The sequence below is a fragment of the Leiobunum rupestre genome, chromosome 9 (genome assembly GCF_980474605.1).
Source record: "Leiobunum rupestre chromosome 9, qqLeiRupe1.1.hap1, whole genome shotgun sequence".
NCBI lineage: Eukaryota > Metazoa > Arthropoda > Arachnida > Opiliones > Sclerosomatidae > Leiobunum > Leiobunum rupestre.
The window spans coordinates 32,241,631-32,385,809 of NC_143392.1; the positions used below are offsets into that span (position 1 = coordinate 32,241,631).

The 144,179-nt window shown below is 35.4% G+C and overlaps 3 protein-coding genes and 1 pseudogene across 12 annotated transcripts; 2 read left to right on the forward strand and 2 right to left on the reverse strand.

The window, feature by feature from the left end:
- Positions 1–10,699: 10,699 nt before the first annotated feature.
- LOC149927154 (phosphatidylcholine:ceramide cholinephosphotransferase 2-like) lies at positions 10,700–55,046 on the reverse strand. Of its 5 annotated transcripts, none has more exons than XM_090158408.1 (7): positions 54,950–55,046; positions 20,641–21,293; positions 17,493–17,610; positions 16,191–16,347; positions 15,310–15,485; positions 15,040–15,241; positions 10,700–13,324 (listed from the first exon to the last, which is right to left on the reverse strand). In XM_090158408.1, exons 1-6 carry the CDS (start codon positions 54,980–54,982, stop codon positions 15,092–15,094), a joined length of 1,287 nt encoding a protein of 428 aa, XP_090014534.1. In that variant the 5' UTR covers positions 54,983–55,046; the 3' UTR covers positions 10,700–13,324; positions 15,040–15,091. The 5 variants fall into 5 exon arrangements, with proteins under 5 accessions (XP_090014534.1, XP_090014536.1, XP_090014533.1 ...); XM_090158410.1 differs by lacking the exon at positions 54,950–55,046 and adding an exon at positions 54,165–54,532; XM_090158407.1 differs by lacking the exon at positions 54,950–55,046 and adding an exon at positions 22,697–22,768.
- Positions 55,047–56,844: 1,798 nt separating this feature from the next.
- On the forward strand, positions 56,845–104,954 carry for (cGMP-dependent protein kinase for). 5 transcript variants are annotated; one of them, XM_090159432.1, is made up of 19 exons: positions 56,845–56,931; positions 58,040–58,315; positions 90,421–90,587; positions 91,941–92,054; positions 92,177–92,282; positions 93,670–93,733; positions 95,584–95,661; positions 95,734–95,828; positions 95,904–95,975; positions 96,885–96,962; positions 97,958–98,045; positions 98,108–98,244; positions 100,936–101,025; positions 101,121–101,262; positions 101,899–102,062; positions 102,125–102,247; positions 102,307–102,369; positions 103,558–103,624; positions 103,692–104,954. In XM_090159432.1, exons 1-19 carry the CDS (start codon positions 56,900–56,902, stop codon positions 103,788–103,790), a joined length of 2,055 nt encoding a protein of 684 aa, XP_090015558.1. In that variant the 5' UTR covers positions 56,845–56,899; the 3' UTR covers positions 103,791–104,954. The 5 variants fall into 5 exon arrangements, with proteins under 5 accessions (XP_090015558.1, XP_090015560.1, XP_090015559.1 ...); XM_090159434.1 differs by lacking the exon at positions 56,845–56,931 and adding an exon at positions 57,094–57,188; XM_090159433.1 differs by lacking the exon at positions 56,845–56,931 and having other exon boundaries at positions 57,525–58,315.
- A 19,101-nt stretch (positions 104,955–124,055) lies between these two features.
- Positions 124,056–125,551, reverse strand: LOC149927156 (very long chain fatty acid elongase 6 pseudogene; annotated as a pseudogene). Its single transcript, XR_016474031.1, has 2 exons — positions 125,408–125,551; positions 124,056–125,066 (listed from the first exon to the last, which is right to left on the reverse strand). The product of XR_016474031.1 is annotated as a very long chain fatty acid elongase 6 pseudogene (transcript).
- Positions 125,552–126,359: 808 nt separating this feature from the next.
- Positions 126,360–128,988, forward strand: LOC149927157 (uncharacterized). The gene has a single exon (XM_090159015.1). It carries the CDS (start codon positions 127,261–127,263, stop codon positions 127,777–127,779), a length of 519 nt encoding a protein of 172 aa, XP_090015141.1. The 5' UTR covers positions 126,360–127,260; the 3' UTR covers positions 127,780–128,988.
- Positions 128,989–144,179: the final 15,191 nt, after the last annotated feature.

The following is a 144,179-nucleotide window of genomic DNA, read 5'->3' on the forward strand; positions in this document are numbered from 1 at the left end:
GACCTCTCGTATTTTATATAAAGAGCTATTGGGCTCGACATGAAAAGTTGCTCTTCTTTCAATAGATGTCGCTAGCGTTGAAATCATAAAGGTGGTACTTATAGGTACCCCTCGCGTTATAAATTGGTCAATAATATAAATAACAGCAATTATAAACAATATTTTTACATGTGATATATAATTTAGGTTAAAGCCCACTAAATAGAATATAAGCTGTCTAACTACAATGCTCTACAATGACTCTCTGACGATGTTATCATTTGGCTATTTTAAATTTTAGCTTCCTTTGCCATAAATAGATGGCACCACGCTTTCCAGTAAAGTCGCGTTTTTCGAAGAATCGGATACATTCATGGCCATCTCTAGTAACAGGGGTCTTTTCATAATTCAGGTGACAATGATTGAGCCGCCACTTGCTTTAAAGTCACTTGTCCTCTAGAAAGTGTCAACCACAAGTGTCGCTAGAATAAGGGAGGGTCAGTCCTAGACTTCCTCCCATTTTTTACGGTTGCTTACAGGTATTAACGCGCGCTAAGTCGATAAGTAAAAAACAACACTTTGTGACAAGCGACATCGTTGTAGTGAGGTATCTGTGGCTATCTCGTATATCAAACGCAGCTGCGAAATTAAAGGGCCATTACTGTCCGGCTTTTCTAATTTATATTGTCCTTCAAACTGATACGACCAACAAAGCCGTCGCGGACGCGGAAATAAAGAAATACTTAAAGCAAGTGGCGGCTCTATCAAAATAAGTAAAAGGGGGGGGGGGAGGGTTTACAGAAATGCTTCTAAAGGCGCTTCTAGGTGGCAGCACCTTCCGGGAACTTAAAGCATAGGCGAGTTGTTAGTGATCTATTGGCGTCCCGAAACCACGTGTTTAATAAGTTAATAATCACGTGATTCCGAAAAACCAATCAACGTGAGAAGTTCCCAATTTACCACACTTTTTAGGCTAGATTTTGATGCTTCCTCAACTGGTTTTGATTTATACGCTAATGGCATCTAGACAGGAGCCGCCACTTGCTTTAATTTACGTCATTATGCCGAAGCCTCTCGTATCCACGGATACTATAAGAATTGCATAAGCTTCCTCAAAGCGCAAGGGCTACGCGAATCTAGTTAACATTGATCACACCGTCCCACCTTAACTCTTTCGTTTTCAGTAAACACGACCGTGTTAGGGTAAATGTCACCTCTTATCTTGGTTGGAATCTTTTATTACCATCTTCTGGTTAGTCGTTGTACCTATACTTTTATCAATTTATGTTCTTTTGGGTCGCCTAAGACGTAAACCGTGTGTATCGGTCAACTTGACCTTTTCAGCTCTTCGACGTTTCCGTGAGCAAATAATAATTTTAAATATTAGTTCGGTATTGTTCTTGGGCGCGACTGTATTTGCTCAACCGCCTTTTCTTGGACGTAATCGAGTTGAAAAGCTTTCAACTTTGATGATTTTCTTAACTTGGCAACACGCGACTTTCTTGAGGATGAAAGTCAATGTCGTTTCGTGATGGCATTAAACGCCATGTCCGTCATCGAACCAGACAGGGATGACGCCAAGCTGGAATCGTTATCGAAATTAGATTTGGATACTAGTGGAGGCTTGTTTCGAGCCTTGCGTATTTTGGGTAAAGTACGTCTTCGACCAGAACGTTCGCGAAAGGACGAAGAGGATATCCTGTTTCATAAGTATCGAACGTCTGTTACTGGAGAAAGGTATCAGTTCGCCAATCCAGTTCCTCCAGCCTTTAGGAAGGTACGCATCGGCGACTTGAGCTACACGAATATCGAATGGCCGATGTTGACGCTGTTGCGATCGAAGGTAGCAGGAGACGAAGCTATTTTCACTAGGTATCTTTTTCAAAGGGTTTTTGATGAGGTTTTATGGATTCCCTTATAACGGATTATACTTACAAAATACGATTTGCATTTGAAATAAAGCTGGTAACTGGTTAAAAAGGATTTTCCCTTGAGTTTTTCTGTTTCCCCTTTCCATAAATACTGGTTGAGGTTAACGTAATAGTACAGGGTTGCCCCAGGTCAAAATCCCCCAATAAAAATCAAAACAGTAATTATCCCTGAATCATGGTAATAATGGTAATAGCTAGTGTAGGGAGCTGTTGGCTCGCGTGGCATGAAGGGCTTGCCACCACCCTCCTACGCATTGTAACCCGGCAACCTGAATTAATGACTTTAAAAGTCGCTTGATGGCTTATGCCTAAGGAGGTGCCTTGGTTAGTAGCCTAGTGGTTAATTATTATTATATAAATAAATACAATATTGAGTAAACCGAAAAAATATTTTTAATGGCCCTACCAACTAAAGAGCTACATGGAAATATTTATACTATTTACCACGGTAATTTGGATGGAAAAGGTAATTTTGAGCTTCGGAATGGATTTTCACTTTGCTAAATACATAAAATCTTCGGGAACATAACCATACCATAAGGTCCCCATAAGCAAAGGTCTAGGCCAAAATTTTGACGATCACCTACCCGTTATTAAGAGGTAGGTAATCTAAATCTGCACCTCCTAGTGGCTACGTCCTCAACTATGCATTTCTGAAATAAAATTCGCGAAATGCATGATGAATGCGCACAAGCCTTGCGCGAACGTTTTTCAACTTAGAACCACGCGGGAGAAATCTCCGCCGCGAGCCCTTATTCGCAATTTTATCGCTTCTAGGTGGCGCAACCTTCCGTAAAGGCGAGTTGTCCGCGATCTATTGGCTTCCCGAAACCACTTGTTTAATAATAAGTTAATAATCACATGATTCCGAAAATCCAATAAACACGAGAAGTTCCCAATTTGCCACACCTTTTAGGCTTTCTCAACTTGTTTTGATTTATACGCTAACGACATCTAGTGCGAGCGAATGCAACTAGACAGGAGCCGCCACTTGCTTTAAAATTAACACTTATCTTTGCAAAATGATTTATCATAACCTAAAACTGGCTATTAGAAATAAGAGTTGTGTTTCTGTAGATATTTATCTTTCAAATTTGAGATTTAGACAATATTTTAGATGAAGAAATTTTGAAAAAGAAGATGTCGCTACTGCCCTATCGTCGTACGTTCATTTTCTTTTCGCATGGACAATGCCGTAAACATAGGGCTTAATGCTTGACCTTTACTTATGGGGTACTTATGATAGGCTTATGGCGGTAACAGTGTTTTCCCTTTGCGGCGAAAAAGGGCGTTTTCGGCGGAAACTGTCTTGGTGAGCACCAGAAATTTTAAAACCGGCAAAAAGGCGAAAACCACTGAAAACGGCGAAATTTGCAGCGTTAATATTTTCAGTCAGAAAAACTAAAAAATCATCGTCTATGTAGTCCCCCTTCTGCGCACTTAATGGCAACCCATTCAATTTTTTGTCAGAGATAAACTTTATCTAAAATGTTTTTTATATTTAAAAAACAAATAGTTACCTTTTGTAAAAATAAATACATTGCCTAAATCTAAGATTGGAAATTAAGAGACGAAACATCTGCAGTAAAAATAAAGGAAATTAAAGCAAGTGTCGGCTCTATCATTGCCTACGTTATTTTTGATTGGGTCTATGTATCAAAGATGGCTATGGTTGCTCAGATCGCCGCGAAGGTGCTTCCACCTAGTATCGACTTTCAAAAACGTTTTATCGTTTATTTTTAAGTCGACAATTACGTGTTTTCCAAAAAGCCAATCCAAGCGAGGTCGAATGAGCACGTGATTACAAATAGTCTTTACTGATACGTGATTACGATTACCCAATGAGCTAAAAGCATGCTTTTGGGTCACGCCATATAGGTGAATTATGCTGGGTAATGTGCCTAATCAACTTGTTTAAATTTGCACGGTGGCGACAAATGTCGATAAACAACGCAATTATACTAGAGCCGACACTTTAAGGTAAATATACAGGGTGTCTTAATTTGCTCGATCAGGCCATTTTTCTCAAAATGTATTTATGCTAGGGTTCTGAAATTTTCAGGGTTTATTTGTTAGGTATGGAAGGCTTTGGTTACAAATTTCAGAAAAATCGAACGATTTTGTGCCGTTTTGGAAAATTTATTTTTTCACCGGTAGGTGTCACGCAAAATGTTTCAATAGAAAAGTTGTAGGGCATAGTCGAAAGTGTAAATATAATTTTGGTTCGGTTGAAAAACACCTATTTTTCACTGAGTTTGGAGGTCGGGGGGAAAAACAAGTCTGAGAGCAAAAGTCAAGTAAGTCGAGATACGTGACTATTGAAAGAAATTCAAAATAAGAATCCTTGAGTGTTTTTCAATTAAGGTGACTCGGTACAAAATTTTCAATATATATTTTCACTCTATTTGTATCAAATTTTCATTATTGGATTATCGTTGTTATTATGCTAGATTTTAAACTTAAAACTGGTTTTTCTCAAATAGGGGTTTTTAGACTTGCTTGACTCTTGCTCTAAGGTAGCGAGCAGCGGTTCCCAAAAGGTGTTCCGCGGAAGGGTCACAGGGGTTCCGAGAATTCGCATTGCGGCCATCTTGGTTTGCGTCAAGAGTCTTTTAAGATAAGTAAAAAAAATGAGTTGGGGTTCCGCCAGAATTAGGTGGATAATTTAGGGTTCCATAGCGAAACAAATTGGGACCCGCTGGACTATAGGACCGGCGAAAACTGGTAAAATTCCCCTAAAATAGGCGAAAATCTCGCCCGCAGAGTGGAAACACTGGGCGGGAATAATAAAATTCGTCAAATGGATTGGGAATAATTCAAAATAACGGTCAAAAACGCCGCCGATCAGTTTAGTAAAATATTTTCGGCGGCGTAATCGTCGGCCATTTTCGGTATGGAGATACAGGCCAGAAGGCAGGCAAGGCTGCCAGATTTCGATAGACCGAAAACGGCCAACTCTCTCAAAAGTTTTCGTTTTCAAAACGAAAATTTTGCGGCGTAGCTATCGACTAAGACAAATATTTGAACGGAAATGGGATGGCAATGGTTATTGTTCCTAAGGAAAGGTAAAGTTTTTATTTGAAATGCAACTCTTTGCTCCCGGCTTTGCCATTACTCCTAATTTAAGTCTTATTTCGCTATTAGATACGTCGATTTGGCGAGACAGCGAGTCAAGAGCATCACTGGGGAATTGATTGAGAAGAGCTACCGTGCGAGCGACGGCTTTTTTCGCACTTGGCGTTTGAAGGATCGATGGATGCCATACGAGAACGATTCCTCTTCGGACGAAGACACGAACGAAGGTGACCAGCCGTGGAAGCCATCCATCTACCGGGTCCCGTTGATTCCTTACGACCACGAAGTGTTCTCGCGCGAGCCCGTAAAACGCGAAGCTGCCAGCCAGAGTGTCGGCATGGACGCCATCAACGTCAATCGCGTCGTGCAACGCCTGGAGAAACTGAGAACCATGAACCCTTTTCATTACAAACCACCGCGTGAACCCAAGCAAAAAAGCAGGAAAAACGTCATCAAGACCAGAATCGTCAACGATGATGGAAAGGTTGTGGTGAATGTACAACGGTGCAGCAGCTTTGAGGAGGATTTGGCAAGTCAGTCGTCCGACGACCATGACGAACCGTCCTATTCCGGAGCGCTCGGTGATCGTGACGCCTACAGAAGGACCAAAAAGGGCGCCGAACGACAGCGCGTGGAAATATGTACCCGCAAGAAACGGAGACATTTGTGGTGTACGGCCTGCGCGGCTGCCCAAAAACTTCTAAAAGATGTTAAAGATTAAAATAAATAAATTTGTAAAATTTGCTTTGTTTTGTGTACGTCAAAAATATGTCAATTATATTAATAAAGGTATTTAATATTAATATTATCTTATCATTTAGTTTTGCTTAATGTGTACGAAAATTATTAGATTTAAATATTTGGAGCTAAGCCTCGGTCACAAAAACTGATCGTTCTTCAACAAAAACGTTTGTGTGATAAACATGTTGTGAAGCTATTTTATCTTTGGTTCGCCATGCTAACCTAGTTAGGTAGCGGTTATAGCAGACGCTTTTAGTTTTTCCTCATTGTTATTCGTGGCTCATTTAAAACGAAAATAGAACGCTGCAATAACTGTCTCCACGGATGGCACCATACCCAATATAACAAACTGGTTAACGGCAATATTAACCAATTATACGTTGACTACATAATAATTTGCCTTTTATTATACGGCCTAGTGTCTATAGAAAGTGTAATTCTAGCTGGGGTGCCTGGTATTTCCCTGGGAAATATGGCAATTTGTATAACCTAATCATTAAATTAATTAAAGTTGTTTTGCCGACCGTAACCGTCGAAATCAACAATCAGGGCTTGGAGGAATAAAACAAGTATACAGGAGTTGCGGAGAGCTGCGAAATCGGTTTCGTCCATTGAGTTGGGAATATTAATCTAGAGGTCCAATCAAAACGTCGGATTTCAGTATTTCGCGAAACAAGTTTTTAAAAATAAGAATACTGTCGTCTGCTCCCATCGGCGTCCCAAATAACGAGAAAACGTTATCATTCTACCTGTGGCGCCGTCTATCTCTCAATGGTTCCTTCAAATAAGACGCGTTTTCGAGCAAAAAGATTTTTTTTTCAAAATAATGGATGGCGCCACGGGTCATATGATAACGTTTGCTCGTCATTTTAGAGCAGACGGCACATTCGTATTTTTCAAAAACTTGTTTCGCGGGGAGCAGATTTGATTGGATCTCTAGATTAATATTCCCAACTCAATGGTTTCGTCAGTGACCGTGAACTCGCGCGAGACGGAGGGGTTCAAACGCGACTAGCGCCAGCTGCATACGGAATTTTGCAACTTTTCTCATTTTTAGCATTGTTTTCGCGTCGTCTAGTTTGTTTTATTTCTCCAAACAAATACGAGTCATTTTGGAAAAGGCGCAAAGAATTTATAAATGTTTCAAAACAAACCAGACGACGCGAAAACAATGATATAAAATGAGAATAGTTGCAAAATTCCGAATGCAGCTGGCGCTAGTCGCGTTTGAATCCCTCCGTCTCGCGCGAGTTCACGGTCACTGACGAAACCGATTTCGCAGCTCTCCGCAACTCCTGTATACTTGTTTTATTCCTCCAAGATCAGGGTACCATGAGATTATATACCAATTACCAAATGTGGTCGAATTAAGTTGAAAACTGTAGATTCCAATAGCGGACAAACAAACAAACATTCATCTTTATATATTAGATGATACTTGCATTTTAATTTAATTTATGCATCGTGTGCTTATATTTTAATAAGTTTATTTAAGAAAAAACGTTCTTATGATTTTTTAATTTGTCGGAGAAGCTAGCGCCGTTACGCCACCTAGACACGTTTCGGCCGTGAATATGTTGTATTATCTAGGTTTGCGTCCTATAAAAATGTATAGGTACAAAGCGATCGCTTGGCGCTTATTTCCAGCCCCTCTTAGCATTCCTTATGGATAGATGGCGATAGTGCGATGTTGTCCGTTTTATACCAAGAACGTATATAGATTACTAAGAAGGTACGACTCCATAGAAGCAGCTACTACCCACTCCTGACTGAAAATCGCATTTCAAATTGAAACGCTATCTGTAGGTGGTTTTATAATAATAATAATTAATATTATTATCATAATAATATTAACAACTATTTTATTATTTATGATTAGTTAAATCTGTAAATTTGACTTTTTATTAAAACAGCTTTTATGCGTGTTTGCTAATAAACATATATGTATAGTATATTCCTTTGCATCCAGTTCCAGCAAGAAAAATTCAATTTTCTACTTTTATTCGGTATTTTCTATAGACAAAAACTCGTTTTTTAAGTATATTTAAGTTAGCCAATGTATTTCAAAATATAGCTTTATCATAAATATGAAATTTTATGCAATGGTTTCTTTAAACATATAACCGATAACGGATAAATAAGCTAAATCCATTTTTGAAATATGTCCGAACATTCGTCCCTTTATATTCAGAAGCCTGAAGTATGAACGTGGTAGAATTCTTCCAAAATCACCAACTACAATCACTTCTTTGATTATGTTTTTAGACTTCGGCCAAGGATGTATGAACCAGGGTTGTTGATTTTTTGGATTGAAAAAAAAATCGATTTATTTGATTTAAATTGAATTTTTAAAATAAAAATCAATTTATTTGATTGAAATTGGATTTTTAAAATAAGAAACCAATTTATTTGATTTAAATTGAATTTTTAAAATAAAATTAGATTTATTTGATTGAAATTGAATTTTTTAAATAAAAATCGATTAATTGATTAAAATTGGAGTTTTAAGATAAAAAATCGATTTATTTGATTTAAATTGGATTTTTAAAATAAGAAATCAATTGATTTGATTTAAATTGGAATTTTAAAATAAAAAACAATTTATTTGATTTAAATTAGATTTATAAAATAAAAATCGATTTATTTGATTTAAATTAGATTTATAAAATAAAAATCGATTTATTTGATTTAAATTGGATTTTTAAAATAAGAAATCAATTGATTTGATTTAAATTGGAATTTTAAAATAAAAACAATTTATTTGATTTAAATTAGATTTATAAAATAAAAATCGTTTTATTTGATTTAAATTAGATTTATAAAATAAAAATCGATTTATTTGATTTAAATTAGATTTATAAAATAAAAACAATTTATTTGATTTAAATTAGATTTATAAAATAAAAATCGATTTATTTGATTTAAATTAGATTTATAAAATAAAAATCGATTTATTTGATTTAAATTAGATTTATAAAATAAAAATCGATTTATTTGATTTAAATTAGATTTATAAAATAAAAATCGATTTATTTGATTTAAATTAGATTTATAAAATAAAAATCGATTTATTTGATTTAAATTAGATTTATAAAATAAAAATCGATTTATTTAATTTAAATTGGATTTTTATTGATTTTTTAACGTTTTATACTTTATTTTCTTGACAAATTAATTAATAATGTGATTTTGTCAATAACGTAAACTAAATTTTTAATTAATCTTATTCAAATGTAATTGCTTATTAAAAACTAAATTTAAGATTGTTTGCTCGGAATTCACATTGTTAGATAATTGTGGATTTAAATCAACGATTCTTTTTAAAAAATCACTTGGACTGAAATGAGACAACCCTGTTATGAACTGACGTGTTTGTGGTGGGTGAACGACTTTCACATTTCTGCAACCAAGTTTAACTAGGGGCAGTTGGATCCAGTTACACTAACAAGTAAGAACAAGAGATACATGTAGCACGCTTAAAAAACAGCCGATTTTTTAATTTAGTTCATACTCCCTTTAAGTGTTGGATACATCGACAAACAGCAAATTGCATTATTGAGTAGAGTATTTCGAAAGGAATTTGAGTGTTATCAGAAGTTCGTTACTAATTGGGGTATTAGCAGAGTCCATTAAGAATTGTGGTATAACTATCAGAAGTTCATTAGGAATTCGAATACTATCCGAAGTTTATTAGGAAATCGAGTACTATCCGAAGTTTAATAGTAATTCGGAGTATTATCAGAAGTTCATTATGAATTAGTCTATAGAGTATTATCAGAAGTTCATTATGAATTAGTCTATAGAGTATTATCAGAAGTTCATTATGAATTAGTCTATAGTATTATCAGAAGTTCATTATGAATTAGTCTATAGAGTATTATCAGAAGTTCATTATGAATTAGTCTATAGAGTATTATCAGAAGTTCATTATGAATTAGTCTATAGAGTATTACCAGAAGTTCATTATGAATTAGTCTATAGAGTATTATCAGAAGTTCACTATGAATTAGTCTATAGAGTATTATCAGAAGTTCATTATGAATTAGTCTATAGAGTATTATCAGAAGTTCATTATGAATTAGTCTATAGAGTATTATCAGAAGTTCATTATGAATTCAAGTATTATGATAAGTTTATTAAGTATTTTAGTATTATCATAAATTCATTATGAATTTCGAGTATTATCAGAAGTTCATTAAGTATTCGAGTATTATCAGAAGTTCATTAAGTATTCGAGTATTATCAGAAGTTCATTAAGTATTTTAGTATTATCAGAAGTTCATTAAGTATTCGAGTAATATCAGAAGTTCATTAAGTATTCTAGTATTATCAGAAGTTCATTAAGTATTCGAGTATTATCAGAAGTTCATTCAGTATTCGAGTATTATCAGAAGTTCATTAAGTATTCGAGTATTATCAGAAGTTCATTAAGTAATCGAGTATTATCAGAAGTTCATTAAGTAATCGAGTATTATCTGAAGTTCATTAAGTATTTGAGTACTATCAGAAGTTAATTAAGTATTCGAGTATTATCAGAAGTTCATTATGAATTCGAGTATTATGAGAAGTTCATTATGAATTCGAGTATTATCAGAAGTTCATTAAGTATTCGAGTATTATCAGAAGTTCATTAAGTATTCGAGTATTATGAGAAGTTCATTAGAAATTTTAGTATTATCAGAAGTTCTTTAGAAATTCCGAGTACTATGCGAAGTTTATTAGGAATTATATTGTTATCCGAGGCTCATTATGAATTCGTGTATTATCCGAAGTTAGACGAAATAATCAGTGTAATTTACTTAATTAAGAGTCAACAAAATAGGCAAAGAATTTGCGTCTAAAAAGACATTTATTGGAACATTATACCTATAACACAAGACGATACAGTTCTTTCTTTTGCTTTAAATTTTAATAAATACTTTTTAATTTTTTCTCTAATTTTTTTCTGTCTTAGAAATAACGTTATATCCCTATTTAGAAAGGCACAACGCGTTGATTTTATTTTTTGAGGAGAGAGACGATACAGTAATTTTTTTGTTTTGAATATTTCCATAATGATTGGTTGGATTCTTTTATTGGTAATATTATGAGGATATTATCGGGGAGGGGGGGACGTAAGTGGTTTTCACCCCCAAAATCGATTTGAAGTAATGAGGTTGTTATCAAACCTAATAATAGAAGAAGATCGGTGCTATTTTAAGCGAGTCACCGCCCAGAATTTCAAGCCTATTTTAAGAAGGGACGGAAAGGTTACAGGGTTAATAAGAAAATTCGGCCAATTTTTTTCAGGGATTAACAACCAGCTTATTAAAGGGTTAGACAACGGAATTTTTATTCCCTTTTAATATTAAGCGATATTTATTAAATTAATTGATTAATTAATAAGCCCTGTTTTAGATCACTGTATACAGCCTTTTTGGCTGATCTTTTAACGAAATTAATTTATATTTTTAAACAAAGGTTTATAAGGGATATGTTAATTATTATTATTTTTGTTTTTATATTAAATTTAATAGTATAATTGGAAATGGGGCTATTGTATTGGCAGGTTGCACGATGAGAAAAAAGATGGCGGCTTCCGTTAGAAGGCGTTTGTTAATAACATTCTACTTATTCGAGGTCCTCTTTCAAAATCCCCACCTGAGAGTCGTGGCCGCCATATTTACAAAATTGACGTGAAACCTACCAATATAACAAAGTTTACATATTTTCAACCGCGAAATTTGGGGACTAATATTAAGTAAATTCTAAGCTATTTACATCAATGGGAATAATAGCACCCACTTCTAGTACTATTATTTAAAATCTTTTATTGGATTAAATTCAAAAAACCAATTTCCAGAAACAGAGGAAATCACGATGAAATGGTTTCATTATTAATATTATAAAAGGATTATTTTCTCCCGTATCGAAAAACCACTAGATACTATGGACAAAAATACAATCTCATAAAACTGACAAATTCTTTTTAAAACATTTTTATTTAGGTTTTTTTTACTCATTTTGTTTTTATACCTTAGTTTTTACGAAATATCACACTTATTTTGAAGCACGATGAGTGTTTAAAGCACTGCGCTGGTTTTATTTTCTTTATTTAGTCTAGAATGGTTTTTAAAGGGGACTGACAAGTTGAAAGACAGACAAAGTTCAAAATCATTAGACGCTCTTTTAACGTTACTCAGGTAGATTCGAGTGACAATGGATGATCGGAAATTCCTTGTACAGGCCCCTTTGAAAGTCAAATATTCTAGTTTAAGCTTATTGGGTTTTATATTCTATTAAAATATTTTTTTATCATTCTTTTCTGATTTATAGGCATTTTTTTTTGTATACTGCTAAGGCCAGGATGCAAGTAATTTATAAAAATTATAAAATTTTTAATGTTTTAAAAATAAAATAAACATTTTCTTTTATGGTACAGAAAGCATTACGCTTGGAATAGTATCTCGGAAATCAGGAATTAATTTTATATAGTATAGCTTTATATTTTTCGAACCATATTTAGTTTAAAAATATTTTTTTTTTAAAGCTACAAGCCCATTTTGCAATTTGGTAACGCCTCGAATTTAGCGAAACTTTGTTTCAATGGAATCTCCAAAGACGCAAAGTATTTGGTTCTATTTCCGACGTTACAAAGTTGCGATAAACATTTAGCCTTTTTTTTCCTTAAATCCAATGGTTCAGTATCTTTTATAATGGCAGGAATGGTTAGAAATTTCTAACTAGGCCTAATACAAAAACAGCGCACAATTTCCTTTTTTTATTTGTAAATTACAGGGAGCACGACCCCTTATTTAAATATTTTCAAGACATTTTTATAAGGATTTTTTACTTAAAAAGTCTAAGTTAAACTGCGTTAAAAGGTTTTATCACTTTGGCTATTTCTATCTAGACACAAAAATACTGAAAGACAATTTTTATTATTCAACTCTTTTTTTATTATTTGTCAGTTTTCGTAATATTTAAGAATAAAATATTAAAAAGAAGAATAGGGGTTTTTTCCCTTGGTATGGCGCCAAATAAATTTAAGCTCAGATTCAAAAACGGAACTAAAATAAGCTTTTTTAAATCTATTCGCAAGAGGCTAATTTTCATATAACTACATAAAAATAAAGAAGCTTTATCCAATTCGCAAAGCGCTAATGAAACTATATAAGAGAAATGAGGTTTTTTTCTTGGAAAAGAAAATTTCACTTTAAAACTAAAAGTAGGAAAAAATATTCATCTCGCTAGATATATAAATATTAGATTCTCTTTGATATTTTCAACAATTTTTATCAATGAGTTGGATTTTTGAATAATAGCAGTGAAAAAAACCACCAAAGTTTTTTTGTTTATGTCTATTTAGTTCATATTTTCCTTTTTTTCGAAGTTATATATATTGGAACTTTCCTGTAATCTTCCGCTTTTTTTCCAAAAAAAAGCCAAAAGCACGAAGATTTTCAAGTTTTTCATGGAATTTTTTTATGATAAGTTTTTTCCTGGCTTTAACGTAAAAAACATAACCACAATTTCACAACACAGTTTCTGTCACGTTGAAAATAAAAGTTTTTCTTGTTGCAGCCAATAATCCTCGAAACAGGATGGTAATTAGTGTCCTGCAATTATGGGAGAAAATTATGTTAAAATTGTAATTTAAAATAAATTTCTTAAATGGGGCTTTTACAAAACTTATTATTTTACCTTATGACACTGATGCATTTAAAATTCAATTTGCTATAATTAACTTTAATTTTAATGTTGGAAGTGTTTCAATTTTAAATAAGCCTTAGCTGATACTAAAACTAGAACATTGGCAGCGTTAGTGCAGTGGCGCCCCCAGTGGGTAGGCTAAGTAACTACTTCTAAATTTCAAAGAGCCCCTAATTTTGGATTTTCTGTTTCAACATTTTATAATTTGAAAAGAAACTTAATTTATAATTTTTTTTGGAATAAAACATTCAATATTAACTTTTATTTTAAACATTATTAAAAAAATTAGTGTCAGGAGAAAAAGTACCATACTTAGTTATATTAAAAAAATTATTGTCAGGAGAAAAAGTACCATACTTAGTTATATTAAAAAAATTAGTGTCAGGAGAAAAAGTACCATACTTAGTTATATTAAAAAAATTAGTGTCAGGAGAAAAAGTACCATACTTAGTTATATTAAAAAAATAGTGTCAGGAGAAAAAGTACCATAGTTATATTAAAAAAATTAGTGTCAGGAGAAAAAGTACCATACTTAGTTATATTAAAAAAATTAGTGTCAGGAGAAAAAGTATCATACTTAGTTATATTAATAAAATTAGTGTCAGGAGAAAAAGTATCATACTTAGTTATATTAAAAAAATTAGTGTCAGGAGAAAAAGTATCATACTTAGTTATATTATGTTACTTCTGCCTCAACAGGACCATTAAAACAATGGACCTGAATCCATAACTAAAACAATTCATAATACGAACAAGGAAATATCCAAAAAAAGAAATTAACGGGAATATTTTTTTTCAAACATAGTAATTTAAAAGTATGTGGGAATGAAAGAATTTCAAATAGGAAAGTTAGCAAAACGGCCTTGAAATATTTAACGAAAAAATGTTTGCCATTGGAGCTTGTTCAAATAACCAAAGGAGGAGTAGGTTTAACCATAGAATCTAATCTAAAATTAGGGAATCCGTGGTTTAATATAAACAGTGTCGAACAGACTTCGGGATCAAGAGAGAAGTGAGAAACGTGAAGGCGGGATTAACTGTATGACGTAAAAAGAGTTTAAGTAAAAGGTCAATTTTAAAGAGAGCTTCTCAGAGCGTTATTTTGAGGGTGTTGTTGCTGCTTAAGTTCAAGCGAAAGCGAAAAATACGACTCAAGATTTACGTATTTTCTTTTAAATTTTGGATTTGATCCAAATACAAGTTCAGAAAAACTAGAGAATTGACACTAAACCTTGGCTGTTTTTTACCAGTGGAAAAAGCCCTATTATAACGTTATAAATAATCGGGAAAATTGCCTAGAGATAGTTTTTTCGCAATTCATTGGAGGTGACGCGATAAGTATCTACTATTAAAGATATTTCTCAAATTTGAGCGAATTCGTGGCGACATCGTTTTCAAAGGGGGTATAAAAAAAGGTCATACAACTTAATAATTTTCTGGAGCAAACGTAATAAAATTTGAAATAGGATAGACTTAAAGGGGGAGACATTGAAAATGAAATAGAAAATTAGTCTAATTAACGTTAATTGGGTTTAATGATCAAGTTTCCTGTTTTCTTAATTATCATTAATAAACAACTTGTGTTTTTTCCAAATAAGTGTGAAATGCGTGTTGAACTCACCGTGTTATCGCGGCCGTTTCCCGAACCACGCGGTTCCGGAACTGGGGGTGCACTAGGAGATCCGCGACCTTTTGAGGAACCTTCTGGGCCAGGGCAAAGGCCACTCGTACTCTCGGGGCACGCAACCCCCGACATTCTTCTCGAAGTACGTGAAGATGCTGAACCACCACGTCCGCGCTAAGAAATTATTGGGTCCTTGTTTCTGCCAAAGAACAAATTGAGGTTAATTCCCACCATTCCATAGACGAATTCATTAGCGGACTGGGTTACTTTCAAAACGGGATTGTTGCACATGGTGTGATATATCCAAAACACGCGTGTCGTGACGTAGTACGCGATGACGACGTCCACCGTGTAATGACCTCTGGAGATTAACACGAAAATGATGCCCACCGCGCTGGCCGCCCACGACAGCCAATGCAACGGGAACCAACTTTTGGGAGTATCTGCAATTATAACCACGCGCTTAATACGCATTTGAAAAGAGATCAAATCTGTTCACCGGGGTAACGCCATTGGAGGTAGATTTTTTAATTAAATTAAATTTCAATTTACCTAAAAACAGCAAGAACATTGGTCAGGGTTGCCACAATATTTTCAGATTCAAATTCCCTGTTTTCCCTGACCATTTTCAGAGATTTTCCCTGACTTTATAAAACCGAAATTAAACAATTTTTAGCTTTATATTTTGCTTTTATCAGAAGTTTATAAATTGAAATTAACCTACATTTCAGTACAAAAGTATTATTGCAACGGTAAAAAAATTAGCAAAACTTTCAACGAACTAAATACTCACAGAATTGGACATAGATCTAGACTAAAATTAACTTCAAAAAGTGTCAAGATAAAATTGAATTCCCTGACTTTTCCCTAACATTTTACAAATTCTTACAATTTCCTGACCTTTCCCCGACTTTTCAGGCCCATTTTTAAATTCCCCAACTTTTCCCTGACGTGTGGCAACCCTGTTGGTGTTTATACTGAATGTAACATAAGTGTTAGAAATAATATTTAGCAATAAATCAGTGTATTCCGGAAAAAGTTTAATATAGCGCCACCTAGTATAAACGACAGCGTTGAAATCGAACCTCTCATGGCTTCGCGCTGTATGTTTGTTACGCTGTAGGTCATGTGTAATAAACAAAACTTACATTCGTTAATAACCAAATAGGACATGGTCAACGTGACGGTATGGCCACTGTAGATATAATCCCCGCAGTAGATATGCTGACCGTTGATGGAAAGGCCGAAACCGCTCATAATGCGCAAGACCCGTTTCACTATCAAGGCGGCGGTCGTCGAGTTTTCCTAATCAAGAAACGTTGGTTAGTTGACCTTCTAGCTGGACAGGCCAGACTATAGAGCGCTACTTCAGTAGGACTTGCAACAGTCACTATTCTTTGGTTTTAACTATAGACCAATCTATAAATTTCGCGCTAAACCAACTAAAACCCATCGCAAAGACTATAGAGCGCTACTTCAGTAGGACTTGCAACTGTGACAATTCTTTGGTTTGTAATAATATAGCTACAAATTACTAGCTAAACCGACCAAAACCCATCGCAAAGATTATATCATTAGGACTTGCAACCCTGACTATTCTTTCGTTTGTAAAAATATAGCTACAAATTACTAGCTAAACCGACCAAAACCCATCGCAAAGATTATATCATTAGGTCTTGCAACCCTGACTATTCTTTGGTTAGTAAAGATTTTATGAATATAATTAATAAGAAATAGTTATTCAACTGCAGGGTCGGCCGATTTAGATCAAGTGATTTTTTTATTTAAATCACACAAGGAATTTCAATGAAGGAATAAAAAATGACAAAAATAGGTTCTTAAAAAATTGAAATACAAAAAATCTGAGCAAACTAAAATATTCAATAAATTTAATTAAGATTTAATTTAATTCAAGATTAGCTTACTGATAAAGTAATATATCTCTTAGACAGGATATTCAATATATTGAATAAAATCCGATTTAAATAAAAAAATCAATTGATTTAATTTTTAATAAAAAAATCAAAAAGTGCCGACCGTTTTTCACTGTATACAATGGTTTGTTTAAAAATAACCTAATTATAAATAAAGTTTTAATATATTAAACCAAAGAAAAACCAAGTTTGCCAGATACGTGATATAGTTCTGTTATCTCTCTTCGCAAACCTCCCGGATTAAAAAAAAAATTGTGAAAGCACGCTTCCTTCAGACCTAAAAGTTGAAAAAGAATTTACATCGCTGCAATTCCGGAACGTGTCTCCTCTGTCGTTATTAAGTTGCGTGCGAAGGGAGATAAGTTTTCACCATATTAAGCGTTATTAACGTTTTGAAAGGAATCTGGGTGCAAGCCGAGGTATTTGGGTCAGCAACGGGGGCTCTGTCGGTGCGTTTCGGAGCTAAAGGCGTTGAATAATAGCGCTGCCCTAAAACGAAGATGCCCGTATATTTACCTTAGGAGAACAGAAATAGGTGGTGCTGGCCACGGGGACTTGGGTCACGAACATAGTCACGCTTCTCATCAGGTAAAACAACGCCATCAGAAAAAACACTCGTCTTAGGATTATGAACCTGGAAATCGGAATCAAATTAACATAAATTAATATTACATAATAATAATAATAATACATATTAGAAAAAAAAATATTTTATAAATCATGAAATAAAATTAACAATCCCAAAATCTGAACGAAAATCAGTTCGAAATTCTCGAAACCAGCACGAAAACTATTTTATAAATCATGAAATAAAATTAACAATCCCAAAATCTGAACGAAAATCAGTTCGAAATTCTCGAAACCAGCACGAAAACTATTTTATAAATCATGAAATAAAATTAACAATCCCAAAATCTGAACGAAAATCAGTTCGAAATTCTCGAAACCAGCACGAAAACTATTTTATAAATCATGAAATAAAATTAACAATCCCAAAATCTGAGCGAAAATCAGTTCGAAATTCTCGAAACCAGCACGAAAAAGATTTTATAAATCATGAAATAAAATTAACAATCCCAAAATCTGAACGAAAATCAGTTCGAAATTCTCGAAACCAGCACGAAAATTATTTTATAAATCATGAAATAAAATTAACAATCCCAAAATCTGAACGAAAATCAGTTCGAAATTCTCGAAACCAGCACGAAAATTATTTTATAAATCATGAAATAAAATTAACAATCCCAAAATCTGAGCGAAAATCCGTTTGAAATTCTCTAAACCAGCACGAAAACTTTACTCAAAATCAGTTTGATTTCTTAAATAATTTTTAATTAAGAAGTAGAAGTTAAGGTGACAATTAGGTTTTTGGCTGTCCCAGGTCTGTTACTCACTTACGCAGTAGAATTTAGTGAGTTTAGCGACTAAAAATTAAGAAAAAGTTACTATATATTGACTGAAAATCTACCAACATTTTTTATTGCGTTTTTTTACTAGTTACACAACCAAAATAGTAACTATATAACCATATTAAAAAAAAATGAATTTTGGTAATGTGCCGGTAAAGTGTCCGTTTGCACTGGCGAAGGAGTTTTTTTTAACGCCCGTACCCTTTTGGTTAGACTCGCTAGATTGTAAGTTTTAGATTTGGTGGTGTAATTTAACTTATCTCCAAAAGTCGATACAAGTTTTGTCCAGTGTAGAAAAAGTACTTCGCCTACTTTTGAGCATTATACGGTCTGTGGTACGGGCGAAAAGAACAGGATATTAACCAGAGTTTCCAGCAGTGATCAGTGAGCGCACGGCTCTCGTGACTCTAATGCTCGGATGGCGATGGTACGCGAGAGGTCCTTTTCTCGATAACCAGGATCGAAGAATAATTTAAATGAATCTTTTTTACGAGGGCTGTTTTTTTGAAACCTTGGAATAGATATCTGGATTCGGATTGAATTTCACGACATACTTGGCATGGCAGGCTGCGGACAGTGTTGCCAGCTACAAATTAGGTTCATCCAGCCAAAAACAAAAATAAAACTAGCCCAAAAAGTTTAATTTAAGATTGTATCTTTAAAAATGCACAAATTTATCGCCCATTTCAATGGTGAAGAAATTTATAAATAAGCCCGAATAAATCCCAACGTTCTTCCCCAAATAATAAATCCCAACGTTCGTCCCCAAAAAAATAAATCCCAACGTTCGTCCCCAAAAAATCCCAACGTTCGCCCCCAAAAAATAAATCCCAACGTTCGCCCCAAAAAAAATTCCAACGTTCGTCCCCCCAATACTAAATCCCAACGTTCGTCCCCCCAATACTAAATCCCAACGTTCGTCCCCCCAATACTAAATCCCAACGTTCGTCCCCCCAATACTAAATCCCAACGTTCGTCCCCCCAATACTAAATCCCAACGTTGTCCCCCCAATACTAAATCCCAACGTTGTCCCCCCAATACTAAATCCCAACGTTGTCCCCCCAATACTAAATCCCAACGTTGTCCCCCCAATACTAAATCGTAATATGAAATTTTTCGAATATTAAAATAAAAATTAAAATTACGATATTAGTATGATCAATATTAATCATAATAATTAAAAAAAATCAAAATAAAAGCCCCCCGCCATGTACTTCTAAAATAAGCCCAATCTGGCTGGAAAACCGCCAAACTGGCAACTCTGGCGAGAGATTCTTTTTCGCGATAGCTCGTACGTGTGGCCTCCAGACTCGCACTCCACTTACAACCACCGAGTACCGCTGCACCCGAATGTTTTTCAACGGGCACTTGTACTTTATTCGATACGCTTTTTAACCATAAATGACCCAACGTGTTACCCCTCTCCACAAAAGTGTTCGCCGCTTCTGTGGAACTTGTTAATAATAATAATAATCAGCTAGGCTAATAGCCAAGGCACCACCTTAGGCCCAAGTCATCAAGCGACTTTTAATGCCTTTAAACAAGTGGCCGGGTTAAATTACATAGGAGGGTGGTGACCAGGGTTGGAAATAAGGCACTAGTCACGGCATTTGACTACTAAAATAAATGCTCTGACTACTAAAATTAATCGAAATCTGGGGGCTCACTAGTCAATTTGACTGGTGGAAAATTGACCTAAATATTCATAAATAATAGCGAATTTGGCGTATCATAAATTGATCATTCATCAATCACATTTTATTTAAAAAAATCATGCCTTGTAACTCAAGACTACTATAATAAATTAAAGGCGTATGTTAACCCCTCTTTGCCAAAAAAGGGTTCAAACATCCTTTTTACTTCCCCCTCTAAACCCCACCTTTGATAGCGACGGGTCAGCTCGCTCTCCGGACCTCACCATGTGGAAGGATTAAGTGCGGCATTGTTAGCGCTGTCAAAATTGTCAGCAGTGACAATGCCCTTGAGAACGCGAAGTCCGAATTACGACGTGACGGGGATAGCGAAGGGAAAAGCAAAAAGATGTTTGAACCCTTTTTCGACACTGGGGGATGAAATTATCTGAAACTAGGCCTTTAAGATAGGAGGCCCACTACTAAAAAAATATCCTTATGTCCCAGCCCTCCATGCCACGTGAGCCAACAGCTCCCTACACCAACTATTACCGTTAACAACCGATTCATCGGAATTATGACAAAGGTCTCGTTGACGGCCAAAGAGTGGTAGATAGTCTTACCTGTGTTTGTGCATGAAAATGAAGAGTAACGACGACCATATGCAGACAATGATGATAATTTCGGAGACGTCCAGAGCCCAGTCAACGGGAGGGAAGAGGTCGAAGAAGATGTCCGGCAACGGAGGATTCTTTGAGCGGTCGGGAACCCGGTCGTGGATGATGGCTAGGCAAGTGAGATTCAAGGTCACGTTGAAGGTGAAGAAGACGACGGCCATAAGCGTCTTCCACTTCTCGGGCGGGAAGCGGGGCTCTTCCTTCTCCGGCGCCGGCGTCTGGATGGACACGACCCCTTCCGAGGAGGAGGTCAACTGGTGATGGTGGTGAAGGTGATGGTGATGGAGGTCGCCGTTCTTCTCGCGCCGACTCAGCCCGTTCGAGTGGTTGTTGTCCGAGTAGATCTCGATGATCTCGGTGTCCCCGTCGCGCTTGTCCCAAACGTTGTCGGTCACGGTCCCGTTGCTCAGCAAGGGCTGCTGTTCGCTGATCTGGTTGGAAGACATGTTGATCAAGTTCCGGACGTCGTTGTCGCTCTTCTTGTTGGAATGATGGAAGTTGCAGTTCTTCTTCACGTCCTCTTCGTTGTAGTTGTCCAGCAAATTGGCCAGCAGTCCATTACGAAGCCGGAACAAGGCTCTTTGACCCTTGATCAGAGCCTGTCGGTATTAAAACAGACAAATGGATTATAATTAGTAAAACTCTCATTAGGTCCTACTTCGTCGAGAAACAGCGCGAAAATTAAACGTTATCGACAGTCCGCGTGGTTACGAATCAAATTTTCCAGACGAACACCCACTAGTCTAAAAAATATATATCAAGGAAATAATTTTTTCTACACGTACACCGGTTTCACAAAAAGATAATTTAAAATTAAACCAGAAGTATATATATATTTCTTAGAGATAAGTATCCATTTTAGTCGTATAAATGGACCACGCACCTTCGCGGTATCCAGGCTATTTTCAATGGGCATAATTTTCAAATCGTCCTTTTACGTTTGCGAATTTTTATAGAAGCAAATGTTGGTAAACGACACGGCACGCTGTACCGTATACCTACGTCTGTTATTTTTGAACGTACTCTTTTACTGAGGTACAGAAAGCTGCCGTTATACGCGTAATCATAAGTATATAATATGGTTCTTAGAGGTAAGTACGCTGCTTAGCTGTCGCGTAGAAGGAGAAAAACAACACAAATAGACCTTGAACATTTTAAGCTTTTAATTTAGCGTAAATTTGATTACAAAGTTTAAACGCTCGAAACATGCATCTTCTTAGACTTCCACTGATTTTTCAAAACACGTTTCGGTAGTAAAATAAACAGCTTATGCTAACCCCAAACAAAGTGAAGGGAAATATTGGTGTTAATATTATATTACACTTTTAAATAATATTATATTATATTACACTTTTAAATAATATTATATTATATTACACTTTTAAATAATATTATATTATATTACACTTTTAAATAATATTATATTATATTAAACTTTTAAATAATATTATATTAAACTTTTAAATATTATTATATTACACTTTTAAATATTATTATATTACACTTTTAAATATTATTATATTACACTTTTAAATAATATTATATTATATTATATTTTTTAATAATATTATATTATATTATACTTTTTAATAATATTATATTACACTTTTAAATATTATTATATTACACTTTTAAATAATATTATATACTATATTACACTTTTAAATAATATTATATACTATATTACACTTTTAAATAATATTATATTACATTACACTTTTAAATAATATTATATTATATTATATTAAACTTGAAAATATGATCATACTATATGAATATAATCAGATGTATAATATAAAATGTAATTTTAAAATTTGAAAGCCTAAATGTATTAAAAGGATACTTCTCTAGTAAGAAATATATGATACACTTTCGATTAAACCCGCTAATGACGCTAAAGTATAATTAGGTTTTTATGTAAAATTGTAATTCAACCCGTAGTTGGCAGGGAAAATTATATATAAAAAATAAAAAGCTTAAAAATATATAAAAAACCTATGACCTTTGAAAGGGTAAATAACATGGTTTGTAGGGCATTTTTCGCCGAATATTTATCCATGATTGCATCATTTATGAATTGTATCGGTTTGATCGTAGGCGGATGTACCCATGGGGGGGGGGGGGTGTCGAAAAGGAGCGAGACAGATCATAAGAAAGCGTTCTATCAGACCGATAAGCTATAAGCAAGATAAAGACGGAAAAAAGGATCGAAGTAAATAGGATACAAATCATTGTCCACGTCTCGCATGTTTTTTCTTCGCAACCAGGAAATATATCTCGGAAATTGGCGAAAAACTGTACGACAAAAAACCGGTATGTTGCAATCAATACGCGGGAGCCTACGGGAACACATCCACGCGCGAAAAAAAAATAAATTAAATGGGTACCAAAGCCGCGAATATTTGGTTTCGATTGAAATAGCGAGAAAATATACGATATTTTACAAAAACCAATAAAATATAAAAAAAGGAATACAATTTATTCCGTCTAGGAAGCTATAAAATTACCTCCAAGTTGGAAATATAATGCTTTTGAGTAATAAATATTCGTTTAATATTTCAATAAACAAGGTTTACCTATCACGAAATACACTTTATATTCCTTTATTTTCTTCGCGAAGAACCTGAACACTGTTGCGTATTAGCTACGAAATAAAACCAGTCAAAAAAGTCGGTCCCCATTTGCATTCAATTTTTTAAAATAGCCAAAATTTTCAATAGGGTAGAAACCGAATACAAGTCCAAATAGTTTTAATATTCGCCCAAATAATAATCTTAATATTAGCCCAAATAATAGTTTTAATATTAGCCCAAATAATAGTTTTAATATTCACCCAAATAATAGTTTTATTATTAGCCCAAATAATAATCTTAATATTAGCCCAAATAATAATCTTAATATTAGTCCAAATAGTTTTAATATTCGCCCAAATAATAACCTTAATATTAGCCCAAATAATAGTTTTAATATTAGCCCAAATAATAGTTTAATATTAGCCCAAATAATAGTTTTAATATTCGCCCAAAGAAATTTTAATATTCGCCCAAAGAAGTTTTAATAGTTGCCCAAATAATAGTTTTAATATTAGCCCAAATAATAATCTTAATATTAGCACAAATAATAATCTTAATATTAGTCCAAATAGTTTTAATATGCGCCCAAATAATAACCTTAATATTAGCCCAAATAATAGTTTTAATATTCGCCCAAATAATAGTTTTAATATTCACCCAAATAATAGTTTTATTATTAGCCTAAATAATAATCTTAATATTAGCACAAATAATAATCTTAATATTAGTCCAAATAGTTTTAATATTCGCCCCAATAATAGTTTTAATATTAGCCCAAATAATAATCTTAATATTCGCCCAAATAATTATTTCCATAGTCGCCCAAATAATTATTTCCATAGTCGCCCAAATAATAATTTTGATATTAGGGCCAAATAATAATCTTAATATTAACCTTAATATTAGCCCAAATAATAATCTTAATATTAGTCCAAATAGTTTTAATATTCGCCCAAATAATAGTTTTAATATTCGCCCAAATAATAGTTTTAATATTCGCCCAAATAATAGTTTTAATATTCGCCCCAATAATAGTTTTAATATTCGCACCAATAACAGTTTTAATATTCGCCCCAATAATAGTTTTAATATTCGCCCCAATAATAGTTTTAATATTAGCCCAAATAATAATCTTAATATTCGCCCAAATAATTATTTCCATAGTCGCCCAAATAATAATTTTGATATTAGGGCCAAATAATAATCTTAATATTAACCTTAATATTAGCCCAAATAATAATCTTAATATTAACCTTAATATTAGCCCAAATAATAATCTTAATATTAACCTTAATATTAGCCCAAATAATAATCTTAATATTAGCCCAAATAATAATCTTAATATTCGCCCAAATAATAGTTTTAATATTGGCCCAAATAATAATTTCCATAGTCGCCCAAATAATAATTTTAATATTAGGCCAAATAATAATCTTAATATTAGCTCAAATAATAATCATAATATTAACCTTAATATTAGCCCAAATAATAATCTTAATATTCGCCCAAATAATTATTTCCATAGTCGCCCAAATAATAATCTTAATATTCGCCCAAATAATAGTTTTAATATTCGCCCAAATAATTATTTCCATAGTCGCCCAAATAATAATTTTGATATTAGGGCCAAATAATAATCTTAATATTAACCTTAATATTAGCCCAAATAATAATCTTAATATTCGCCCAAATAATAGTTTTAATATTGGTCCAAATAATAATTTCCATAGTCGCCCAAATAATAATTTCCATAGTCGCCCAAATAATAATTTTAATATTAGGCCAAATAATAATCTCAATATTAGCTCAAATAATAATCTTAATATTAGCCCAAATAATAATCTCTATATTAGCTCAAATAATAATCTTAATATTAGCCCAAATAATAATCTCATTATTAGCTCAAATAATAATCTTAATAATAATCTTAATATTAGCCCAAATAATAATCTCATTATTAGCTCAAATAATAATCTTAATATTAGCCCAAATAATAATCTCATTATTAGCTCAAATAATAATCTTAATAATAATCTTAATATTAGCCCAAATAATAATCTCATTATTAGCTCAAATAATAATCTTAATATTAGCCCAAATAATAATCTCATTATTAGCTCAAATAATAATCTTAATAATAATCTTAATAATAATCTTAATATTAGCCCAAATAATAATCTTAATAATAATAATAATAATCTCAAGAATGCATAAATAAATAAATACATTCTTGATATTCAAAAATTACGAAATAACTTAAAAATATTATTAAATATTTGGCAAAAAAGCGTTGAGTCATTTTACGAGATAGTAACGTAAACTGGGTTATTGTTTATTAAAAAATCACGGAATAACTTAAACGTTTTATCACATAAATTAACGCGGTATTGTATTATAATTATTTGCAACAATGGTGAGAATCCCAGTACCTTTATCCGTTAACTCTACGGTAAAGTGAACATAAACAATACCTACCAAATGATCGAAAACTACATTGAAGTCCGTAGTCATGGCAAAAAAAACAATACGAGGTATCCCAGAAAACTCGAATAATCTTAACGCGAAATTAAGTTGAAAACGCGCGTCATAGTTTTATCTACCAAGAATTTTTTTATCCTCCCGACTGTCCTTGAAATTGCCAAATGGTCGGATTTCTATCTTCGTTTTAGTGAACGGGAAAATTTCGCGAATCTCAGCTACTCGCGAAAATTCTCCGCGTTTTCAAATTTCTCGAAAAGGTGGAAACGATACGCCGACTCTGAGAGGTCCGGACTGCTGGTTTCGTTCGAGGTAACTTGGAAGTATTTTGAAGGAAGTCAAAAATGCAAACCGACATCTGGGTAGTTCAAGCCCCAGCGGGCATCCCAGCGAAAAGAACGACGTAAACCTGTCAGGGGATGCTGGCGATGTTAACCCCCTTTAAGGGTACCGACGTACTGGGGGGGGGGGTTGGAAAAATGTTTCGATTCAAAAGGACAAGTAAAGGTAGGGGGGAGACGTTTCTACCCCTATCGGGGGATGGATAAAAAGGAGGTTTGAGAAAGAAGGGAATTTCCAAACTGGAATCGACGACGTTGCGCCCTAAAAGTGGATAGTGGCTTCCCGTTATCCGTTACGTTTTATTCTGACTATTTCGTTTAATACTACATCAGCCACTACCGTGGCTTCAGCCCGCTGACGGGATACGTTTGACTCCGGTATAGAGAGTCAGGTTAACTTGAACGCGGTCGGTAAGGCGGAGTAGGAGGAAGTAGTTTCCGCGATACCCGATACTTCCGTTGTAAGGAAATTCCAAAACAGAAGCGCTCTGTTGTAGAGAAGTTAACCTTGGATGTTTTTAAAATAATCATTAATTAATATACGTCTACACAGGTTTCGTACAAAATTTCCGGAATTAAATTCCCTGACTAATTTGCCAAATTTTCCCTGACCATTTTTGTAGAATAAATGAATGGTTTGAGGTAAAATCTTTAAAAATATTTATTATGTATATTTATTACATCTTTCAAAAATGTATTTGACTGATTTTTTTTGGGGTCATTTTAAAATTCCCTTACTTTTTTGGACCATTTTCAAATTCCTTGACTTTTCCCTGACTATTCCAGGTTTTCCAGGTCGGGTACGAACCCTGCTACATTAATTAAAATTTCTTCGTTTTAAACGCGAAGTGACAGGCGTACGCAAGATTTATTTGTAAGTTTCCGAGGAAACCGAGACTGTAATCTCGGTCGACGGTTAATTAAAGGAACAATAGTACACAAACTTTACCCCGTTTCCTCGTCTTAAGCTAAAGCGTCAGTTGAGATTCCCGAGTCGATGAAGTAAGAGAAATGACGGTTCATTTATAGGATTTGAAACCGTCACTAAGCGATGACGTAGCGAGCCAGCCTGATTCAGACCTTCAATTTTCGACCGAAACCCCATGACGAAGACAATTTTTTTCTTCTTCTAAGATATCTAGACGTCCTTGGCGTCCCCTTAACGTCCCAAGAAGAGTACTAGGGGAAAGCGTGGCGAACTGGCTATGAAATCGCGATATACGGCTTGGGAAAAAGCACATAATCCCCTTAATTAACAAATAGCATCATCATCAGGAAAAAAATCGTTGCGTTCTGTGGATTGTAATTTCGCGTCGTGCCTTTCTGGATAGCAGGGCCATTAACCGATCACGTTCCCACCCCCGTTTTGTCATAAACCCCACGCGCGCAAACCGACGAATGCTCCACTTTGGGACAAAAACCTGAAAAGTCGCTTTGAATAGCGGTTCTCATTTTTTATTTACCGAATACTCCTTTTCGAAATTCTTTTGATGATTTCAAAAATAAATAAATAAAATTAAATCCACCCTTTTTCCCCAAAAGTAAGTTAAATAGAATTTATTAATACTCGATAAAAATTCATTTTCGTCTAGGTAAACAAGACCTTGAAAAAGTATTGATATAGTTCTACCAAGAATTTATTTACTTATCATCCGCGGTGGACCGCGGGTATAACGCTGTACGCTTTTCGGATTTCCGGTTTTGACGTCACGCCGTGACGGACGATATTTTACAAAATTCAAAACAAGCGTTTAGCAGGGCCCCCAGAGGTCCTATAATTCCTATAAAATCCTATATTTTCAAAAAGTCCTATAACATCCTATATTTTTAGCAAAATCCCCAAAAAGTCCTATAACATCCTATATTTTTAGCAAAATCCCCAAAAAGTCCTATAAAATCCTATATTTTTAGCAAAATCCCCAAAAAGTCCTATAAAATCCTATAATTTTGATATTTTGCCCATTTCAAATTCAACCACTCAGTTAAATTGCTAGATTTAGCTATAGGATAAATTCCTATACAAAGTTATTCTAGTCTATACTTTTGTAATTGTTAACATGGTATATATATTTTTGTGATAAAATGGTTAAATAGTTTATATTTTTTTAAGTGAAAATCAAAGATTTATTTCTCGAAATATGGATTTGGTTTTTAAATGCATAAAGTTAGTAAATTAAATAGCATATATAGTCCTATAAAATCCTATAATTTTGTAAAAATAGTCTTATAAAGTCCTATATTTTAAGAAATATAATCCTATTTTTCCTATAAAAAAATTGAAGATTTGAGTGTGGGCCCTGGTTTAGCAACGGTCTTAACGAAAATAATTTTTCGAATATTTCGTTGGGCGTTACTGAACCCAAAACATTCTAGGTATAGTGTTAATATTATTTTGTCTGCTGGAAATGTACGCATTAATCCCGTACGAACAGGTGTTTTTTTTAATTCGGTATAATAAATGTAACGCCATCACACGTACAATCAAACTCTGGGGGAGTTAGCGTGGGATGCAAAATGTACGATTGGATTATATTTATTTAGTTGTTCAAAGGCATAATTAAATAAATTTGACATCGACAAATATACGGATAAATTAAGCGTTAGACCAGGGTCGCAGTGTTCTAAAAATACCACTTTTTTGTGGTAAATATAGTAAATCAAGAAAATCATTAAAAAAAGGAATATATCAACTGTATAAGATCATATTCTCTATTTTCAGGTATTTCGTAAATACCGATATTTTCCGTCCGTGTTCAACCATTCCATAAATTATGATAATTTGTTGAAACAAAAGTTAGAATGAAAATAAAGTAATTTTAAAAAGTTAATTAATTAAATTGTTTTTACGTATCATATAGTAACATTTTAAAATTCTTTCTAGTATTTTAAAAATAAATTCTATTAAAGTTGACGTATTTATAATAATAATAATCAGCTAGGCTAATACCCAAGGCATCGCCTTAGGCCTAAGTCATCAAGCGACTTTTTAAAGCCATTAATTCAAGTGGCCGGTAGGAGGGTGGTGGCCAGCCCTTCATGCCACGCGAGCCAACAGCTCTCTACACTAACTAGCATTATACCTATACTCAGGAAATCTGCTAACACGGTCCCGCGTTAGACGTTCCGCCTACGCGTTTTATAGCCCGGACTTAACCTCGTTTTTCTTGTAAATTTATTTCGCTCGAATATTATAATAACAGACGCGTTTATAGTCAACACCGAAAATTGCGCCATTGGCCATTACAAGATGAAATACCGAACCAACACGTTCGTAAACTGAAATTTAATAATGCTTTAGTAATATATAACCTGGACTAAAATAAAGGAAATAGGGGTATAATGATTTGGGGTAATAACTACCTTATTTAAAAGTGGCGTCTGGATTTTTTACGAAGTAACTGATGACGTATAGAAAATAATATTTGGTCGCAAACAACCACCCGCCTTTTACCGGTTCTAAAACTCTCTATACATTGCGTGTTTCGTAATTAATAAAATAAAAATGAAACACCACTACCTGTTACACCTCTCGCCCCAACCGTGTGGGAAAGCCAACTTTTATTAGAATTCGCTAAACCGTGCAATGGCTAACAAGTCGGGTAAGACCCCCAAGTAACTATACCGATAACGCGTTTAGTAGCTCTACCGATAAGGCCTTACGGCTATATCGCTATATATATAGCTACTAAGCCTTGGTCATTTCTCTTATTGCGGTTTTTTAACGTAGAAATTTTAAATACACCACCATTAAAGAAGGATATTTGCGATAAAGCTTCCTAAGTGTCAAAAATTATAAGTTTAAAACTTTAAATATAAAGCTTTACGGCTAAAACGTTATATTTATTAAGCCTTGGTCATTTCTCTTATTGCCGTTTTTTAACATAGAAATTTGTACATAGACCACCATTATATAAAGCAGCGTTCAGACTATGTGAAACTATTACGTTAGTATCGGTCGGGTCGTTTCGGTTATGTTGGTCGCGTCGGTTCGTTCATTTCACTGTTCAGAAAGGAACCAACCTTGCACGGAGATTAACATAAAAAGTGATTGTTCATCCAATCAGAGCTCAGTAATAACGGCGGAAAAATTGAAATAATTTTTATCCACCTCTGATTGGTTATAGTATTTCGATGGTTCTAAAGGTCGCCACTACCTAGAGTCAGCGCTGATGAGGCATAAGGCTATATGCCTGCTATGAACTTTTTGAGCGGAACGAAATGAAAAAATGTAAACGACACGCGCGAAAATTTAAAGTCTGAACGGTGTAAGAAATCGAAAGAACCGACACGGTCGTCGCAAACGTAATATTTTCACATAGTCTGTACGCAGCTTTAGGTTATTCTCAATAAGCTTATTAAGTGTCAAAAATAAATGTTTAAATATAAAGCTTTACGGCTAAAACGCTATATATAATAGAGTTTATTAAGCCTTTGTCATCGGTTTTAAAACTTTTAATAATGAAAACGTTTAGGAAGTCATTGGTTTGGTTCCCTACTACTGTGACGTTTTTGCTTCCCCCCTCTCGAGACGGGGAAAAACTAGACCATAGTGGTAAAAAATACTCTACCTCAATTATTCTGTGTAGTGAAAACATGTGAAAATCCTTGGGAATTGCCAAACTGGGTTAACGTTATGGATTATTTATTCTCGCGCTGTTTCAACATTGACAATTTTATTTTCGGACGAATGTTGATTCAGTATTGGCGCGTTCATTAATCTCGCCTATTTCGTTCTGATAAAGGCGCGTTTCTACTTGAGTGTGCGGACTAAACACGCTAGGCTTCATCAGAAGTACATAATCACTTAGATAGATATAAGTATTTCATTATTACTGCAAAAGGAAAATTGGTATTTTTCAAAAACTATTTCGTATTTTTAAACTATAAATAAATAAATAAATAAATGTCAACCCCTTGGTTGGGGTAGGCCTTAAAAAAAAACAAAAAAAACAATAAATAAATAAATAAATTAAATAAATAAATAAATAAATAAATAAATAAATAAATAAATAAATAAATAAATAAATAAATAAATACGAATACGAAATGTAATTTTTACACTCTAACGCGATCAGGGTGACCACAGAATATTTTTAATTCCTTTAAAGGAATTATAGGAAATTTATCAGTGAAATATAGGAAAATATATAGGAAGAAAATTGGGTAAAAAAGGAAGAAATAGGAGTAAATTAATTATACAATAAGAGAAAACAATTGTCAAAATTATTTGAAGGGGGAATAACATTAAAATAAAGTTGATAACCGATAGAAATAGTCGAACACGATCGGCGAATAGTGTTGGAAATAAACATCTTTAAAAACTAGGACAATATGAAGACTGCTAAGGGTAAAATATCAACTATTTTAATTTCTTTAGCCGTTTGAGTTAAAATATAGGGTATTATAGGAAATTTAATGAAATTATAGGAGAAAAAAGGAAAGACGTTAAATTATAGGAAAAGATAGCTTTTAAATTTTACATCGTGCACCGCAGACCACCTACCCCACGAGGGACACGTATATCGCTGGTAGTAAGTTAAATTTTTTCATGTCTCGAATGTGATGCGCCATCTCACGGAAAGTGTAATAAAAAAGGCGCGTAACTTTTGATACATCTTTTTCCCCCGAGGTTGACGCGAGTCCCTCTTGGGGTAGATGGTCTGCGGTCACAAGCGGTAATACGGCCGGTGTATTTTCAATTCAAGCCAACAATGGTACTCGTATCATTTTTAAGTCCTTATTGGATACTTCTATCATAAGTTTATATCTTATATACTTTTGGTTCCATTTCTAGTTCATTTTTAGTAATTATCGGCTAGACACGCGATTCGTTTTAAGTGCAATTGTCCTCGAAGGTCTATAAACAAATTAAATGGTCCGCGTACCGTACTCGCCAAATAGGCCTAAAGTTTTTATATAGAGCCGACTTTAACAGGCAGCGTTATTAAAAGCGACTAGGGTGGTAAAGTTAACGTTGATTGCGGAAGTAGTCGAAGTCAATACGAGCCAGTTTAGCGAGAAACGTGAAATGGCTCGCACGTTTCTCCCGGAAATTGTTCGCTGTTAATTACTATGGAAATTGTTTCCGATATTATATTTCCACCCCTTTAAAATTTACGACCAACTCGGTTTAGCTACGAGGCAATTTTCTCAATTTTTGTAATCAGAATATTAGACCAGTCAAAGCGGCCGAGTTACGAATCCGTAGAAGTACTTAACCTCTCTACCAAGAAAGTATTTTATTTTGTACCTAGCAGGGTTGCCACATTATTTTCAGATTCAAATTCCCGATTTGGGTACCTTTGTTCGAATTTCATTCGTCCGAACGGTGGTACAAATGTCCGAATGCCGGAAAACAGGATCGTATGTCCGAAAACGTATTTCATTTGCCCGAGAAATTTATCACAACTTTTGTTGGTGATTTAGTCGTTCAATTTATATTAACTTTACTGGCGAATTTCATTTGTTCGAATAATCGTTTGTCCGTTTTTTCGAACATTAGGAATTGGTTGTTTTTTATTTTTTATTCTTGCACTAAAAAAAATCCAAACAAAAAAAAAACAGCAATAAGAAATACTAATTTAGCGACAGAATTCGGACAAGTGATGCTACCGATTCGGACGAATGAAACAAACAAGTTGTCCAATTCGAACAATTGAAACATTTGTTATTTCGGCGGTTCGGACGATTGAAATTCGAACATTTGTTCCACCGTTCGGACGATTGAAATTCGAACAAATGTACCTACCCCAAATTCCCTGACCATTTTAAGAGATTTCCCTGTCTTTTTAAGGCCAAAATTAGACAATTTTGAACTTTATATTTGATTTTCATCAGAAGTTAATTAATTGAAAATCAATTACAAAAGTTATAGCAACGTTAATTTTTTTAAACTTTCAACGAACTAAATAATCACAGATATGGTCATAGATCTAGAGTAAAATTACCTTCAAAAAGTGCCAAGATAAAATTGAATTCCCTCACTTTACCCTGACGTTTTACCAATTCTTAAAATTACCCGACCTTTTAGGCCCATTTTGAATTCCCTGACCTTTTACACCCATTTTGAAATTCCCTGACCTTTTAGACCCATTTTGAAATTCCCCAACCTTTTAGGCCCGTTTTTTAATTCCCTGACCTTTTAGGCCCATTTTTTAATTTCATGACCGTATACACCCATTTTGAAATTCCCTGACCTTTTAGGCCCATTTTTTAATTCCCTGACCTTTTAGGCCCATTTTGAAATTCCCTGACCCTTTAGGCCCATTTTTTAATTCCCTGACCTTTTAGACCCATTTTGAAATTCCCGGACCTTACCCTTTTTTCCCTGACGAGTGGCAACCCTGCTTAGGGAGGTATGATTATGTCGAGTGATTCTTCCAATCCCCCTCGACGCTGTATCTGTTTGGTTTCCTAAACCTGACGACTTCAAACGCGATTGAAGCACATCTGGTGCCGTTTTCCCTTCCCCCTCTCGTGACGGGGGACAACTAGACCATGGTTCCACTACCTACGTAATTAAAAAAAATCGAAAAGTTTTACTTGTGAAAATTGCAAAAAAAATACAACTGTAAACAATAGGGAACTAACACTTCGTAGCTTTGGCTGTGGCCGCCATGTTGGGTACAATTTTTTTCAATAGGAAAAAGCTCCCTATAGATATAGGTTACCTAATATTTCGATTTTAAAATGTAATATAAATATTGAGATTTATAAGAAAAATAAATTTTATAAGGCCGGGCGAATAGCACTTTTAGCATATCGAATACCGAGAGAAATAGTAGTTTTCGAACCGAATATAGAATGCCCAAAAAATTTCTAATCGAATACCGAGACGAATAGTAGTTTTCGAACCAAATACCGAATAGTTAGGCTTAATGCAAATACTACCTTATCGAATATTCGTCGAATAATAGGCCCGAATATTCGTCGAATATACTCCCAAATATTAGTCGAATAACATGTCTAATAGTCGAAATATTTTAAATTTTAATATCTAAATGGTAGAACTGAATTGTATAAGACTTCATGGGTGACCTATGACGTAAATAAAAAACTAAAACTATCTGTACACAAAAATATATCTGCCGAAAGAGCCAACTGACCAATGACGTTCGTCCTTTTGTATAGAATTGCCCTATAGATTATTTTATTTGAATTTTAGTGAACGCCGCCGTCCTCGCCGTCAGCCGCCAACATAGAATTTTCTTCCCCCAAAAACGTGTTCTGGATTCAAGACCGATCCGGGAGGCGGGAATAAGAGTCTATATTTTCCGAATATTTTCTGAACATTCGCCGAATATTTACCGTATATTTACCGAATATTTGCTGAATAATTACCGAATATTTGCTGAATAATTACCGAATATTTGCAGAATATTTGTAGAATATTTACCGAATATTTGCCGAATATTTGTAGAATATTTACCGAATATTTGCTGAATATTTACCGAATATTTGCCGAATATTTACCGAATATTTGCTGAATATTTACCTAATAATAGAAAAGTTATTCGATATTCGATCAAATACCAAAAGTAGCGTGAAATGAATATCGAGACAAATAACCGTCTCGATATTCGACCGAATTATTCGGTTAATTGTCCAGCCTTAAAAAATACTTGAAAATTATTTTTATTCTTTAAACGCTGTCCTACGAAGCTGCGATGCAGTCACTATTGGCCGTAGCCTACGTGATTTAATCACCATGGCCTATGCTATAGACAAGGCCTGAGCAATAGATTCGACGTACACGCGCACCTAGCGGGAATCTACGGCGAATTTGAAGGACCAGAAAATATTTTTTCCCAGGCATGCACCCGCCTTGATTAATTACATAGAGCCCGCGGTTCGTCTGAACAAAGAGGTTAAGCCAGTGCCCGAAAACGTGTAAGAATGTAAACGTACCTTTGCGATTACAGCCTGCACCTCATACAAGTCACGCGTCCATACATAAATACATTAATAATAAAATAATAATAATAATCAGCTAGGCTAATACCCAAGGCACCACCTTAGGCCTAAGTCATCATGCGACTTTTAAAGCCCTTAAATCAGGTGGCCGGGTTACAATGCGTAGGAGGGTGGTGGCAAGCCCTGCATGCCACGAGATCGAGCCAACAGCTCCCTACACTAACTATTACCGTTAACCTAGACAAGTTTTTATGGAAGGGGAAACCGAAGAACTCGGGGGAAAACCCGTTAAACCAGTGGGGAGAGAACTTGCAAACTCAACGCAGAAGGAGTTGTTCCGACTCAATCAAGGGAACATATAACTTTGCCCAATCTTTTACGTACATTTTTTACGTTATAAATAAAACCACGAATAAATTTTTGATAATACGCGTAACATTTCTGGAAAATATAGGAAAAAGTATTGAATTTTAGATTTAAGTCACTTGGACTTGAACCGTACTACTTTACTCCGCGTTATTACCCAATCAAGTCGTTGGAGTTATGAAAATATGCCTCCAACGACTTTTCCAACAGTTTGGGGTACCCATGCAATTTATATTGATAATTTTCTCTCGGTATATGACGAGGCAAAATTTATTAGAGACTCCACAGGTGACTGGAATTTAAGCGCCCGCGACCCAATATCGATCGTCCGGGGCGTAAATTACGAATCCCAAAATCTAAAAAAGGGCGGGCTTTACGAGAGAAGCGCTTCAATATTACCTAGCCCGTAAAAATGGCGCATGGCGGATTATATTTGAATAACTTAATTTCGCGTGACACTTTTATTAATTTTGGGGAAATGAGTTCACGAAAAAGAAATAACAGCAAATTAGTTTGGAAGTGAACTTTTTACGTGTATTTCGCCCTGTAGCTGTCGTTCAATTAATTTGATAAAGAGGCGTACCTTTAGAATGTGGAGCGGTTCATGTACCTCGCTTTTAAAATTACTTCATGTTCAAAGCGCGTAGTTTTTGCCATCGTCCAAGGCTTATTTAGAATCGGTTGTGGCCAAATAAAAGAAAATCCGAGCTAAAACCGCCAAACCCTTGGCAAAGACTTTCAGGGTGATCACAGAATATTTTTAATTCCTTTAAAGGAATTATAGGAAACTTATCAGTGAAATATAGGTAAAAATATATTGGAAGAAAATTGGGGGAAAAAGGAAAATATAGGAAGAAAATTGGGGGGAAAAGGAAGAAATATGAGAAAATTAATTATACAATAAGAGAAAACGGTTGTCAAAATTATTTGAAGGGGGAATAACATTAAAATAAAGTTGATAACCGATAGAAATAGTCGAAAACTATCGGCGAACAGTGTTGGAAATAAGAATCTGTAAAAACTAGGACGATATGAAGACTTCTAAGGGTAAAATATCAACTATTTTAATTTCTTCAGCCGTTTGAGTTAAAATATAGGGATTATAGGAAATTTAATGAAATTATAGGAGAAAAAAGGAAAGACGTTAAATTATAGGAAAAGATAGGAAATATAGGAACTGTGGTCACCCTGGACTTTAAAGCTATTGCTGTAGGACTGGCAACTTTCATTAGTCTTTGGATTAAAGAATTTGGCTTATGTTCCGTCCTTTTTAGGGCTAGATATATTACATTTATTTATCAAAAAAAAAACATTTTACTAAGCAATAGTGGTTTTTATTTTATTTTTTATTTATATATGTACCCAGTTACATATATTTAGCTTGATCGACCAGCCAACCAGTATTGCATGTTTGCCAGATAAAAGATAATAAGGAGCCGCCCTGGTTCATGAAACATCGGGTTAAACCTTCAGCTTCTCTATATACAAAAGTAAATAACCACGTAGTATTTTATGGAATGGTCTATTTTGAAATATAGATTTAAACCCGAGGGGCAGGTCACTTCCTTGATTAACGACGCACCCCTCAAAAGATTAAATCCGATTTAATCGTGATTATTTTGATTAAATTCAATTTAATCACGATTAAGTTGATTAAATCACGTTTAATCATGATTAGAATGTTTAAATCTTATTTAATCATGATTAAATGATTAAATCTGTTTAAAATTATTAAATCCTGATTAAAAATTATATCATGATTAGTATGATTAAATCGTACTTTAGTTTTGATTTTAATGATAAATTCTCGATTTGACCGATAAAATTGATTAAATCGTGATTAAAATGATTAAATCTAATTAAAAAGATTAGATCATGATTATATTTTCTAATCTTGATTAGATTTTTTAATCTTGATTACCCTGATTTAATCATTTTACTATGATTAAGACGCACCCAAAATGGAAGTGACCTGCCCCTCGTTTAAACCTACTGTAAAATTTAAAACCCACCAAAAACATTCGTCTGATTTATACCAATAAATAACAGTAATGTAAATAAAAAAAACTTAATCATCTGGGTTTTGTCACGACTACCAAGTTCATCAAGGAATTTGGAGTATTCAATTGTCGTAAATTGTAACGTTCGAAGCAAAGTCTATCGAAATTACGGCGCTAACTAGCGCGCAAAGGTGAAACTAAATGGGAAAACTAATAGGTAGTCAATTAAAATTAAGATAAATATAAAAAAATAGCAATCGAAGCGTCAATTAAACTTTAAACATTTTATCGTCACCTTAATATTTTACACCAGGAATCCATACCTCTATTTGGAATGTTTATCACGGCAGATTTTCATCTCGATGTGGCTGACGGTTTTTTTGATATCACTATGTTAACTTAACAAACAACAACGTGAGAAGTGAGCGCGCACAGAAAGGATTTTTTGTCTCGTAGGCGGGGCCAAAGCCGTCAGAGTGATCTTACCATACGCGATACGCCAGGATAAGCATTCCAAGTAGAGGTATGGATTCCTGTTTACACCCAAAGGCACAAACCAATGGGACAAGTGGGTCAATTCACCGTCCCCTTACATTTACAATTTTAATTTTGATCGATGACGTCAGCCTACGTGTTATACGATAGACACCGTTCAAAGTCTAACCTTTCTTTGACTACTTTCCTCCGCTTACAAAACCGTACGGGTCAATTAACCAACAAAATTGGAAACCCATTAAGTTCGAATTTCGGTCACCTGAACTGTTCACCAACTACTTTCCTCCGCCTAATTAATTGTACGGGACCAATTTCCCCCCTAGTATAAAGCCAATACGCCAAGTGAACTGATGAACTCATTTTGCGGCTTTTAATTGAAAAGGGGGTTGATGGTACCTATCCATAATTACCAATTTCCACCCACCCACCCACCAAAAATTGCGCAATTATCTCGCGCAACTGTGTATATTATAAATGTTGATTCATCTATAACATTTTGTTACCAGTGGACGGTCGATTGCTCCAATACAATAACAGAAAACGCCAAGGGAATTATCAAAAACCCACCGCAGCAAATAACAACATTAAAAGAAAAATAATCAGAAATTCACGATTTTTAAACCGAACGTTGAACTTGTAAAACGCACTCAACCTCAACCATAAAAAAATATTTCTCAAAAGTATATAAAAGTTGTTATTATATTGTAAATACATACGAAAAAGAACAGTTTCCGTTTCTTGACGCTAGGGTGATCACCTATTTCCGGGCTAGCGATTACGCAAGAAGCCAAAAAAATTATATTTATACAAATATATATATAACACGTTGAGTTAACAATATTTTTGGATAGAAAAAAAAAAGGATTTATTCTAAAAAATAAAATTTTATTTGAAGTGACAAGAAAGATTGGATTAGATATGGTTCAATAGTGTGTCTTATAAAAGTCGCTCTCAATATTTTTATTCGGCCTTTCTATACCGTACTTTACGTCATTTTGATAAAGCCAATATCTCCCCCCACCGGGATATCAAGCCCCCCCCCCCTGTAGAAGTGGTACGAAGAGGGGGGCGCAGAGGAGCGAAATCCCCCCGCGCCTTAGGGCTATTTCCTCTAATTTAGTTCGGCCTCCTAAAAAGTTGTTCCCAGCTTTCCGGAACTATTTTTTCATATTTTCGGACATCACGCCTGTTATTTACGATATTGTCCAGAAAGCGTATGGAATTGGTATCGTCGTAGTCTTTCTACAGGGTTCGTACAGAATTTCCGGAATTAAATTCCCTGACATTTCCAGGTTTTCCCTGACCAAATCGCCAAATTTTCCCAGACCATTTTTGTAAAATAAACGAATAGTTTGGGGTAAAATATTAAAAAAATATTTATTATGAATTTTTAATACATTTTTCAAATGTTTATTTGCCTGAATTTTTTGGGGTGATTTTAAAATTCCCTTACCTTTTTAGACCATATTCAAATTCCTTGACTTTTTTCTGACCTTTTGGAATTATTTTCAAATTCCCTGACCTTTTTGGAATCATTTTCAAATTACCTGACTTTTCCCTGACCTTTTGGAAACTTTCTAAAATTCCCTGACTTTTCCAGGTCGTGTACGAACCCTGTTCTATAAGTCTAAGAAACTAATATAAAATATTTTAGGGTTTAGCTTTTTTGCCCCCTTTTTATTATGGATTTTTCTACCTTTTCGCGTAACTAACAAGGAGAGTACCCGAGGTGTTTATCGCCGATTTCGTTCAAAGTCAGGCGTAATGTAGACCTATATGAGATATGAAATTTAACAAAAGGAGACGTTGCACTACCTATTCGATTTGCCATGGCAACCGAAAATATTTGACCACTTCAAAAAAAACTCCTTGAAAAAGCATGGGCTCGAAAATTTGTAAAATTTTTGAAAATCACGAAATGTGTAATTTAGACCACATTTAGTTAAATTTCATTAATATTTGGGTAAATCTTAACATTTTAGTGGTAAAATTGTAACACTTTTTGGGTAAAATAAGGAAAAAAATCTTATTTTTGTTTTAAGTGGTCAAAAACATTTTCGGTTGCCATGGCAAAAGGAATGGGCAGTACAACGTCTCCTTTTGGGAAATTCATTACGCCCACCTTTGAACCAAATCGGCAATAAACACCTCTGGTACTCTCCTTGTAAGTTTAAGAAAGCTTGCTAGAGTCGCCAGGAATTTTGTTTTTTTTATTGCGCTTGAGACTATTAAAACTCTGTCTTGCGTACTAAAAGCCACATCTTGCGTTTCTACTTTTAAATTCATTTATTTTATAGAAAAGTCTATTACAGGAATTTCGGGTAGGGTTCATTGAATTATCCAGAATTCATTCAGGTAACTAAAAAGTCCGCTATCTATAGCCAGGTTCTCACTAACCAATAAAATGGCTTCGTTTTAGCATATGTAACATAGTTACTCATAAGTGTGCCAGAAAGAACTTTTCACCTTGTTGCGAGGATATGACGTAATTGACGTCACTTCCCAGTCGATAACGGTTTTATCGTAATCAAAACTAGTTCTGGCGGAGAGGGAAGGAAGTTAAAACCAGTTTTACCGACGTTAGTCCGTATTTTCTTTGGTGGCTGTGAAACAACGTCTCATTTAGATTTTTAATACGGAGATGTTAAACAGAGGCACACTTATGAGTAATTATGTTACATATGGTTTTAAGTAACTAGTTTTCGAAACCAGCGTGAGAAATCACTTCGTGTTGGTTCGGGAAGCACCTCGTCCAAGTCGGTTTGCTTAGAATCGCTTTCAAAACGACAAGGCGGGGAAGTAAAATTGCTCGTATTTTCAAAAATAATGGGGATAAAATTCTAAACAATGTCAAATAATATTACTATATGTATATTAAACATGATTAACTAATTGTTTTGGGATACATTTTAGTATTTTCCAAATTCTGGTCATAATTTGAAATGACGTTAAGCCTTGGCTAAAAGCGAACCGGGCTGAAGCGGTTTCGCACGTGTGATGTGAACTGGCATTCAAACCGACCTAAACTGAGTTTTAAGCTCTTATGTGACCGTGTCTTATTTTAATCCAGACTCCTGAAAACGTGAACTTGTAGGAGATTAGATTGTATCGAGGGGTTCGACATTCGTAAAACATTATTTTACAAATCTGGAAATCAGTTCCAAAACCTCGAAATCAGCATAAAAAACCAGAAATCAACCCGAAATTCGTGCTCTAAAATCTTTTAATCCGTTTATTCCCATTCGACCGAAATCCCATTCGACCGAAAGAATTTTAAAATGTAGCCCAATTGGCGGGGTGATTTGGTATTTTATTTATAAGGTATGTACTATCGAAGATCCATGTTTAGGTTAGGTTAGGTTAGGTTAGGTTAGGTTAGGTTAGGTTAGGTTAGAGTTGGTTAAGTTTACTATTTCAGTTTTGGTTCAGTTACTTTCTTTTTATTAAAACGGAATAAATAATTATTGATGTATAAATACCCTCCTTTATTAGCTATCCGCTCCATTGCAAACGACTTCAGTAACTAAATTGAAAACATAGCAAAAGCCAATTTATATAGCAGCGTTCGGTCGAATGGGACACATAAAAGCGTTCGGTCGAATGGGACACATAAAAACCGCACGTTTCGGCGGAATTCGGTCGAATGGGACACCCCAAAAACCGCCTTCGGTCGAATGGGATTTCGGTCGAATGGGACTATAGCTTTTAATCAGTTTCTGATTTCTGAAATCACTTACCCGTACGCAAAATTTTCAAATATCAGACCCCTCGGATTGTTTTCAATAATAATTATTAAATTAAATTTCATTTTACTTTCACTTTTAATAATAACAAGAAACACAATAGGGACTTAGCAGCATGACGTATATTATACGCCACTCATGCTTTTTCCAATTGAAAAAAAATATTACCAGCATAGCGGCAATAGCTTGACGTCATACTGCCAAATCCCTTTAGAAAATCTAATACATACTGACGGCTATAGTACCTTGAGCTCGGCGGAACAGATAAATTACCCGCAAATATTTCGATTATTCATAAAAATTTCAGTTGATGGTTTATTTATGGATATTATTCGCGGTTATAAAACGATTTAATATGCAAAAAATAAGTTTTTATTCGGATAATTTTCGGGAAATTTCTTATCCCAACCCCGAGCTCAATTAGTACGTTTCATACGACGGAGTTAAACTAACTATAATAAAGAATGTACCCATATATCAGCCTATTTTTCTATTATCGGTATCGGCCAATATCGCCTTAAACGAAGCTGATAGTGGCCGATACCGATATTATAAAAATATTTTCAGAAAAACATTTAAAAATGGGAAAATTATCGATGAACTAACTAATGATAATATTTAATTTGATTGGCCGCGCCATGGACGCCAGACTTCAGAAGCTAGATAATAACTTTTTCTAAACACGGGGTTACGAGTTTAAACAAACGTTATTCGATTTGTGATAGAAAATATGTATCACGAAAATGAAAAGAAACGTATTCGGATATGCTCTTGCAAACTTTGTTTCATGAAAAATGAGAATAAAATGGTATGACAGTGCACTGAACCGTCTTTTACAATGATTTTATCATATATGATAAATGATATATGACTTTATTAATATCGTATATCGGCTGTACCAAAAGTGACATCATTACAAAAAATGTGACAATCCCTGTACTTTGGTATGCTTAAGGTTTAATGAATGCTCGACTCGAGATCGACCACGTAAAAGACTATTTATTGTCGTCTTTAGTCTATGGTATTATATCGTAGGTAGATGGCGACAGTTCCACAGAACGACGAAAAATCAAAAAATACACTAACTTTGACCAGTGCTACTTAGTTCCTCCGTTCCTCACTACGAGGCGTTTTTTGTTGGTTTTAACTTCCTTCCCTCCCCAAGGCATACTTTCCCTTCTCCCCTCCCAACTTGTATTTCGCTTGACACACTTTTGGTAATTATGTTACTTTTGGCTGTACCCATATCGGTGCATCCCTAACTATAATTAACTATACTTTACAGGGATAACGATTTGTTTTTGAACCTAACTAGCGCCAATCATCCCTAACTTGTGAAAGCTGCCTTTAAAAATCATCGGCCAAGGAGCTAAGCGGTGAAATGGGACCTGGTCTTGGGTGCGCTTGTTTCAATCTATTCGCTTTCCAGCAAAAAGGATGAAATTGGGGAGCTAAGGTGGGAGGGAATATGTCGGCGGGAAGAATTCGAAGTAGTCAGCCTTGTGCTTCTTAGCGGCCCACGAAGAAAGTTTTGGGTGCAATTGTACTCGCATCTGGAGTTACGTAAGAAGAACAAAATAATCATGCCGTCATGTCGTACAAATAATATCACTCTCATCTGAAACCGTATTCCAGGGCCCCCACTCAAATCTTCAAATTTTTTATAGGAAAAATAGGATTATATTTCTAAAATTATAGGACTTTATAGGACTATTTTTCAAATTATAGGATTTTATAGGACTAAATATGCTACTTCGTTTACTAACTTTATGCATTTAAAAACAAAATCTATATTTAGAGAAATAAATCTTTGATTTTCACTTGAAAAATAGAAACTATTGAACCATTTCATCACAAAAATATACTAGTAGCTAACCATGTTAACAAAACCAAAGTATAGACTAGAGTGACTTTATATAGGAATTTATACTTTAGCTAAATCTAGCAATTTAACAGAGTGGCGGGATTTGAAATGGGCAAAATATCAAAATTATAGGATTTATAGGACTTTTTAGGGATTTCGCTAAAAATATAGGATGTTATAGGGCATTTTTGAAAATATAAGATTTTATAGGAATTATAGGACCTCTGGGGGCCCTGCCGCATTCTCTTACGAATTACGTCACGGGATTACGTCACTGTTCAGGAATTTTATTATACAGCCGATGATTATCAAATTTCTAAACTGGTTTGGTGAGAAAATATTACTTCGGAGTCTTGTGACTTGATATATGATAGCTCTAATACGGACGGATTTGAGCTAGACCCTACCAAAAAACTAACACTTGGAAAATAAATGAGACGTAATATTTACGTTTCCGTGGACTGATTTTCAGCGCCTCTAGCGAAGGAAGGGGACAAAATGGGGGATGATCAAGCCTTAGGGAGGGCCCGAGGGGTCTATAAAATATTCGACTTTTATAGGCGATACTATAAAGTAAATTTGGTCTTAACCAACTTGTTAAAATGGGAAAACAAAATCACGTGACTACCTTTTCACAGCCAACTTCGATTCGGTAACTCGTGTAAATAGTTGGCCGTGCGACGTCAAAGAATAAAAATATTCCTTCCAGATACTGCAGACAGCTAATTAACTTACACTTTTCTATTACAAATGTTTTAAATAATAATTCGATCAAAATTTAAACCACCATTAGCAAAATAAAATGAATAATAGTTGGTATTTCTTAGGATAGATGGCGCTGCAGGTCTTCACAAAGTCACGTGACTACCATCTTTTCAGCCCCCCCCCCCTGGACTTTATAGTTTCGCGTATTGGACTGAAAGACGATAAAATCGAAATTTTGGTTCGGTAACTTACAATCTACAAACTGTTACGTTTTTAATTCCGGGAATGGGGCGTTAACTCAATTGGGTAAATTAGTTTTACTTAATTAAATTTTTATTTCCTCCTAACATTGCGGTTTATTTATATTATTTTAAAAGGTTATTTATAGCGGTGGTATCTTCGGAAGCGGGAGACGACACGCTTCAGCGCTGTTTTCACTCAATCAATCGTGTCGACGCCAAGAAACGAAAAACATTCAAATCCAGAATCGTTTTTCAACACGGCGAACGCGATTTGTCAATTGTCGTCTGAGGAAATTTACTGTCTGTAATAAAAGTGGAGAAAGCTCAAATTCTCCTTAACAGTCACCTATTATTTCTTATTTAGCTTTCTCAACTGCTTAGTGTTTTTCGCATCGGAAAATCGGTCTTAAAACAAAATTGGTCTATTTTGTCAGGGCATATATTTGCCAAGTTACTTAAATAAATAATCAGCTAGGCTAAACACCCGAGGCACCACCTTAGGCCAAAGTCATCTAGCGACTTATAATGCTTTTAAACAGGTGGTCGGGTTACAATGCGTAGGAGGGTGGTGGCGAGCCCTTCATAACACACGAACCAACAGCTCCCTACACTAACTATTACCGTTAACCTCGACAAGTGTTTATGGAAGGGGAAACCGAAGAACTCGGGGGAAAACCCCTTAAACCATTGGGGAGAGAACCTTCAAACTCAACGCGGAAGGAGTAGTTCCGAGTTTTCACCCAGTGCCACAAGTTGGGTCGAACCCGGCTCGTCTTGCTGCGAGGCGAATGTGCTAACCACTCCGCCACCCCACTTCCGGTACTGTAGTAAATAAATAAGCTTGACAAAATATTAATATTTAAATGTTGATCTAGCTACATAAATTGCCACAAAAAAACCTTTTTGTGGGTCCCTTGAAGTGTAGCATTTAGTCCATTCAAAAACGGAGCTAAGATCTTTGACAATAGGTATAACAAAACAGAAATACGACCTAGAATTTCGCTTTCAAAAGGTTCCTAATATCCATTCAAACAATATAACTCATTTTATCGTGACTACAAAATAAAACTAAGTACACCCTAACAATTATCTCATAAATAATAACAATAATTTAAAAAAATCTAGATCTAAATCCCATAATCTCGTTATAATTTTCTTTATCAAAATTCGATAAAATCTTTTGGTTTTGCTCCGATAAATCCGGAATTTAACGATTAAGCGTAAAAGGTCTGGCGTAAACAAAACTGTGTTACTCTACTAACTTTTACCATAAAAGTCCAGGTCACTGGAAAATATGACAAAATGTGATAAATATTCGAAAATACCGCAAGTGGAAAATATGGCGAAAAGTGGAAAATAGTGAAAAGGCAAAAAGTGAAAAATAGTGAAATTATGGCAAAAAGTGGAAAATATAGCGAAAATATGGCGAAAAGAGGAAAATAGTGAAATTATGGCAAGAAATTTAAAATAGTGGAAAATATGGTGAAAAGTAGCAAACAGTAGCAAATAGTGAAAAGGCAAAAAGTAGCAAATAGTGAAAAGGCAAAAAGTGGAAAATATGGTGAAAAGGCAAAAAGTGGATAATAGTGAAATTATGGCAAAAAGTAGCAAATAGTGAAAAGGCAAAAAGTGGGTAATAGTGAAATTATGGCAAAAAGTGGAAAATAGTGGAAAATATGGTGAAAAGTGGAAAATATTGGAAAATATAGTGAAAAGTGGAAAATATTGGAAAATATAGTGAAAAATGAAAAATAGTGAAAAGGCAAAAGTGGAAAATAGTGAAAAGGAAAAAGTGGAAAATAGTGAAAAGGCAAAAGTGGAAAATAGTAAAAGGCAAAAGTGGAAAATAGTGAAATTATGGCAAAAAGTCGAAAATATGGCGAAAAGTAGGTGAATAATTAAGAAATATTCAGTGTAAAACGATTAAAATAACTAATTTAATTAAAATTTCTTTAATCTGATTCAGTGCCTGCTATATAATGTTTACGATTTTATTTAGTAAGAAATATTAGCCACATTGACAAACGGTATTTTACACCTGGAACTACTGAAACACGAATTTATCGCGTCATGAAGAAACAGTGCCCGTTGACGTCATCGAGATTGGAGCCGGCGGAAGGGGCCCCCGCGTTTCTAATCTGGGCAGGCGAATTAGCGCCTGTTTTGGTAGGCCCAAAAGATTTCGCGCGAGTCCCTATTCAACTCGTAAAACTAAGAAAGGCGATTAGAAAGAGGCGCAGACTTTACTCGCACCCTAGCTATAATAACGTTGTCACTTTCGCTTAAGTTAAGCGTAATAAAAAGTAGAATTTTTGAATAGGGGCGTTGGCTCTGAAAAGTATTCCGTGATGTTATATAACCTCGGCCCGGAATTTGGTGGAAAGAGTTTCGGAGAAGCTTGGGCTGCCACGTACCAAAATTCTTAGCTATAATAAAAAGAATGCCCGAGACTGCACCAGAAGGGATTTTAATTCTAGAGAAAACGGCATTATTAATCTATTACGGTGAAGAAAAGAACTTTTAAACTGAGTCTCTATACGCTTGCTTTTCTTTTTGATAAGCGACTTCTAAGTCTTATACTTCAATAGATTTCGGAGTCTAGAAATAGCCTTTAAATGGACAGATAAATAGTTTCGGTAGAAATATCTGGGAATATTGTATAAACAGAAGTACATAAGATATGGTTTGCGAGATAAGTATCGGTCTACATTTATTCTGTTATTACCAAAAGTGACATAATTACCAAAAGTGTGACAATCCCTGCACTTTCGTATGCTAAAGGTTTAATGACTGCTCGACTCGAGATGACCACATAAAAGATTATTTATTGTCGCCTTTCTGGATCTTTTTTTAGTCTATGGTATTATATCGTATGTTGATGGCGACAGCATCTCCACAGAACGACGAAAAATCAAAAAATACACTAACTTTGACCAGTGCTACTTAGTTTCTCCGTTCCTCACTACGAGGCGTTATTTGTTGGTTTTAACTTCCTTCCCTCCCCAAGGCATACTTTCCCTTCTCCCCTCCCAACTTGTACTTCGCTCCTAACATTCATTACGAAATAGTACCGATTGACACACTTTTGGTAATTATGTCACTTACGTTATTTGCTTCAGCATTTACAGATCGAAAATCTGAAATTATCGTATCTAAGCCAAAAAATTATCGATTTTCTTGGAAAATTATCGCACATTTCGTTTTGGCGCTAAATTTTAATTCATACATAAATGCGTTGAATTTAGATGATTTTTTTGAAAGCACTACGGGAGTTTTATTTCAGGGAAATAATCAAAATGCCTATTTTCATTATTAAAGGGAATATAACCTGCAAAGCAATCTTTATGGAAGACCCCTTCAATTTTTCAAATTACGCTGTATAGTGGCGCCAAACATTTCTAAAGCCAAAGGCAAGAGCGGCCAGAGCTGCAAACGTTGGTGTTCCACACCAAATACCTGAGGTTATATGCCCTTTAACTAAACTAAATATGTTTAAAATTGTATAGGAGTAATAAACTCATACTCAGGACTACGCAGCACGGTCGGCAGAAAATGTATATAATTCATTTTTAAGTAGAAGTTATATAAATCAATTATAAAATTTAAATCGTGCGTAGGTTTTTCAAAAAATCTAAAAATTATCGTACGTTGAGGCAGAATTATAGAAATAATGGTACTACAGCTATCTCCAGTGGGGCCCGGAATTTATATTTTACTGGGGCCCAGGCCGCGAATTGGCGGGAAATTGAAAGCACCTAGAGTTTGCTAAGAGATAGTATAATAAACTTATGATATAGCGATACCGTTTGCTTACGAAAAAAATAAATAATGTAAAGTAAAAGTATTATCTTTACTGTAAATGTTTCTGAGAAATGAGAATGGGTAATGATTACTTTATGTGACTTCGTATTCGAATTAGTCTAATTCAAGTTAGATTTTAAAAGTATTTACTTTGGAAATATTACCGATAGTAAGGGTTATGAGAATGAATAAACAGATAAGACACAGTATTAGATAATAATATAGTAATATTTATTGACGGCAATCTATTTAGAAAAAAAAAGTTCTTCGGACGATAACATTTGCTTTATGCGCAAAAATTCCAGATTAAGAACACTAGTACTTGAAATATATTTAATCATATTTATTGAAAGTCACAAGGGCGCCCGCTATCACGGAAGATAGTTAGTAAGAAAGCTGTTAAATCAGCGCTTATAGGGGTTGTTGATTTGTTTTGATTCGAAGGTAATAAAAGGGGTAAAGTCAGCGCTTATCGGGCTTGTTGATTTGTTTTGATTCAAAGGTAACAAAAGGGTAAAAGGTCAGCGCTTATCGGGCTTGTTGATTTGTTTTGATTCAAAGGTAACAAAAGGGTAAAAGGTCAGCGCTTATCAGGCTTGTTGATTTGTTTTGATTCAAAGGTAATAAAAGGGGTAAAGTCAGCGCTTATCGGGCTTGTTGATTTGTTTTGATTCAAAGGTAACAAAAGGGTAAAAGGTCAGCGCTTATCGGGCTTGTTGATTTGTTTTGATTCAAAGGTAACAAAAGGGTAAAAGGTCAGCGCTTATCGGGCTTGTTGATTTGTTTTGATTCAAAGGTAATAAAAGGGGTAAAGTCAGCGCTTATCGGGCTTGTTGATTTGTTTTGATTCGAAGGTAATAAAAGGGGTAAAGTTAGCGCTTATCGGGCTTGTTGATTTGTTTTGGTTCAAAGGTAATAAAAGGGTAAAAGGTTAGCGCTTATCGGGGTTGTTGATTTGTTTTGATTCAAAGGTAACAAAAGGGTAAAAGGTCAGCGCTTATCGGGCTTGTTGATTTGTTTTGATTCGAAGGTAATAAAAGGGGTAAAGTTAGCGCTTATCGGGCTTGTTGATTTGTTTTGATTCGAAGGTAATAAAAGGGGTAAAGTCAGCGCTTATCGGGCTTGTTGATTTGTTTTGATTCAAAGGTAACAAAAGGGTAAAAGGTTAGCGCTTATCGGGGTTGTTGATTTGTTTTGATTCAAAGGTAACAAAAGGGTAAAAGGTCAGCGCTTATCGGGCTTGTTGATTTGTTTTGATTCAAAGGTAATAAAAGGGGTAAAGTCAGCGCTTATCGGGCTTGTTGATTTGTTTTGATTCAAAGGTAACAAAAGGGTAAAAGGTCAGCGCTTATCAGGCTTGTTGATTTGTTTTGATTCAAAGGTAATAAAAGGGGTAAAGTCAGCGCTTATCGGGCTTGTTGATTTGTTTTGATTCAAAGGTAACAAAAGGGTAAAAGGTCAGCGCTTATCGGGCTTGTTGATTTGTTTTGATTCAAAGGTAACAAAAGGGTAAAAGGTCAGCGCTTATCGGGCTTGTTGATTTGTTTTGATTCAAAGGTAATAAAAGGGGTAAAGTCAGCGCTTATCGGGCTTGTTGATTTGTTTTGATTCGAAGGTAATAAAAGGGGTAAAGTTAGCGCTTATCGGGCTTGTTGATTTGTTTTGGTTCAAAGGTAATAAAAGGGTAAAAGGTTAGCGCTTATCGGGGTTGTTGATTTGTTTTGATTCAAAGGTAACAAAAGGGTAAAAGGTCAGCGCTTATCGGGCTTGTTGATTTGTTTTGATTCGAAGGTAATAAAAGGGGTAAAGTTAGCGCTTATCGGGCTTGTTGATTTGTTTTGATTCGAAGGTAATAAAAGGGGTAAAGTCAGCGCTTATCGGGCTTGTTGATTTGTTTTGATTCAAAGGTAACAAAAGGGTAAAAGGTTAGCGCTTATCGGGGTTGTTGATTTGTTTTGATTCAAAGGTAACAAAAGGGTAAAAGGTCAGCGCTTATCGGGCTTGTTGATTTGTTTTGATTCAAAGGTAATAAAAGGGGTAAAGTCAGCGCTTATCGGGCTTGTTGATTTGTTTTGATTCAAAGGTAACAAAAGGGTAAAAGGTCAGCGCTTATCAGGCTTGTTGATTTGTTTTGATTCAAAGGTAATAAAAGGGGTAAAGTCAGCGCTTATCGGGCTTGTTGATTTGTTTTGATTCAAAGGTAACAAAAGGGTAAAAGGTCAGCGCTTATCGGGCTTGTTGATTTGTTTTGATTCAAAGGTAACAAAAGGGTAAAAGGTCAGCGCTTATCGGGCTTGTTGATTTGTTTTGATTCAAAGGTAATAAAAGGGGTAAAGTCAGCGCTTATCGGGCTTGTTGATTTGTTTTGATTCGAAGGTAATAAAAGGGGTAAAGTTAGCGCTTATCGGGCTTGTTGATTTGTTTTGGTTCAAAGGTAATAAAAGGGTAAAAGGTTAGCGCTTATCGGGGTTGTTGATTTGTTTTGATTCAAAGGTAACAAAAGGGTAAAAGGTCAGCGCTTATCGGGCTTGTTGATTTGTTTTGATTCGAAGGTAATAAAAGGGGTAAAGTTAGCGCTTATCGGGCTTGTTGATTTGTTTTGATTCGAAGGTAATAAAAGGGGTAAAGTCAGCGCTTATCGGGCTTGTTGATTTGTTTTGATTCAAAGGTAACAAAAGGGTAAAAGGTTAGCGCTTATCGGGCTTGTTGATTTGTTTTGATTCAAAGGTAACAAAAGGGTAAAAGGTTAGCGCTTATCGGGGTTGTTGATTTGTTTTGATTCAAAGGTAACAAAAGGGTAAAAGGTCAGCGCTTATCGGGCTTGTTGATTTGTTTTGATTCAAAAGTAATAAAAGGGGTAAAGTCAGCGCTTATCGGGCTTGTTGATTTGTTTTGATTCAAAGGTAACAAAAGGGTAAAAGTTTAGCGCTTATCGGGGTTGTTGATTTGTTTTGATTCAAAGGTAACAAAAGGGTAAAAGGTCAGCGCTTATCGGGCTTGTTGATTTGTTTTGATTCAAAGGTAATAAAAGGGGTAAAGTCAGCGCTTATCGGGCTTGTTGATTTGTTTTGATTCGAAGGTAATAAAAGGGGTAAAGTCAGCGCTTATCGGGCTTGTTGATTTGTTTTGATTCAAAGGTAATAAAAGGGTAAATTGTACCTGTAATTGCTACAGAAACTACAGAACTATAAATAAATTAATTAATTTAGATTAAAAGTAATTTCTGCACGAAAAAAGTAAAAAACAATTCTACCCGAGTTTTGTATTACTTTTACCAGCTAAAAGTACATTAACCACCTGTCATGGAATACTAACAAAACAAGCAAATGTTGAATCATCACGGCTATGGGGCCAACGCAATATTACTCATCTAACGTTAAAAGAAGTTCGCAAAACCTACGTATAGCTTTTTATAGGCTTTACCTTTATTTTTGGGGGACGCGTTTCTAAGGTTGGTGAAACCCCCTTTCGTAGCGTAGGGCGTCAACCCCTTTGGACAACATAGATATTACAGCGCTCTATATTGGCCAAAAATAAGAGGTTCAATATTTTATACGGTGCAGCGGTAAGGAATCACGGAGGCCCCGGCCCCCGAACAATAACTTCCGGTCCGGTTCCGTTTTGAAACGCTGCGAGTGACGTTTCACGCTATTTGTCTTTTATATTTTAATGGACATTTTCCTTTCGATATATCACCTCGGAAATAGTTTTTTCGAAATGCTAAAAGGTCACGTGCTTTTTTTCGATAAGTTATGACCGAGGGGCAGGTCACTTCCTTGATTAAAGACGCACCCCTCGAAAGATTAAATCCGATTTAATCGTGAGTATTTTGAATAAATTCAATTTAATCACGATTTTGTTGATTAAATCACGTTTAATCGAGATTAGAATGTTTAAATCTGATTTAATCATGATTATTTTGATTAAATTCAATTTAATCACGATTTTGTTGATTAAATCACGTTTAATCGAGATTATAATGTTTAAATCTGATTTAACCATGATTAAATCTGATTAAAATGATTAAATCCTGATTGAAACGATTAAATCGCGATTATAAATTTAAACGAGAATCAGAATGATTATATTGGGGTGATTGGAATATTTATAATTGTGCGTGATTAGAACGAGCGGATTAGAATAATTTTATATGAAAAAAAGTAGTTCCTATTACAATGTTACCTTAATTACTAAGCTGCGATAAAATAGCGATTTAAATGATTTTTTTTTTGAAAAAAAAACCATGGATTTAAATCAATTTTTCTATAGTATTTTTGAAAAAGAAAAAACCTCATCAATTGCTATAATTTAGGTTTAAATATAATCTTTCTTGTACTTCCCCTAATGTTGCATTGGATTCTACCTGGTTAAAAAATAAAAATTTGTTCTATATGATTATTAGCTTAAATTGAAAAAAATCATTATACATATATATATATATATAGGTTAAATCTTTAAAAAATTTAAACATATTTGTTTTAGGTAAAACAATAAAAATGCGATTTCAATAAAAAAGAAATCGATTTAGGTACTTGTTTTTTTTTAAATCAAAAAATTTTCAATCCTGGTAGTTTTAAGACTTTTAAATTTGGCGGGTACTGCCTGCTGTGGATTAACCAATATGCTTATTAGGCTCATGGGCGTCCGCAGGTGGAAAATACCAGGTGGACAATTATAGTGAGGTAAATAGTGGAAATTTCCGGCCTGGACAAAAGTTATTTTAGTAGCCAATCTGGCAAATAAATAATTTTACCAAAGAAAATTATAAAATAATAATAAAAAAATATTTTAACACAGAAATTCCAGATTTATATATATAAATCTGGAATCAGATTTTATAATTTTCTTTGGTAAAATTATTTATTTGCCAGATTGGCTACTAAAATAACTTTTGTCCATTAGAATGGTCAGATTCTGATTAAAATAAGAATAGTCTGTTAATTTTTTTTGGAATAATGAATAACATTGTAAGTTCAGTGTAAACTAAGATATTTTTACAATAAACTTCTTAAAAATTTAATTCCAATTACTATTTTAAGCTTTGAAATTAAAACGCCCACCTTTGCCGACCTATGAATGCACTAATATATGTACGAGTTTCACCCCTCTTAAACTATATATGAAGTTTCTAAGGGCCAGAAGCTGTGACAAAGGTAGGGGGCCCGAAACGAAGCTAGGGAAAGATTAGCGAAGGTCCTAATAAAGCTCTAGCAGAAGGGCCCGAAACGAGGCTAGGGAAAGATCGGTGTTGGCCCTAATAAAGCTCTAGCAGAAGGGCCCGAAACGAGGCTAGGGAAAGATCGGTGTTGGCCCTAATAAAGCTCTAGCAGAAGGGCCCGAAACGAGGCTAGGGAAAGGTCGGCCGGGGCCCTAATAAAGTGCCAGCCTAGAGGCCCGGGTGGTAATTACTCCGTTACTGGGTACCTGCCCCATAATATTAGAGTTTGGACATTGAGAGTAGCCTGTAGCACTGCCAGCCCATTTAAAACGAATTTTAGTCCATAAAGTATATATTTAAGCTAGTTATTTGCCAGAAAATTGCTTGTAACTCAACAAAGTTCAAATTTCCCTCCGTAGACTACTAATAATTACATTCAAACAATGCCACAAATAATTACAAAATTATACAACATGCCACGAATACGGCTGTATTAAAAGTTATTAAACGACTCAGACGTACAGGTGTGTTTTCTACAAACGGCGGATTCAGTATGAAAATAAGGAAACCAGGTAATGAAAGCGACATTATATCAAAAACGTTCCTCTAATGGGACCCTCCCAATTATAAATGTGTTATTATTGACGTTATCGCGGCGCTAATAGCCGTAACAGGTACATCGGGAGTCCCCCGTTTGCTAGTTAGATTCGTATCACACCTGATGGTATCAGTCGCTTAAATGATCCAATCTAGAGACGACGCTTTTTGAAACGTCAAGATTCGTTACTCACAGTGCCTTGGAGAGCGTCGTACAGCGCGTCAAATGGCCGAGTCCCGAGACTGGGTCCGGTATTTTCGTCCGTCGAGTTGGGCAGTTTGAAGCCTTTGTGGGATTACAACTCTTTTATACGTTTCAATAAGGCCACGCAAACATGATATAGCTACGGTGTCTTTCCCGCACTTACAAGAGTCGTTCGAATCTTATCAACATGGCTCGGAATAAGGCCGTTTCGCCGAAGAGAGAAAGCGCGCGTTCTTTTTCGCGAACGGGGGGAAATTTTTAGGATAAAATAACTCGTACTTTTCGTTAATAAAATGCCAGTGCGATCCTCGCTCGAGGCCAGCGCGTATTTTCGCGTCCCCTTTCAACCGAGGCTCGGCTCTACATCACGATCAGAGCTCACGCAAGCCGACGCTACTCGCGGCAGACAATCGGCGGGAACAGCCCGCGTGTTGGCCCTTCTGCGCACGCGCACTTCCATTACAAACGCCAAGGCCCAGTTTCGGGCGACTAGTGACGTAAACTGTCAGCTTCTTTTTGCACTCGGCCTCAACTCTCCCTCGTTTTTCGGGTGCAAGTTTTCCTATATCTTTCTCTCTCTTTCCTATACTTTATTTATTTTCCCCGGAATAAAAGTACAGGCCTTTTAGGCTATATCGCTATTAAGATTTTCATGCCGATTTAAAAGAGGCGATGAATTAATGATTCAGATTTAAATAGAAGATATCAGAGTGGAAACATTTTATCGTTACTTTAAATATGTATAAAGCGTATAAGAAAATTTTCCGTACTCACCCCGTTTTTAATTTTCACTTCTGGCTCGCTCATATTTTCCGCAGCTGGTTTATTCTGATATCAGAGAAATCATAATGATATTTTTTTGGATCCTGTGTAAGCGATGACTGGAAGCTTAGATTTCAAATTGTCCTTTGCCTTGTCGAGTATTTGTTCGGGTCGACTAGTGCAATAAAACTATCTCGAAGTTCCTGATAATGCAGAAACAGCGTGGATCTCGCTCCTTATCAGGAGTTCAGGATCCCTCTCATTTTGTTGGCAAACTAAATGACGACTTAGTTATTGTCGAAAACGCTCGTACGATAAAATGTACTGGTTGGTCGATTGTAAACATTATCTAATAATTATACGCTAGTTTCATTTTTTAATTGTGTTCGGAACGGCTGCTTCATTTTTAGCCGCGCCATTTCAAACAGTCCCGTTGGATAATGTAAATTATCTAGTCCCCTACTTGTTGGAATATTAACGGTGTTAGGGTTTCGCTGTCGCGTAATTCGTTGGTTTGACCCATTTTATTAATAAACTCGGCCTTGTTAGCGATATGTCGACATCGTCTAGGCATATTATATAATCCAATTTAATTCATTATGCAAATTCATTAACCTCCTATTAAAAATTTCGATGCTTTATGATTGTTTTATTGAAATATCTATAATTGGCAAAACGCCTGTAGAAGTGTCCCAACCCTATTGCACCTCCGCTTAGCGGGAAAGTTTAGTTACAGGGTTTAACCTACTAAATGTGTTTTCAACTATAGCAGTGTTGCTAAGACTTAAAAGAAGCTACGTTTATTTATTTAACATATGTTTTTATTTTGCATTTAATAAAAATATAATACACGAGATAATGGCTGTCGTATGTTAATTTAATCGCACTACAATATTTAAAATATTTTATTTAAATTTAATACTTAATTTAATGCTTAAAAGTGTAATATACTGAAATTATAAAATTGAAATCGAAATTCCCCGTCAGTTTTTCGCAATAAGAGCCAAAATGTACGCCTAGTTCAACATATCTGGGATAGATGGTGCTAGCGCCTTTACAATCTTTATTTTTCGTGGGTTAATACTGTAAAAGTTATTATACTTACGTTATTGTTAAAATTTCCCAAATAGGTAGCTTCGCCAGGAACATTTTTAAATAATTGATTTGACTTATAGATAATAGTCCAAATTTTACGTGTATAAATGATGTAAAAGATGTCCCCCTCCTCGCTTAATTCGTTAAACCGCTTATTTTGAATTATAAGCAAAAATTATGAGACGCTACCGACTTCTATCCTTGATAATTAAACACTTTTAAAAAAGTAAATACAATAATATGAAAAAACTACTTAAATTTTTTTAAATAAAATAGATATTTATTAGTGAGAAATATACATTTAAAAGTGGAAATTACGAATAAATAATTTTTAACCGTAGCACACCAGATGGCGATAGCTACCCGATAAAATCGGAAATAGTTCATTCACTCCTCCGCGAATCTACTTCCGCTCGAATCTTCTCTCTTCTGCTTTTCTGTTTCTCTCTTATCGCGATTAGCCAATCAGGATGAAGATATCCGGTGTTAAGGGCCTTTAACCCGGCAAGACCCTTGACCAATGAACTGTTTCGGAACAAAATCGCGCTCAATTCCGAGTCGCTTTAAGCAACTGGCCTCTCGGATTTCCAAGCTATATTCTCGTCTCTACTACGAACGTGGAACAATACGCGAAATAACTTCTAAAGCCTGATCGACCACGAGTTCCATAGTCGCGGTGGGCGTTGAAACTTTATCGCGACTGTTTCGTCGTGATAAAAAAAAACATCCAGGCAGAACGACGTATTTTCTGCTGATACTAAATATTTCAAAAGCGGAGATATAAATGTCGGAAACGAATTTGGCGAAATATTTTATTCAAAAATAGTGTCTGTACAGAGAGTGAAGATAGATGGAGGGGTAGGAGGGATGCGGAAAAAGCGCCTCAAAGGGGAGGAAAGGTGCAGTGACCCCTTTTTTCATTTTGTTCATCTGCCAATGAACGCCGGCTGACTATACCTGAAATATTTCCGTAACAAACCACGCGCTGGCAGAGCGAATAGTTCTTCGTTTTAGAGTCTAATCAGCTTTAACTCGTCGGATCAAAAACCGGACACGATGGCCCAGTCGTAATTGTAATTGTAGTAGAAAGTCGTGGATAAGGTTTCCGCTTGAGTTGATACCCCCCTTAGTTTTTTTACCAGGTAAAAAGTAAAAAGTAGGTTAACGGTGTACCTTGGTGGTTTTAATAATATTTGGGCAACTTCTATTTTTTCATACGCGTATATGTCCCGAAAGTAAGGGTATATTTTAATTAGCCCGAGGCATAGTGGCTCTCCCAATGCTAGCTAGCTTCTCATTTACAAATCCCCTTAATTCTTTCGGTAACTGCGATTTCCTGTTAATTTTACCTCTGCCACCCTTAATTAGATACGTGTATTTTTGGCCCCCGGAGGTGCGCTTGCCAATACTGGCGAAGGGGGACTCGAATTTTGTCTAGTTGCGCGAACTGTTTTGCTGGCGAAAAAGTGGAACTTTTGTAAGCCTAGTCGTAGCCGTTATCGCGGGAACTCGCTCGTGTCGCGTTGGGTTGACTCTTCGTATCGGAAAAAACGGCGCTGCTGCATGGCAGATGATAAAACCACCGCCGCCGTCGTCCGTATAAAACGCGATAGATTCATAATATATTTAACGCGGGACGGCCTTTTTCAACAGAGTGTCTCTCTCGCCCCCTTTTGATACGAGTTTCTTTAGGGATAACTAAACGCGCGAAGGGCTATCTTTAGTTTAGAAACTTCAGGGACCGTCCAAGGCCGCCCGCTTGCCTCTCGTATTTTATATTTTGGTCGGGAAACCGCTGTTAGACGCGTTTGCCGAGAAGGCCTCGTCCTACTACATTTTCTCCATTACACCGCGTTGCCGAGGCTTAATAGTTTACTCTTTAAGGATAGTGCGCGTTTTTTTTTCGCGTCGGGGGTACACCTCCACCGTCTTATTAGCGGTTGTTGTCGTCAACCGGCCCAATTGTAGCGTAGTCTAAACGGTATCCAACTTTTCTCGAATGTTCAGAAACATGGGGACGTTGGAGGAGCTGAATGAGGTGGTTCGTAAACAAGAAGATGTCATTCAGGTCTTGAAGGAACAGTTGACGGACAGAGAGACGGAGATCCAGCAACTTCGCAGTCAACTGGACAAGTACCAGTCAGTCCTCATCCCATTCTCCAGACACAGCCGGAGTGGTCGTCGCAAGGAGAGAGCCCAAGGCATCTCGGCGGAGCCCCAATCGTTGAGATCCATCCAAGAGTTCATTCTGACGAAATTTCCCGAATTCCCAAAATCGGATCAGTAAGTAGCCATTACTTTTGTTATCTCTAAACGCAAACGGGTTTACGCCCGCGTTCGTATTAAAGTAAGGTTCCTTCAAAATCTCCGTCGCAACTTTATAACTAGTAAAATTGCGGCCGTTTATACGTGGGAAGGTTACGCGTGTATGGAATTGCCATGCCGATCTCTGGCGTAAATTGAACGGTGTATTATTAAACCCACCTCCGCTGAAGTAAATTATACGTTGTTCGAACCACGATTTATATCTTTTTATAAAGCTGTCACAGGCGTATTTTTTCACTATCTTCCATAGTTAAAATTAATAATATTTTATCTCCAAAATTGCCTGAAAAAAAGAACCCCTGTTATTATTATTTATATTTAAATGGTTTCGGATATATACACAGAATTACCACGTTAGATGGAATACATGGAATTCTTGGATAAGTCAGGGAATTTGAAAATGCGTCTAAAATGTCAGGGAATTATAAAAAAATATTAAATTCAGGGAAATGTCAGGGAATTATAAAAGATTATTAAAACATTTAGGGAGAAGTCAGGGAATTAGAATATGGGTCTAAAATTCCTTACGCGTTGAGTTTGCAAGTTCTCTCCCCACTGGTTTAAGGGGCTTTCCCCCGAGCTCTTCGGTTTCCCTTCCATAAAAACTTGCTGAGGTTAACGGTAATAGTTAGTGTAGGGAGCTGTTGGCTCACGTGGCTTGCAGGTCTTTCCACCTCCCTCCTACGCATTGTAACCCGGCCACCTGATTTAAAGGCTTTAAAAGTCGCTCGATGACTTAGGAATAAGGTGGTGCCTTGGGTATTAGCGTAGCTGATTATTATTAATTCAGGAAAAAGACAGGGAATTTGATTATGGGTCTAAAATTCAGGAAAAAGACAGGGAATTTGATTATGGGTCTAAAATTCAGGAAAAAGACAGGGAATTTGATTATGGGTCTAAAATTCAGGAAAAAGACAGGGAATTTGAATATGGGTCTAAAATTCAGGAAAAAGACAGGGAATTTGATAATGGGTCTAAAATTCAGGAAAAAGACAGGGAATTTGATTATGGGTCTAAAATTCAGGAAAAAGACAGGGAATTTGAATATGAGTCTAAAATTCAGGAAAAAGACAGGGAATTTGAATATGGGTCTAAAATTCAGGAAAAAGACAAGGAATTTGAATATGAGTCTAAAATTCAGGAAAAAGACAAGGAATTTGAATATGAGTCTAAAATTCAGGAAAAAGACAGGGAATTTGAATATGGGTCTAAAATCCAGGAAAAATACAGGGAATTTTTAAAAAATAGTCTAAAAATCATTGAAAAGTCAGGGAATTTTTAAAAAATAGTTTAAAAATCATTGAAAAGTCAGGGAATTCTAAATAAAATTGTTTAAAAATCAGGGAAATGTCAAGGAATTTAAGTTCGGTATCAAATAGGAAACCTTTACTAAAATCTAGGATTGAAAAATACAAAATTATGGCACAAAATAAGTCAGGAAAAATCTCCGGAGGTGGTCAGGGAAAACCGGGAAATGTCAGGGAATTATAAAAGATTATTAAAACATTTAGGGAAAAGTCAGGGAACTTGAATATGTTAAAACTGTGGCAACCCTGATACAAAATGGGGGGTAAATTTGCAGTATTATAAAAATTGTTGCCCTTTAAATACGATTTTAATGATGCCACAGCCTGGGGGGCTAGCGAGGGGGGTAGAAACGACGCTGTATAATATACACTTTCGCAACGTTCGAAAACCCGATGAAAAATGGGGTCAAAATTGGGATGCTGAACAAATTGACGATTACGTCAGCGAACGATAGCAGTTGAATTCACAGTTGTCGGAAATGAATATTATTCTCGATGAAAAGGAGACGTCGGCATCGAACTGCTAAAATGAGATAAAACATATTGACAAAGTATTAGCATCTAGAAAATAGAACGAATAGTAGTATTATTTGGCCCCTTTTCCATAAAGTTTCGACCGTTTACTGACACGCTAAAACAGATGAAAGATATTTAAATAAACGGCTTTTTCGCTGCATCTAATTATCGGGGCGGAGTTTGGAAAGATTTTTTTCTAAGTAATTATAATTTTTCTCCTAATTTAAATGATCGAAAAAAGACAAATATTTGAATATTTATAAAAAATTATAATCTCCGGTCGGGAGGAATTAAAAATTAAAATCTTTAATTTTAATATTTTCTAGATAGAGGAAATAAATTATGTTGTTACAGCTAGGAAAAGAAATTCTAACATTGTCATGTTGATATATTCGGGTGGCAGTATTTTTAGATAAACAGTTTCAAAATATTTAAATAAGGCTTTTTTATCGCCTTGACAATGACACAATGTTGTGTCGAAACTAGTCGGCTTTGTTTTTATTTATTTTAAATAAATAACTAATTTTTACATAATTGCCGATTTGGATTAAAGGGGGTTTTTTTAATATATCAATATTTGCATATATGATAATTATAGAATTTAAACCTTCCTTATCTAGATTGTAAAAAATTATTTTACACTTAATAGATATCATTTCAATTGTTTTATTTTGAAAAATCTCAACCATTGCCACGAAGTTGAAATATTCGCGTTGGAGTATTTATATTTTATTTATTCTGGGTTTTTCAATACATGTATATCAATATTTCAGTATAAATGAAATTAAACCTTCCTATCCTAAGATTTAAAAAATTTAATTTTACCCTTTATAGATAAAATTTTAATTGGTTTATATTATAATATTATCTGGATATAGGAAATAAAATTAATTGCGCAGCTTGGTAAAATCTCAACCATTGCCACGAAGTTGAAATATTCGCGTTGGAGTATTTATAGATACCCAGTTTCAAAATATTTATATTTATAAAAATTGACGTGTCATATTTAGATATTCCGTCTTTTTAAATATATCGAAAAATGTGGAAATCAAGCTGAATATAATCTGAAAAGGGCAAGTGCGTGTACCGCACTCGAAATTGTAGAGAGCTAGAACATATTAACCTTTGTAGCGATGTTATCAACAATAAATATAGTTCGTATAGTTATCGCCGCACTCGCGACGGTGAAAAATGAAAAGATTATACTAACACGGATCAGTCTATATTCTCAAAATAGATTTTACTCGTTCGGGCTATGAATTCTGGCCAAAAAGATTAAAAAGAGGGGAATGAAGAACATGGAATTATTAGCGGTGATAAGTTTGTTTAGATAACAGTGCGCGGAGAGCTAGTTTACGAGAATCGACCGATAAATTCATCATATTTTTATTGAGCCTACTGGCACTGGGCTTACTCTATCATATCGAGCACCGCTACTATAGATTATTTCCACGAACATTATTAAAAAGATTTAGGGCGATAAATGTCGTGATTTATTGAAGTTTGGGTGTCAAGTGGAATTTTAACCCTCTACTTTAATACACCAGTTTCCAGGATTGGCTGATTTCAAAAATTTCAAATTTCTTTATTTATTTCTTTATTTATTTTGATGTATTGTTTTTGTTGTTAATCAATTTGATTTAAGACATAATTTAAATCAGGTGATTTTTTTGAAAAATCCATCCAATAAAATTAAAATGTTTTGTGGGTTAACTTTTAAATTTCTTAAGATTCTATTGAAAATTTTACAGGAAGCATGGAAATTACATTTTTAGTATAAATCATCATATTTTGCTGTCTTTAGAAAATGATATAGAAATGTTTTGTACGGGTAATATCTTATCTATTATTATTATCTATCCAGGAACTCTCTAGAGTTACTTTCTCTTTAGAACTATATATAAAATACTATAGAGTCTCTATAAACCTCCAAATATTTTTTTAGAATTTCTATAGAAACGTTTTGTAGTAGTAATATCTTATCTATTATTATTATCTATAGGGAGTCTCTAGAGTGACTCTCTTTAGAACTATATATAAAATACTATAGAGTCTCAATAAACATCTAAAGAGTTATTTAGAATTTCTATAGAAATGCTTTTTAATTGTAATATCTATTATTAATATCTATAGAAAATCTCTAGAATGGCTTTCGCGTTGCAAATGTCTATAAAATAATAATAAAACTATCGTAGTCAATATATTCTCCATATCTCTCTAAACGATTCTTTAGAATTTCTATAAAAACATTTTTTTAAGTTAATAATAAAATACAAAAATTCCACTTCTTAAAAATTAAATAATTTCCATTGTAAGGCAATACAGGGCTCGTATACGACCTGAAAAACCTGGAAAAGTCCGGGACTTTTAAAATGGTTCCAAAAAGTCAGGAAATTTGAAAATGGTTCTGTAGGAGATTTTCCTAACACAACCCAGTTCGCTATTCCTAGCCTAAAGGAATCCTTGCTACCTGTCCTACATTAGTGGTTCCAAAAAGTCAGGAAATTTAAATATGGTTCCAAAAAGTCAGGAAATTTGAATATGGTTCCAAAAAGTCAGGAAATTTTAAAATGGTTCCAAAAAGTCAGGAAATTTTAAAATGGTTCCAAAAAGTCAGGAAATTTTAAAATGGTTCCAAAAAGTCAGGAAATTTTAAAATGGTTCTGTAGGGGATTTTCCTAACACAACCCAGTTCGCTATTCCTAGCCTAAAGGAATCCTTGCTACCTGTCCTACATTAGTGGTTCCAAAAAGTCAGGAAATTTGAAAATTGTTCCAAAAAGTCAGGAAATTTGAATATGGTTCCAAAAAGTCAGAAAATTTGAAAAGGGTTCCAAAAAGTCAGGAAATTTGAAAATTGTTCCAAAAAGTCAGGAAATTTGAAAATGGCCCCAACAATTCAGACAAATAAATTGATGAAAGATGTATTAAAATACATATGAAATATTTGGCAAGCGTTTACCTCAAACCATTCATTTATTCTACAAAAATGATCAGATAAATTTTTTTCAAATTGGTCAGGAAAAACCTAGAAAATGCAGGGAAATTCATTCCGGAAATTTTGTACGAACTCTGTAATAAAATTTATCGAAATGTTGTTACTCCTTAGCCATCAAATTATTCTAAGTGAATGGATAATATATCCGTTTAGGTGTGAACAGGGCTGTAAAATCCCCTAAAATCCTCCGTAGTTTAGTCGATTCCGAATCATAAGAATGAAATGGCAAAATTACTATCCTCGAAACGAATTTGTCAAAACATCAAATTTAAATTTATTAAATACTCTAAATGGTCTAAATAATAACATACGCAACACCCAAATTATTCGTAATAATACAGGCAAACAACAAATTATAATAATAATAAATACCATACAATACAATTCTTACGGAATTGAATTACAAACTACGACAAATCAAACCAGTTTCAGCGGGTAAATACCAAAACATCGAACTAGATACAAGCTATAACAAAGACCTAGATAAATTTCACGAGTACTATAGTCACTATTTACTCTATGACCCTAAAAAAGATAAGGACGCCTATGCCAGTACAACCAGTTCCTTTAGCTTTACTATTAGCTAAACCTTGACCCAACTATAGATTTCGCCTAATATTGTTATGGAATTTCCGATAAGTTCCCCAAAATAAGCTAATTATCATATTTTTTTTTAAGTACTGGAATTATATTGCGGATAATAGCGCAAAACTGGGTCGAAAAACCATTCTCAAAAGCGTAATTATAAAAATGTGTAGGCTCTTAAATGGGTAAGACTTTCAAAATATAAACTTTTATGAAATTGAGACTCCCTATTTTTTTTTGAGCCGACGGAGTGGGCCAACACTTTAAATTTGATAATTAGCACTTGTCAAAGACTACTAAGTAGTTTAATGCTCTCTTCAGCCTCATAAATTCGAGATATTTGGTATTTTACGCATCCCACTATTTAATATAGTTCCAAATATTACAGAGTCACTATATGGGTTAATGGGTAAAGCTTAAAATTATTTAAAACAGCTTATTTTAATTTTTTTTAATTTTTGTTTCTTAAAATTAGCGAAAGGAATTCTGGTATCTACAGAAAGCTATAAATTTGTTTTTCTTTTTAAATTGGATTTTTTGAGATTATCTTGGAAATTTTTAATTAAAATTTGAATTGAACAGCGTAGATCAGCGCGATAGCAAGCAGTTTATCCAATTTATGACCCTATTTTATTATTATATTCCATTTACGGCAGTCAGAAAGAAAAAATACCAAAAAAAAATTAACTGCCCCCGGGTCCTCAGTTGAACCTATTTTTTTCCCCCAACTATCACAAACCGAAAAGTTCGTAAATCTTACCACTATGAAAATTAAAGTTTCCGAGATTTCTCCACCCAATAATTTCAAGTCTTTTACGAAGAGTTTGCGGCGCTGAGAAAATTTATGGTCTAATAGAAAATTTTATATTAATATATATACGTATGTTTTTTATATAAATAATTATATTATACAATCATGTATTGGTATTTATCTGGTTTTTTTTACCCGAATTTTATAGATATAATTTAATATCTAGTATAGAATAAACGCTGTTGAAATATTCTCGGAATAGTTAGGTATTTAATGGTGTAGAACTTTCGTATACCAGCTCAGAAACTAGTTTTCCACACGCCGTAATAAATTAACGCGCCAAAAAATAAATCGAACAGTCTGTCAAAAATATATTTTCCAAAATTTCCATTTAGAAACGCGTACGTATTTTGAAATTTTTTCAAGTGATTACTAAGTAGAGCCATAAATATATAAAAATACTTAGAAACCAGACTAATTTGTCCTATAAATATAAATGATACCTGACAGACATTGTTAATACGTTGGATAAACCCTCCAGGGTAAGAAGAGTATATAATCTTCATTGAAGAATTTCTTCGAATATAATGCTTTAGGGTTTATATTTAAGTTCCATTGAAAGAATTGAAGTATTTTTTGAACTAAACCACTATATACAACGCTAATAAAATAAATTTAAATGAAGAGGTTTAGGATATCATAGATATTTATATATATATATATATATATATTTTATATTTTAAAACTCGCTTGATATATCGGTGGGAATATTGGAATTCAATACAGTATGTTCCATCGTTATAGTCGCTTTTATTTTTTGGCCCACTCAATAATTCATAACAGTGAAAGCCGCGCACGTGTTAGAATATTTTACGTATTGTTGTAAAAGAATGTATTTATACTTAAGAATAATGACTAGGGTGAGATGATTTTTAGTGTTGCTTTCAATACCCCTCGTACTCTAATAGTAAGCTCCTTCCTTTAAGTGCCAATCAAATCGACGCCGTATCTGATTGGTTCTCTAATGCTTACGTCTTCCGACGCGATTGCAGCGCAGGCTGGTGACGTTTTCCTCCTCCCCTATTCGATCCGGGGGAAATTCGACCATGATGGTCTCGCCATTCTCCCTAAGTATAATTGAATATATTCTTAGCATTCCTACAATACTGGACTTGAATTTTATGTTTAGTGCTCTTGCACTTGGAAAGCAGGAAAAACAAAAATAACCGTATTCTTCCCCCTTAAAGGCCTAGTATTTCTTCTGCCTGTTTTCCTTTAAGTTTTCTCCCCGCCGCGCAAATATCCTGGTGGTAGGCCAACCGCAGAACACGTTGGCCTACCACCAGGATATTTGCGCGGCGGGGAGAAAACTTAAAGGAAAACAGGCAGAAGAAATACTAGGCCTTTAAGGGGGAAGAATACGGTAAAAGCCTCTTTTTCGTTCAAGCTGAACGTTTCTGTTTTAACCATAACATAATTGAATTATATTTTTATTATTAGGCTGATCCTTCCTCTAGTGCTTCAAATAATTTTGATAATTCTAATATTAATATTTAACGAGATATAAGGTCCTAACTAAAGGGTAGTTTGGGTGCTTGCCCAACTTTTTTAGCTCCGGGGGTCCGAATTAAAACGTAATAACAAAATTACTTATTAATTTAAAATTGTCAAAATTATTTTAATCACTAAACAAAAGGCTGTTCTACACATAAATATTAATTTTATAAGTTAAAATACAAAATTCAAAGAGTTCAGCTTGAAATAGCGCGAAAGAAGACATTGGCCACCGTAGTATTCCCCCTTAAACCAGGTTTTTCAGTTTTAAACACTGGTTTATATTTTTGAATTTTAAAATTGTTTATATTACTTTTAAGCTGTTTTTCCCCCGCTTATATTAATTCCTTTTAACTGTAGATACTGTTCTTAATCAACTAAAATTTAATTTAATTTGAGTTAAAAAATGAAAGTACCAAAATTATATGCACTTTTTTTATTTTCTGTGACTCACTTAAATATCTTGGTCAAAGACTTTAAACCAACACACAAGTTTAGATATTTATCTGTGCCTACTCGATTATTATTAGCCAATAATCAACTATACAACGGCAGTATTGCTTTAAAATATGTAGTTCGTTTTCGGTTTTCAATATTACAAAAGTCTTATGTACAAATATTTCGGCCAATAAGACGTTTTAGTTTTAGTTTCGTAGAGTTTTGGGAAGCATTTAGAGTTAATAGTAGCCAATTTAATCCAGTCAACCCTGTTGGAAAGTCTATGGTAGCGCTAAATTTAGTGAACTATTTTGTACCGATTATCCAATATTTTCCTTAAACTGTAGATATTGTTACGAATTATCTGTAATCTCAACGCCCATTAGTTCAAGCACCTTTTTTCATTAACCCGTTATATGGCAGATACGTTGTAAAAAAATGATTAATTACGTTGATTTAAGATATCGTAATTCCTAATCCGATATGTTAATTCGTAATCCAGTTTTAATTCTCGCGTACCGTGAAATAGATAATTAATTAGGTGCCTTTCCTATAATCATAAGTAAGCTAATATGCATAAGTATGACACTTCGATTTCTCCAATTTTTTTCATGACTGTCTGTTATAATAATAATACTAATTAGCTGGGTTAATACCCAAGGCACCACAATAGGCCCAGGTCATCGAGCGACTTTTATTACCTTTAATTCAGGTGGCCGGATTAGTTAACGGTGCCCGATAAATTTCCGCCGATTGCTTATTTAAATTATCAAGGCTTACTAAAAATGAAACATTTTCGAAAGTTAAAATCACGCTTACTATATGGCAAAGTAATGATTTAATTTTGAAAGGGCCCTGTAGTGAAGGGTAATTGAGGCTATGGCCCCTGTCGTACCGGGGCCCTAAAAATCATGCTTGCGGGCCCTTTCCGCCGGGCCCCGGGAATTTAGTACCCTTTCCCTCTGCACGGCGCTGCATAAAATTAACTACGATAAACATCTATTATCATAAATTATTCTTGAAATTGTTGTATATATAATATATATCGGACGATTATTATTATTATTATTATTATTATTATTATTATTATTATTATTATTATTATTATCGAATATCGTTGTGTTTATTTGTTTATACACTCGTTTAAAAAAGGCATGATCTAGCTTTTTAAGTCTGGCGTACGTGGCGCGGCCAACCTAATAAAATATTATCATTAGTTAGTTCATCGAGAATTTTCTTATTTTTAAATGTTTTTCCTGAAAAGATTTTTCTAAAACCGGTATCGGCCAATATTAGAAAAATAGATCGATATATCGATGCATCCCTAGTCTAGTGTCATACTTACGTCGACTTATGTTACTTACGCTATAAGCGTAACCGAATACACCCGTCCAAAAAAGTGCGCCGAATGTGGGTGGTCCGTGGGGAGTTTCCCAAGATCAATTTTAACTTTTGAAACGCGCGTTTTTTTACATAGCGCGTAATATTGCGCCAATATAGCATGACAGGCTGGAATCGCGATTTTGTACGTTGCAAATTGGTCCGCGATGGTAAAGGACTTTAATTTCGAGTAATTTAGCCGTACATTTTCGTGTATCATCCATCAGAGAAAAATGATTCCGTCTCCTTTGAACTCGACCGCCTGATACATCTAAGTTCTCTTCAGCGCGTAGTGGCAGAATTTCTTGTTCTTTAAGTTAGATCCCCATCCTTTTACGTGTACATCGAAGCTTCTACGAAATCTTGATATGCCCCTAATTTACGCTGCCTACTCGGACGGGACATTTCAATTGAAATAATAGCCCCTCAACGCGTTTTATTTGAGAGTATCTTAAATGGAAGACGATTTAAAGGGGAACGGCCAAGCTTTTCCAAATATGGCCTTATTTCCGTATCAAAAGATTAACAAGACGTTCAATATACTAACACGTACCTTTTTTTGTCTTGAAAAAATAGCTTTTGGCCCAAAAAGTTGAAACGAAAAATAACGCCGGGTGTTTGGGTTTGAATTTTCGCCGCCATCTTAGGGGCTGCCGCCAGCGCCCCTAACCCCCGTATGAGCGATTTGCGAACTATCCTAACTTTTAAAATCGCGCAATTTAGGCTTAGGTCTCTTATAACTGGAATGCGCCGCGCGTGCAAAACCAATTTTTTGCGTCTTCAGCAGCGCGCGCTTTTACGTTGTTTTTCCGTCTCACCGTCTTCTCACCAGGTGTCGCGGCGGACGCGCGCTTTTCGATTTCCCGAAATTTCTTTATTTTATTAAAAATTAACCACTCAATATTTTATGATGCGGTTTTCGCCATAAATTTTAGTTTTTAATGGGCTATAAGGCTATCTAACTGGTTAAAGCTTGACCGTTCCCCTTTAAGTCCGGGCTAGAAATCGCTGATGAGGAACGGGTAGGAATGTAGACGTGTAGCTTTATTGCGCGCTGACTGTTTACGATACACGTTCCTCCTACCCGTTTACTAGGGCGGGCTTAACCCGTTAATTACCTCTGTTACTCCTTTATATCAGTGATAAGGTACCGAAGGAGGACCAGACATTCGCCAAAAATGTGTACGGGATTTTGTAATCCGGGATTTCAAATTTTTGTTGGATTTCGGGTTTCTTAACTTTTGTTACGGATTTCGTTATTTCACGCCGGATTTCCGTGTAGATTTGGTGAAGTTTACGTCTTAACTATCTGTGGTCCCGTTTTGTACCAAACCTTTATAGCGGTTTAAAATAGTTTTTTAATTATGTTTAATCATTGTCTAATTATTTTGAACAGGGGTTAATCTCGATTTTACTATTTAATCATTTTATATGTAAAAATCTACTTTGATTTTTTTAATCAAGTTTTAATTATTCATTTTAATATTAATTTAATCATTTTATATGTAAAAAATCTACTTTAATTTTTTAATCAAGTTTTAATTATTGATTTTAATATTAATTTAATCTTTTTATATGTAAAATTTACTTTAATTTTTTAATCAAGTTTTAATTATTGATTTTAATATTAATTTAATCTTTTTATATGTAAAAAATCTACTTTAATTTTTTAATCAAGTTTTAATTATTGATTTTAATATTAATTTAATCATTTTATATGTAAAAAATCTACTTTAATTTTTTTAATCAAGTTTTAATTATTGATTTTAATATTAATTTAATCATTTTATATGTAAAAAATCTACTTTAATTTTTTTAATCAAGTTTTAATTATTGATTTTAATATTAATTTAATCATTTTATATGTAAAAAATCTACTTTAATTTTTTTAATCAAGTTTTAATTATTGATTTTAATATTAATTTAATCATTATTTATTTTTAATTTTATTTTTAAATGAATTAATATTAATTTAATCATTATTTATTTTTAATTTTATTTTTAAATGAATTAATATTAATTTAATCATTATTTATTTTTAATTTTATTTTTAAATGAATTAATATTAATTTAATCATTATTTATTTTTAATTTTATTACTTTTATTTTTAAAATATAATTGGTTTACGAAATTAAAATATAATTGGTTTACGAAATTAAAATTTAATTAATTTACGATATTCAAGCTATCACATTTTTACTATCCATTTCAAAATTACGTTGTTAAAAATTTATTTATGTTTGATTGAACATTTAAAAATTATAATTTCGTCTTATTTAAAGAAAATTTTAATTTTAATAATTCGTAAATTTATCTAGTTTGAAGACAACCATTTTATACCTGGTCTATAAATTACATTACGTTAAAAATATAAGTCTAATTATAGCGGCAATGGGTTACGATGACGTTATCGAGTTTTTTTTTTTTCGTCGGCAATTGGTTACGCTTTGTTACGCAAATTAGAAGCTTGACATAATGGCCGTGTTGTAAGGCGCCATTCTGTTTCACGTCGACATAACGTCAACGCTGAAAAGCCCGATTAAGAGCCGACGAGGAGCGATGTTGATTAAAGTAGCGTTATTTTGATGGGGGAACTTTGTTAGTTTGTCCCCAACCAAGAACGTTTTATGGTGTCTGTGTCTTTGACGGTCAGTCACTCGTAGCAGTGCTAATTTTGACAGAATCTTCAATTTATTTTCTTTCATTTCATTTCATTTTATTTTTTAAGCTATTTGATTATTTTATTTTTAAGCTATTTGATTATTTTATTTTTAAGCTATTTGATTATTTTATTTTTTATATTTTTATGATTTTATTATTTTATTTTCTGCTATTTTATTATTTTTATGCTATTTGCTACTTAATTATTTTATTTTTATGCTTTTTCCTATTTGAATATTTTATTTTATTTTTATGCTTTTTTCTATGTGAATATTTTATTTAACTTTTGTTTGTTTTTCTATTTGATTATTTTATTTGTATGCTTTTTTCTATTATTTAATTTTTCTGCTATTTTATTATTGTGCAATTGTTATTTTATTAATTTATTTTGATGCTATTTACCATTTTATTTATTTTGATGCTATTTCCTATTTTATTTTCTTTTGATGCTATTTGCTACTTTATTAATTTCTTTTGATGATATTTGCTATTTTATTAATTTATTTTGATGCTATTTTCTATTTTATTAATTTCTTTTGATGATATTTGCTATTTTATTATTTTTTTTTTATGATATTTGCTATTTTGATGCTATTTGCTATTTTATTATTATATTTTTATGCTATTTGTTATTTTATTTTATTTGATATTATTTTATTTTGTTTTATTTTAATTTATTTTAATTTATTTTAATTTTAATTTATTATTTCAAATACATTTGGCAATATCAAGAATGTCATTATTTCTAATTCGGGAGAATGACCCCATCCCCCTTTTTAGCCCCTTTCGTGCAGGGGCAAAGCTAGACCCCGATCTAATAGTCTAAACATAAAAATAAATAAATCTTTGGCAATATCTTATTTGTTTTAAAAATATATTTTTTTAAATTCTTAAATTTCCTTCTTATCTTTTTTTTTAATTATTTGTAATTTGTCATTTGTCAAGACCTAGTAACCAGCCAGAGTAGGCTTTGCCTCAGTTGCCCGCCAATTTTTCTTATCTTCGCGAAATGAGTTCCGTTATTAATGGGTTCCTTGGGTAGGCGTTTAACGCGACGCCTTGTTGATTTCCTTACCTGACGTTAACCTTTGAATGAGTTTTATTATTATTATGAGTCTATGCCGTGGCTGATAGGCGCGCGTGTCGGCGTTTTTATGAAGAATCTTTTGCCTGTAATCGAAAGGGGCAATTAGCGTAAGGCTGCATTTTTGCCGGCTGTGTGTATTTTTAAGCAATGTCACGCTTAAGTTGATTAATAATCGCTGGAACACCGGCGGAAAACCTTAATAGGCGTAAAATTATAAACTAAACAATCAAAGGCGGCCGCTTTGTACTAACCGGTATATTAATTAATTTAGTACAAAATATCGAGTTTAAATTCGCGAAATTAATACGCGAAATATGGTAAATACGTTCGAGGGGCGGTTCTGTTTTAAAATACCATTTTTAAATTGTTTGGATTGGATAAATAGAGAGCGAGGGGCAGGTCACTTCCTTGATTAACGACGCACCCCTCAAAAGATTAAATCCGATTTAATCGTGATTATTTTGATTAAATTCAATTTAATCACGATTAAGTTGATTAAATCACGTTTAATCATGATTAGAATGTTTAAATCAGATTTAATCATTATTAAATGATTAAATCTGATTAAAATTATTAAATCTGTTTAAAATGATTAAATCCTGATTAAAAAAATTATATCGTGATAAGTATGATTAAATCGTACCTTAGTTTTGATTTTAATGATAAATTCTCGATTCGACCGATTATATTGATAAAATCGTGATTAAAATGATTAAATCTAATTAAAATGATTAAATCGTGATTAAAATGATTAAATCGTGATTAAAATGATTAAATCTAATTAAAAAGATTATATCATGATTAGTATGATTAAATCTCGTTTAAATGATTAAATCATGATTAAAAAGATTAGATCATAATTAGAATGATTAAATCTCGTTTAAATCGTGATTAGATTTTTTAATCTTGATTACCCTGATTCAATCATTTTACTATGATTAAGACGCACCCAAAATGGAAGTGATTTGCCCCTCGAAAGAGAGGTTAAGCACCCGACGTTATTAACGGGAACTTCTACGCTTCCAGAGCGCTTGGTACACGTAGTCTTCTGAAGTTACTCTCGAAATGGGTATTAGAGATGAACGTAAATATAGTGTGAAGAAGCTAAGATATCTTCCAGGGGAATAGTAGACGAAAAATAGCTCATATTTATTAATCGCCAACGATATGTAAAACCATAAGTTTATAATTATATCTCGCATAAATTTTGTCAGTTCTCAAAACATATAAATTGGCAACGACGGATACTTCATGGTACTACGTTTATTTCTAAATCATAATAAAAACCTTTTAAAATAGTCGTTACAGTTTAAATTTTAAATTTGAAGTTGCCTATTTTTATCGCTAGAGTCGCTTATATTTTAGGATATGACGTCAAATCTACATCACTTTACACGTAGCTATCAGGAATTATTTCGACTAACTGACACACTTATACAACGTAATTATAGACTTGTGATTTTAGTATGGTAACCAAGCTAGTTTATTTATACCAAATAATACAGGGATACATTTGAAATTTCTTATTCAGAAAAATGATACACTTCTGAATCATAATTTTAGGCTTATGATAAAACCATCTTGAAAAATCCCTTTAAGCTATGTTATAAATATTATGACGGTAAAAATCCCATCGAACTGACAAGGAGAGTACCCGAGGTGTTTATTGCCGATTTAGTTCAAAGTCGGGCGTAATGTAGACCTATATGAGATATGAAATTTCCCAAAAGGAGACGTTGCACTACCCATTCGATTTGCCATGGCAACCGAAAATGTTTTTGACCACTTACAACCAAAATACGATTTTTCCCTTATTTTACCCAAAATTTGTTACAAATTTACCCTAAAAATGTTTCAATTTACCCAAACTTGATGAAATTTACCTAATTACACATTTCGTGATTTTCAAAATTTTTAAAACATTTCGTAGCTAGGACCCTGTGAAACCGAGAAAATCCCATGCTTTTTTAAATGGAGATTTTATTGTTTTAAGTGATCAAAAACATTTTCGGTTGCTATAGCAAAACGAATGGGTAGTGCAACGTCTCCTTTTGGGAAATTTCATATCTCATATAGGTCTACATTACGCCCGACTTTGAACAAAATCGGCAATAAACACCTCGGGTACTCTCCTTGTGAGTGGTTCATTCCCACGGTTGTCGGCGAGATTAGAGAAGCCAAAATGGGCTCGCATATTTAAAGAAGGGGAGGGGGCGTACGTGGATAAATTTGGCAGCTAGAGAGTAATTAGTTAACCCTTATTTCGCCCGTCCATTTTGGGCGTGTTACTTTCTTTTTCGGGGTTACAAGTTTCCCCAAAAAAGTCTTTGGAGTTTTTAACAAGTCGCCGTTTTATCTCGACCCTCCTCCCGAGTTTTTACTTTATCTGCTTTCCTGATTCCCAGTCGAGATTAATGATGTTATCCCCGTCATGTTTTGTTGCCCGCTAAGAATAACTTCCCAGCGCTGGCATCCTCCCTTCCACCTTACTAACAGCCCCCTTCTCTCCCCGCCCCCACCGAAACCCAAATCGCCGTACAGTGGCTCCTCCCAGTGCCGAAGGATTGTACTATTTTTAGGGAATAAAAAATCGCGAGCTGGTAGCTACACTTTCTTTTCCTCTCATTTGTAAACACAAATCTAGCCAACAGATAACTCTTGTTTTCTTAAACATTATTTATTTGGTTTTAAATTTTGGGCAAAGGTTGCCGATATAGGAAGACTGTTTTTGTACTCGTTATAGTCCAATACGCGTAATGACAAGGGATGACATTAGAGGTCTAGTTCTAAATACGGAAAGTCTTACCAGATGGCGCCATTCGAGGGCTCCGACAATTTTCAAATTTTGGGTACGGGATTTCGATTCTCGAAAGATATTTTTCAAATTTCAGAGCACGATTTTCGTGTTGATTTCTAGTTTTTTATAAACTGATTTTGATATTTTGGAACTGATTTATGTCCAGATCAAGTTGATTTCGGACCCCTCGGCGCCAATAGTCTGAAACGTATAAATTTTAAATATTCTTAAAATGACGAATAATAATATTTTTCATTGTATTTTAATAACGAATTGTTCCTTAGCTGAATATTTGTTTATAGTTTTTACCAGTCACATACAACTTAGGCCTAAGGTGGTGCCTTGGGTATTACCCTAGCTGATTATTATTATTATTATTATTAAACGTCGTTCAAATTAATGTTAAAGATGAGGGGCAGCTCACTTCGATGATTGAGTTTGCAACCTTGATAGATTAAATCATGATTAAATGGATTAAATCACAATTAAATAGAGTTAGTGATTAAGCCAATTAAATCACGATTAAGATGATTCTAATGATTAAGTCGCGATTAAGATGATTAAATCACGATTAATGTGATTAAATCACGATTAAGGTGATTAAATCATGGTTAAGGTGATTAAGTCACGATTAAGGTGATTAAATCACGATTAAGATGATTAAATCACGATTGAGATGATTAAGTCGCGATTAAGATGTTTAAGTCGCGATTGAGATGATTAAATCACGATTAAGGTTATTAAGTCACGATTAAGATGATTCAGATGATTAAGTCGCGATTAAGATGATTCAGATGATTAAGTCGCGATTAAGATGATTCAGATGATTAAGTCACGATTAAGATGATTCAGATGATTAAGTCACGATTAAGATGATTAAATCACGATTGAGATTATTAAGTCACGATTAAGATGATTAAGTCGCGATTGAGATGATTAAATCACGATTGAGATTATTAAGTCACGATTAAGATGATTAAGTCGCGATTGAGATGATTAAGTCGCGATTGAGATGATTAAATCACGATTAAGATGATTAAGTCGCGATTGAGATGATTAAATCACGATTGAGATTATTAAGTCACGATTAAGATGATTAAGTCGCGATTGAGATGATTAAGTCGCGATTGAGATGATTAAATCACGATTGAGATTATTAAGTCACGATTAAGATGATTAAGTCGCGATTGAGATGATTAAATCACGATTGAGATGATTAAGTCGCGATTGAGATGATTAAATCACGATTGAGATTATTAAGTCACGATTAAGATGATTAAGTCACGATTAAGATGATTAAGTCGCGATTGAGATGATTAAATCACGATTGAGATTATTAAGTCACGATTAAGATGATTAAGTCGCGATTGAGATGATTAAATCACGATTGAGATTATTAAGTCACGATTAAGATGATTAAGTCGCGATTGAGATGATTAAATCACGATTGAGATTATTAAGTCACGATTAAGATGATTAAGTCGCGATTGAGATGATTAAATCACGATTAAGATGATTACATCACGATTAAGGTGATTAAGTCACGATTAAGGTTATTAAATCACGATTAAGATGATTAAATCACGATTTATTTGTAAAGTTCCCTTGCCGGCAAATGTTTAAATTAGCCCTATCTAAAATCGAGATTTGATCCCTTTAGTACCCTATTTTCATGTAATCCAGGGAATCCAACATAATCGTAAACTATGTTTATACATCTGCTCAAGGACAGTTTACAAAATAATCGAAGCTGAGGATTAATGATAAAATAATTCGAACATAGTACACAAGGTGGTGCCACTAGCCTGGAAACATTTTTATATCCTAGGACGGAGTTCTGGAATTTAGTTCAAATAAAGAACTTTTTGTTTTACTTTGATCCCTATTTGGTTCCTATTTTGAAAAATTTGGTCCCTATTTTACCCTATTTTTATCGCCAAAAGTACCTTTATTCCCTAATTTAATTCCGAATTTTGGTGGAATCCGTGTAGTATAAATAACAACGTTCAGTAGTGGCACCAGGAGTATGTGGTCAGATATTTATATACCGGTGCTCCAAGCGTAATCAAGACGGCCTACTACACCGGTGGTCTCATCAGAAGGCCCTACGCCCGCGTCCACAAGCGCGGACAGGTGACAAATCCAGCATGGGTAGTAAAACCCTACTACTGACGGTCACCCCCTCGACGCAAATCACTCATACCAACAAAAGACACAGCAATGGGGCGACCAGCATCCACAGCTGGGGGACAGAGAATGGATGCTCTAGCACCGCTAGCCGACACCCTACCTACGTAGGTAGAGAGCCATACCCTTCAGAAAGGGCTCTTAAAGGGCAACGACGGGCACACTGCAACCCACGTAACCCGGCACAGCTGGCACCGGAGATCCCAGTGTGCTCCAAAAGGCCGGGAAACAGGATCTCAGCCCCTCCTACGAAGACCCGTTGCCCCACAGCAGGTACCCAATCCTACGAGGCGACCAGCTTGCCTGGACCCTCTCCGTTAGCCTGATTCAGAATCACCTCCTTGATTTACCCTGTAGGGCCCCAGAATCACCTCCTTGATTTACCCTGTAGGGCCCCAGAATCACCTCCTTGATTTACCCTGTAGGGCCCGAGAATCACCTCCTTGATTTACCCTGTAGAGCCCCAGAATCACATCCTTGATTTACCCTGTAGAGCCCCAGAATCACCTCCTTGATTTACCCTGTAGGGCCCCAGAATCACCTCCTTGTTTTAACGTGTAGGGCCCCAGAATCACCTCCTTGATTTACCCTGTATTGCCCCAGAATCACCTCCTTGATTTACCCTGTAGGGCCCCAGAATCACATCCTTGATTTACCCTGTAGAGCCCCAGAATCACCTCCTTGATTTACCCTGTAGGGCCCCAGAATCACCTCCTTGTTTTAACGTGTAGGGCCCCAGAATCACCTCCTTGATTTACCCTGTAGGGCCCCAGAATCACCTCCTTGTTTTAACGTGTAGGGCCCCAGAATCACCTCCTTGATTTACCCTGTATTGCCCCAGAATCACCTCCTTGATTTACCCTGTAGGGCCCCAGAATCACCTCCTTGTTTTAACGTGTAGGGACCCAGAATCACCTCCTTGATTTACCCTGTATTGCCCCAGAATCACCTCCTTGTTTTAACGTGTAGGGACCCAGAATCACCTCCTTGATTTACCCTGTATTGCCCCAGAATCACCTCCTTGATTTACCCTGTAGGGCCCCAGAATCACCTCCTTGATTTACCCTGTAGAGCCCCAGAATCACATCCTTGATTTACCCTGTAGGGCCCCAGAATCACCTCCTTGATTTACCCTGTAGAGCCCCAGAATCACCTCCTTGATTTACCCTGTAGAGCCCCAGAATCACCTCCTTGATTTACCCTGTAGAGCCCCAGAATCACCTCCTTGCTTTAACCTGTAGGGCCCCAGAATCACCTCCTTGCTTTAACCTGTAGGGCCCCAGAATCACCTCCTTGCTTTAACCTGTAGGGCCCCAGAATCACCTCCTTGCTTTAACGTGTAGGGCCCCAGAATCACCTCCTTGATTTTTTAACCTGTACGATCCTAAGCAGGGCCATTTACTTTCTGTAAAAATTGTAAAAGTCGAGAAACAGACGGTAATAACCCCCACCCCTTAAAATCCGAGCGCCGCTACTGACGACGTTAAAATGAACCTTTTATTGAGACCCTTTAAACGTTTTCTTCCTTATAAGCATTGGGCGAATAGGTCTATTAGCCTCCTGGGTGTGAAATGAAGTCGCGGAGTGCCCGCTGCGTCAATTGTCTTTTACGGGCGAAATTAGTCGGAAATTTATTTTTATGGTTTTCTGTGATGTCCGGGGCCTCTCATTTCCTCCCGTTCTCTCTCTCTCTCTCTCTGGTGGCGCGTTTTACGACGCAGTGCCTTTCTGGGTCGTCCAACCTCACTGCCTGAGACGTTCCTCTACAAATCATCATCTCTCATAGATGCCGCCACCCGCTCGCTTCGTTTATTTAGTCGCGTCATCCGGCTACAGTTTGACAGCCGGGAAGAAGTTGAAAATACGCACGTTCTTTGGCTAATGGGTAATTGGCGAAAAACATAAAGTACACTATGCTTGCCTATGGACGAATTCATAGGCTCTTTGGTGGGAGGGCTAATGGGTTATATGCGTAAGAATAGTCGGCTATGCTTGCCCAACTTATTAAAACGGGACGACTAAATAGCGCAGCTAAAGCCTATGGACGAATTCATAGGCTCTTTGGTGGGAGGGTTAAAGCGTAGTCGAAGTAAGCCTTTACCATTAAAACAAGAATGCCACGTTACTTTATAATATAATCTATTGATCTATATACTTATTTACAAATTGAGTACTGAGAAACAAACATTTGGAGATAAGTTATGAGGCACCAAACCGGAAAAGATCCAATTCTAACATATATTTTAAAAACTATTAGCGAAAAAACCATTCAAGAAAACTTCGATATTTGACGTTTTTGAACTGTTGGCGCCATCTGGTAAGACTACGGGTATTTAAAATCGGGATCTAATGGCGTTACTCCCGCGATAGGATCTTCTCCTTTGGCAGCGAGATAGGCTCAGTATAAAAATTCCCTCAAAGTAGTAATCTTTATTAAATTAAAGTTTGAACCGCGAAATTAATTCTGTACGTACTACTTCGGGATATGACTACAGATCATAATTTCCATAACGACGATTATCGCATTAGCATAATGGCACCTAGCTGAGGATTAATATCTCTAATGGTGGCTGTAATAGTCGCGATTGTCTCGCACCTTCCCCGAAACCCATCGAAACACCATTATTTTAATCCAGGTTAACAGAAACACCCAGTACCGAAATCGGCGCTTATTTTTGAAAGTATACTATAGTGGGTCGCGCGCGGGGCCCACCTCGGGGTGTATGACCCTAATTGACCACCCACACTGCCTGACAATTGGGTGTAATTAGAGTCGTTACTTCATCGGCACGCGTAACCCTACGCTCCTAACGTAAAGACACGCCAGCCTGACAACGAAAGAATACGAGAAAATAAGAGTAAAAAATATACTTACGTCTTGGCGGAGTCGCGCGAAGCCTTCTGGTCCGGGACGGGAACCCTCGGCACTGCGGGGTCAAGCCGGCACTCTTTCCTCGACGCTGCAGACGCGCGCTCTCAATGTGGGCGTGAGTCACTGGCTCGAGCAGCGAGAGGATTGTATCGCCGCTGGGCCTCCGCAAATTTTCTCGCTCGTTTCTGAAAGAAGCCAGATTCCCCCTTCGAGAAATTCTTTCTCGCCGGCCAGCCCGTGGAGAAAAAAAAGCGTTTTGTCGAGTTGTTGAGTCTAGAAAGATCTCAGAGGGCTCGCGACGCTCGAGCAGTCTCCTTCTTGGCATCCGCGAGTCCGTGGCGGACCCCAGCATCCTCCATCGCTCCGAAATCCGATCCTCCTCCATCGCGCGAGTAGTACCACTTGGGCGGATTTTTATCGAAGAAGTCCGTTTTCTCGTCGCTCGCTTTTCAGACGTTCTCGAGAAGTTGAAAGGGGAGGGTGAGAAAACTCTTACCAGCGGGCAGGCGGCCGGCCCTACGTTATATATCCAACGCGAAAGAGTTATTGAATTTTTGGGCAAAAACTGCACCGGCGACGGTCCGCCCCGGGCACGAGGCGCGCGTGGTTTCTTGGAACGAGTATTAAACGCCATTTGGAAACCGCGGTTACGAGAGCTACGGTATTTCCGCGAATGTATTTGGATTCGAGGTTCAGAGTAACCCCGCCTGGAAGAACCATCAACAAAGATTGAGATTCTCGGTTACGGCCAGCGACAGGAAAACCGTTTCGATTGTAACTGACATCTCCGTCGATTTCGCGTAATAGCGAGGTGATTACGCGTCCGTCGTGATACGTGCCAAGATTCAAACGTCCTCAAACGGGACGGGTTGATGTCATCGAATCTCGCCGTTACATCCATCGACTTCATCATCGAGCGAAGATTCTTTTGAAACTCCGAGACGCGTTTTTTCGTAGCTTTCGCTAACGCTTCCTCAGACGTTACGGACGAGTACGAAGCTCGGGGGAAGTTGTTGAAAATAAAAAAAAGCATTTTATTTTCGTCGAAAAACACAAGCTAACGGTTTCGGCGGATCCACGAAACAGCCAGTTTGGAAAAAGACGCGTAAACGAAGCTATGAATAGTCGGCAGTTAAAGGGCCCTTCCAGAGTTTGAAACGAAAAGGGGGGAAGGCGTACTTTAAATAAATAAACGAGAGTTAAAACTGGGAATAGACGCGCGGGCGAGGAGCCATATATTCTTCGGACAAGAAGAAATAAAGAAAACCAGAGTCGCGGGGGTTGCCATGACGACGACTCAAGATTTGCGGCAGGCCCTGGAGAAGAGTCGCCGAGATGTTCGCGAGAAGGAGACCAGGATCCGCGAGCTGGAATCGGAATTGGACGCCAAGGAGGCCGTCATCCAGGGCTTGCACGTCGAGTTGGAGAAGTTCCGCGTCGTGATGAAGCCCCTGACGCGCCAGATGACCATGTCCTTCCGCGAACGGTGCTCGTCCACTGGCGAAGGCGGAGAAGAGACGCCCGAAGAGGAGTTCCCCGTCCACCGAGTGTGCTACTGCAGCCGCGGGGACCCTCTGCTGCCCGGATACAGGGCCAGCCTCAAAGTGCCCCAAGTCGAGGCGCGCATCAAGAAATTGGCCATTTCGGCCGAACCCGTTCGCTACTCCGACGAACCGTCTTTGCGGTTGAACATCGTCCACAAAGGCTTGGAGTAAGTTTAAGCCGTCTTTACGAATCGAGGGTTGGCCGATTTAAATCAACTTGATTTAAATCACGATTTAAATCGCGATTTTAATCAATGATTTTTTCAAAAAAAATCGTTGATTGAAATCAATTTTTATATAGTATTTTTGAAAAAGAAAAACCTGGCCAATTGCTTTAATTTAGGTTTAAATATAATCTTTCTTGTACTTCCCCTAATGTTGCATTGGATTCTACCTGTGGGTGGAGATTCTGCCGAATTTTTTTGTAAAGTACCAAAATAGGTTTTATATATATAATATATATGATTATTAGCTTAAATTTAATAAATTCATTATACATATATATATAGATTAAGTCTTTAAAAATTAAAACATAGTGGTTTAGGTAAAATTATGATACTTAATTATATAAAACTTTGAAATTTTAATTAAAATCAAAAAATCAATAAAAATATGATTTAAATAAAAAAAATCGATTGCCAACCCTGGAGACTACCCGAGGTGATAATCACCGATTTGGTTGAAACTAGGTGGGTATGTAGACCTTATGGTAACATGAAATTCCACCAAGGGTAAAATTGCAATGGGCTTTAGTTTTGCCATGGCAACCGAAAATGTTTTTGACAACACAGTATGTAAATTTTCTCATTGAAAATAGCGTGGGAATCTGAGCACTTCTAAGGGTACACCTGTGAAAAATTTTAAAAAAATCTCAAATTTCAAAACCAAAAAAAAATGATCAAAATTGACAAATGAAATGAATTTAATTATATTTTGATGAATTTTGGTCAATTTGATCAAAATATGTAAAAATTTATCAATTGTTATTTTTAATATACAGACTGTGTTGTCAAAAACATTTTCGGTTGCTATGGCAAAACTAAAGCCCATTGCAATTTTTCCCTTGGTGAACTTGGTGAAATTTCATGTTACCATACATACCCACCTAGTTTCAACAAAATCGGTGATTATCACCTCGGGTAGTCTCCTCGTTAGTGTCTATCCGAAATTCTTCACAAATATCTTATATCTTGGCTCTTAGATTATTTTTTTTCCATTGAGAATAATTATTCAATTAATTTCATATTAAAATTAATTACTAATAATTTAAAAGCGTTTAAAACGTTTTTTACAAATTGTAGGTTCCTAGTGTATTTTTGAAATTCTACGCAAATTCCTTACCTATATCGTATCTTGCCATTGAGAATAATTATTCAATTAATTTCATTTTAAAACCAATTAATAATTATTTTAAAGAGTCTAAAGCGTCTTTACAAATTGTAAGTTCTTAGTATTCGAAATTCTACGCAAATTCCTTAACTATATCGTATCTTGCCATTGAGAATAATTATTCAATTAATTTCATTTTAAAACCAATTAATAATTATTTTAAAGAGTCTAAAGCGTCTTTACAAATTGTATGTTCCTAGTGTCTTTCCGAAATTCTACGCAAATTCCTTACGTATATCGTATCGTATCTTGCCATTAAGAATAATTATTCAATTAATTTCATATTAAAATTAATTACTAATAATTTAAAGGCGTTTAAAACGTTTTTTACAAATTGTAGGTTCCTAGTGTCTTTCCGAAATTCTACGCAAATTCCTTACCTATATCGTATCATATCTTTATAATCTTGCCATTGGAATAATTATGCACTCAATTTCATATTAAAACCAATTACTAATTCTTTAAAACTTTACAAATTGTAAATTTCTAAATTGTCACTCCGAAATTCTACGCAAATTCCTTACCTATATCGTATCGTATCTTGCCATTGGTAATAATTATTCCACTAATTTCATATTCAAATTAATTACTAATCCTTCAAAAGCGTTTATTATACTAATGTACGTAATTGATCCCATAGGATTCTATTCCAGACGCGCGAACATTTCTTTGTAAACGTGGTTACGTTCGCATTTAAATCCTACCACGAAAGAAAACCAACTAATGTCGAGTACGCTCTTGGGGCTACAAGATGAAATCCGTGTTTGCCTAAAAAATAATGATGATTTATTGTTTAAATGGAATATCTAAAAGTGGGCACATTCTAAGCGCAGTCTACACGTACGAAGCGAAGGACATTTAGAGCAGTCGGTTGTCGACCCTCTTTCCCGATGAAAAATGACGACTACGAGTCAAAATGGTTTTATTAATTAATTTTCATAAGCCCCGAATACCCGACTCACGCTATAATTATTCATGATAGCGTATTTGAATTATAATTATTTTCGGTTGGGGAATAAGCTCCCACCGTCGTTTTACAACAAATGGTTTCAAAAGAGAGTTAAATCGTGAAGCCAGCCCAGATTATTTTGTTTGAACAAAGAAGGCTCTGTGTGTTTTTACAGGCTACTCCAAAATCAAACATGACTTTGTCTAATTTCCGTAATTTAGCTCGTACAAGAACTCTATTTGTGCCATATCTTTTGAAACCCGCATAAGCTGTCATAACTTAGAAATAATCTTAACCACGCCAACGAATATTTGGCAATTCTTCATTAAAGTTTTCTACAACGCCGTAGATTAATGTAAACGTCAAGTCTTTTGAAATCTAGAACAAACATTTCAAACCGCATTGAATAGGATTTGAAAAGCGTTTTAACGCGCTTGCCCAAATATTCCCTTAATTATTTCAACTTGTCAAAGTTTCGTAGTTTCAGACTGAAGTTAAACCCCCTGATTTTTAAAAAAGTAATAGCTTTTTAGTCGCCTTCAGCTCGCCCGCGAGATTCGGTCCCGTAGTATTTCATTTGGCTTCTAAAGTTTCGAGATTCCGTGGTCCTAACTGCGTGTTCGTTTACGGTTTCCTCCAAACGTGTAGTTCATAATTCTTAGTGACATAATTTTGTTTTCGCCATATGCCCTGTGGCTGGTTTTCGATAACACTTATATTCTACTATCGGTTTTTTTTTCAACTTACAATAAAAAAAAAGTTATTGGAGTTTTGCATTGTGTAGCGACTTAAACTATAACTTAATTTGAATATTTATGGATGGAAATTATTGGTATTACTTGGCGTATTGTGTGTGTATAAAGTAATGTAGATAATAGGCAGCTATGTCCTATTTGACAGCGTATTTCCTCCCTTTTGCTATCGGCGATGGATTTCTGTCTCAATGTTCTTCTCGAATGGTATTAGCTATTCAGACTAGCCCTATTGAATATTTCGCGGTGTGTCTTAAGTTTTGAACGAGTGGTGTGGTTGAAGATTTACGGCACGCAACCAGGGGTAAGGACTCCCAGGACCCTCCCAGCACAACCAATTTTTAATGAAAATGAAATCATGGGAAACCACGGTGGCCTCTGAAATATTTGCCGTAAACACGACACAATTTTCCATGAACGAGGGGAAGTTCACTTCGATGATTAAGTTTGCACCCTTGATCGATTAAATCCGATTAAATGGATTAAATCGAGTAAGTTATTAAGTCGATTAAAATGATTAAATCACGATTAAGTCGATTAAAATGATTAAATCACGATTAAGTCGATTAAAATGATTAAATCACGATTAAGTCGATTAAAATGATTAAATCACGATTAAGTCGATTAAATCACGATTAAGTCGATTAAAATGATAAAATCACGATTAAAATTATTAAATCACGATTAAGTCGATTAAAATGATTAAATCACGATTAAGTCGATTAAAATGATTAAATCACGATTAAGTCCATTAAAATGATTAAATCACGATTAAATCGACTTAGTAATTAAGCCGATTAAATCAGGATCAAGTCGATTAAATCGTAATTAAAAATATTCCAATAATTAGATAGTTATTAAATCGATTTAATCACGATTAAACTGATTAGATCGTGATTAAACAGATTAAATGAAGATAAAAAAGATTAAATCGTATTAAATATTTAATCACGATTAACAGGATTGAATACATTTAATCCGATTAAGTATGCATCCGAAAGAGGAGTGATTTGCCACTCGCCCATGAACGTCTGAAAATCATGTTCCAAATATTCTTAAGCAGATACCTTGTTGGAATGACAAAATATTTAAACGGAGTTGGAACTAAACCGAAAAATCTTCTGCTAACACGCGCTTCGACTAGTTTTTAACGTAACTTTCGCCAAACACGGCTAACTTCTGTTAAAACTTGTGGCAAATATGTAAAATTCATTGATCCATCTTGAATATGGAATTTCCAAGTTTAAAAAGAGTACGTTGTTTTTAAAATCGGCTGGTAGTAATTGTGGAAGCATATATTTAAATCTCCATTTCACACTCTGACAAATCTGCACAGCTTTATAGTATTACTATAGGAGGTTTAAACCCAGGTTACGCATTGAGTTATTTGGCAGAATCTTCTTTGAACGAATCAACTTCCAATACTACAAGCGAACGTGTCTGGATTTGCCTAAGACGGTAGGGAAATACAGACTAATCACCCTAAAAGTCAATCAATAGCGTTCCTAGCGACAGAAAAGCGAATTCAATTCCATTATCGAAAGTGCTACGTTATGTTCCCTTTAAGAAGAGCGTTGAATCCGAAAAAAAAAACCATTAATGGCCAATAAATGAGGTTGGAGCGAGCTCGAAGTACGTGATGGAATAATATAAACAAATATTTTATTTTTAAGTCACTTCCTCTTGTTGAATCACCTTTTTCCTAAAGCGCAGCTAGGAGGGCGAAATGTCCTCCGCGATCCGCTTATAATCAGGGGTTCGGAAAAGGTCACGTAATTTAATCCGTAATTACCAAATATTAGTCTTCGCTGCTTGGCCTCATTCCAAGCAATTGAAAGCGAGGTACCACCAATTTCCCCAAAAACATTAAGAGCGAATAGCCGTAATGAAGTAAAAGGAAATATATTTTTTCGCACGAACACGGCTTCTTTTAGCCGCGCAACACACACTTTCTCTCTCTAATTTCTGTTTATGTTTAAGTTCTATTTTGGGAAGTCGTTTCCCAAATGGTGTGCCTAATGAAATTGACGTTTCTGTCTGTCTGGTTACGTCAGTTACACTAATTTCACTTAAAAAGTGTGTAAATTAATGCTAATTTATATTTTAACGTTAAGTTCGATCGTACAAAGTTTCTACGCTAATACGTTAAATCAGAAGTATATAATATAACAATTATAGGATAAGTAACCATCTCCTATACTGCTATTGTTATTTGTTTGAAATATGTAAAGGTTTTATGAAAAATAGTAGAGTTGTTAATTTTCCGGAAATATTTCGGCAAATCGGAAAAATAAAAATTTAAACATATATTACTTTTTAAGGGTTTTATTCTAGACTAGAGGTTTAGTTTTACTTTTGGATTCGACAAAAGGAGGTGAAAATGCCGCTAAACTATATTAGGCTAATCATGGAATTAAAACTTTTTTTTAACGAAAAAACAAGGAAAATTTCCGGAAAAAAGGCCTCGGTAATTTTCCGAGCGGGAAATTTTGCGACTTACAAATCTGAAAAATAGTGTGAAATATTCCTGTGAAGTGTATTTTAAACATATTACATCGATAGAAGGTCCAATAGGTGCAGTAAATTTGGAGTCGTGGTGGACGCATCCGCTATTGGCCGGAACTTCGCTCCAATTGAAAAGCGTAATGAACCTGCGAAGATACTAGTTTCATTCAAATACGTATACGCTTCCGTAGAAGTGTTCTATTGCGCCGTAAATGATGAACATTTATTTATTTTCCTTTACAAACACCTTTTGTATCAGGGAGGAAACCAATAATTTAAAAACAAAAACATTTTAACATATCATTGTTATGTTTCGTTAAAAAAAAGTAATGATAAGCAATACATACACAATAGCTTGAAACGGCCGCCATGTATCTGCCACTACGTTAAAAACCAATCGTAGGGCGTGTTATCGTACTTTTTTTTATTTATTTCTTACTCAATTTAATATAGTGGCCGAAATAACCCGTTACCATGACAACGAACTCAGGCCACGCCCATGAACGAGTTACGAATACCCGAACAATGATCCCGAATCAGTCAGAAGAACGACATCACGAAATTAACCCGCCTTTTCAACCTTATTCAAAAACTACTTTTAACAATATTTTAAACGATTTAGTTCAACAAGAAACACGAAATTATTAATGTTTAGCGCGAGTTTTAAAATAATTTACAATTTCTAGTTTTGAAACTCTACTGGCGCCCTCTGGTAATACATCAGGTTTTTAAAATTCGTCCTCTAATGGCGTTACCCTAGAGCGAGTTTTAGAATAATTTCAAATTTCTAGGTTTTAAACTGTTGGCGCCATCTGGTAATACTTCAGGTTTTTAAAATTCGTCCTCTAATGGCGTTACCCTAGAGCGAGTTTTAGAATAATTTCAAATTTCTAGGTTTTAAACTGTTGGCGCCATCTGGTAATACTTCAGGTTTTTAAAATTCGTCCTCTAATGGCGTTACCATAGAGCGAGTTTTAGAATAATTTCAAATATCTAGGTTTGAAACTGTTGGCGCCATCTGTTAATACTTCAGGTTTTTAAAATTAATCTTTATTTTCCCATTCCAACTTGGGGTCCCTTTTACATCAGGGACGAGCTAAGCTCAACCTATCCAGGGTGAAGAGAACATTCAAGGGCTATCTGTCGGAAGCGCCATTGAAGTGTTCCACCATAGACACCTTTCTTAGTCTATAGCTCCTCATTAAATTAGCGAGTTTCATATAACTATTTCGCTAGTAATTTTAACCCCAATGCGGTGACTAAACTGACGTCATAGGTAAGGTATGACGTCAAAGTGCTATCCTCGTTTGTTTTTTGACTCAACTAGTAGCAATATTTAAATTAGCTAATTCACCGTTAACTATATTTGTCTTTATACATTGTTAATAGTATTTCTCAAATTTATGGAAGTCCTACCAGGGCTGGTACTTTTTGATTTTTTTTTAATAAAAGTCAAATCAATAGATGATTGTGATTTAAATCGGATTTTATTGTATTTATTGATTTTTAATTAATTAATGGGTCTTTTCCTGTTAACGGTTATTTTACTTTTATCTCGGGGACCCCAGAGGTCCTATAATTCCTCTAAAATCCTATACTTTCAAAAATGTCCTATAACATCCTTTATTTTTAGCAAAATTCCCCAAAAGTGTTATAAAATCCAGCCACTCAGTTAAATTGCTAGATTTAGCTATAGGATAAATTCATATACAAAGTCATTCTAGTCTATACTTTTGTTATTGTTAACACGGTTAGCTACTAGTATATTTTTGTGATAAAATGGTTAAATAGTTAAAGTGAAAATCAAAGATTTATTTATCTAAGTATAGATTTTGTTTTAAAATGCATAGAGTTAGTAAATTAAATAGCATATATAGTCCTATAAAATCCTATAATTTTGTAAAAATAGTCCTATAAAGTCCTATATTTTTAGAAAAGCTATTCTATTTTTCCCATAAAAAATTAAGATTTGAGTGGGGGCCCTGTTTACGGTTAGCTAATCCTGAATTAAATTTAATCTTAATTAAATTTCAGTATTTTTTAATTTATTTAAGAATCTATTTTTTATTCTCCATTCAAATACGATGTGTGATTTAAATCAATGATTTTTTTAAATCTTTGATTTGAATCAGCCAACCCTGAATCCTACAATTGCGGTAATCTATTGGGAATACTTTACCCATATTAATCATCGCTGTTACATTCCTTATTCGAAATAACCTTTATTACTTCCCCTTTTGGGAACCTAAACCGAAACAAAGGAACATAGTTATCTTACGAACCCAAACGGTAAAGTCGGAATCGTTTTATCACTTGCCCCTTATGTACAAATTATATAATTCCGGAACTATATTTAAATGAGTCCGTTATTTCTCATCCCACCGATTTCCTGGTCTCTATCTCGTATCTTTGACGTTTAGTTCTCAGTCATCAACTTTGTATCAAACTGATAACTTTTTATTTTTAGTCAAAGTATATAGGGCGTTTTCTGTGTTTATTTTTTTCGTATAATTTTAACTTATTCGCGGTAATTGAAAAGATGTGTCAATTCGCTTTCAAACAAGTAACTTTCGTAGCGGCTCTCTACGGACTAAGATGCCTGTACGATGGATAAGTTTTTATTTTATTTTGTTAGCGTGGGTTAAGTGTTTTACACCTGGGGCCCAAACCGTGGGCGGTGTCGTGTCTTTCCACCGAATAATCCCATTTTAATGCTTTTATAATTGTCTTCGAAAATGCGATTTGAATGATTACATAGCTAGGCTTCATTTTAGACACTCTATCGAGATTGTTTTGATAATCCATTTAAGGAAACCTCATTAAAAAAAAGATAGATTTCGAGGGGTTAAATAAGTGTTGGACTAATTTTGCTGTTAAAAATGTTCACTTCTATTTAATTCAAAAAATAATACCGAATTCGGTAAAGAAATATATTCGATAATATAACGTAAAAAAAGGAATAGAAACTCCCTCTTGTTTGTTTACATTAGAGTGACCGGATGTTACTCGAAGTCTAAGCTTAAATCAGATCTGGTATGCAAATCATATGTAATCAGGAAAAATCACTGTAAATTAGGTATACAAAATCAGAGGTAATCAGGAAAAAATACGTAACTGAACGAAGTAACACGTACATATACAAATTCACTGTTGATTGGGTATACAAATCATATGTAATCAGGAAAATGCACTGTAAATTGGGTATACAAATTATAGGTAATCAGGAAAAATCACTGTAAATTGGGTATACGAGTCATAGGTAATCAGGAAAATTCAGTGTTGATTGGGTATACAAATCATAGGTTATCAGGAAAAATCACTGTAAATTGGGTATACGAGTCATAGGTAATCAGGAAAATTCAGTGTTGATTGGGTATACAAATCATAGGTTATCAGGAAAATTCACTGTAAATTGGGTATACAAATTATTGGTAATCAGGAAAATTCACTGTTGATTGGGTATACAAATCATATGTAATCAGGAAAATTCACTGTTGATTGGGTATACAAATCATATGCAATCAGGAAAATGCACTGTAAATTGGGTATACAAATTATAGGTAATCAGGAAAAATCACTGTAAATTGGATATACATATCATAGGTAATCAGGAAAAATCACTGTATAAATCTCAATGTCTTTTCCAAAATCAGTAACAGGTGTACAAACATTTCGACGTCGTGAAAACTAGTTTCTATTCCTTATGTATATTTTCTCCGACTAAAACATTTTAAATGTTTTTAAAACGTAAGGAAGATGAACCTTACTTATAGACGTAAGTCTCTTTATAGATCTAAAGATTTGATCAAGAAGGCCATTCTGGACAATGACTTCATGAAGAATTTGGAGATGATTCAGATCCGCGAAATAACGGACTGCATGTACCCCGTCGAGTATGCCAAAGACAGTCTCATCATCAAAGAGGGCGAAGCGGGCTCCGTCGTCTACGTCATGGAAGGTAAGAGCACATCCCCCCAACAGACACCATTTTCCCATTTTCACCTTCCGTTTTTTGCCATCTTTGCGTCATCGAACTGATCAGCAAACGCACGCCTATTTTCGGGTAAAAACTCACTGGCGTGATTGACGCACCCACGCGCTGACTGGCTGACGTTAATACGTTATATCACCACGAGGAACTATATTATATTTGGAATCCTTTTTGGCAACGCATCGCCAATTTTCTACTCGATACCTGGAATCGTAGTGCCTCTACTTTGTACGCTTTGCGTTACATTCAGTTTTTCATTTCCTGTTTTATTCAAAATTAAATTTTGATATAGCTATATCTTAAAGGAAATTTAACCCGCAAAGCAATCTTTATGGAAGACCCCTTCACTTTTTCAAATGACTCTGTACAGTGGCGCCAAACATTTCTAAAGCCAAAGGCAAGAGCGGCCCAAGCTGCAAACGTTGGTTTTCCATAACAAATATCTGAGGCAGGAATCCATACCTATTTGTACCAATTGCTTCGGTTAACATTTTGACCAATTTTTTTGAGTTAATGTCAAAAGCGGATCTAGTAGCAAAAATGCTTTCACTTTAGTAGTAAAATAAAACCAAAAGTCATAATAGACATAATAATAATCAGCTAGGCTAATACGCGAGTCACCACCTTAGGACTAACAAGGAGACATCCCGAAGTGTAACCCACCAATTTTGTTCAAACTCGGGGGATTGGTAGACCTTCGTGTATCAAGAAAAATCCTAAAGGGAATTTATTCAATGGGCAACCGTTTTGCCATGGCAATGAAAAATGTTTTTGACAACGCAAAATATTAAATTTTCCCATTGAAAATAACATGGGATTTTGACCTCAAATTGATCAAAAGTTGATCAGTTTTGATGTTTTTTTTGTCAATTTTTGTCTATTTTTTCTATTTTTGGCATTTTCGAATTTTTGAAATTTGTTAAAATTTTTCACAGGGGGGGCCCTAGGAATCGGTCAGAATCCCATGTTATTTTCAATGGGAAAATTTCAATTTGTTGTTGTCAAAAACATTTTTCGTTGCCATGGCAAAACGGTTGCCCATTGAATAAATTCCCTTTAGTATTTTTCATGATACATGAAGGTCTACCAATCCCCCGAGTTTGAACAAAATCGAAGGGTTACACCTCGGGATGTCTCCTTGTAAGTCATCTAGCGACTTATAATGCCTTTAAACAGCTGGCCGGGTTACAATGCGAAATCAATCTCTGATACAAGAAATATCTAAACTGCTCCTTTGATAGTGATTCATTGTTCGCGTGATCATGCAAATAGCGTTTTTAGAAATGCGAAAATTAATGGAATAACGGTGTGTAATTACAGAGGGCAAGGTGGAAGTTTCCAAAGAGGGCAAATTCCTGTGCAATTTGGGCCCTGGTAAAGTCTTCGGCGAGTTGGCGATCCTGTACAATTGCACCCGTACAGCCACCGTCAAAGGTACGTGTAGAACAAGCTTCTTTCCTTTACTGTCTTCAATTGGTTTCGATTGTCTCAAACGCTGTCAGTCGGGATTATTAACCCGTTCCGTTTGTCTCATCCCCGTTCTTTTCCGATTGCAGCCGCCTCCGATTGCAAATTGTGGGCCATTGAGAGACAATGCTTCCAAACCATCATGATGAGGACGGGACTCGTCCGCCAAGCCGAGTACACGGACTTCCTTAAAAGGTAATTAACATCGCAGCCTCTGTTCCCCGAGGGGCAGATCACTTCCTTGATTAACGACGCACCCCTAAAACGATTAAATCCGATTTAATCGTGATTATTTTGATTAAATTCAATTTAATCACGATTAAGTTGATTAAAGCACGTTTAATCATGATTAAGTTGATTAAAGCACGTTTAATCATGATTAGAATGTTTAAATCTGATTTAATCATGATTAAATGATTAAATCTGTTTAAAATGATTAAATCTGTTTAAAATGATTAAATCTGTTTAAAATGATTAAATCTGTTTAAAATGATTAAATCTGTTTAAAATGATTAAATCTGTTTAAAATGATTAGATCTGTTTAAAATGATTAAATCTGTTTAAAATGATTAAATCTGTTTAAAATGATTAAATCTGTTTAAAATGATTAAATCTGTTTAAAATGATTAAATCTGTTTAAAATGATTAAATCTGTTTAAAATGATTAAATCTGTTTAAAATGATTAAATCTGTTTAAAATGATTAAATCTGTTTAAAATGATTAAATCTGTTTAAAATGATTAAATCCTGATTAAAATGATTAAATCCTGATTAAAAAATTATATCGTGATTAGTATGATTAAATCCTACTTTAGTTTTGATTTTAATGATAAATTCGCGATTCGACCGATTATATTGATTAAATCGTGATTAAAATGACTAAATCTAATTAAAATGATTAAATCTAATTTAAATGATTAAATCTAATTAAAATGATTAAATCTAATTTAAATGATTAAATCTGTTTAAATGATTAAATCCTGATTAAAAAGATTAGATCATGATTAGAATGATTAAATCTGTTTAAATGATTAAATCCTGATTAAAAAGATTAGATCATGATTAGAATGATTAAATCTGTTTAAATGATTAAATCCTGATTAAAAAGATTAGATCATGATTAGAATGATTAAATCTGTTTAAATGATTAAATCCTGATTAAAAAGATTAGATCATGATTAGAATGATTAAATCTGTTTAAATGATTAAATCCTGATTAAAAAGATTAGATCATGATTAGAATGATTAAATCCTGATTAAAAAGATTAGATCATGATTAGAATGATTAAATCCTGATTAAAAAGATTAGATCATGATTAGAATGATTAAATCTTGTTTAAATCGTGATTAGATTGATTAAATCTTGTTTAAATCGTGATTAGATTGATTAAATCTTGTTTAAATCGTGATTAGATTTTCTAATCTTGATTAGATTTTTTAATCTTGATTACCCTGATTTAATCACGATTACCCTGATTTAATCATTTTACTATGATTAAGACGCACCCAAAATGGAAGTGACATGCCCCTCGCTGTTCCCCGTGTTCGAGGGTTTCAAATTGTTTCGTTTGAATATCCGCAGCGTGCCTTCCTTCAAGAAACTCAACGAGGAAACGTTGATTAAAATATCGGACGTGCTCGAAGAGGTACAGTTACTTCATTATTTTGGATTGTATTTCCAGATGCTATTAACACTAAATATATAATTATGTTCCGTAAGTGTGTCACTTACAAGGAGAGTGAGAAATAAGGATTTTTTTTTAAACTGGACCTGTGGCCAGTTGAGCCTAGGTAGCTTAATTAAAAAACTGGCCACTGGCCGCTTACCATTTTTAACCTTCAAAATCAGGATGGTCAAATTATCCATTCTTGACCATATGTGCTATAGACCCGACCCGAACAAGCCTATGTACTGTGTGTAAAGTAGACAGATTCACGACACCCAGTCACCCACACCCATACACACAATTGACACAGGGCCAAGCACACAGCATAGAAGCCAAGACCAAACAATTTTAGGGATATAGTATTTATAGTATTTACTTAATGAACTAAAATCTTGAAGGGAAAAAACTTTGAATTAATGAAGTGGTCACCAGGGCCACTAGCACCCCAAGCATTTAATTTTTAAACTGGCCCAGCTAATTTTTAAACTGGCGATTGGCCTGTGATAGTGCCTTATTTCTCACACTGGTACCCGAGGTATTTATTGCCAATTTTGTTCAAATTCAGCCGTAATGTAGACCTATATGAGATATGAAATTTCCCAAAAGGAGACGTTGCACTACCCATTCGTTTTGCTATAGCAACCGAAATGGACGGGCGAAATAAGGGTTAACTAATTACTCTCTAGCTGCCAAATTTATCCACGTACGCCCCCTCCCGTTCTTTAAATATGCGAGCACATTTTGGCTTCTCTAATCTCGCCGACAACCGTGGGAATGAACCACTCACAAGGAGAGTACCCGAGGTGTTTATTGCCGATTTTGTTCAAAGTCGGGCGTAATGTAGACCTATATGAGATATGAAATTTCCCAAAAGGAGACGTTTTACTACCCATTCGATTTGCCATGGCAAACGAAAATATTTTTGACCACATAAAACAAAAATAAGATTTTTGTACTTATTTTACCCAAAATTTGTTACAATTTTAGCCCAAAAATGTTCAAATTTACCCAAACTTTATGAAATTTACCTAAATGAGGTCCAAATTAATCATTTAATGATTTTCAAATTAAAAAAAATCCCATGCTTTTTTAAATGGAGATTTTTTTGTTTTAAGTGGTCAAAAATATTTTCGGTTGCCATGGCAAATTGAATGGGTAGTGCAACGTCTCCTTTTGGGAAATTTCATATTTAATATACTTTACGCCCGACTTTGAACTAATAAATAAATAAATAATTAGTTAATCCACATCTCTATCGACCAAAATATGCAACTTAAAACAAATTATCACACACGCGTTCATTGTGACTAGACAAAGAGTACGTATCAGGGGCGTAGGAACCGGGAGGGACAGGGGGGGCAATGCCCCTCCCTAGAATTTTGCAAGGAGGGGCAACTAATGTTATTGCCCCCTCCAACCTTTGGTCAGTTGAAATCTTCAAAAGGCTAAAATTTTCATTTTAAAAGCATATACAGTTTATAGAACCTCAACTGTGTTTAAATTTCAGTCTTTTCCCAACAATTTACATAGTAGTAAACAGTACACGTGCATTCGGAGAAGCTACACTCCATTAAAAATTAAAAACCATTCTCCAGACCCCTTTTCGTTTATCTTGCCCCCCTCCAACTTCTAGAAACGTTCCTACGCCCCTGGTACGTATTAGGACTAGGGACATAGTCTGAAGTCCACCAAAATGCGTGGTCACTTTAGAAAAGGCTCTCAGCAAATATTTATATGGACCAGATATTTACCGGAACATAATTATAATCTTATATTATTTGTATTATATTATTATCGTACTGAATCGTTTCCTCGATGACTCGTTGCAGACAACGTACAACGAAGGGGACTATATCATTCGGCAAGGTGCCAGGGGAGATACATTCTTCATAATCAGTAAAGGAAAGGTAAGTTAACCCTATAAATCGATGTTTTAGCCAACTGTCCCTTCAAATGGACATCTTTTGTCACCGTGGTAGGTGAAAGTAACGATGAGATTACCCGAAAGTGACGAAGAGAAGTTTATCCGTACTTTGCAGAAAGGCGATTTCTTCGGAGAGAAAGCCCTTCAAAGGTGGAGAGACTCTTTTGTTCGTAAGAATGAAGAGTGGTTTTCTTATTGTTTCGGATTTCCTCCTCTTTTAAATAGTGAAGACACCAGGACAGCTAACATCATCGCCGACGAGCCGGAAGGAGTCACTTGTCTCGTCATCGACAGAGAGTACGTTCCCATTAGGTGGTTTTTTTTTCGCTTGTCCGAGGACAAAAAGTGTAAACTTTTTACCCTAAAACATTTTATCCGCCATGTCTCGGGGTAAGATTGACCCTGTCCCGAATTTTGTTCGCTTGTTCCAGAGCTCGAAGGTTACACTTTTTACTCCTCGAAAGGATGTGTAGAATGAGTAATCTAGCTTTGTGGTCTGCTTAAATTTCGTTTCACGAAAACATGACGGGCAAGCTTTTTATAAATAACCTTTAACCTATAACTACTCCCTTTTTACTCCAACTCGTTTTTTTCGTCAAGACACAATTGAAGTAAAATGACGTCATATGGCTACACTTTTTAACCTGCTTAAAAAACTCAGAACAGGCGAAAAAAAAACAAATATTATTATAGCGTTTTCCATTTGACTGCTCTCGAGCACTCTAGATCGCTCTGATCAACACTTTATGTTCCATTAGCGTGCTCGGATCTGCTCCGATCAAGTTTCGCGTGTTCCATTTCACGCTCTCGGGTGCTCCGAGATCGCCCAAAACCGATCTGCCGATTTCGACAGATCAACGGATTGAGATCGAGATCGGAACAAATTTTCGCGTGTTCCTTTTAGATATTTTGGCAAAATGGCAGACCAAGACGCGAAAATTCAAATTACAAGCAGACGAAAAACAACAAAGAGCGGGAATATGTTCATGGAATGTTCCATTTGCGGTTTTACTCTAGTCGATTGGGGCGAGATCTATGACGTCAGAGACAGATTCAGAGCGTATCTTGAGCAATCAAATGGAAAACGCTATTAGACATCAAGCACGAACGACCAGCTTCGTTGTCGTGCGCCCCTTTCAATCGACTCTGGTCATTCGCTTAACGTTGTGGGACGATAATCACAGCCCTGTCAATTTTTCCTTTCAGCGCCTTCAATCAACTCATCAGTAACATCGACGAGATCAGGACTAAACGCTATGACGAGGAGGTCGCCGTTAGGAAGAAGTTAGTTTGCATTTTTGATACATTCGCGACCAGGTTTTTGGCGTTTTAAAGGCTGCTTTCAGTAGCGTACCGAGGGTGGTTGGCGCCCGGCTGAAATTCTTCAATGGCGCCTCCTTTTTAAGGGGGAACGGTCAAGCTTTAACCAGTTAGATGGCCCTATAGCCCATTAAAAACTAAAATTTATGGCGAAAACCGCATAAAAAAATATTGAGTGGTTAATTTTTAATAAAATAAAGACATTTCGGGAAATCGAAAAGCGCGCGTCCGCCGCGACAGCTAGTGAGAAATCGGTGAGTCAGAAAAACAACGTAAAAGCGCGCGCTGCTGAAGACGCGAAAAATTTGTTTCGCACGCGCGGGGCGTTCCAGTTATACGAGTCCTAAGCCTAAATTGTGCGATTTTAAAAGTTAGGATTGTTCGCAAATCGCTCCCTATGGTGCTGCTAACGCTGGCGATACACCTTAAGATGGCGGCGAAAATTCAAACACAAATACTTGGCGTTATTTTGCGTTTCGACTTGTTAGGCCCAAAACTATTTTTTCAAGACAAAATAAGGTACGTGTAAGTATATTGAACGTCTTGTTGATCTTTTGATACGCAAATAAGGCGATATTTGGAAAAGCTTGGCCGTTCCCCTTTGAGTAAAAATACATTAATATTAAAAATTTACTCGTTCTTTGGCGTCCACAGACCTTGGTGCCCGGTTCATTTTGCCCCTCTGCCCCCGGTTGGTACGCCACTGGTTGTTGTATAGCCTTTGACACGCTACCACGACCCTCAACCGTTTAAATCGCGTGTCGGTTTTTACGCTTTCTCTACTATTAATATTTAAAATCAATTAAATTATTTGCTAACGAGGAATGTGAATGAGGTGAGATCGATATTAAACCCATTATCCGAATTTAACGATCTAAACGTAATAACGATATTTCGGTCCCTAAGGAATCGTGGTATTGTTTCGGTTGATTAAATCATTCCCATTTCCTAATTAATAGGCTGAACGAAGAGTTTGCTCATCTGAAATTAAGCGATTTAAGGGTGATAACGACCCTCGGCGTCGGTGGTTTTGGAAGAGTCGAATTGGTAAGCATTCCGAGCCGAGCCTGCCACCTTTTCCTTAAGTGCTAAAGCGATTTCGCCTCCAGGTTCAAATTGCCGGTGACAATCGCGCGTTTGCCCTGAAGGTTATGAAGAAAGCCCAAATTGTGGAACTGAGGCAGCAACAACACATTATGTCCGAAAAAGTGATCATGGAAGAAACCAATTCTCATTTTGTCGTTAAGTAAGTCCTTGGATACGAACCCAACAAATAGCTTTGACCGATAAGTCTTCGAACAAACCAAAAGACGCAAAACTCGGATCAAATAGATCTTCGAGTGAAAAACTAAATTAAAAAAAAATAAAATAAAAAAAATTAGCCAGAAATTCCAACGATAGACCGGTTTCGTCCTATTTGGGACTCGTCAGTACCGTGCGGGAAATCTGGCTCGCGACTATAACACCGAATAGAGAATATAAGCCTAATTTAGTTTTGCACTCGAAGATCTATTTTATCCGAGTTTCGCGTCTTTTGGTTTGCTCGAAGACCTATCGGTACGAGCTATTTGTAAGTTTTTAAATTTCTTCACATTTGTTTCGGGTTTAGCTTTATTATCCCTTTTCTGTTAAAGTTCCACAGAAGGTGGTTTGTTTTCGCTTGTTCCGGGATTTCGGAGTAGCGTAAGCGGAGTAAGACTATGACGTCATTTTACTCTTATTCTGTGGTGACGAATAGTTTGGGTCGGAGTAAAAACGTTTTCCCAAAATGGCTGCCCGTGGCCTTTTTAGCAGATACCTTCTGGCTTGCAGACGACCAAATCCGATGTACTCCTTTACACATCCTTTCCAGAAGGAGTAACAAGAGTAGCCCTAATACTCCGGAACAAGCGATTAGTTTGTGGGGCGGAGTGATTCTCATCCCCGGAAGAGGCAGTGCCGTACTTCCGCCTAGGCCAACCTAGGGGCCCATCCTTTAAAGGGGCCCTCCAGTGACCGTAATTACTGTATTCGAAGGCATAAATCTATAATATCAATCGTAATTTATATTGGAGAAATTCCTTGGTAGAAGATTTTGTTTTAAAATTGGCAAAATATCTGCCTGGCAGTTTACGGACGCAGCCTTAAATCGAAATGTTGCATAATTATCGCATATTTAGTCGACGATTGTGAAGAGGTTTTATTTAGTAATATAACCGTAGAGCTCAGACTTCTACGCTGAATCAGGGAAATCCAGGCACAGCCTAGTTCCAGGGATAAGAGTAAATGCAGCGCGTGAAAAGGGGGCCCAGACTCCTTATCTGCCTATGGGCCCAGGATCTCTAAGTCCGGCTCCGGGAAGAGGTGAATAAAACGTTCTAGGGTAAAAAGAGTACACTTTTAGTCCGAGAACGTGATTACGTAATACCACCCTCATAATTCAAATTGAATTTGTCATTTAGGAATTCTTGTTATTCAGTTTCAAGCTACAGTTAAAAACTTAAGTCTATAATTATATTCCGTAGTTTGCGTCAGTCGAAGTAATTATTTCTAGGAGGACACTACATATGTCGAGGGGCTAACCACTCTTAGAAAGTCTGTACACCGGATTACGCTTAGATTAGCACTGCCAAAGGCAGGGACTTCAAAGATTACGCGTAATCTCATTAGTGCAGTCAAAGGTACGGCTCTGTACACCGATTTGAAAATGATTCTAAAAGAACGGGGAATTTTAAAATGATTCCAAAAGAACGGGGAATTTGAAAATTATTCCAAAAGGTCAGGGAATTTGAAAATGATTCCAAAAGGTCAGGGAAAAGTCAAGGAATTTGAAAATGGGCCAAAAACGTAAGGAAGTTTTTAAATGACCCCAAAAAAATCAGGCAAATAAATTTTTAATACAAAATAAATGTTTTGCAAGATTTTACCACAAACCATTCATTTATTCTACAAAAATGGTCAGGGAAAATTTGGCAAATTGGTCAGGGAAAACCTAGAAAATGTCCGGAAATTTTGTACGAACCTTGGTGGAACTGACGTCATATACCCGAAAAAAGGGGTGACCGAGTGGTTAGCACTTTCGCCTTACAGCAAGAGGAGCCGGGTTTGATACTAGCTTTTGGCATTGTTAAAAACTCGGAACCACTCCTTCCGTGTTGAGTTTGCAAGTTCCATCCTCATGGTTAAAAGGGTTTCCACAGAGTTCTTCCGTTTCCTCTTTTCATAAAAAAATATTTTAGGTTAACGGTAATAGTTAGTGAAGGGAGCTGTTGGCATGAAGAGATTTCCACCTGATTTAATGACATTTAAAAGTTGCTCGATGATGATAATAATAATCAGCTAGGCTAATACCCTTGGCCCAAGTCATCAAGCGACTTTTAAAGCCATTAATTCAGTTGGCCCGGTTACAATGCGTAGGAGGGTGGTGGCAAACCCTGCATGCCACGCGAGCCAACAGCTCCCTACACTCTCTATTACCTTTAACCTTAACAAGTTTTTATGGAAGGGGAAACCGAAGAACTCGGGGAAAAACCCTTAAACCAGTGGAGAGAGAACTTGCAAACTCAACGCGGAAGGAGTTGTTCCGAGTTTTCCCCCAATTCCACAAGTTGGGATCGAACCCGGCTCCTCTTGCTGCGACGCGAAAGTGCTAGCCACTCCAATTTGGTCCTAAAAAAATTATATCGGCAAAAACTGACGCACACTTATAAGAAATGTATTTATTAACTTACGCGAACACGAACTTCACGAAGGGATGAAATAGATGGGTGTTAGATAGACGCGTAACTCCTTCGCCCGAGGATAAATAGAAAACACGATGTTTTTCGACTGTGAATTAAGTTGAACAACTAAATCACGGCGAATAGTTGATATTCCCGCCTTGCACCGGGCCGCCAGCTAGCTTTGATTTCAATTAGAGCAAAATCTGGTTTCTCACGATCTGCCCGTCTTATTTCAGACTATTCCGTACCTTTAAAGACAGTAAATACTTGTACATGTTGATGGAAGCGTGTTTGGGCGGGGAGCTGTGGACCATTTTAAGAGATAGGTAAGTAACCGGAAATTCCCGAATCGTATATCATTACGCGCCGTCGAAGAACCCACGCGATGTTTTACAAAATTTACATTAATGTCTGTCCAAAGGGGAAATTTCGACGATAACACCACTAGGTTCTACACCGCCTGCGTCGTCGAAGCTTTCGACTATTTACACTCCAGAAACATCATCTACAGAGACTTAAAACCCGAAAACTTACTTCTTGATAGTAAAGGATACGTCAAATTGGTAAGAGAAGCAGGGCCGTTTTAACCAAATTTTAGGCCCAAAGCTGACTTGTGGTGTGGGCCACGGTGGGCCCTCCCTACCAGAGTCGCAGACTTTACTCGTTGAAATTGTAAAATGCACGCTCAATCCTGGATCTAGTAGTTTTGAAAACCATTTTTTCTTTAAAGTTTGTGGTGCGCGCCCCAAGGCAGTTGCCTCGCTCGCCTGTGTCTTAAAACGGCATTGAAGAGAAGTAAATTAAAGCAAGTGGCTGCTCTATCAAAATAAGTAAAAAAGGGTTTACAGAAATGCTTCTAAAAGCGCTTCTATGTGGCAGCACCTTCCGGAAACTTAAAGCAGAGGCGAGTTGTCCGCGATCTATTGGCTTCCCGAAACCACGTGTTTAATAAGTTAATAATCACGTGATTCCGAAAATCCAATCAACGCGAGCAGTTCCCAATTTGCCACACCTTTTAGGCTAGATTTTGATGCTTACTCAACTTGTTTTGATTTGTACGCTAACGACATCTAGTGCGAGCGAATGCAACTAGACAAGCAAGCACTAGTAATTTATATACCCCCGTAGACAGGAGCCACCACTTGCTTTAAAACTATTTACGTTTTTAAAACTTTAAATTTTTTCGTGTACTATAAAAGGTGGACTTTGGATTCGCCAAACGTCTGCAGTGTGGCCATAAGACATGGACCTTTTGTGGGACCCCGGAATACGTCGCGCCGGAAGTCATTCTAAGCAGAGGACACGACATTTCTGCGGATTATTGGTCCTTAGGGGTTCTTATGTTTGAATTACTAACGGGAACGTAAGTGGTAATAGTTTGTGCTCGTTTGACCTCTAATTGACCTTGGCTCCGTTTGTCTACAGGCCGCCGTTTACGAGCTCGGACCCGATGCGCACCTACAATATAATCTTGAAAGGCATTGACGCCATTGATTTCCCACGATGCATTTCGAGAAATGCAGCCGCCCTCACTAAGAGGTTATGCCGGTAAGATAGACCATATCTTAATTATTATAAGGAAATAACCGTATTGGCGTTTAAATTAGGGACAATCCAGCCGAAAGAATCGGTTACCAAAAGGGTGGAATTCAGGACATTCAAAAGCACAAGTAAATTTTCAACGATTTTTTTTATCTCAACCATGAATATGGGAACTGCATTTGCTTCGTTATTATGACCGCGAGATGGGCAACTTGCCTAGTTTCATTGCCAAGGCTTAGTGCAAAATTTATTTCGTAAATTTTAATACGCAACTTTTCGATTGAACGAAAATGGGTAAAAATATTATGAGCAAATTCCTAATACTACTAATTGGTAGAGATATTTTTCTAAGAATTACAAGTAATTTGCGAAATTTTTAAGAGCAGCCATCGATTAGATGGCGCCTTAAGGTACCAGGGGACTTGAGCTATTTCCACCTATGGGAAAGCGGGTGAAAGGTCACGTTTTTTCAGTGCCCAATAGAAAAGAAGGGGAAAAGGCAATAACATTTCACCTGCTTTCTCATTGGTTCAAATAGCTTAAACCACCTAGTACTTAGTGGCGCCATCTAACGGGAACGTAATTTCTTTGAAAGAAATAAATAATTCGCTCGTCGTCGGTTATAACGCGGAGCCTGGAAACGTTTTGTGGATCGCGTCAACGATAAATTCCTGCCTCCTGATTGGTTTAATTGCTTGTAAAACTCAAAAAGGCACCGCCCATCCAAGCCCCAGATGGTAGAAAAAATAATGATACTCGAACTCCACTTCGATTAAGTAATTGGAGAATACTCGTCGATTACCGAGTACCAAAAAATTGCATATTCGGGTACCCGATTACTCGAATAAGCTGCTCTCTAAACTCGTCGAGTATTTGTATTTTCTATCCTGGTTGCTTCGAATTTCAAAGAGGGGTTTTTACCACTTTTGGTGGGCAATAAACGATACCTACAAAGTTGTGGAAACTGTGGTTCATTTAAATTAAAGGAATATTTTTCCGCATTGAAAGATACTTTACACTCCTTTTAAATTTAATTTCCTAATTACTTGAATAAAACCAGTATCAAATACTCGATAACCCGACTCGTTAAAAATATTACTCGAGGTGTTTTTTTAGTTACTCGACTCGAATAAGAGAAAGTTTCCCCTTAATCAAGTACTCGATTACTCGACTCGAATACTCGATGAAAAAAAATTGATAATCGATTGTCTAAAACCGCTAATCGCATAGCCCTATATACCACGATATTCATGGTTGAAATAAATATATTCATAATTGTATGTCGTTTTTAACAAATCATTTTGTTTGCGTAATAGATGGTTTGATGGATTTAACTGGGAAGGGTTGCGCAATAAAACCCTTATTCCTCCAATCATTCCTCAGGTATTTAGATTTGGTAAGCCTACCCGATTGAAATTCGAAATTAAAAATGGCGGGGCTTTATTCTCAGGTGCGACACCCAACGGATACGCGATACTTTGACCACTACCCACCAGATCCAGACAGTTCACCGGCGGAAGATAATTCAGGCTGGGACGGTGATTTTTAGCCAATTATATATATAAAAATTCATAAGAAAAAACTTTGACAAATAGGTGCCAAAAATCCATATTATTGTATTTATCCCAAATTTAAAACCGTCAAAGTGAAAGCACCCTTAATCATTTTGGGGGAAAATAAACGATAGGACGTCGAATTTTGCCGTAATTGGATCAATTAACCGTCCTTTTCACTGGACAAATCAATAATATCAGTGCTCAAAATGGCCATAAACAATTTGTTTTGGTTAAAAACCGAGTTCGTATGTTTGTAACTCCAATAGAGACGTCTAGAGGGCGCCACGGTACCTACGAAAATTGAAAAACGCAGGTGTGACGTACCACCTTGTGAACGCGCTATTCGATAATTTTTGCGTCATTCTCTAGCGTAACCGAAAGCGGTCGACGTGAGTTTTTGTGAAACGAAGTTTGAAAAAAACGTTTACTCAAGTTGTCGCGTTTTTTATTGTGTAAAAAGTGAATTATTATTCTAACATTTTAAAGGATAGCTGGATAATAATGATAACCGCGTTTGCGCATCTATTTGTTAACTGGTAAGAAATTTGTAGATTCCATTGTTAGGTTAGGCCTTGGCCTAGATTCTAGCTCAATATTTTGAAGCAATAACATATTCATAAGTTTGATTTTGCTCTTTGTTAAAGTTTGATCTACCAAGAAAGTGAAAGTTCATTGTCTAAGTTGTCAATTAGATCGTGTATAAATTTAAGGTAGTTAAGTTTTAGTACGTATAATTTGTAAGGCTACCTGTCTAATGTTAAATCTCATAATGAATTGTGTCTTTATTTAATTTTGAGCGAAATATCATAACTATTAGAAAAATACCATTACTTCGCGTCTTGTCACGTAATTTGACCTACATTATAACGTCATAGCAATTTCGCTATAATACTTTTAAGTACTTAAAACAGAATGCGTTTGTATCAGCGCTTATAGAGTCTTTGTATGAAAGCTCTTACATTAAGTTTTGAATTTGTTGGATTATTCGTTTTTTATAATTAAAATTTTATCAAATATATCAAATCTTTTAAAGTGAGTTCCCCAAATTTAAGTATTTGTACTGATAACCAATACTTTATTGTTAGATTAGTAAGCCTAAGTAGTTCATAAAATGTGATAAAATTAAAATTAGGTGGGATAACAAAGTTTGTAGAAAATACCGAAATAAAATTATAAAATTTTATACGTTGCAGATTTTAGTTCAACTAAGAGAATGTAGATGGCGCGACAGTCTATACAAAAATGGAAAAGATTTGCACTAGACCCCGATGCCGCGAAATTGTTGACCGGCAGCAGCGATCTAGTGATTTTCCATCGGTGCGCCGAATTTGTTGTCCGTGGCGGCGTTGAACCAAAATTTAACGGCGGCGGTGGCGTGTATATGGAATTACGTTTTCATTGTTGGACGTTTTACAAATCCCTTTACTAGGAGTTTAAGACGTTAAGAGTACACACTAAATACCAACAGACGTGATAAAGAAAGAACTGAATTTCGGTTAAAGCTGCAAAGAGACTGATATCAACAGAAAATATGGTGGCCCTGTTAAAAAATATTATAAACCGGCGGCGGCGCGCCGAGAAAACATCAGCGGCGAAGGCGCAAAGAAACGATCGGCGTCGGGGTCTAATTTGCACAAGGATTCAGCGTCGGGGTTTAATTTGCACAAGGATTCAGCGTCGGGGTTTAATTTGCACAATGATTTAACGCCGACAGCGTCATGATCTAATTTGCACAATGATTTAGCACCGGCAGCGTCGGGGTCTAATTTACACAATGATTTAGCGCCGGCAGCGTCGGGGTCTAATTTACACAATGATTTAGCGCCGGCAGCGTCGGGGTCTAATTTGCACAATGATTTAGCGCCGGCAGCGTCGGGGTCTAATTTACACAATGATTTAGCGCCGGCAGCGTCGGGGTCTAATTTACACAATGATTTAGCGCCGGCAGCGTCGGGGTCTAATTTACACAATGATTTAGCGCCGGCAGCGTCGGGGTCTAATTTGCACAATGATTTAGCGCCGGCAGCGTCGGGGTCTAATTTACACAATGATTTAGCGTCGGGGTCTAATTTACACAATGATTTAGCGCCGGCAGCGTCGGGGTCTAATTTACACAATGATTTAGCGCCGGCAGCGTCGGGGTCTAATTTGCACAATGATTTAGCGCCGGCAGCGTCGGGGTCTAATTTACACAATGATTTAGCGTCGGGGTCTAATTTACACAATGATTTAGCGCCGGCAGCGTCGGGGTCTAATTTACACAATGATTTAGCGCCGGCAGCGTCGTGGTCTAATTTGCACAATGATTTAGCGCCGGCAGCGTCGGGGTCTAATTTACACAATGATTTAGCGCCGGCAGCGTCGGGGTCTAATTTACACAATGATTTAGCGCCGGCAGCATCGGGGTCTAATTTACACAATGATTTAGCGCCGGCAGCGTCGGGGTCTAATTTACACAATGATTTAGCGTCGGGGTCTAATTTGCACAATGATTTAGCGCCGGCAGCGTCGGGGTCTAATTTACACAATGATTTAGCGCCGGCAGTGTCGGGGTCTAATTTACACAATGATTTAGCGCCGGCAGCGTCGGGGTCTAATTTACACAATGATTTAGCGTCGGGGTCTAATTTACACAATGATTTAGCGCCGGCAGCGTCGGGGTCTAATTTACACAATGATTTAGCGCCGGCAGCGTCGGGGTCTAATTTGCACAATGATTTAGCGTCGGGGTCTAATTTACACAATGATTTAGCGCCGGCAGCGTCGGGGTCTAATTTACACAATGATTTAGCGTCGGGGTCTAATTTACACAATGATTTAGCGCCGGCAGCGTCGTGGTCTAATTTGCACAATGATTTAGCGCCGGCAGCGTCGGGGTCTAATTTACACAATGATTTAGCGCCGGCAGCGTCGGGGTCTAATTTACACAATGATTTAGCGCCGGCAGCGTCGGGGTCTAATTTACACAATGATTTAGCGCCGGCAGCGTCGTGGTCTAATTTGCACAATGATTTAGCGTCGGGGTCTAATTTACACAATGATTTAGCGCCGGCAGCGTCGGGGTCTAATTTACACAATGATTTAGCGCCGGCAGCGTCGGGGTCTAATTTGCACAATGATTTAGCGCCGGCAGCGTCGGGGTCTAATTTACACAATGATTTAGCGTCGGGGTCTAATTTACACAATGATTTAGCGCCGGCAGCGTCGGGGTCTAATTTACACAATGATTTAGCGCCGGCAGCGTCGTGGTCTAATTTGCACAATGATTTAGCGCCGGCAGCGTCGGGGTCTAATTTACACAATGATTTAGCGCCGGCAGCGTCGGGGTCTAATTTACACAATGATTTAGCGCCGGCAGCATCGGGGTCTAATTTACACAATGATTTAGCGCCGGCAGCGTCGGGGTCTAATTTACACAATGATTTAGCGTCGGGGTCTAATTTGCACAATGATTTAGCGCCGGCAGCGTCGGGGTCTAATTTACACAATGATTTAGCGCCGGCAGTGTCGGGGTCTAGTTTTACAATGATTCAGCGTCGACGCTCAGTGAATCTAGTTCACGAAAATTTAAATTTCCCTCTTAGGGCGTTAAAATTTACCCCGTTTTTCCGAAACCTTAGAAACAATCGCAATAGGGGCTAACCACTCGTCAAATCTGGTGTAAAATATTGCTGAATTATCTTATGAAGTCTCAAAAATGTCCACAGCTTTTTTTGACATCCTATTAGTTTTATGAAGCCTTAGAAATTCAGGGAATTTAAAAATGGACCTAAAAAGTCACGGAAAGGTCAGGGAATTCAATTTTCTTTTGACTCTTTTTGAAGGTAGTTTTACTCTAGATCTATGACAAATTCTATGATAATCATTTATTTCCTTGAAAGTTTGACTAATTTTTTCAACATTTCAATAAATATTTTTACTGAAATTTATTAACTTCTAATAAAAGTTACACAGAAAATAAAAATTTTGACCTTAAAGAAATTTAGGGAAAATCTCCTAAAATGGTCAGGGAATTTGAATCTGAAAATTTGGTGGCAACCCTGTACTAATAATAATACCATAGCACTCTGTCGGTTACATTTAAATACAGTCTTACAAAAGATATTCTTGCAGGACTAGAAGGGGCACCAGACGCTAGAGAAATGGAGAGCCCAAAACGGTCAAGCTTTAACCAGTTAGATAGCCCTATAGCCCATTAAAAACTAAAATTTATGGCGAAAACCGCATAAAAAAATATTGAGTGGTTAATTTTTAATAAAATAAAGAAATTTCGGGAAATCGAAAAGCGCGCGTCCGCCGCGACACCTGGTGAGAAGTCGGTGAGACGGAAAAACAACGTAAAAGCGCGCGCTGCAGACGCAAAAAATATATTTTCCAGTTATAATAGACTTAAGCCTAAATTGCGCGATTTTAAAAGTTAGGATTGTTCGCAAATCGCTCATACGGGGTTAGGGGCGCTGGCTGCAGCCCCTAAGATGGCGGCGAAAATTCAAACCCAAACATCCGGCGTTATTTTTCGTTTCAACTTTTTGGGCCAAAAGCTATTTTTTCAAGACAAAAAAGGTACGTGTTAGTATATTGAACGTCTTGTTAATCTTTTGATACGGAAATAAGGCCATATTTGGAAAAGCTTGGCCGTTCCCCTTTAAGGTCTTTTTTGGGCAATTAAAATTAGAGCCTTCCATCTGTTTTTTAAATGACCTTGAAGACGTGGTCATTCAAAAACTATCTCGGAGCCGTTGGGCTTTTACGGATTTGGTTCCAATTATAAAGTTGTTGCTCGCCATATTATTAGTTCAAATAACTTTGATTTGACCAAATTTTAACCATCAGAAGCCGAGAAATTAAAGGTTGATGAATTGAACCTGATTTCTGTAAGATCGGTTGTCATGACAACAATAAAGAATAATTAATGCCTTCCGTGACATTTCAATTGAAATGTTGAGCAACACTATGAACTCCGTCGTAGCCGACGGTGGCATAATTGAACCGTTGTAAACTATTCAGTATTTATTTGATTAAGTCACATTAAAACAAATCAGATTATTTTATTATCAAACACTGAGCTAAAGTTAAAAATACTATAGATATAAAATCATGAATGTAAATCGACTATAGTCAAATCTGAGAAAATTTCACGTGAACTCTTGAACAACTGGAGAACATTAAATGTAGTCCGAAGTGAAGTCTCTAGAATGTTAGTGAAGTCTGCTGTACACATTTTAGCTTAGTGGTTAGCCCCTCGCAATCTAAAATGTTTGCCGAGTCTCTAAAATGTTAGTCGAGTCTCTAAAATGTTAGTCGAGTCTCTAAAATGTGGGGTGGCTTAGTGGTTAGCCCCTCGCAATCTAAAATGTTTGCCGAGTCTCTAAAATGTTAGTCGAGTCTCTAAAATGTTAGTCGAGTCTCTAAAATGTGGGGTGGCTTAGTGGTTAGCCCCTCGCAATCTAAAATGTTTGCCGAGTCTCTAAAATGTTAGTCGAGTCTCTAAAATGTTAGTCGAGTCTCTAAAATGTGGGGTGGCTTAGTGGTTAGCCCCTCGCAATCTAAAATGTTTGCCGAGTCTCTAAAATGTTAGTCGAGTCTCTAAAATGTGGGGTGGCTTAGTGGTTAGCCCCTCGCAATCTAAAATGTTTGCCGAGTCTCTAAAATGTTAGTCGAGTCTCTAAAATGTTAGTCGAGTCTCTAAAATGTTAGTCGAGTCTCTAAAATGTGGGGTGGCTTAGTGGTTAGCCCCTCGCAATCTAAAATGTTTGCCGAGTCTCTAAAATGTTAGTCGAGTCTCTAAAATGTTAGTCGAGTCTCTAAAATGTGGGGTGGCTTAGTGGTTAGCCCCTCGCAATCTAAAATGTTTGCCGAGTCTCTAAAATGTTAGTCGAGTCTCTAAAATGTGGGGCGGCTTAGTGGTTAGCCCCTCGCAATATAAAATGTTTGCCGAGTCTCTAAAATGTTAGTCGAGTCTCTAAAATGTTAGTCGAGTCTCTAAAATGTGGGGTGGCTTAGTGGTTAGCCCCTCGCAATCTAAAATGTTTGCCGAGTCTCTAAAATGTTAGTCGAGTCTCTAAAATGTGGGGTGGCTTAGTGGTTAGCCCCTCGCAATCTAAAATGTTTGCCGAGTCTCTAAAATGTTAGTCGAGTCTCTAAAATGTTAGTCGAGTCTCTAAAATGTGGGGTGGCTTAGTGGTTAGCCCCTCGCAATCTAAAATGTTTGCCGAGTCTCTAAAATGTTAGTCGAGTCTCTAAAATGTTAGTCGAGTCTCTAAAATGTTAGTCGAGTCTCTAAAATGTGGGGTGGCTTAGTGGTTAGCCCCTCGCAATCTAAAATGTTTGCCGAGTCTCTAAAATGTTAGTCGAGTCTCTAAAATGTGGGGTGGCTTAGTGGTTAGCCCCTCGCAATCTAAAATGTTTGCCGAGTCTCTAAAATGTTAGTCGAGTCTCTAAAATGTTAGTCGAGTCTCTAAAATGTGGGGTGGCTTAGTGGTTAGCCCCTCGCAATCTAAAATGTTTGCCGAGTCTCTAAAATGTTAGTCGAGTCTCTAAAATGTTAGTCGAGTCTCTAAAATGTGGGGTGGCTTAGTGGTTAGCCCCTCGCAATCTAAAATGTTTGCCGAGTCTCTAAAATGTTAGTCGAGTCTCTAAAATGTGGGGTGGCTTAGTGGTTAGCCCCTCGCAATCTAAAATGTTTGCCGAGTCTCTAAAATGTTAGTCGAGTCTCTAAAATGTTAGTCGAGTCTCTAAAATGTTAGTCGAGTCTCTAAAATGTGGGGTGGCTTAGTGGTTAGCCCCTCGCAATCTAAAATGTTTGCCGAGTCTCTAAAATGTTAGTCGAGTCTCTAAAATGTTAGTCGAGTCTCTAAAATGTGGGGTGGCTTAGTGGTTAGCCCCTCGCAATCTAAAATGTTTGCCGAGTCTCTAAAATGTTAGTCGAGTCTCTAAAATGTGGGGTGGCTTAGTGGTTAGCCCCTCGCAATATAAAATGTTTGCCGAGTCTCTAAAATGTTAGTCGAGTCTCTAAAATGTGGGGTGGCTTAGTGGTTAGCCCCTCGCAATCTAAAATGTTTGCCGAGTCTCTAAAATGTGGGGTGGCTTAGTGGTTAGCCCCTCGCAATCTAAAATGTTTGCCGAGTCTCTAAAATGTTAGTCGAGTCTCTAAAATGTTAGTCGAGTCTCTAAAATGTGGGGTGGCTTAGTGGTTAGCCCTTCGCAATCTAAAATGTTTGCCGAGTCTCTAAAATGTTAGTCGAGTCTCTAAAATGTTAGTCGAGTCTCTAAAATGTGGGGTGGCTTAGTGGTTAGCCCCTCGCAATCTAAAATGTTTGCCGAGTCTCTAAAATGTTAGTCGAGTCTCTAAAATGTGGGGTGGCTTAGTGGTTAGCCCCTCGCAATCTAAAATGTTTGCCGAGTCTCTAAAATGTTAGTCGAGTCTCTAAAATGTTAGTCGAGTCTCTAAAATGTTAGTCGAGTCTCTAAAATGTGGGGTGGCTTAGTGGTTAGCCCCTCGCAATCTAAAATGTTTGCCGAGTCTCTAAAATGTTAGTCGAGTCTCTAAAATGTTAGTCGAGTCTCTAAAATGTGGGGTGGCTTAGTGGTTAGCCCCTCGCAATCTAAAATGTTTGCCGAGTCTCTAAAATGTTAGTCGAGTCTCTAAAATGTGGGGTGGCTTAGTGGTTAGCCCCTCGCAATATAAAATGTTTGCCGAGTCTCTAAAATGTTAGTCGAGTCTCTAAAATGTGGGGTGGCTTAGTGGTTAGCCCCTCGCAATCTAAAATGTTTGCCGAGTCTCTAAAATGTTAGTCGAGTCTCTAAAATGTGGGGTGGCTTAGTGGTTAGCCCCTCGCAATCTAAAATGTTTGCCGAGTCTCTAAAATGTTAGTCGAGTCTCTAAAATGTTAGTCGAGTCTCTAAAATGTGGGGTGGCTTAGTGGTTAGCCCCTCGCAATCTAAAATGTTTGCCGAGTCTCTAAAATGTTAGTCGAGTCTCTAAAATGTGGGGTGGCTTAGTGGTTAGCCCCTCGCAATATAAAATGTTTGCCGAGTCCCTAAAATGTTAGTCGAGTCTCTAAAATGTTTGTTGAGTCTCTAAAATGTTTGTCGAGTCTCTAAAAAGTGGGGTGGCTTAGTGGTTAGCCCCTCGCAATCTAAAATGTTTGCCGAGTCTCTAAAATGTTAGTCGAGTCTCTAAAATGTTAGTCGAGTCTCTAAAATGTTAGTCGAGTCTCTAAAATGTTAGTCGAGTCTCTAAAATGTTTGTTGAGTCTCTAAAATGTTTGTCGAGTCTCTAAAAAGTGGGGTGGCTTAGTGGTTAGCCCCTCGCAATCTAAAATGTTTGTCGAGTCTCTAAAATGTTTGCCGAGTCTCTAAAATGTTAGTCGATTCTCTAAAATGTTAGTCGAGTCTCTAAAATGTTAGTCGAGTCTCTAAAATGTGGGGTGGCTTAGTGGTTAGCCCCTCGCAATCTAAAATGTTTGCCGAGTCTCTAAAATGTTAGTCGAGTCTCTAAAATGTGGGGCGGCTTAGTGGTTAGCCCCTCGCAATATAAAATGTTTGCCGAGTCTCTAAAATGTTAGTCGAGTCTCTAAAATGTTAGTCGAGTCTCTAAAATGTGGGGTGGCTTAGTGGTTAGCCCCTCGCAATCTAAAATGTTTGCCGAGTCTCTAAAATGTTAGTCGAGTCTCTAAAATGTGGGGTGGCTTAGTGGTTAGCCCCTCGCAATCTAAAATGTTTGCCGAGTCTCTAAAATGTTAGTCGAGTCTCTAAAATGTTAGTCGAGTCTCTAAAATGTGGGGTGGCTTAGTGGTTAGCCCCTCGCAATCTAAAATGTTTGCCGAGTCTCTAAAATGTTAGTCGAGTCTCTAAAATGTGGGGTGGCTTAGTGGTTAGCCCCTCGCAATCTAAAATGTTTGCCGAGTCTCTAAAATGTTAGTCGAGTCTCTAAAATGTTAGTCGAGTCTCTAAAATGTGGGGTGGCTTAGTGGTTAGCCCCTCGCAATCTAAAATGTTTGCCGAGTCTCTAAAATGTTAGTCGAGTCTCTAAAATGTGGGGTGGCTTAGTGGTTAGCCCCTCGCAATCTAAAATGTTTGCCGAGTCTCTAAAATGTTAGTCGAGTCTCTAAAATGTTAGTCGAGTCTCTAAAATGTTAGTCGAGTCTCTAAAATGTGGGGTGGCTTAGTGGTTAGCCCCTCGCAATCTAAAATGTTTGCCGAGTCTCTAAAATGTTAGTCGAGTCTCTAAAATGTTAGTCGAGTCTCTAAAATGTGGGGTGGCTTAGTGGTTAGCCCCTCGCAATCTAAAATGTTTGCCGAGTCTCTAAAATGTTAGTCGAGTCTCTAAAATGTGGGGTGGCTTAGTGGTTAGCCCCTCGCAATATAAAATGTTAGTCGAGTCTCTAAAATGTTAGTCGAGTCTCTAAAATGTGGGGTGGCTTAGTGGTTAGCCCCTCGCAATCTAAAATGTTTGCCGAGTCTCTAAAATGTTAGTCGAGTCTCTAAAATGTGGGGTGGCTTAGTGGTTAGCCCCTCGCAATCTAAAATGTTTGCCGAGTCTCTAAAATGTTAGTCGAGTCTCTAAAATGTTAGTCGAGTCTCTAAAATGTGGGGTGGCTTAGTGGTTAGCCCCTCGCAATCTAAAATGTTTGCCGAGTCTCTAAAATGTTAGTCGAGTCTCTAAAATGTTAGTCGAGTCTCTAAAATGTGGGGTGGCTTAGTGGTTAGCCCCTCGCAATCTAAAATGTTTGCCGAGTCTCTAAAATGTTAGTCGAGTCTCTAAAATGTGGGGTGGCTTAGTGGTTAGCCCCTCGCAATCTAAAATGTTTGCCGAGTCTCTAAAATGTTAGTCGAGTCTCTAAAATGTTAGTCGAGTCTCTAAAATGTGGGGTGGCTTAGTGGTTAGCCCCTCGCAATCTAAAATGTTTGCCGAGTGTCTAAAATGTTAGTCGAGTCTCTAAAATGTTAGTCGAGTCTCTAAAATGTGGGGTGGCTTAGTGGTTAGCCCCTCGCAATCTAAAATGTTTGCCGAGTCTCTAAAATGTTAGTCGAGTCTCTAAAATGTGGGGTGGCTTAGTGGTTAGCCCCTCGCAATCTAAAATGTTTGCCGAGTCTCTAAAATGTTAGTCGAGTCTCTAAAATGTTAGTCGAGTCTCTAAAATGTGGGGTGGCTTAGTGGTTAGCCCCTCGCAATCTAAAATGTTTGCCGAGTCTCTAAAATGTTAGTCGAGTCTCTAAAATGTTAGTCGAGTCTCTAAAATGTGGGGTGGCTTAGTGGTTAGCCCCTCGCAATCTAAAATGTTTGCCGAGTCTCTAAAATGTTAGTCGAGTCTCTAAAATGTGGGGTGGCTTAGTGGTTAGCCCCTCGCAATCTAAAATGTTTGCCGAGTCTCTAAAATGTTAGTCGAGTCTCTAAAATGTTAGTCGAGTCTCTAAAATGTTAGTCGAGTCTCTAAAATGTGGGGTGGCTTAGTGGTTAGCCCCTCGCAATCTAAAATGTTTGCCGAGTCTCTAAAATGTTAGTCGAGTCTCTAAAATGTTAGTCGAGTCTCTAAAATGTGGGGTGGCTTAGTGGTTAGCCCCTCGCAATCTAAAATGTTTGCCGAGTCTCTAAAATGTTAGTCGAGTCTCTAAAATGTGGGGTGGCTTAGTGGTTAGCCCCTCGCAATATAAAATGTTTGCCGAGTCTCTAAAATGTTAGTCGAGTCTCTAAAATGTGGGGTGGCTTAGTGGTTAGCCCCTCGCAATCTAAAATGTTTGCCGAGTCTCTAAAATGTGGGGTGGCTTAGTGGTTAGCCCCTCGCAATCTAAAATGTTTGCCGAGTCTCTAAAATGTTAGTTGAGTCTCTAAAATGTTAGTCGAGTCTCTAAAATGTGGGGTGGCTTAGTGGTTAGCCCTTCGCAATCTAAAATGTTTGCCGAGTCTCTAAAATGTTAGTCGAGTCTCTAAAATGTTAGTCGAGTCTCTAAAATGTGGGGTGGCTTAGTGGTTAGCCCCTCGCAATCTAAAATGTTTGCCGAGTCTCTAAAATGTTAGTCGAGTCTCTAAAATGTGGGGTGGCTTAGTGGTTAGCCCCTCGCAATCTAAAATGTTTGCCGAGTCTCTAAAATGTTAGTCGAGTCTCTAAAATGTTAGTCGAGTCTCTAAAATGTTAGTCGAGTCTCTAAAATGTGGGGTGGCTTAGTGGTTAGCCCCTCGCAATCTAAAATGTTTGCCGAGTCTCTAAAATGTTAGTCGAGTCTCTAAAATGTTAGTCGAGTCTCTAAAATGTGGGGTGGCTTAGTGGTTAGCCCCTCGCAATCTAAAATGTTTGCCGAGTCTCTAAAATGTTAGTCGAGTCTCTAAAATGTGGGGTGGCTTAGTGGTTAGCCCCTCGCAATATAAAATGTTTGCCGAGTCTCTAAAATGTTAGTCGAGTCTCTAAAATGTGGGGTGGCTTAGTGGTTAGCCCCTCGCAATCTAAAATGTTTGCCGAGTCTCTAAAATGTTAGTCGAGTCTCTAAAATGTGGGGTGGCTTAGTGGTTAGCCCCTCGCAATCTAAAATGTTTGCCGAGTCTCTAAAATGTTAGTCGAGTCTCTAAAATGTTAGTCGAGTCTCTAAAATGTGGGGTGGCTTAGTGGTTAGCCCCTCGCAATCTAAAATGTTTGCCGAGTCTCTAAAATGTTAGTCGAGTCTCTAAAATGTGGGGTGGCTTAGTGGTTAGCCCCTCGCAATATAAAATGTTTGCCGAGTCCCTAAAATGTTAGTCGAGTCTCTAAAATGTTTGTTGAGTCTCTAAAATGTTTGTCGAGTCTCTAAAAAGTGGGGTGGCTTAGTGGTTAGCCCCTCGCAATCTAAAATGTTTGCCGAGTCTCTAAAATGTTAGTCGAGTCTCTAAAATGTTAGTCGAGTCTCTAAAATGTTAGTCGAGTCTCTAAAATGTTAGTCGAGTCTCTAAAATGTTTGTTGAGTCTCTAAAATGTTTGTCGAGTCTCTAAAAAGTGGGGTGGCTTAGTGGTTAGCCCCTCGCAATCTAAAATGTTTGTCGAGTCTCTAAAATGTTTGCCGAGTCTCTAAAATGTTAGTCGATTCTCTAAAATGTTAGTCGAGTCTCTAAAATGTTAGTCGAGTCTCTAAAATGTGGGGTGGCTTAGTGGTTAGCCCCTCGCAATCTAAAATGTTTGCCGAGTCTCTAAAATGTTAGTCGAGTCTCTAAAATGTGGGGCGGCTTAGTGGTTAGCCCCTCGCAATATAAAATGTTTGCCGAGTCTCTAAAATGTTAGTCGAGTCTCTAAAATGTTAGTCGAGTCTCTAAAATGTGGGGTGGCTTAGTGGTTAGCCCCTCGCAATCTAAAATGTTTGCCGAGTCTCTAAAATGTTAGTCGAGTCTCTAAAATGTGGGGTGGCTTAGTGGTTAGCCCCTCGCAATCTAAAATGTTTGCCGAGTCTCTAAAATGTTAGTCGAGTCTCTAAAATGTTAGTCGAGTCTCTAAAATGTGGGGTGGCTTAGTGGTTAGCCCCTCGCAATCTAAAATGTTTGCCGAGTCTCTAAAATGTTAGTCGAGTCTCTAAAATGTGGGGTGGCTTAGTGGTTAGCCCCTCGCAATCTAAAATGTTTGCCGAGTCTCTAAAATGTTAGTCGAGTCTCTAAAATGTTAGTCGAGTCTCTAAAATGTGGGGTGGCTTAGTGGTTAGCCCCTCGCAATCTAAAATGTTTGCCGAGTCTCTAAAATGTTAGTCGAGTCTCTAAAATGTGGGGTGGCTTAGTGGTTAGCCCCTCGCAATCTAAAATGTTTGCCGAGTCTCTAAAATGTTAGTCGAGTCTCTAAAATGTTAGTCGAGTCTCTAAAATGTTAGTCGAGTCTCTAAAATGTGGGGTGGCTTAGTGGTTAGCCCCTCGCAATCTAAAATGTTTGCCGAGTCTCTAAAATGTTAGTCGAGTCTCTAAAATGTTAGTCGAGTCTCTAAAATGTGGGGTGGCTTAGTGGTTAGCCCCTCGCAATCTAAAATGTTTGCCGAGTCTCTAAAATGTTAGTCGAGTCTCTAAAATGTGGGGTGGCTTAGTGGTTAGCCCCTCGCAATATAAAATGTTAGTCGAGTCTCTAAAATGTTAGTCGAGTCTCTAAAATGTGGGGTGGCTTAGTGGTTAGCCCCTCGCAATCTAAAATGTTTGCCGAGTCTCTAAAATGTTAGTCGAGTCTCTAAAATGTGGGGTGGCTTAGTGGTTAGCCCCTCGCAATCTAAAATGTTTGCCGAGTCTCTAAAATGTTAGTCGAGTCTCTAAAATGTTAGTCGAGTCTCTAAAATGTGGGGTGGCTTAGTGGTTAGCCCCTCGCAATCTAAAATGTTTGCCGAGTCTCTAAAATGTTAGTCGAGTCTCTAAAATGTTAGTCGAGTCTCTAAAATGTGGGGTGGCTTAGTGGTTAGCCCCTCGCAATCTAAAATGTTTGCCGAGTCTCTAAAATGTTAGTCGAGTCTCTAAAATGTGGGGTGGCTTAGTGGTTAGCCCCTCGCAATCTAAAATGTTTGCCGAGTCTCTAAAATGTTAGTCGAGTCTCTAAAATGTTAGTCGAGTCTCTAAAATGTTAGTCGAGTCTCTAAAATGTGGGGTGGCTTAGTGGTTAGCCCCTCGCAATCTAAAATGTTTGCCGAGTCTCTAAAATGTTAGTCGAGTCTCTAAAATGTTAGTCGAGTCTCTAAAATGTGGGGTGGCTTAGTGGTTAGCCCCTCGCAATCTAAAATGTTTGCCGAGTCTCTAAAATGTTAGTCGAGTCTCTAAAATGTGGGGTGGCTTAGTGGTTAGCCCCTCGCAATATAAAATGTTTGCCGAGTCTCTAAAATGTTAGTCGAGTCTCTAAAATGTGGGGTGGCTTAGTGGTTAGCCCCTCGCAATCTAAAATGTTTGCCGAGTCTCTAAAATGTTAGTCGAGTCTCTAAAATGTTAGTCGAGTCTCTAAAATGTGGGGTGGCTTAGTGGTTAGCCCCTCGCAATCTAAAATGTTTGCCGAGTCTCTAAAATGTTAGTCGAGTCTCTAAAATGTGGGGTGGCTTAGTGGTTAGCCCCTCGCAATATAAAATGTTTGCCGAGTCTCTAAAATGTTAGTCGAGTCTCTAAAATGTTTGTTGAGTCTCTAAAATGTTTGTCGAGTCTCTAAAAAGTGGGGTGGCTTAGTGGTTAGCCCCTCGCAATCTAAAATGTTTGCCGAGTCTCTAAAATGTTAGTCGAGTCTCTAAAATGTTAGTCGAGTCTCTAAAATGTTAGTCGAGTCTCTAAAATGTTAGTCGAGTCTCTAAAATGTTAGTCGAGTCTCTAAAATGTTTGTTGAGTCTCTAAAATGTTTGTCGAGTCTCTAAAAAGTGGGGTGGCTTAGTGGTTAGCCCCTCGCAATCTAAAATGTTTGTCGAGTCTCTAAAATGTTTGCCGAGTCTCTAAAATGTTAGTCGATTCTCTAAAATGTTAGTCGAGTCTCTAAAATGTTAGTCGAGTCTCTATAATGTTAGTCGAGTCTCTATAATGTTTGTCGAGTCTCTAAAATGTTAGTCGAGTCTCTAAAATGTTAGTCGAGTCTCTAAAATGTTAGTCGAGTCTCTAAAATGTTAGTCGAGTCTCTAAAATGTTAGTCGAGTCTCTAAAAAGTTTTGTCGAGTCTCTAAAATGTTAGTCGAGTCTCTAAAATGTTAGTGAAGTCTGTAAAATGTTAGTGGAGTCACTAAAATGTTCGTCGAGTCTCTAAAATGTTCGTCAAGTCTCTAAAATGTTTGTCGAGTCTCTAAAATGTTAGTCGAGTCTCTAAAAAGTTTTGTCGAGTCTCTAAAATGTTAGTCGAGTCTTTAAAATGTTAGTCGAGTCTCTAAAATGTTAGTCGAGTCTCTAAAATGTTAGTCGAGTCTCTAAAATGTTAGTCGAGTCTCTAAAAAGTTTTGTCGAGTCTCTAAAATGTTAGTCGAGTCTTTAAAATGTTAGTCGAGTCTCTAAAATGTTAGTCGAGTCTCTAAAATGTTAGTCGAGTCTCTAAAATGTTAGTCGAGTCTCTAAAATGTTAGTGAAGTCTGTAAAATGTTAGTGGAGTCACTAAAATGTTAGTCGAGTCTCTAAAATGTTAGTCGAGTCTCTAAAATGTTAGTGAAGTCTGTAAAATGTTAGTGGAGTCACTAAAATGTTAGTGGAGTCTCAAAACTGGCAGTGAAGTCTCTCGAATATTAGTGAAGTCTGAAATCTGGTGTATACATTTTAGCTCAGTGGTCAGCCCCTCGCAATCGCATTTGAGTAAAAATTTAACTTTAGAGACGTCGTAAGGAAATAGTATAATTCTCTCGGTAGACCCCTAGTATAAAAGATATAGCGCCATCTAAATTCTTAATATCGAACTATATTTGTACCAAAGTAAGATTGCAGAGGTACCAGATCAACCGAATTCGACAACATTAAGATTGGTTTTTATTACTACTATCATATGTAACATAATCACACATAAGTATGCCATAAAAGCATTTTCGTTAATGAAACCTTTTTCACGGGATATGACGTAAATTACGTCACTTACAACTCTGTGACGAAATACGCGTCATCAACTTTACTGATGGGAAACGGAAGTTAGTGAGAATTCCTCGCGCGTTTCTGGCTTTGCCCATGTCAAGTTTAGCTCGTGCCTCGTGATCACATGATTTAATTTCCATGGTAACCTTTTCAATAGCGCAAGGAATATAAGCATTTTTGCATTTTTGGGTCCGCTTAATGTATGTTCCGCGTGAAACAAGGTCTCATTGAGTTTTTTTCAATGGAAATGTTATACAAAGGCATACTTATGAGTAATTATGTTACATATGCTACTATACAGGGTGTTCCCTAAATGGTAGTGGGACCGAGCGTCTGCGGGTTCTACGGATTATTTTAAGACGAAAATGTTATAATAATAATAATAATAAAGTTTATTAAACAGGAAAATAAAGTTTACACTTATTGCGCCCTGCTTTAGTAGGGAATGGAGGTAATATAAAATACCATGAAAGTTACACAAAAATAAGAACGAAATAACAGCAATGACAAAGGAATGGCGATGGATTGGCAAAAGGTACAGTTAGGAAAAGTAAAATATAAATATTTATTTTTTTGTCGTGTTATACAACAATATACATGAAAGATATTTACCACCCGTAAAACTTGTCAAGCTCTTAAAGGCAGAACTAGAGGATTTAATCTTAATTAGGGAAGGAAGGGCATTCCGTGAGTTTACTACACGCTGTGTGAAGAAAACACGGCGCGAGGTACAAGCATTACGCTCCTTACATCTAGGAGCAACAAACACAAGGAGAACGCAGCTAGCCTTTAAACACGCTAACGAAGGGTTGTGTACGAATTTCATTGGACGAGCGTCACGAGCCTTTACGCAGAACGTTTTACGGGCGGGGGGGGGGAGAAAATTTCCGAATTTTCGCTTTCCGACGGCAGCAGGCGCTAAAGCGTCTAGCCAATGAAACATGTACACGCAAGAAAATCCACGAATTTTGACGGGTTGCGTTCTCCTTGTGTGGGGTGTTGTGTTCAAATCGTCCAGCGATTTGACTTTTTAATAGGTTTAGAAAAGTTTATTTTCACTTATTTCCTAAAATAAATAAATAATCGCCATGGTAACGAAAAATTGCACGTTCGCGTCCCAACAAAATGATTTTGTAGTGAGCGTGTGAATATTTGATTCATTCGTAAAAGTTAGGTTCGCCGAGAAATTTTTTTTATTTTGGCCGCGTGCCGATGTCTCAGAATGAATCAGCTAATTTATGTCATGGACCAAGGATCTTAAGGGACTCACTGTTCAGGCTTTAAAAAGCACGCGTTAATACTGGGAATAAATCACGGGTAATTTTAGTTCAATGTGGACAAACTTGGCGTGGCTGAAGTCGATTTCCGGCGTGGTTTCATGGTGAAGCTGGAGCTTTCACGTTCAATTTTGACAAAATGGCGCCATTGTTGTCGGTTAAATGATTAGGCTTAGTAAGTTTTTGACCTATTTTTTTAAATTGGGCCTTTAAAAGTTTAAGTAATGGTAATCAACCATTGTGTTAAGTAAAAATAACCAGTAAGCCGCGTATGGCTGAGGATTTTTAATCAAATTTATTGGAATCCATTACATTTCTAAACTGAAAACAAGGAGACTACCCGAGATGTAACACACCGATTTTGTTCAAAATCGGGGGTTAAGTAGGCCTTAATGAATCATGAAAATTCCCAAAAGGAAAAGTTTCAACGGGCAACTTTGATAAATTTAAATAAAATTAATAAAAATATTGTTTATCTTTGATAAAATTTATTTAAATTAATAAAAAAATTATATATTTAATATAATATGGTATAAATATTGATAAAATCGATATATTAGAACAATTTTTATCAATTTTTGTCAATTTTCTCAAAATGGATAAAAATAGATATAGTAATAAATATAATTCCATTGCAAAAATATTGTGCAAATAACATTAGATAGTTGAGTCAAATGGTATATTTATTTACTTTGTTCTATAAATCCATTAATGTAAAAGTCGCTTGATGACTTAGGCCTATGGTGGTGCCTTGGGTATTAACCTAGCTGATTATTATTATTATTATTATTATTATTATTACTATTATTAAAATATTTCTTTGGTGAAATATTTTAGCTGGTCGTACCCAATGGTTGAAAAATTGAGGTGGTTTTAGAAAATTTGCTCTTTAAAGCAATAAACAGTAAATAAAGATAAATAAATAATAAATAAAATAAGACGTAGGTATGTACAGTCCCGATCAAACGTTTCTGGCCGTTTTCTCATGGCAGCCATTTTTTTTCTATTTTAGGTAGATCTATCTGAATGAAAACGTCTATGAAAGAATAGCCTCACGAAAATAATATGCAGTTAAAATTAATGCCCTACCACAATTATGGCGCGAGCAAAGCCGGAAATAGCCAAACCCATCCAAAATGACGTCATGAAAAAATATAATTTGTCGTGTCTACCCTTGCTCGATGCGTCATAATATTCGGAAACCAAATCTGGTTTAATTTTTCAAATCGGATTTGTGGTTGTAAAGTTATTGAAGAAATAGTGATGACGGAAAACATGAAAATTAACCCTTATTTAATTTTTAAGTGCTTTGTTTACTATTATATTTTGATCAAATTGACAAAAAAATGATCAAAAAGTGTTCTAGTCTATCGATTTTATCAAAATTTATACCATATTATATTAAATATATCCATTTGTATTAGTTTTATTTAATTTTATCAAAGTTAATCTCTATTTCAAAATTTGGTCAAGTTTATCTCATTCTATCAATTTGATAAACATAATTGATTTTTAATCAATAAAATCAATTTTTATTAATTTTCTATCAAATCATTTGAATTTTTACCTATTTTCATCAAATTGAAAAAATTTATTAAATTTTTATAAATTTTATTTTTTTTCGTCAATTTTGATAAATTTTTTCTAATTGCATTTTAAAAAAAATTCAATTTTTTGGAAAACTTTCCAAGGGGGCAACCCTTAAAAATTTTCAAAATCCCATGTTATTTTCGGTAAGGAATTTTCCATATTGTGTTGCACAAAACCTTTTTGGTTGCCATGGCAAAACTAATGCCCGTTGAAACTTTTCCTTTTATGAATTTTCATGATTCTTTAAGCCTTACTTAACCCCCGAGTTTGAACAAAATCGGTGTGTTACACCTCGGGTAGTCTCTTTGTAAGCCTAACCTAACTTTCTCGAAGGTACACTCTCCTAAGCCCCAACTCGCAGTGATGGTTGAACAGAATTCTTGAGGCGCTTCAAAGCAGCTAATGTACCTCAGTAAGCCTTCCGATTTAGGCCGAGCCTACCGTGTCAAAATATCCGTATAAGTGAGTCCCCTTAAATCCTTGGTCCATGTTTATGTTAAGGTATTAAAATGTAATGTTAATAGGACATTTTCGTCTTAAAATAATCTGTAGAACCAAAGACGCTCGGTCCTACCACCATTTAGGGAACACCCTGTATTTATTTTTGTTTTTCAAATTTAAGGAATTTTATTAAAGATTTGTGATTTTTTTTTAATTTTTAGCTTTGCTGTAAAATTATCCCTTCAATTACCTAGATTTCGCGAATTTTCGAGCTGGTTTCCGTTTTTCGGAGTCAAAATTTTAATGTAGATTTATTTCCCTCGATCTGGCATCACTGAATGTGCTACAGTGGCGGTTCAGAATTTTTCATACTCCGGGCATAGCCGGATGTATTAGCGAAAGACAGGAAATCAAATTTTCGCAATGAAGCAATTTTTCTGAATCTTCTGCTAGTGCTTACGTTTGTTATGGTCATTAATTTATTAAATAATTAGACAGCTAACACAACCGCCTAATTTCATACCTACATAAATATAATATTTTCCTCTCATATAGGGTTAATTTTAGCTAAAATTTAATTTAATTAATTAATTAATTAATTAATTAAATTAATTTAATTTAAATTTAAATCTTTAATATTTTTGAAATAGGGCCGCCTGGTGAGAATCGCGTTGGGATAAAAAGATTAACGGTTTTTGTTGTTAGTATTTTAATATTTGGTTTAAAGGACCAATAGGTACAAAGTCCATTCTGAAACTCGCTCGGATAGCCGTAGGAAATTACCACTATACGTACGTATCTAAATATTTATCCATGATTTCGATAATCGCTTCACTTCCGTAAATTTCCGCGAATGGGCTGTGTTATTCCAATATTCAGATCTATGGTTGGACACTTGTGCTCATTATCATTTATTTACCAACACGTAAAAAAACTTGTTTATCTGACTAGGATTTTTCAAGCTGGCAACTGCTACGAACTGTGATATGGACCAAAACTAATTTCCCTACTAATAATCTGTATTACCTATAATGATGTATATTATCTTTGCCTTAAAGAAATAGGAATCTAATTCTCCTTTACAGTTGTAATGTCAGTGTCATTTTGGCCGGTGGTAGTTCTTTTAAAAATAAATCACAAAGTTGCATAAGTATCGACAACTTTCGTTAATACTAGTCTTTGGAACTTGACTATTAACATTATCCAGGAAATAACCACCGCCGTAAAGAGGTAATTGAATACAGGAACGATAGATACACGAAATATTATCTACGATTTATCATTGAAACGTTTTCAAACTTATTTGTTAAGTTTGCGATATTAAAATAATCATCAATTGTTGAGCGTAATTTACCATTATAAACAGTCTGGTTGTTTAAGATAGTCAAGTTATCCTGGTGGTAGCTTATTGATCACTAAAGCTAGTATGGCTAGCGAAATAAAATCAATTTTTAATTTTATAATTTTATTTAGTCAAATAACATTCGTACGTACCATTATTATAATTCATATTTTAAAAAAATATTAAAAATATGGAAATATTTCGTTATATTTATCCTTAAAACAATAACAATCGTAAAATGTTATTGAAGAAAAACTAGGCATTTTTCTCGCGTTTCGTCTTAGTATTTACAAAGTAACTTAAATAGAAGAATCTTACGAATAGAAACATGAGAGTGACATAAATGAGAGTCGAGAGCGTGGCGGTTTTCCGGGAGACTCCGCATTCGAGACCGTTCATTTTTAACCAGAACGCGTAAAACGCCACCGCCGAACCAATGAGCAATTGCAAGATCTGAGCCGTGGTGATGAACATGGCGAACCACCGCGGAGTCTTGATTCTCAGAGCCCTGAGGACGTAATAGAAGTACATGAAGGCGTGAACCGAGTAGTTGAGGAAGATGTGGGTTCTGGCGATGGACGGATGGTCGCTATAAATCGCCCAGCTGTAGACCAGGGTCGTCAAGTGGTGATACCAATGCAGGAAGATCAGATTTTGCTTTCGCAGGACCACGAAGGCGGTGTCCACCAACTCGGCCATCTTCGAGACGGCGAAGAGCCAACCCCAGAAGCCACTGACGCGGTTGTCTTCGACGTAGCTACGACTGCAAACGACGCTGTGGAAACCTTGTCCCCAAAGAACGTGGGCCAACTCGGGCATAGTGCGAAGAGCTCCCAGAAGACTGAAAATTGCCAAACACGAGTTCCACAGGACTAGTACAGGTCGTAATTGGTACGCGGACTTGGACTTCATGAACTCTTGACCGCCGAAGACCATGATGACGTACGCTATTCCCGCGTAGACGGACAACGACCAGTGCTTGTCCATCCAGGCCTTGTATTCGTGCTTGTCGAAATTTTCTTCGAAGGGAAAAAGGATGGTATAGTTGCGGTATTCAGTCATGTTCATCGTCGGCCGGCCTCTCGGAGTCTGTTCCGAATTTGACTTCCGCGGTATCCTGTTTGCGATAAACGTAGAAGATATAATAGTTAGAACATCCTCCAACGTCGCCGCCTCCGTGAACCAACAATTTTCTCGCACTTCCGTTTAATACAATTTTGACGTTTCTTTTATATATTATAAACTAACTTTTGTTCAATTCATTTTTTTAAGTGGTAAAATATTTTATTAGGTTATTAAGTCCATTAGGATATAAACGAAATAACCCATTGTTATATTTTAAATTCATATTTGAAAAACTTTGCTTCAGGTCCAAGTACCAGAAATATACATTTTGCAATTTTTAAACTTAATTTAAATTTAATAACTTGAGATAGACCAAGAGTCTAGAGAACTTACCCGAGACGAAGTTCCTCGCGAAAAGAACCGAATTTCGCGGTGGAGAGGGCTCGAAGGGAAAACTATTTTCGCTTTCGTAGGACCTTTATACTAATTAAAGGGTTGATTTAAATTTTTTAAACATGATAAAAATAAAGCGATAACAGTGTAATTGTTTAAAGAAGGGCCTATAAACCAATGATAATGTAAAATAGACATTTTTAAGCAGTCATATATCGCGTGGGAAAGTGGCTATTGTCAAGATTTTAAAAATTTCTTCATTTTTTTTGGAAATAATCGTCTTTTGTTTGAGATGATTTGCGTTAATGATCTTATCTTTCTGATAGTCTAGGGAACTTTATGATAGGAAGGCTTCTTATTAAGCTGTAATTGCCAATAACTGTTGTAAGAAGAAGGAAATGAGTTGGCAGTACAATAGCTACGTTTATTTAAATTAACGCATATTGATAAGCGTATTGTTTAGTTATTTCATTGACCGTGTCTATATTTTAGCTCTTAAGATAATCGGTTGGAACATACAGTATTAGTGTTTGTATTTTTTACCAAGTAATTGTTTCCTCAAGTTGGCGATGATGGCGCCACTTTCGCCTTTTCATATTTTTTTAGCGGATGATTTTTGTATTTGTCTACAATAGATGGCGCTATTGTTTCGGTGTCGATCTATAATATCGTTATATTGTAAGTCCTAATTCGTAATTTTGATTATGATACTCATTTGAGGCTAGACAGAGCAATTATCGTAATAATTTTTATTTAGTTTTATTGCAAAAGTGGTGTAGTTACGTTGACAATAAAAATATCAACTCTTATAAGCGGGCCCTAAACGTTGTGGAATTGGGCCCGCTCCAAATTTTTGATAACGTATTTTTGTTATTGTAACCTTGAAATTAGCTATGGCACGTTTCAGTGATTTGATTCGTTCAAAGGTGAAAATCACGCGTTATCATTATCTAAAATGTGACTGTCGCTTATTCGTGGTCGAGCGTATATCATGATAAAAACAAATAGTTAGGCCTTTTCATTGATTTTCCCAGAAGAGCGCCATTCAACTTTTACGAACAACCACGACGTGTGTACACGTATGCCCAGGCAAAACGCGTCTTCTGAGGCGATATTATTCTATATTTAACGCTCTCCGTCGTAGCGTCACCCGACACCCGCGACGTTAATACGGGGACGCACACTGTACCCTTCCCCCCCTGGTGTTACCAAAACGAGCAACCTCGGTTTGTTCCCGCGAAACCTCGCTGGGTCGTTTACCCTCTCAGTACGCAAGCGCTATAACAACATTGCAGCACGTGTACCCTACTCAACCCACACAGAAGGGGCGGAGTCAGAAAGTAGCGCTCTCCCCATCCGATATTACGCGTCACGCTAGAAAGAAATCACTCCGCCATACAAAACGTTTTGGATCGTTTTTACGGCGCGTTTCGTTCGATTCCCAAACTATCGAAAGTCACGATACGAGAGTGCCATCGCGTTTACGTTAATTAAAATTTCATATTGTCCATAGGGGAAGCGCCGATAATTCTGTCTAACCTGGTTTCGTCCGATATTGAAGGGATTTATTATCGATTTATTCGGGGAACTACTTTGTTTGGGTAGCGGTATACAACGCGAAACTAGGTCGCGGGAGAGAGAGAGATAGACCCGGCAAGCCTGTTTGGACCGGAACCCAAACAAAACAAAGACTCGTTGGAGTACGATTAGGTAGGACGTAGTACGTCCGTCGAGCGATAACCATTGTTTGTGTTTATTCCCGGAGCTTTAACTATTAAGCCATCGGATCTATTTATCGTCGAAATCGCTCGCGGATTACGAGCCGAGTGTTCTACGCCGTGAATTTTCGAGTGATGCCCAGTATCGAAACGGATAATTTCCAAGTACCAGAAGAGAGCGTCAAAATGCCCGAGAAGGAGGAGGCAGCGTTGTTGGACGTCGCGGCGGATGTGGAGGAGTTAGTAGCCGCTATCAAGCACAATTTGAGACTGAAATCTCGTTCGTGTCATTCCTATTGCTCGAAACAGAAACGGGTGTCCCCTTACGAAGTGCCGGGAAGGACTGCCGCCGCCAAAACGCCCAAATGCGATTGCGGTTTGTGCGCGACTAACAATAACAAGACTCATCATCGCCAGAAAAAGGTACCATCCTTGGATGACCCTTACGAAATGTTACAAGTGTTACTGCGAGAGGGTAGTCTGATAAAAGAAGCCGTGAAAAGGTTGCAGTTGGGCGGAGGTGGAGGCCAGGCTGACGAAATCCCTTCGAATAAAGCGAACATCGATTTTTACGAGTATGATTGCAGCGTTTGTGACTTGCCGGCGATCAACGCGCCGAATAACTCCGCGGCGAGAACGGCCGTCGAACTGTGATTTATTTTGTAATCAAAACTTCAACAAAGAAAAAATATGAAAAACAAAAACGTTTTATTCAGATAAATTACCGCGCCCGCGTTTTCGCGAAGTTTCGCTCGAGACGGGAGCGCATCCAGACATTTTTATTCAAATTGACTTATTTTTGAAATACGCGTCGTTTTAGGACGAGCGTCAACCCCCAACTAGGATATTTTCTTTGTTTATACATAACTAGTATTTTTATTTTCATTAATTTTCAAATTTTTCAAGTCATTCTCATATTTATCAAAAAGAAGAAGTCGCGAATGCCATATTCATTCATCTTTAGGGTTTTCTAATTATTAATTTTCTATTGAAAATGTTTAACGTAATAATGTAATTTAGGTATAAAATTTTCATCCCCGAGGGTTACTTAACTATGTTAGTTAAAGGTAGGAATGTATCTTTAACTTTAATTAAATTACCTCTTCTTGTCGCCCTCCTACAATTAATTTAAAATCATGAAACTAAATATTTCGGTGGTTATTTTTGTCAATAACTCGATATCGTGGCCATTTCGGCCATTTTCTTTGTTTTGGTTTTCGTCGTGGGCGGGAGGGGAGGAACGGCGACCTAGCTTTCTCATTGGCTGACCGCCCGACCAAAAGATGGGGCCCGTGAATTTACCCCCCCCCCTTACTACATAAAATGATGCGAGGAATATATAACGATGACGTCATTCGAGGATAAATTAGCTCAACCCATTATTCTCGGAAATTTTACATTTCTTCTCAAGACGCAAGTACAACTTAATTTAATAAATAACATAAATGTAAGCTTGGAAAACAGAAAAATGTCTTAAAAGTTTTGGCTGAACGCGATTAATATTAATAATATAGTTGTGAATGTGGAATAAAATTTCATTCCCCCCCCCTCCATATTGTAAACAATTCATATTATTGTATTTCATTAAGTTGTGAAAGGCATTTCAAATCAATTTTTTTAACTGAAAATAACGTTATATCGCACCCTTTGCACATTTCAAAAACAAATTACCTATCCTTAAAATTAAATTGATAATTAATTTGAAATTACTTATTTTTCTGATGCCGTGATGGAGGTTGTTCATTTGTGATCTCATAATTTTTTTAAGCATTGTCGCCTCCCCGCAAAATAGGATTTTTTCAATGTGAAAATAATTCCGTGGTTATACAAAAACTGTGACCAAAAAACCCTGAAAACTAGAAAAATGAATTGAAAAATAAAAGACTTTTCATTGGTGAAATATTTGTTTTTATTCAATTTTAAGGGGTCCAGGGTCCATTTTCTGAAGGCTCCAACTTGTTCCCAATACAGAGGGTTACTATAGTACCTAAACAAATTGGAATTCGTGGAAAAGTCCGGAAATTTTAAAACTAGTAGGGATTTAATTATTTTTGCAAATGGGAAACGTTTACTTAAATTATGCTACAAAATTAATATAATTTTGGCAGAAAATAAGTCAGGGAAAACACTGTAATATGTAATTAATAACAATATTGATTATATACTGAAATAAGATAATGGGCAAGAAAGCAGAAACTTCGTTATATCAATTATGTTTCTAATTAATTCAAAATGCCCTAAATATTTCTTAAATGGCGCAAACATTTGCTTATTTTAGGTAAATTTGACTATGAGGATTAATTTTCAGAATATTTTCGAATTTTCAAGTAAGTATTTTGTCCCCAAAGCAGTATTCTTCAATTAACTTTAAACATTTACAAATGTATAAAAGATTTATTTTTAAATACTACATAGAACTGCAAAAACATTAATTTTACAAATTGTGTTAAAACTGAAAGAACTTCATAGGGCTTCGATTTTATGTACATTTATTTGGTTCCAATTTTCCAAGCATTGCATTGGTTAAAGATTTTCCTAATTATTTTACACACATTTCACTTTTCTTCTTTGGTATATACGCTACCCCTCGAAAACGTAGAAGAAACTTGTAAGAGTTTTCCCAAGTAATAATAATAATCAACTAGGCTAATACCCAAGGCACCAGCTTAGGCCCAAGTCAACGAGCGAAGTTTAATGCCTTAAACAGGTGCCGAGTTACAATGCGTAGGAGGGTGGTGGCTTACTACTATTTAGTACTATTTTACTAATAAGAAAAAGCTTATAGCAGTGACCATTTTCAGTGGTGGTGGAATAGGGGGTACATTGTACCTTCCTAGATTTCATACAGGGGTACAATCAATGTATTGGTACCCCAACAAATTAATCTGACAAAAATTTAATAAATCACACTTTGGTCTATAATTTTCCAAAACCCTCCGAAATAATAATTATATATAATATGATAATATATTACCAGGGCTCCCAGAGTTCCTATAAATTCCTATAATTTCAATATGCTCCTATAATTTCTCTTTTATTTTTCAAAATTGTTCCTATAAATTCCTATTTTTTCGAAATTTTCTAGTTTTTCTATATAGCTATATCCAGAAATTCCTATAATTTTAAAAATAATGTATTAGAAAACAGCCTTAACGTTTGGGAAAAATTTGCCTTCTAAATGGAGCTTAGCTCTGGCTTAGGTCCGGTACTCCCGAAAACATCAACGGTTAGGCAGAGTTCCTATAAATTCCTATAATTTCAATATGCTCCTATAATTTCCAATTTTTTCAAAATTGTTCCTATAAATTCCTATTTTTAGCTAAAATGTTCTTATAAATTCCTATTTTTTAGCTTAAATTGTTACTATAATTTCCAATTTTTTCAAAATTGTTCCTATAAATTACTATTTTTAGCTAAAATGTTCTTATAAATTCCTATTTTTTAGCTTAAATTGTTACTATAAATTCCTATTTTTTAGCTAAAAATGTTTCTATAAATTCCTATTTTTTAGCTAAAAATGTTCCTATAAATTCCTATATTTTCTATGAAATTTCCTATCATTCCTATACTAGCCCTGTATTCATATAACATAAATTAAGAAATTTATTTAATTCGCTAAACACTGTTCTATTGTCGTGAAAATCACTAGTAAATATGCCGTACAAATACATAATTTTATCGGAGCGCTGTCGATCTTACACGTTACATAATTTACCATACGTAATTTAACGACCAGTGTATTAATAACCACAGCGTCGTTTAAATCGGCTGAGCAGAAATGAAAAGAGCGCTTTAAATATCGCGACACATGTCAATACAGTGTACTGGTAGGAAAGGCAGGAAACCCGAAAGCGCTAAAAGGCTTAGACGTAAATGAAATCGAGGGCAAACATAAGAACGCTTTATTTTCGTTATTCCGCGTCGGATCAAAACACGTTTTCGTTTTGGAAGGCAATTCTCTAATATGACCTTAATAATGTTATTATTATTAGCTTTTTAACGTAGCTAAGCTAGGGAAGCCAGATATTATAACCTACAAAGCGGTTTTTTATCTCGAAAAACCAATTCGAAAACAAACACGATTTCGTATTATTTAATTTAACGTTTGTTTGGGAATGGCGGATAGAAACCTTGAGATTAGTAAAAGGTTAACCATTTGACCTATATTTCGTAAGCCATAATATAGGCGTAGGTCTTAACGGTTATTTCGAATAAGCTGGCCACCTTTCCTCAACGGTTTGTAATCGTTTAAACTTTAGCATTTGCGGTATGGCAAAATATAAAAACACTAACACTTGTAAGTCGAGCGTACCAAAAGTAAAAATATCGGGTTCTTCCTGTATGGTCTAGGCAGATTTTTCTCCATAAATACTATCGTTATTTTTAGCCGCGTGGAAAAATCCCCTTCGCTCGGTTTTTGGCAAAGACTTATTTTAAAGCAAAAGGGAATCCTCTTGGAAAGTTTGGGGGGTTTCGCCATTCGTGTGACGTAAACGTAGACGTCTATATTTGCACGTATTGTACAATTTATTACGGAAGTTACGGAGTTAAAGGCGAGTTTTCAATAGGGCAAAAACGGCACGGTGAGCGCTGATGCTAAAATATACGGGTTTTTTTTTGTGTCGACGCAAAAATATGGTATTAGGCCTAACGGGGATTTTTTGTGTCGAAGCTAAAAAATTGTATTAGGCCTAACGAGGTTTTTTTTATGCCGACGCAAAAATATGGTATTAGGCCTAACGGGGATTTTTTGTGTCGAAGCTAAAAAATTGTATTAGGCCTAACGAGGTTTTTTTATGCCGACGCAAAAATATGGTATTAGGCCTAACGGGGATTTTTTGTGTCGAAGCTAAAAAATTGTATTAGGCCTAACGGAGATTTTTTGTGTCGACGCTAAAAAATTGTATTAAGCCTAACGGAGATTTTTTGTGTCGAAGCTAAAAAATTGTATTAGGCCTAACGAGGTTTTTTTTATGCCGACGCAAAAATATGGTATTAGGCCTAACGATGATTTTTTGTGTCGAAGCTAAAAAATTGTATTAGGCCTAACGAGGTTTTTTTATGCCGACGCAAAAATATGGTATTAGGCCTAACGGGGATTTTTTGTGTCGAAGCTAAAAAATTGTATTAGGCCTAACGGAGATTTTTTGTGTCGACGCTAAAAAATTGTATTAAGCCTAACGGAGATTTTTTGTGTCGAAGCTAAAAAATTGTATTAGGCCTAACGGGGATTTTTTTGCGTCGACGCTAAAAAAATGTATTAGGCCTAACGATGATTTTTTGTGTCGAAGCTAAAAAATTGTATTAGGCCTAACGAGGTTTTTTTATGTCGACGCAAAAATATAATATTAGGCCTAACGGGGATTTTTTGTGTCGAAGCTAAAAAATTGTATTAGGCCTAACGATGATTTTTTGTGTCGAAGCTAAAAAATTGTATTAGGCCTAACGAGGTTTTTTTATGCCGACGCAAAAATATGGTATTAGGCCTAACGGGGATTTTTTGTGTCGAAGCTAAAAAATTGTATTAGGCCTAACGATGATTTTTTGTGTCGAAGCTAAAAAATTGTATTAGGCCTAACGAGGTTTTTTTTATGTCGACGCAAAAATATGGTATTAGGCCTAACGGAGATTTTTGTGTAGACGCTAAAAATTGTGTTAGACCTAACGGGAATTTTTTGCTTCGACGTAAAAAAATTATTAGGCCTAAAGCGGCCTTAAATCTAAATAATGGCATAAATTAACGTTGGATCTAAGCGCCTTAACAACAAGAGGGCTATTTTTTATTCGCTATCGAGGGATTATATTTAGGCTTAACGATAAACTTTGAACGACTGAAAGGAAAAAACCTTGTTTTTCTTCGTTCTTTCGTTATCATTTTACTTGTTTTTCAGGTGTTTTAGATTAGTCATATTTCTAATCGTCAAAACAGCTTCGAATCTTCCTTAGCACGAAATAATTTTAGTTTTGGAGGCCTTTATCTTTTTATATTCTTGATTTGCTAGTTTATCTGCAATTTGGTGATTTAATAATATTTAACTATTTTCTTTATCTTAGACAAGTAGTATACATATATAGTATAATAGATATAATATAATATATAATATAATATAATATATAATATTATATAATATAATATTATATTATATTATATTATATTATATATAATATTATATAATATAATATTATATAATATGTTTATATTACATAATATAATATGTTTATATTACATAATATAGTAGTTTATATTACATAATATAATATGTTTATATTACATAACATAATATGTTTATATTACATAATATAATATGTTTATATTACATAATATAATAGTTTATATTACATAATATAATAGTTTATATTACATAATATAATAGTTTATATTACATAATATAATAGTTTATATTACATAATATAATAGTTTATATTACATAATATAATATGTTTATATTACATAATATAATAGTTTATATTACATAATATAATAGTTTATATTACATAATATAATAGTTTATATTACATAATATAATAGTTTATATTACATAATATAATAGTTTATATTACATAATATAATATGTTTATATTACATAATATAATAGTTTATATTACATAATATAATAGTTCATATTACATAATATAATAGTTTATATTACATAATATAATATGTTTATATTACATAATATAATAGTTTATATTACATAATATAATATGTTTATATTACATAATATAATATGTTTATATTACATAATATAATAGTTTATATTACATAATATAATAGTTTATATTATATAATATAATAGTTTATATTATATAATATAATAGTTTATATAATATTATATAATATAAATAGATTAAATTAATACATATATTTGAGTTAACGACAGGAAATAGTAGGTATAACCTAATACACGCTAAATATCCCAAAAATCGATCTCAAGTGGCTATCGATAGGGCCACAGGTGTTTCTTTCGCCAGATTCCCCATCATGCAATTTCACTGTAGTGTTGACTGTTTTAAACAGCATTATAGAAATCAGTAACGCAATTTCTGGGTAAGGATTACGCCATGTCTCGGAAAACCGGGTTTAACGTTGACTTCCATTACGAGCGTTGTGGTTGATAATAATGCCATTAATGACGTTTTATTTTAAGAATTCCTAATATACGTTTCCGAATAAACATACGAGCCATTTAAACCGCGCAACGTAGCTTATTCGATCCGCGACAACCGGTTTCGGCTCGCTGTAAATCGAACGTGACACACCGAAAAATTTTAGAAACGTGAATCAGAAAAACAAGTCTTTTTACACACAATCGTAAAGGACTCGCGTGTATTAGTTTCACGTACGGTGTCCGCCGCCGTCGCCGCCGGTGTTCGCGCTATTTCTCGCGGTACGTTAGAGCGTGGATTAAATAACGTTACTCTTTAGATGCTAATGGTACATAATCTTTTTCAAAATCACTAGGGATTGACAAAGCGACATTTCTTCTTCACTATTTTCTGAAATAACATTTCAATGATAATCACTTAGGCATCGCGGCTGTCCCATGGCAAAACCTTTTAACCAACACGATCGTAATTTTGAGATATTTGACTTTTTCAAAACCTAAGTTATAAGATTTTAACGTGGTTTTTAATGCGAAAATTATAAAATCCAAAACCATTTTTTAAGTCATAAATAGTTAAATATTTATGACTTTTACCTGAAACTTTTACAGTACTTTTGTACATGCCTTAGTAATACTGATGCGTTAAAATCTAATTTTTCCAAAATTTGGTGGTTAAAAGGTTTTGCCATGGGGCAGCCGATCGGCTTTCTAATTTAAAAACCTTTTTTTAAGGAATGATTATTATAATTTATCTTCTGCAACAATAATTTCATTTTCCTTTTTCACGTTTTGTCTTGGAATACCTAAAATTTCATATGTGGCTGAAAACATTTTAAATTATGATTTTTTACAAATTAATTTCAAAAATTCGGCCTAGAATGATCACACAGATAGCAGACGAAATTAGCAAAACCCGCCAAAACCCCTTTTGAACAATTTTTCCCACGTGTATCGGTAAAAATGAGACTTCCGGTCGTTGTCGATAGTGACCTGTAAGGTTATTTAATCCATGGTTAGAGGTACCGGCGTGAGATCTGGGCCCCGGAAGTGGGGTATTTGTCCATTTTAGTTATTGTTGTCTATTTGATTTCTGGCGATTTTATACTTAACTTTTTTAAATTAAGACCGACTTTGTTGTATAATATATTTTTAGTTAGTACTGATTGTTTGTTAATTACGTTTTCGGTCGCATTAACAACTTTTAATTTTAAGTGAGATTTCTGGCCAATTTGCGGGACCCCACAACCCGCGTACGCGCTATTGTGATATTTGAATTTCATACCAATTAACTCCAAAAAAATATAGTTAATACATCGGGGGAATTGTGTGTACTTAAATGTCCGTGACATATTGTTTTGTTTCTGTTTCAAATTTACCTTTTTTATATCAATCGCTTATTTGTAATTTTTTGAATAGTTTAAGGATGTTGATTTTGTGTAAGTTTCAAATGAATGCGCAATAAAAAATTTCCTTTTCACACGTATTACCAACTTATTTACTAAAAATTCCACGCTGTTTGCGCATTTAAATTTTGCTTTAAGGAAATGAAATATCAATTTTCTCAAGGAAATAACCATTAATATATTTTTAATTAATATTTATTTCAATGTTGGACCTAACCTTGTGGGGTCCTTTCTTCGACTAAATTTTACTCTACCTGGATGCTAAAAAATAAAATTTGCAATAAAATTTATCATTTCACACGTATTACCAACTTATTTACTAAAAATTCCACGCTGGTTGCGCATTTCAATTTAAGAAAATAAATATTTAAACCGGTAACTCTACCTGGATTGGATGCATTTCAAAAACTTCAATATGACAGCCCCGCGTGGTTTCCTTACCAAATTATACTTCTGTTAATATGGAATTTTTCAGAAAAACTGGCTCAATAGAATCACTATTTATTAGGGGTGTGCAAAATATTTGGTTAGACCAAATAATTCGATCGAATACCAAATCGAATATATTCGTTTTTCTTGATCAAATAGTCGAATATTCGAAAAGATAGGATAAAAGTATTTGGTATTTTCAAATAGTTTGCCAACTGGTCGAATAACCGCGGATCTTTTTCTAATTTGTTGAGTTTCAAGGCCATCAGAGGAGAACGCTGGGGTAGTTAAACTTTAAAAATGTGAATTTTAAATATTGTTTGTAAAAGTTTTCTTTGAAAAAGTTTTGTTTTATAGTTTAAATTTATTAAATAAAATAAAATATATATTATAAATTTTGTTTAGTATTTTACTATTGCAAGTAAAATGAACAGTGATTTCAATTACTTTTTTAGTTTTTGACAAATATGCAAACTATTTGGTTATTTCAAAACCAAATACGTCGAATTTTTTGGTATTCGAAATACTATTTGGTATTTGATCAGTTAACTGGCTTAAAATTTTGCTCTAAATATATTCGACCAAATTATTTGACGTTATAAATATTCGATTTGATATTTGACGTGCCTTGAAAAAATATTTGATATTCGATTCGATCCCCAAAAAATGGTATTTGCACACCTCTACAGTATTTATATCTTTTAAATATGACTAGTAATGCACCGCTATAAATATTCTCAAACAATTTAAATGTAATTTTAATTATCATTCGATAATAACCTGAGGGAAACTCTTTTTAATTTTGAAGGCCATAACAGCCATTACCGACGAGTTAAATATTTAGGCAGTCGGAACTGGTAAAATGGGATGCTCTTCGAAACAACAAATTATAAAAACGCTTTAAACAATAAATCCGTAACTACTCAGCCGTTTTGTTTATAAGCCGCGCGTCAACAAAGTGTGAAAACAAAAATATGAAAATAAAACACGCAAGTCGTTGCTTTATAGCAGGCAACCGGAACAACGTTACCGTCGTTACGGACGGGCTTCCTTCGCGTATATGCTATATTTTTTCCATTCCAATACAAACACAAATTCATCAACTCCACTGAGTTAGTTTTTCCTCTAACCCCAACCCACATTCCTAAAATCTTTTATAACGCGATTTCTACAAATAAGAATATATACGGGTGGACGGAGAATATGTTAGTCATTCCCTTTGTGAAAAACCACGCCCCTCCGGCTTACCAAGCGTAATATTTCCCCCCCTTTCTACCGGTAAGGGGGAAGACACTCCAACACGATAACATGCTTTGTCTCTCTGTAGGCGGAGAATATCTTCGTGTAATCATAAAAAACAAAAGCTGTAGCTGCAGTCACGTATTCTCCGTTAACCTGTTTAAATACTTGCTACAAAGTATAAACGCAACTGGTTTTTTCCCTGGCGTTTCACTCCTTTTATACCTCTCAATACCCGCGAAATTCTCTACCGTATATTCTTAATACGATAGGAACGAGGATTGTAGTTTCGTTTTGGAATGGCGGAGAACGCCTACGGCTGAAGGGTAAAATTATCCCCCCCCCCTCTTCCTTTCGTCTCGCGTATTTCGGAATTTTTAGAGAAATATTTTGGAAGATTTTCAATTTTTCGCGGTACATGGCGGGTAGTCACGGTTGAATCTTGTTGTTTTAAGTCGTTTAGTGAGACGTGGAAAATATTCGTATGAAGCGTTTAGGAGACGGGTCAGCTTATTTTCATATTCTGGGGTAAAAAGATATTATCACGTATTTGAAACGTTATTTTGAAGATTTGTTTCCCACTATTTAAACTCGTTATTTCAAATTATATTTCGGGCGAAAATTGGTACACGTAGTTAATATTCGTACGGGGAAATTATTTGTTTTCTTTTTTTTATTTGAATTTCCATATTTACAATGGATCACTTAATTTGCCACCAGGTTTATGTGGCGTTAGGTACTCCCTTTTGAAAATAAATATTGAGTGTTTACTTCAGGGACGTCATTTTAGGATTTTTCCAGAGAGAGCAGAACTTGTATGGGAAAACAAGTTTTTTAAAAGGCCAAAAATCGCGTCAAATTTAATATTTTTGGATTTTTAACGAGGGGCAGATCACTTCCTTGATTAACGACGCACCCCTCCAACGATTAAATCCGATTTAATCGTGATTATTTTGATTAAATTCAATTTAATCAAGATTAAGTTGATTAAATCACGTTTAATCAATATTAAGTTGATTAAATCACGTTTAATCAATATTAAGTTGATTAAATCACGTTTAATCATGATTAGAATGTTTAAATCTGATTAGAATGTTTACATCTGATTTAATCATGATCAAATCTGATTAAAATGATTAAATCCTGATTAAAATGATTAAATCCTGATTAAAATGATTAAATCCTGATTAAAATGATTAAATCCTGATTAAAAAATTATATCGTGATTGGTATGATTAAATCGTACTTTAGTTTTGATTTTAATGATAAATTCTCGATTCGACCGATTATATTGATTAAATCGTGATTAAAATGATTAAAATGATTAAATCTGTTTAAATGATTAAATCTGTTTAAATGATTAAATCTGTTTAAATGATTAAATCTGTTTAAATGATTAAATCTGTTTAAATGATTAAATCTGTTTAAATGATTAAATCTGTTTAAATGATTAAATCTGTTTAAATGATTAAATCTGTTTAAATGATTAAATCTGTTTAAATGATTAAATCTGTTTAAATGATTAAATCTGTTTAAATGATTAAATCTGTTTAAATGATTAAATCTGTTTAAATGATTAAATCTGTTTAAATGATTAAATCTGTTTAAATGATTAAATCCTGATTAAAAAGATTAGATTCATTAAATCGTGATTAGATTTTATAATCGATTAAAATTTTTAATCTTGATTACCTTGATTTACTCACGATTACCCTGATTTAATCATTTTGCTATGATTAAGACGCACCCAAAATGGAAGTGACCTGCCCCTCGATTTTTAATCGAAATAGTTACAGCATAATTGCTAGTTATTTTCAGGATAATAGACAGAACAAAACAGGACGTTTCTGATAGAGTTAAATGCCAATTTATTCGTGACCTTTTTTATTACCTCCCTGGCTTACTTCAATGTTTGGGTCATTTGATGTAAATATTATTGTTAGCTTTGATGGAAGTTTTTTTTTGAATAATATAATATAGATAACAGCAAATTGATGATCGCATTCTGGTGTTTACAATAGTTGTTTTGAATCGAAACTAGTCGGTATGTTGTTGTTGCGGAGATAATCACAAAAATATCCAGGTTTCCAATATATCTAAAAACAGAAATAGCTCCATTTTGCTAACCTTCAATGGAGACGATAATGATAAAAATATAAATTCCCCGGCGTAGGCCTATTTCCTTTCTTCCTTTGTTAGGAAACAACTGCGGCACTTTCGTCGTCCTTCCAGCCATCCATAAACACGTCGCCAAAAGGCCAAATATAGTCCGGTGCTTAAATCGCCATCTACATGATTTTTTATATGAAAAGGTACTAAAAACACAGTAATCATATTTGAACATCAATTTCTTTCATAATTGTACTTTAATGTTAATTTAATGTTAATTAAATTCTTAAAATTAATTTCTTTCATAATTGTACTTTAATGTTAATTTAATGTTAATTAAATTCTTAAAATTAATTTCATGTTAATTAAATTCTTAAAATTAATTTCATGTTAATTAAATTCTTAAAATTAATTTCATGTTAATTAAATTCTTAAACTTAATTTCATGTTAATTAAATTCTTAAAATTAATTTCATGTTAATTAAATTCTTAAAATTAATTTCATGTTAATTTAATATTAATTAAATTCTTAAAATAAATTTCTTGTTAAATTAATATTAATTAATTTCTTAAAATAAATTTCTTGTTAAATTAATATTAATTAATTTCTTAAAATTAATGTCATGTTAATTTAATATTCATTAAATTCTTAAAATTAATTTCGTGTTAATTTAATATTCATTAAATTCTTAAAATTAATTTCATGTTAATTTAATATTAATTAAATTCTTAAAATTAATTTCTTGTTAATTTAATATTAATTAATTTCTTAATTTAAAATTAATTAATTTCTTAATTTAATATTAATTAATTTCTTAATTTAATATTAATTAATTTCTTAATTTAATATTAATTAATTAATTAATTTAATATTAATTAATTTCTTAATTTAATATTAATTAATTTCTTAATTCAACATTAATTAAATTACGAATTTTAATTTAATGTTAATTCAACATTAATTAAATTACGAATTATAATTTAATGTTAATTCAACATTAATTTAATTATTTTTTAATTTCATGTTAATTTAATTATAAAAATTATTCGGCTAAGTTTAACCTCCATCTCCACTAGAAAGATGACTCGCTATTCCTAGAGCAGACCGCGACGAGGCGGAAAACCCTCTCTATACCATCCCTGTTTGCAGATACCACTTATAACTTTTTTCCAATGGTGCCAACCAAAACAATATTTATGTAATTTGTCCTTTCATCGGAGTATAATTCCGGTGCTATCTACGACGCGCTAGACTAAAAAAGGCAAGAAAAACGGTGGGGTCGCTACCCCCTCCTCTCTCTCTCTCTCCCAATCGCGGTCTCTATGGTGCCCCCCCTGTAATTCCAATGCCCGGCTGTCTCTGGCGTACACTACCCCCTGCGACGGAGTAATGAATTCGTAAACATCCGGTTTTACATTCGCCATAATAAAATCCCCATCCATCCACCATCCTACGCGCGTGTTCGCAGCTACGTTCAAGAAAATTGGCAAAAATTTCGTAACAAACGGGGTTAACGCAATTAGCTCGTGTAATAAGCCATTTTTTTTAACAAACGCCCCTAATAATATATCCGAATGGGCCGAGAAATCGCCTAGATTCCACAGAGTGTACGTCAGTGTTGCCCCCTCGAACGAAAATACATTGAACCTTTTTATTTATTGCCATCTAGGAGCAACAAACACAGCACCCGACACAAGGAGAACGCAACCCGTCAAAAGTCGTTTTCCTAAAGGTACTCTAGATGCATTTGACGTTTCGAATTAATGTGCGTGAAAAATTTAGTATTTAACAGTCTTAATGAACCGGCTGCCACAGCGCCTCGGTACGCCACTGCTATAGCCTATTTTTAATTTTATTTATGGGCCCTCAAGTCTATTTTGAATTATAGGGCTCGTCGGGATGACCTCGGAGACTTGCCCGCCAAGGTAGTCTAATGGGTTCTAAAAAGAATATCGTTTTATTCATGGTTCCAATAACATTTGCTGTGATTGTCTAACAAATTAATTCCTTGCTAAGGTTTTTTACTATTTTTCATCTAATCGGAGGCCTATTTTATTACATAGACCTTATCACAAATTGCTGACAAAACATTTTATTTATTCTAGACGATTTTAATTTTTCAGTGGGAAGGAAATAAATATATATTTAGTACAACAAAACCCTTGTTTTACGTAAAATCTGTAGTCAAAAGGTCAACTCAGGAAAAATTCACAACAAAATATATTTCCCGTTTTATGGGATATTTTGAAATATTTACGTTTCAAACTGCCAGACCCATCTGGTAGTTAATAACGGACCTCTAACGGCGTTACCTCCGAGGAAGGAGCTGAAATATGTATTTACTGCGCGTCTGTGCTAAGGAGTAACCTGGATTAGGGAGGGGTAGCTCATTTTCTGCTGTTACTTTTAACGTAATTGTATTTTGGTAGAGGTGGGCGGTTTCAAGGTGTATTATTGTATTTTTTCACGGAGAGTTTTTGTTTTATCTGAGATAATAAAATATCTCAGAATATAATCGTGATACTTATCTATCTCTCTCTACTCGTGTTTTATCTGTAATTTGGGAGTGTTAACGTTTTTTATCTAGCCGTAGCCCACGCCTATATGACCCTTTTAGTTAATAATAGCCGAATTTATTTACCATTTTATTATAATTATTCGTAACCATTTTGGGATAATTCATAAGTTAAACAAATTGCAAAATAGTATCTCTATTTAGGCCTATGTATGTATTTATTTATTGAAATTATTATTGTAATGCTGTAATAATAATTTAAAACAGACTTTGTAATAGTTCGAAGCAGTCTGAAACGTCGAAATTTTAAACATGCAATAAGCCGCTAGAAATATAAATTTTTGCTTATTTTTTAAATTTTATTATTTAAATATATTATATCAGAAGTTAATTTAATACATACTTTAAATATATTATATCAGAAGTTAATTTAATACATACTTTAAATATATTATATCAGAAGTTAATTTAATACATACTTTAAATATATTATATCAGAAGTTAATTTAATACATACTTTAAATATATTATATCAGAAGTTAATTTAATACATACTTTAAATATATTATATCAGAAGTTAATTTAATACATACTTTAAATATATTATATCAGAAGTTAATTTAATACATACTTTAAATATATTATATCAGAAGTTAATTTAATACATACTTTAAATATATTATATCAGAAGTTAATTTAATACATACTTTAAATATATTATATCAGAAGTTAATTTAATACATACTTTAAATATATTATATCAGAAGTTAATTTAATACATACTTTAAATATATTATATCAGAAGTTAATTTAATACATACTTTAAATATATTATATCAGAAGTTAATTTAATACATATTAATCAAATTTTATTTCATACTACATACATTAAATATATTATATTTCATATTAATTAAATAAATTATATTTCATATTAATTAAATAAATTATATTTCATATTAATTAAATAAATTATATTTCATATTAATTAAATAAATTATATTTCATATTAATTAAATAAATTATATTTCATATTAATTAAATAAATTATATTTCATATTAATTAAATATATTATATTTCATATTAATTAAATATATTATATTTCATATTAATTAAATATATTATATTTCATATTAATTAAATATATTATATTTCATATTAATTAAACATTATATTCCATATTAATTAAACATATTATATTTCATATTAATTAAATATATTATATTTCCTATTAATTAAATATATTATATTTCATATTAATGAAACATATTATATTTCATATTAATTAAATGTATTATATTTCCTATTAATTAAATATATTATATTTCATATTAAATAAGTTATAAAACTTTAAATATATTAAATATTATAAATATATTATATTACGTATTCTACATAATTATTATATCGATTAACGAAATTAGCGTACTGGATTTTATAATTAGTTCTTAATTTATCTTAAACGCGGCTGACGTGACCGATTCCACATACGCCTAACTTACGCAATCAATAATAATGTAAAGTTTTCCGTGAATAAGGAGAAAAACCTGTATTTAAAAGTGGTGAATGTAAAAAGGTTATTTTCGCAGGCAATTGTCCAAAAGCCCAAGGGTTTTTCAAACGAGTCCAATGTATAGAAATCTGTAAAACAAATGCTCGAATGACTTTAATAAACAAACCTCTATATTACAAATTCCAACAGTTTTTCCTGTAGAGATGCAATAGCCTACTAATGTTTAATATATTTGTAAATATCATTATAAATATTTTACCTTCATTTTTCGGTTTTCTTATTAAACTTCATTATTTGTTAAAATTATAGTTAAAACACTTCTAAATCAGAATTAGCTCGTTTGTAAATTAAACCTTAAATTGAATCATGAAGTTTCAAAAGGTTATGCAAAGATTTGAAGGAGTTGTAGGGGGTGAGTTGAGAAGTATGCCTGTTTTTTCCCCATTTTCCTACGATGAGTTAAAAGAGCGCCAGAGAGCTTCAAAGTGTAGCCTACTAGCCCCTTGAAGTAGGTTTCAACAAGCGCAAAACCACACAGAGAATCCAGTAAATGATTTCCTCCCTGTTATAAAAGGGATTTGTATTTCAAAGGGAAAATAAATATTTATTTTATTTGCAGCAGGGAAACGCGAACCTTAAGGTTTGGGTTTGTGTGATAGGTAAAAAAGGACTTTGTAAACCAATCGAGGTAACCAGCGTAAAAAAGTAAACTTAAACAGTATTTAAAGTCCCTGCTGC

Excerpts from the sequence above, each read along its gene's own strand:
- LOC149927154 (XM_090158407.1), bottom strand. The coding sequence starts at position 22,753 with ATGGATAAATATTCGGCGAAAAATGCCCTACAAACCATGTTATTTACC. Across the intron at positions 16,348-17,492 it reads CCTATTTCTGTTCTCCTAAG|GAAAACTCGACGACCGCCGC; the intron begins GTAAATATACGG and ends TTTCTTGATTAG. Across the intron at positions 15,242-15,309 it reads GCAACAATCCCGTTTTGAAA|AAACAAGGACCCAATAATTT; the intron begins GTAACCCAGTCC and ends GTTCTTTGGCAG.
- for (XM_090159431.1), top strand. The coding sequence starts at position 80,777 with ATGACGACGACTCAAGATTTGCGGCAGGCCCTGGAGAAGAGTCGCCGA. Across the intron at positions 93,734-95,583 it reads TATCGGACGTGCTCGAAGAG|ACAACGTACAACGAAGGGGA; the intron begins GTACAGTTACTT and ends GACTCGTTGCAG. Across the intron at positions 98,245-100,935 it reads AATTCTCATTTTGTCGTTAA|ACTATTCCGTACCTTTAAAG; the intron begins GTAAGTCCTTGG and ends GTCTTATTTCAG.
- LOC149927157 (XM_090159015.1), top strand. The coding sequence starts at position 127,261 with ATGCCCAGTATCGAAACGGATAATTTCCAAGTACCAGAAGAGAGCGTC.